The sequence below is a fragment of the Cupressus sempervirens genome, chromosome 11, assembly GCF_028749045.1.
Source record: "Cupressus sempervirens isolate cs-2001-9-10 chromosome 11, ASM2874904v1, whole genome shotgun sequence".
NCBI lineage: Eukaryota > Viridiplantae > Streptophyta > Pinopsida > Cupressales > Cupressaceae > Cupressus > Cupressus sempervirens.
The window spans coordinates 374,873,641-375,017,819 of NC_143128.1; the positions used below are offsets into that span (position 1 = coordinate 374,873,641).

Sequence of the window (144,179 nt, forward strand, 5' to 3'; positions counted from 1 at the left end):
ACCCCCCTCTCAATTATTCTAAAGAATTCCAACAATTGGTATCAAAGATATCTTATTAAGAGGACTAGTTTGAAGGCAACAAAAGAAAATGATCAAGATGTCAAAAAGAGAGGTACCCAAGCTTAATAGAGATAACTTTCCTGCATGGAAAAGTTCAATGAAGCTACACTTAGGAGGTCTTGGATATCATGCACAATCTACCATCATCATAGAGCATGTTGATCCTATTGGAGCTCTAATTGTTGAAGATCTAAAAAAGAAGAAAGAACACAACTAGGCAATGTTGGAGATTGCCTTTGCCCTAAGTTATGTCAAGTTTGATGACATTAAAGATTGTGAAAGTGCAAAAAAAAAGAAGGGATACTCATCATGCCATTTATGGAGGAGACAAAAATGTTCTAAGAGCCAAATTTGAAAGTCTTAGAGGTAAGTTTGATGATATGAGAATGCAAGAAGGTGGGAATGTTGCTCAATATTGCTCTAAGATAAAAGATGTTAATGCAATAAGAGGAGCTACTGGTAAGATAGATGATGAGACTATACTAAGCAAAGTTTTGAGAACACTATTGCCCATTAATGCTATTAGATTTTTTACAATACAAGAACTGAGATGTATACCAGGTTCTAATCTGACTCTTGAAGGTCTAGTAGGTAGGCTCATTGCTTTTGAGCTATCTAATTTTGATAACGTCAAATCTAACAATGTTGAATATGTTTTCAAAGTTAAGATGTCATTGAAAGAACCTAATAAGAAGAAGAAGAAAAAGGTAAAATATGTTTCCAGTGACAGTGATACAGATGACGATGTAGAACAACTTGAAACACTATTGGCAAGGAGATTTCATAGAGGTAAAGGAAAATTCAAAGGTAAGTTAACTATTATGTGTTTCAACTACAATGAGGTTGGTCATATTGTTGTTAGATGTCCAGAGAAGAAGAACTACAAAGGTGGAGACAAGTACAAAAATATAAGAGATGAAGAAAACAAAGGATGATTCTAATGAGGATGAGGCAAACACATTAGTGTCTTGTGTGAACAACAATGATAGATGGATCATTGATAGTGGGTGCTCACATCACATGACTAGAGATAAAAGTAAGTTCATTACCTTGAATTATTATGATGGAGATAGTGTAAGGTTTGGTAATGATGTACCCTATCTGATAAAAGGAAAAGTTTCTATCAAACTCACAAAAAATATTTTATGTGACAATGCTTATTATGTTGAAGGACTTAACTATGTTTTTTTGAGTGTGTCACAACTAAATAGTTTAGGTTGTAAGGTTGAGTTTGAGAACAAGATTGCTAAGATATATGATATTGATGGAAAACTAATTGAAAAAGGTGATCAAACTAGAGGTAATCTATTCTATCTTGATATGGATGATGCTACTTGTCTAATTGTAGAATTTGATGATGTGTGGTTATGACAAAAGAGGTTATTCCATGTTAATTTTGATAACTTGGTTAGTATCAGTAACATGAGAAGAGTTAGAAGTTTGCCCAAGTTGAAGAAACCTGACAATATAATTTGCAAACAATGTCAGTTAGGCAAAATGACAAAGTCAAGTTTTAAGAGTAAGACTCATACCTCTAAAGGAATTTTGGAGATTGTTTATATTGACTTGTGTGGACCAATTGATGTGCAAAGCTACAAAGGTGATAAGTACATTATGCTATTTGTTGATGACTATTCTAGGTTGATGACAATTATGTTTCTGAAACAAAAAATTGATGCTTTCCAAATATTTAAGTGGTACTTAGCAAGAGTTAAGAGGGAAATAAGTAAAATTATGAAATGTTTGAGATTTGACAGAGGAGGAGAATTCACATCAAATGATTTTGAGATGTTTTGTAATGACTGAGGAATCAAAAGACAAACATTTGCCCCCAGGAACCCTCCACAAAATAGAATTACTAAAAGGAGGAATAAATCTGTAATGGATTGTGCTAGGACACTTATGATAGAGAAGAATGTTGCTTTAAAATATAGGAGAGAAGTTGTATGTGCAACTATCTATACATTGAACCATGTGCAAGTCAAGAAGGGTACTCACTCAACACCTTTTGAACTATGGCATGTATAGTCACCCAATGTAAAATATTTTAAGGTATTTGGAAGCAAGTGTTATATTCTCAAGGATTTTAGGAATGGTAAACTAAATGAAAAAAGTGAAGGAGGTATATTCGTTGGCTATTCCACAAGAAGTAAAGCTTATAAGTGTTTGAATAATAACACTAACAAAGTTGTGAAAAGTGCAAAGGTGAAATTTGATGAATATACAGAACTACATGTGTTGAACCTATAAAGGAACTAGAGGAATACAAATCATTTGCATATATTTTATGAAGGTATGCTTGTTGATGAAGATGTTGTAAATCAAGTTGTAAATCAACATCAAGTTTCAGTGTTGAGTCACATACTATGAATGTCGAGTTGAATTCAGGAACCAAGTTACAATCAAGTGGTGAGGTATAGAATGAAGTTGAGACACATTCTGATTTTGAGATTAATGTACATGAAAGAGATGTTGAACTACCTGATAGAGAAGTACATAGTGATTCAGAAGTTGAGAGACCAAATGAGAAAAATAGAGCAAAACTAAGATTGTCAAAGTATGTCAAGAGACATCACCCTATAAGCCAAATCATTGGAGATAAAGATGCAAGACCAATGATAGGGAACAAGTTGAGAAATGATACATGTTTTCTCAACATGCATGAACCTACAATAGTGAAAGATGTGTTAGAAGATGTGGACTGGAGTAAAGCCATGAAAGAAGAGGTTGAACATATTGAGAAAAATAAGACACGGGCTCTAGTTCCTAGACCAGAAGATAAAAATGTGATTAGTGGGTGTACAGAAACAAGTTAGATGAAAATGGTGAAGTCATAAGGAACAAGGCAATATTAGTTTGCAAATGATATGCACAAGAAGGGATAGATTATGGAGAAACATTCACTCTTGTTGCAAGACTAGAAAGAGTAAGAACTTTGCTTACTTACTCTGCATACAAAGGTTTCAAAGTTTATCAAATGGATATTAAATCTGCATTTCTGAATGGCATATTGGAAGAAAAGGTTTATATAGAACAACCACAAGGATTTGTTGATGCTAACAACAAAAACATGGAATGTAGACTACACAAAGCTTTATATGGTTTGAAGCAAACAATAAGAGCATGGTATGAAAGGCTTCATAATTATCTTGTGAAGATTGGATTTAAGAGGACTGATGATAACATCAATTTGTACTTGAAGACAAAGAAAGGAAAAGGTATTTTACTATCTAAAGTTTTTGTTGATGATATCATATTCGGAGGTCAAGATACTTTGTGTAAAGCTTTTGTAAATAAAATAAAGAAATAATTTGAGATGTTTGTGTTTGGAGAGATCAAGTTCTTTGTGGGTTTGCAATTACATCAGATGAAATATGGTATATACATCACTCAGTCAAAATATGTAAAGGAGATACTGAAAACTTTTGGATTGGAAGATTTCAAGTTAGTAAGCACACCTATGGTGATAGAATACAAATTGTCTAAGAATGATGATTCAGTTGAGGTAAATCAAACATTGTACAGGTCTATGATTGACAAATTACAATATGTAGTACATAACAAACCTAATATTGCATTATTTGTTGGGATAGTTGCAAGATTCTCTGCTAATCCTAGGGAGAATCATTTGATGGTTGTTAAGAGAATAATGAGATATCTAAAAGAAACATAAGACTATGGTCTATACTATAAGAAAAATGAAAATTTTGAGTTGAGAGCCTTCATTGATGTTGATTGGACTGGAATATTGATGATAGAAAAATCACTAGTGGAGGAGCATTTTTCTTAGGAAAAAGGCTAGTTACATTGACTAGCAAGAAACAAAATTTCATATCTCAATCTACTGCTAAAGCTGAATATGTTGTTGATGTAGTAAATTGTAAAAACATTGTGTGGATCAAACAACTACTCAAAGGTATGAAGGAGGAAATCACTAAACCTGTGATTATTGCGATAACAAAAGTGCTATAAATATATCAAAGAATCTTGTGATGCATACAACGACTAAGCACATTGCAATCAAGTATCATTACTTGAGAGAATTAGTTCAAGATAAAGAGGTAAAGATGGAATATGTTAACACAAAAGAGTAAATATTTGATATCTTCACAAAAGCATTACCTAAGGATGCTCATGAGTATCTAAGAGGTAAACTAGGGGAGATACCCCTATCCAAGGTTGTTTAAGAAGCATGAGAAGTGCCCTAGATCAAACGAGATGATTAACATATGTTATGCATTGATGCAGTGGATCTTACTTTAGGAGCTACCTGAAGTAATCAAAGAGTTGGAGCTACAAATCAGTCACAAGCTAGGTGACAGAGGGAGAAACTAAAAATGTTCATATATGTATATTAAGATGACAAATCTTTGGCATTGTTGTCAAAAATGGAGATTATAGAAGATGCAGGGAGAAAGAAATCTAAGGGAGATAGAATATATAGATAGAAGAAGATGAATATAAAATAAATATGGAACATCTACCTAGTGAGAGGGAGATACGAGAAGTGATCAAGAGGGAGTCATAAGGATGAGTTGATTGTCTATTGATCATAACATAATTTTGTAACCTATACAGAAGATGTAAGTTGTTAATAGAGGGAGAGATTTCAATACAATGTATTATTTTCTTTTTGGTATTATTGTTGGTTGTACTAGTTGAGTTGGTTTGCCATCAATGCCAAAGAGGGAGATTAATGAAAATAAATTGATACAAGTATGAGAATGTGTTTCAATCATTGTTTTCTCAATAATGTCAAATCCACTACTTGCTAGTAAGAAAATTGTTTAATTAATTTGAGTACTATCATCTCTTTGATTAATAAGGAGGTTTTGATTAAATGAGGTAACAATAACACCTAGAGGAAAGGTTGAGCTATGGTATGCAAAAGGAGTACAAAGATCACTTAAGACAGTGATGTTATAGTGCATTTATTATCTACTTAAGGTTGGAAAGGATGGATACATTGATTAAGTTTAGAAGAACAAGTAAAATGAATTAAGTATGCTAAGATTAACAATCTGCACAATAGGTGTCGAGTAGTGTTAGTGTAAGCCAAGTAGAAAATCAGTTGGAGCCAAGCAAAGTCAAATTTTAGTGTATACTGAGTGATATAGAGGAAGCTGAGTGAAGTTTAGTAGATGCCAAGCATTAGCAAACTTTAGTTCATGCTGAGTGATTTGATAGTGGATGTCGAGCAACACAATATGTGCTGAGCATCATAAGAAAGTTAATGCCAAGTGACAACATTATGAGAAAGATTATGAATTCGATGAATTTGAGCCAACAAGTTTGACTTCTTGGATTGTGTGAACCATGTGGAAGATAAGCTTGATAAGATGGTGGTACAGAATTCAAGATGAACCATTTTGTGGCGAATTCAAAGAGGATTGAAGGAGAAATTTCTAGAAGCGAATAAAATGAAAAGATGGATAGATTCATTAAATCCTACCTAATCCTACCTAACCCTAAAATGGACGATAGAGGTTGAATGACAAAAGATCTTAACTTTCTATTCATAGAGATGGTTGGTCAGAAGCAAAGGTTGTCATGTGTGAGAACCTAAGGAAGACAAGGAGTCTAAGGTATTGCTTCATTCAGTGACTAAAGAGAAGAGTCTGTTATTGACAAGGAAAGCAAGAAGGCTTAAGGGTATGGATGCTTGAAGGGTGAACAAGCTATCAGAGCTAAAGTGTGTGAAAGCCAAGCAAAATGGAGGACTGAAACAAAAATTTGTAATCTACAAAGTGATTTGTAAGTTGTTATCAAATCAAGCCTTATTGTTACTTTCTAATCATTGTACCAGTCTAGGGAAAATCCTTTGGATTAAGGTTGATGTAACAGTCATTTGTAAATCCTTTAACTAGGTGACATTCCAAGTGATTGATCTAAAATCCTCTAACAAGGTTGACTCCTAACAGAGTGATTGAAATCCTCTAATCAGGTCACATTTAATGGTGTGTATTATAACCTTTAACAGGGTTGGCCTTTCACAGGGCATCACTTTAGAAGAGTGAGAATGACTAGAATGCTACTGGTGGTTTTTCCCAAATTGGGTTTCCACGTAAAATCATTGTGTCAAATATGTTATTGAATCTATTATGTTTCATGCTTACATTTCTACAAAGTTGATTTGACAGTAGCCTACAAGTTTAAGTGATTGTATGACCTAATGGATGTATGCATGATGAATATGTTTTATGGATATGGGTTCACTAATATGCATATCTTCTCATATTCTAAAAACCTTCACACCAAAAATGACACCCACGACCCATTGCATGGCAATTTATTTCATGGTCCCTATCCTTAAACATGTTTTTACCACCTTCTATATGAGTCCTTTCAATGCTAACTTCTCATCTTGAGCCTAGAGCATCCTTGCCATAAATAATGAGGCAATGCCATTATTTACTTGAGCTCTATTAGTGGGTGTCAGGTAGTCTCTTCTCAAGATATTCTTAATGACCTCAAGAAATTTCAGTGCCACAACATTGAACATCTTACTTAAGAAATAGTCGGTTATCTTACCCTAGAATGCCACACATCAATCCTTCACCTCTAAGCTAATGATGGAATTCATTGTTACATGTCATTTTGGTGGTTTTGCAAGAAAACAAAGGAAGAAGTCTATCCAATACATTCACCACATTGAAGCTTCCCTATTGCGAACTTAAATTGCATAATCCTCCTATGTTCAATCACTCTCTTTTGTAGTACTTGGGAGAGGATCTAGATCTTCAAGCTCAATTGCCTCTTGATTTGAAACCATTTTCATTGCCCACTTCAATAGCGTGTTTGCTTCTCCATCACCTTCTTAGAATATGTAGGAGAGTTTAACGTCATCAATGCCTTCTAGAGACTCCCAAATTTGTGGAATGAATTTCTTGAGCCTCTAATTTGGAGTATCTTGTTGACAAATTACATTGATCACATTTAACAAATCCTCTTTTAGGGGAGCTTCTTGAAACCTAGACATCTGCACATTGTTACTTCAATCAATACAACTTGCAACTCAACTTCATTACTTGTTTCCTTTGACAATTTTATCACCTCAAATATAATCGTATCTCCTATCTAATATTTGAGAATACATTCAACCCTCAATAGCCTTGAATTGTTTTGTGATGCATTGTCAAAATTCATCTTTACCATCCTTCTTTTGAAAGAGTCAAAACCATATTCAATCTCAAATTGTCAAACTGAGAAATGGATTAGCCCTCCAAATCCATAATACATTTTTATAAATATATACAAATATAGTTACAAATTGAATATAGATAATAATAATAAAATACAATTTTAACCAAAAATTGAAATTTATTTGTGCCTACGTAGCTATAGATATAGAGAATATTTCTAGATATGTTCCAGGTAGTATAATTATTTGTCCTTATGTAGTAACCTATCTTTATATTCATTGCGATGTTAGAGACGAGTCGTCACAGTACGAAAGTCATACATATATTCCTTTTCAGATTGCAGGGGAAAACGAAGAAACTTGCAATCCGTAGCTCGGGCAATCACTGTAAATGGACATCAAGATGACTCATTATTAGTATAGCAATCTACAAGTTGAATATAAAATCCTTAATACTATAAAGCAAAGCTTTGACTCTATTAAGGAAGGAGCAAAGAAGCGTAAGCGGTCTGCAATTTGATGATTGACAAGGCTGCGAAGGCAGGGGAGGAGTGGAGGAAAACAATGGAATGGTGTAGTTATTGAGAGATGGGGAAAACTTGCACCATTGTATGGTTCCGAAGAGACCTTCGAGTCGAGGACAACCCCGCTCTAGCAGCTGCTGCGAGAGGTGGGGATGTTACTGTGCTTCCTGTGTACATTTGGTGTCCCAGGGAAGAAGGACAGTTCTACCCTGGTCGAGTGTCGAGATGGTGGGTGAAGCAATCTCTTATCCATCTCCAGCACTCTCTGCAGATCATGGGCTCCCCTCTTATAATTATGAAAGCACAGGATACCCTTTCAGCTCTCCTGCACTGTGCTAGATCTACTGGAGCTACTCGGATCTTTTACAATCATCTCTATGGTTAGTTACTCCATTACCCATCTCATATTACTATATCGATGATCAGGTACTCACTTTTCATTTCATTTTACCATCCCTATTGGTTAGTCATTCCGTTGACCATCCTATTTTCGTTATATATTGATTGCTGTTGTCAGAAACACTGCATTTAATAGATAGATCCTCATATCATTGCCCATGGCTAGTTTGTTGAATGGTGGGTAACATTGATATTTTGCTAAGAAAATTCGGTAAATCAATGCAATTTTATTCGGCGTGAATCGGAATCAAAATGCAGGGATAGAACACTTTTTCCTGGTGGATTCAGTGGTCTGCACTAACCTCTGATCGCCTGCTTACTGCCCCCCGTCGGGCTTTCAAAACTGGATCAAGTCCATTAGCTGATGTGCTTCTATCAGGAGTTATACAAGGCGAAGATGCATTTTGTACAGAATAAAATCTGACGACCATTGATGTGATTGACATATTCTTATGAGTAAAAGATTGGTATTTTGGGTGTGTTTTATTTGTTTTTTCGTCCAGCTTAATACGTTTATACTGTACGGTACTAAGGCTGTTCATTTGAACCTCCAATTACTTTGTCCGTTCACCCAGTCAAAATTGACAGTTAGGACAAAGTTGTTAGCTGAGTTGCTATACCTCATCGTATTTAGATGGTCCTCAATTCATAAGCAGATGCATCTTGCGCATTATACATCCCGATGACCACGAAGGGGATCCGATTAGCACCCACATGATGATTGGACCATTTGAAGATAACACTGGAATGTGGAAGGAATTTGCTCACCTAGTGAAATTTTCCTACCTCTATTCTCAGTTCTGAAATGAAATTTGCTTCTCTGCCTGAATGCACATATTGCCAAAATGAACCCAAGTGGTTCATGCCAAACTTTGTTAACCGACTTGTTCCCGTGGTCCTCCATTCCCAAAGTCGATGCACCTGCGGATCATTATCTGCAATGAAAAATAACCACAATAGCGCCAACTTCCCTTTTTTCATAACGATGAATTTTTTCGTCAAAGTATTTATTGCTATAGTTACTTTAAACTTAACAAGAAGGAATCACCCATTATCCCAATTCATGGATCATAACAGGTATAGATGAACTCTCCATTTCATATTTGCAAGTCAACTCAAGTGCTAACCTATATAATTCAATCTAATTCCCTTATAAAATTTGATTTCATCCAATATTCAAATACCTTTGCTAATTCAAATTTTGTTCAGTCTTGTACTGTATCAGTGTAATCATGATAACCGTTTCAAGAAATTGACAGATTTTTGTAAGGATCTGTAATTTCTAAACTTGAAAACTTTCTCCCATGTGTCTGTTTCTAAGAAACCACTTTATTTGCTGTATGTTTAACTCTGTTTTCCTTTTATAGATTTACCTAAAACACAAAATCATGGTTTAAAATGTGGCCCATAATTAAATGTTCAAGTAGAGTCTACAAATTTCACTCATAGCTTTGGGACTTATCTTGTTCACCATGTCTAGAAGTAGGTTTTAATTGTATCCTGCATGTGAATTTGATTCTTAGGTTCTTATATTTACGATGAACAAAAATTCTCACAAATGAAAAGTGGAAGCGAAACTGAATATTAGCATCTGGGTTTCAGGACATGCTTTGGATGGGCAGAGTAGCTTTTGGCATGCCCATGATGGGTGTGTGTGTCATTTACATATAGAGTGGCCATCCAATAGTTGCTAGCCTCAAACTGGATCTACAGCTTGTGATAAAACTTTAGATCCAATGCATTAGGTTTTAATTGCATATAGTCCAACCATACTGATGACTTTTATTGTTTCACATGCTTATGACTATAGAATCTATTATTGTGTACATGAAATCTCTAGTCAATTCTATTTTATTTGTGGCCTTAGTTCTGATAATATTCTAAGTTCAGAAGTTTGGAGTCAAGTGGGCCATTGATTTTTGTTTAAGCGAGCTCTCCAATTTCAGGACTATGTGGCATCTACCTCATCAATCTGCAAACTTGGTTTAATCATATCGTGGTTATCAACGAGAAGGTTAGGCATATTCCACTGGAAGCTTAGGTCTGTGAAGAATTAAGCTTTTGAGATCTAGACTCAAGCAAGTAAAGTCCGACTTGGTGTTTGAAGTTCGGTTACACAGCTTTTGCAGTTTTAAACAATATAAATTTTGGAGTTATCTGCCTTGGTTAATCATGTTGTGTACAAGTTCTCAGGTTTAGAGAGTTTATCAAATCATGAATCCTAACCAATTGAGCTGATTATCCTAATCCATTGGTTTTTTGAATGCTAGATTTATGTGCTTATTTAGACTTTAGTAATCTACAAACTCTTGATACTTCAAATTATGGACTTGATCACATTACTTTTGGAAAGGCATGTATACTCTGGACTTCAAGATTTTAAATTATGGGTTTAAACCTAAACTTTGGACTTGAAAACTTTGGACTTGATTTCATTTGTCAAGCATATTGATAAGGCTATCAGCTTTGAAGTTAGCTTAATGTTGCAAGGCTGGAACTGTCTGTGCAGATGCATTCAAGTTTACTGGTAATTTTAAATTTGGGGTCAAAATGACATCTATGATTTAGAACACTTGTAGGCTTATACCCAACCAAATTGTGCACTTGAGCTATGTTTTAATTATATTTCAAAATGGAACTTGGGTACATGAATAGAATTGCTTTTGAGGTTTGGACCCAAGCATGTAAGTCCAAACCAATTTATTGGCATTTTGAATTATGGATACACATGGTTTAAACTCTGGGTCTTGGGAAGATAGCAAGCAAACTATTGTGGATTTGACAGCCCAGTAACTCAAAATAAATAAAAGACTTTTATGTAGATAATAGATTTAATAAATGGGGACTTGATCATGAACTTGTTGCTCTTAAGGTGTAAAAGACTTTTTTTTGTTGAATTGAGATTATTTAAATACTTATTATTTAGAAAATAACAAACCAAATTGGTATGCCAGTTGTCATTAGCAATGAACTGCTTTATATACTATAAGTGAATGATTTGAGAATCAGTTTGATCCATGGCCTTGCTCAAGCCTTGTCCTCTCAAAACCCTCATGGTTTAGATCTCCAAATCAAACTCTTGCAACAGGGTCATCCAGTTACCCCCTGGTTCACCCAATTCATTTTGCATCAACATAGTTTTATTTTGTGAACAGTCCCCTTCTGAGACATTCCTAAGTTTTACCCTAAAATCACAATTCCAATTAAATACACTTAAGAGTATCAACTGAACCAATTGAAATGTCCTTTCTAAGAGAACTCCTGGTCCATGTCCCACACACAATATTAGCTAATGGAAACCGACGTTAAACTATAAGCCAAGATAATATCTATAATTACTAAGTATGAGTAGACATTGTAAAGTTTCTGCTAAATCCTTCTCTTAATCAGACTTTCAATCCAGTCTTATATGCTGAGTTAGATCTTTTAAGTATTCTGAATATGATGAAGTTATTGCTTATTATAATGCAGATCCAATACTGAATATTGCACCTTTTATCGTGACGGAGAATCTCAGGTATAAATCGCTGGACATAAAATACTTAGAAGAGCAGACTGCTGTAACTGTGTGTCTTCTAAACTGCATTTACAACCTAATTATATATCCTTTCTAAAGGGTATGTCCCTCAAGGGACAGAACCCTTCCTAACTTTGCACTAACCATATCATTCCTAAGTCGGCGATCTAGGAGACACAGATTAGTAATGACCATAGTAACACGGGGACGCGTCCCCCCCCCTTTTTGCCCGACGTCTCGGAGACTTCAACGCACCGGAGACTTGGGGACTCCGTCTCCCCGTCCCCAGCGGTGCCACTAGATTCCACCACCTCCACCGAGGATGGGGGACATCCTACTATTCACTATTTGCAAATTCGACTATTTATGTTTAATGTTCGATGTTCCAATTCAATGCAATGTTTCAAGTATTCACTCTTTTACATCTTTACATCCTATATTGCAATACATATTTTCATAACTAACATTTTTAAATACCATATGCATAGATATATACACCGCTCTTGTCCCCTGCCGCCGTCCCCCCACCGTCCCCCCACCGTCCCCAAATTAAGGCCCCTTTGTCCCCCCGTCCCGGAAACTTGTCCTCTCATTTCGCCGTCCCCCCGTCCCCCAGGGTGGTGTAACTATGGTAATGACTAAGTAAGTAAGTGTTAGTTTAGTCAAGCACCAAACAAATGCATCATCTAGAAATCGCCGGCACCTCTAGGAGAAATATATATATATATATATATATATATATATATATATATATATATATATATATATATATATATATATATATATATATATATATATATATATATATATATATATATATATATATATATATATATATATATATATATATAATGCCAATCATTAGAGATATATTATTATTAAGAGAAAGTACGGTCTGTACTGTCAGACCTGTAGGTTTATCATGGTTATATTCTTAACAGACATATTGTTATCTCATCAACATCATTCATATTGAAATTTAATTAAGGCGATAATCATTCCAAAGTATATTCCTATAATACTCTCATTAGGAATTTGTTTGAAACATTTGCAAACCACAATCTCAAGGTTTGTGCCCTTCTTTTGCGAGAACATGGCAAGTCCCCCTTTGATCCCTTAGTTCACCCTAGAGGTTGGCCATCCTCCTTGATCAAGCCTATAAGCAGGGAAGGATTTTCAGTCCATTCCTCTCCAGCCCATGAGCTTTGAAGGCTGGTCATCTGTTCCATTTCTGAGTGGTTTACTTGACAAGAAGCATGGAGGCTGCTCATCCTACATCTCTCATGAACCTGAAATGATGTCCATCCTTATTTGCAATCTGTTTCACCTAAATTCAAAAAATAATATTATATGAATCTTCTATTACATATTTAGAACAAGAGAAACACTTAGATTACTCACAATGATCAATATGGTCTTGCAAACACTATTATATGAACACACACCCACACCCACATATTTTTACAGTTCTTTTCTAAAATTAATTGCTGCTGAGATTAAATATCAAAGGCCTCTTGTGATTTTCCCCAATTCTTTTCTTGTTTGATGCTGGATCATTTGATACCTTGAACAAATGAATTGTCCTCTTATTATATCTTCATGTGAAGGGGTGTCACACCTCTTCACTGACCTTTTCCTTTGCAAAGACACGGCTCCTTCATACCAAGCTGCTTTGACTTTATTTTAATTAATTTTTGTTTTACTTTAATGCCAGTCACTACCCATAATTAATGCCATCGACCATTTGCGTCTACTGCTAATGTTATGTGCAATTTTCTTCATGGTCTTGGACCCACATTCAAGGCTTGTGATCAGGGTGTTGGGCAGCAATTTGTTCTTTACCATCTCAGGGGCATGACACTGCACAATCTTGAACAATAGCAAACACATTTATTTTGTAAAATGTAATCTCGAAATTTCCTAACAGTTTTAACCAATGCAAATACTCACTTATCAATGCTAGAATACTTGATTTCTGCATTACACAATAGAGAACCATGCCTGACATCTTCAACCCTGTTTCTCTGAGTCAATATAACAACACTGGAATGCTTTGAAGCAGATTAAAATGTGTAGGACTAATTAAGACTGGGATATTAGCATTTGATTTCTTCGTTTCTGAATATGTAGCTTGTGATTTAGTGATCCACTCAATTTTAACATCTTTTTTCAACATTGCATTAAGTGGCGTGACAATTTTAGTAAATATTGCAACAAATTTCTGAATGAATTGATATAAAAGAAGGATTTCAGCTCTTTCTTGCTCCCAGGCAAAGGGGTCTTCCAAATAGTTTGAATCCTTTTTGGGCCTATAGATATACCTCTCTCAGAAATAGTAATTTATCTTTTGTTACCTGAAAATACGCTTCTTTGGATTCAAAGAAGTGCAACGCTTTTTACACTGTTGTAATACTTACTTCAAATTAGTCATGTAGTCATCATAGTGCCTGGAAAACACTATCCAATTATCCATGTAAATCATAAGGTACGCACGGATCAAAATAATCAATGCCATGTCCATGGCACCACTAACATTTATATTTTGCATTAATCAAAGTAAATTACATTCTCTTGTATTAAAAAATTCCGCATTTTGTGGTAAAGTTTTTTTAATCTAACCTTCAGAACTTACCATCACTTGATTTTATTTGGAATAACTGTCTAAGACCATTGACAATTTATAGAACCTCATTAAGGGAAGCAAGTGGGTAGTTTTACTTTTCTGAAGCCTTCTACAAATTCTAAAAAGTGACACATTTTCTGATGCTACCTTTTTTTTTCTGGTCTGGAATGAGATTAGCAACCCAAGTGGAGTGGCTAACAGGAAAAATGATATTAGTTAATAATTTCTGTACCTCTTTGAAAATTAAAGGCTTAAGCACAATGCATTTACCACTCTTTTTTCTTGGTGGAAAGGTTTGGCACTTGGCTTCAAAGGAATGATATGCATCACAAAAGAGGAATTAACAAGTTTTGAATCCTTGTAGCTCCAAGCAATAGCATCATCGTAATCTTGGAGAGCTTATTTAATACCTTTGGATAGTCTGTTGTCCGGAAATTGTGACGATCATGATTTGTGCCTCTAGAAGAATGTGATGTCTCCTTGTTCTCCTGATTATCCATGTCAAACAACCTCTCCAATGAGGTCATGCCTTTCTGAATGTTATTTATTATCAGATTTACAACTCTTTCTTCATTAAACTCAATGTCTTTCCTCTGATCTTAATCTTTAATTTGTATTCATAATAGAATTATGACTTATTGGTCATCTTCAAATACCTAGAAATTCTCAACATTACTAGGCAGTCGAGATTGAAACACGTTAATCTGAGAAACTAATAAGCCTTGATTCTATTACTCATTCTAAGACAATTACAGCCACAACCAAGCCATCAATAATATTGTTATTTGTCAAATTCTTTGATTAAGCTCTATACGTTCCTTCTATATTAGGATTACAAACCTGACATGCTGACCGATTCCTTAATTGATGACAAATTCCGAGTCAGAGTACGCTTTCCTAATTGCAAAATGTAATCCATGTATTAGAGCTTCATACTTGGCTGTGTTGTTTGTGCAAGCAAACTGAAGTCTAGATGCAGCAAGAAATAAAATCCCTCTTGGATTTGTTACTTCAGTTCCTGCATGTAATCCTTGTTTGGATGTGGAACCATCAAACTTAAGAATCAAAATTTGATCGCTTGTTTTTCGATGCTTATGTTGTGAATAAACACAGCTAGATTAGCACTAACATGTGTAGATACAGGCATTTATCCTGTTCACCTTTAGCTCTTTGCATAGACATGTATCCTATTCTTTTGTTGGGTAAATCTTAGGATAATTCCATCTCAGAATCAGTTGTATAAGCATCCACAGAGTCATTAGGCTCAGCCTGAGTTAATTTACTATATTTAGACAAAAAGCAGCCCTCAGAATGGTTCTCTTTTTAATTGTTCCTAGCACTTTATGAAATCAAGGTCAAGTAAATTCTATTTATGATTCTTAGAGAAGCCTACACCACTTGGGCAAAGTAAACTGTCTCAAAATCTGCCTATCCTGATTACATTTGTCTATTAACTGCTGCCTATTAGTATTTCAACAACATTTTGACATTGCCCATTAGCCATATGAGTGTCAAATAGGCGAACACATCTTTTAAATTTCAGTCTGAGACTTGGGTTGATGGAGGATCTTAGTAGGCATACATGCTGATTCACATTTGTGATGGGAATAGCTAGTATGTTTGTGCTAACTAGACAAATGTATGTTGACACAAACATTAGACTTGTTTACCTCAACTTGCCTGTGCTTGCTGAGTGTCTCGGTTCCCTTGGTAATAACAGCTTACATTTATGTCCGTCTTGTTGTCATGACTCTGCTTCTGGTACTGTTCTGGTCTGACTTTTCACGGATTCTGATTTCTGTTCTCAAAATTACATGAATTCTTTTGAGGTACATGCCTTTGTTGCCAAATAAAATTAGTGCCTAACTTTCTCATCATTCTCGAGATATCCTCTATTTCTGAATTTGTGCTTGAAGACGGATTTAAGAGTACATGTCCACTTGCATCACTTCTTGATGAATGATTCTCCCCTTATTTACACAAATACACACATTAGAATAGAGAAATAACAACAAATTCGAAGAATAGGATATTGGCGTTTTATTATCTCCAATGAAATGAAATTACAATATTCAGAAATATAACATGCAAAGCTACATGGGCAATTTGGAGAACCCTACGAGCCTTCTTTATATAGGCAATTTTTAACTACCCAAGAAGGTTCTAGAAATATTAACCCTAGACTTTGAGGCCAACCAACCCTAAGATATTATTATACTTATATTTTATTACACTAGAGTAGGCCCCAAACAACTTTGGAACTTAAATTTTTTCTTGAAGAAATTTATTATTGCCCATTCCAGGTTTCTGGAGACCATAACTCATCCCCAGATGTTCCGATTGGCTATTATGACTCCATTTCTAAAATGCCACAAACTTCTCTTTAGCATTTGATTTGCACAAACTCTAGTCAACTGAGGTTTAACCCCTTTTCAGAGCCTCTAAAGTCTTCAAAACTCAGTTCAAAGTTTCTATACCCTACTGCCAATACTGAAATTTTTCAATATCTTCAAAACTAGACTTGATCTTGCAATGAAACTTTAGTGGTAGGCTGATATATCCAAAATGAACCTTAGGGAAGAAATTAGAACATTCTAAGCTCTAATGATCAATTTACTAAAAATAGCAAGCTTCCAGAAGTAGAAACTCTGCACTGAGATAACTCTTATTGACAGGACAAACTGGAAATATTTTTGGGTGATGCAATATTGCCCTTACATCTATGATGCTCCTACATCAGACACCTAGGGTAATTTGAGAAGTGACATCACATCTCAGGTGTTCAGAGGAAAACCAAGATGGTTCACCTCCTCCCTTGATAGCCTTGATGAATCAGTCTTCCTTTCCATTTGACCAAATATTCTCCATATGCCCTGTTCCTTGTGTTTCTGCCAATACAACTTTCCAAAGTGTCTTCAATCTCCTTTGTAACTGAAGAGTTGCTTAAATACTCTACTGTGCTTTTGTGACCTCATCTTCAATACCTCCTTCATGATTCTCTATCAGATCTGAAATGTTAAATACTGGTGAAATATTCAATTTATTGGACAATTCTATTTCATAGGCATTTCCTGAATCATGCTTTTAGTATCCTTCATGGTCCAAACTTTCTTATTTTCAACTTATTATATGTCCCCACTAGAATCTCTCCATACTCAAATGAACCATGACTTTATCTCCAATTTGGAATTCCTTATGTTTCCTTTTCTCATTTGCCTTTGCCTTGTACTATGCTTAGTAATGTGCTTCCTCATTTCCTCATGCAAGTTCTTCAAGTGTTCTGCAAAATCTTCAGCTTGGGCACTACTTGTCTTCCCTTTGACCAACTTCTTTAGTTTAGAAGCATTTCTAGGACTACTTCGATATACTATTTGGAACAATGCTCATATTGACTGAATTATTCTATGAAAATTTTGCCTGTGGTAAAATCAAATTCTATCCCTTTGGTTTATCTCCAACCAAGTATCTTAATAGGTTTTCCAAACTCCTATTCACTACTGCTGTCTGTCCATCAGTTTGTGGATGATGTGCTGATTTGAACTTCAAATCTATCTTTAACTTCTTACACAATGTTCTCCAAAAGTACCCAACAAATATGGTGTCTCAATCTAAAACTATGCTTTTCAGTAAACCATTTAGTCTCACTACTTTTCTGAAAAACAATTCTGCTACATGAGCAACATCACTACTATTTGGAACAATGCTCATATTGACTGAATTATTCTATGAAAATTCTGCCTGTGGTAAAATCAAATCCCATCCCTTTGGTTTATCTCCAACCAAGTATCTTAATAGGTTTTCCAAACTCCTATTCACTACTGCTGTCTGTCCATCAGTTTGTGGATGATGTGCCGATCTGAACTTCAAATCTGTCTTTAACTTCTTACACAATGTTCTCCAAAAGTACCCAACAAATATGGTGTCTCAATCTAAAACTATGCTTTTCGGTAAACCATGTAGTCTCACCACTTTTCTGAAAAACAATTCTGCTACATGAGCAACATCACTACTATTTGGAACAATGCTCATATTGACTGAATTATTCTATGAAAATTCTGCCTGTGGTAAAATCAAATCCCATCCCTTTGGCTTATCTCCAACCGAGTATCTTAATAGGTTTTCCAAACTCCTATTCACTACTGCTGTCTGTCCATCAGTTTGTGGATGATGTGTTGATCTGAACTTCAAATCTATCTTCAACTTCTTACACAATGTTCTCCAAAAGTACCCAACAAATATGGTGTCTCAATCTAAAACTATGCTTTTCAGTAAACCATGTAGTCTCACCACTTTTCTGAAAAACAATTCTGCTACATGAGCAACATCACTAACCTTCTTGCAAGAAATGAAATTGCCATCTTTAAAAACCTATCAACCACCACAAAAATTGAATCATGCCCTCACCGAGTTCTTGGTAAGCCAAGAACAAAGTTCATGCTAATATCCTCCCATGGTTTCTCTGGTATAGGTAGTGGCTGATATAACCCTGTATTCTGCTTGACTTTTTTTGCCATCTAACATATTTTGCATGTTTAACATCTTGTTGTAGTTGTGGTCAATAATAATTTTCACTAACCAAAGAAATGGTTTTATCTCGACCAAAATGTCTAGCCAACCCTTTGCTATGCTTCTCTTTGATAAGATTCTCCCTCAAAGAACTCCTTGGAATGCACAATTGACTACCTTTGAATAACATACCATCTTGGATAATGAATTCCAACCACCTAGTTCTGTCTACAGTAATAGGTCTATACAAGCTTTCCAAGCTTCACCAAAATGAGGAGTCTTTTGGATACAAACTTTTGAGTTCCTTGAACCAACAACCTCAATCTGCATCTCTGTTAGCAAATTTTGTCTCTTGCTAAGAGCATTTGCAACCTTGTTAGACTTCCCACTCCATTGTTTCAAAACAAATGCGTAACTCTGAAAAAATTCAACCCATATCAAATGCCTCTGATTCAACTTTCCTTGACTATTCAAATATCGCAAAGCTTGATGATCAATAAATAAAACAAACTTCTTAGGTAAAAGGCAATGTCTCTATTTCTTCAATGCCTAAACTATAGCATAGAATTCCTGATCATAAATTTTTTTTTTCTGTTGGCATTAGTCAACTTTTCCTTGAAATAAGCAACAAGTTTACCTTCTTGACTCAAAACAACTCCAATGACATTACCACTAGCATCACAATCTACCACTAAATTTTGGATGTGCTAAAACAGACTGTTTTGTAACTTTTGTTTTTCAACAATTCACAACTCTTGTCTGCTCCTGTCGTCTTGTTGCTAAATTTTTACACATGCTAAAATTCAGCTCTAGCATAGCATAGATAAAAGGACTCATACAAGCAAGCATTTTTTTTTCATTCCTACATTCAGTTTACTTTTATTACAAAATATGTTTCACTTTGTGCCAAACTGAATATGTAAATGTTCTTTGTATTAATCATTCAATGATGTGTACAATTGATATTAACATCTGACAAATGAAACAAATAGGCTGAATGTAGTATTCTCCCACACAAGCTATGGGAGTAGCTTTCACTAAGAAAAATGATCCTACTATTCTATGCAAGTGATGGTCTACAAAGACATGAAATAAAAGAGCTCAAGGGTCATAAGGAACCAGTGATTGCCTGGTTATGGCTGGCTGGTTGCCATGATGTCTGCTGCTTGTGTTCTGGTTCATCCACTACTTCACCTTTTCAAGGTTCAGGATCCTGCAATGGAAGCAAAAAAATGGTTTAGATCTGTTAATGTTTAGCATCAGAAGAAGCAAAACATGGATTACTTGATATATTGGAAATTACTGCTAATTCCATAAATCACAGGGATATAAGCATATATATATATGTGTGTGTGTGTGTGTATTAATACACACACACACACATATATATGCCTATGTCCATGTAATGTTATATGGATTATTGACATTACCGTGATTATGTTTTATTGATTGATCGGTAGCCTTCATTATGATTGGGCTCCTTTGTTATTCGGGAGACAACTCATTATCGTGCCATGTTAGTATCAGGCACATTCATATTAAGTTTGTTTGTTATTATTACAAACTAACATGCCTCTTCGGAGTCATGTCCCTTTCTCTCCTATATACATGAGCATGCTGTTGCAGGGAAAGCAATCAATCCACGGCATTCAAAGTACTTGCAGTTAACAAACAATATTGCATAAACATTGCTCACTGTTATCATTATTATTTCATCTGTTATACATCACTTAAATTGTTACAGTTATAGTTTGAAGGAGGAAGATAATACTGTGATTGCTGCCAAAAGAAAAGCAAATACATTCTGCATTACTCAAGTAAGATATTCTCTGCAAGCATTTATTTTGTAATTGTTTTATCTATCAGAGATCCACAATATTTAACATGGTATCAGAGCTATAATGATAGGAAAACTTTTGCAAAGTATTCATTATAATCTAAACTTCAAAAAAAAGAAGAAGAGGTTTTAAAATCAAAGCATTAAAATGGTGAATCACGTAAGAATTGAAGATAGGCTAGATGGAGCATCAAACTTCTCATCTTGGAAAATCAGATTATTAATAGTGCTAAGAGAAATGGAATTAGAAAAATACATTGAATCAAATTTACCCATGCCTGAAAGTGAATATGAGAAAATAACGTGGAAAAGACATAATAATAAAGCAATAAAGATCATCATAGACTCAGTAAAGCATCATATACTTCCATCTATAGCTAATCTTCAAACTGCATATGAAATGTTCTCCTCCATTCAAAATACATTTGAAATTAACAATATGAGTAGATTATTAACTTTAAAACAAGATCTACTTTATATAAAGATGAAAAGTGGAGAATCCATAACCTCATATTTCTTAAGAATTACTGAATTAAAAGATCAACTTGCAACTATGAAAAATCAAGTGGATGATAAGGAACTAAGCATGATTGCTTTTAGAGGTCTTCCTCTGTCATGGGAAACCTTCATTCGAGGTTTAAGTTCACGACCCGAACTTCCAAAATTTGATCAACTAAAGAATGAATGTACTCAAGAGGAGGCTAGACTAGCTTCAAGAGGACTTATTATAAATCAAGAGGGAGACATCCAAGCACTGTATACTAATTCAAACAAGAAAAGGAAGTTTAAACATAACAATAAGGAATTCAACAAAAATCACAAATATCACAAACAACGTGATTGGTCCAAAGTTAGATGTTTTAAATGCGACAAGATTGGTCACTCCTATTATGTATGTCTAGAGAAGCAGAAAATTCAAGTAGCATTAGCGGAAGTTAAGGATGAAAATATTGAGAAAGTAGAAAAAGAAAATTATGCATTCTATTTAACTCTCTCAAGTGAATTAAACACTAACCTCAATACTTGGATCATAGATAGAGGAGCTTCTCATCACATCATTGGATTTAAGGATAAGTTTGAAACTTTCTCTAATCATTCATCAGAAGAAGTAACCGTTGGAGATAACTCCTCTTATCCTATTAAAGGAATTGGTTCTTGTTCTATACAACTGAATTTTGGAATTACACTACAACTCAAGAATGTTTTATATGTACCAGGAATCAAGAGAAACCTTGTCTCCATCTCCGGACTTGTTGATCAAGGATACAAAATTGCATTTCAAGAAGATAGAGGTCTATCTTGGCCCAAGAACTCAACTATTAAGAAAGCCATCTCCATTGGAGTTAGAGATGAGAGTCTTTATAAACTTTGTAATAATCAAAACCCTAATCTAAACTTAACCATTAGTAATGGTCAGTCAAATTCCTCTGAAATCTGGCATAGGAGACTGGGTCATCTTAATTATCGGGCTTTATCATCTATAGGGAAAATTGTAAAAGGCCTACCTAATCTGAAAGCTGATCATTTAAGTATCTGTAAGGGATGTACATTAGGTAAAAATACTAAACATTCCTTCTCTAAAAGTGATCATAAATCCAAATCCATTCTTGAACTTATTCACACAGATCTCTGTGGCCCTATGTCAGTCCCCTCTCTTAATGGGTGTCCTTTCTATATAATCTTTATTGATTATTACTCTAGGAGAACTTGGATCTATTTTCTAAAGCAAAAGGAATCATTTGAAGTCTTATCGAAATTCAAAGAATTCAAAGCCTTAGTTGAAAACCAATCAGGTCAAAAGATCAAAACCCTAAGGTTAGACAATGGGGGTGAATACATATTTGATATCTTTAAAAACTTCTGCATTTCTGTTGGGATTAAGAGGGAGTTTTCTGTACCTTATAATCCTCAACATAATGGAATATCTGAAAGGAAAAACAGATCTATAGTTGAATCAGCCAGAGCTATGTTACATGATCAAAATCTTCATTATTCATTCTGGGCTGAAGCATCTAATACAACTGTCTACATTCAAAATCGATGCGCTCACTCCATATTAGAGAATACCACCCTAGAGAAAGTATTCACAGGCATTAAATCAGATTTAAGCCACCTGAGAATATTTGGATGTCTAGTCTATGTTCACATACCGAAAGAGAAAAGAATGAAATTGGAACCATCTGGGAAAAAGAGAATATTCATTGGATATAGTGAAACTACAAAAGGATACAGGATCTACATTCCTGGGCAAATGACAATTGAAATTAGTAGAGATGTAATATTTGAAGAAGACACAACTTTTAAAATTTCTAGTAATAGTGATGAATCTATTTCTGAAGAAGATCAATCCACAGAAATTGAGAGGGAGGATGATTCTAACTTCTCTTCCATGTCTAATCATATAGAACCTAAAAACATCAACAATAACAATAAAAAGAGACCTCTTTGGGCTAGAAAAATGTTAGAAGAAAATCAAGTTGAATCAGATGAAGTAATTCAGGAAAGCAAAAGGACCAGAAATCAATCTTGTTATGTTGCATTACTATGTGAACTTATAAAATCTGAACCTACTAATGTTGAAGAAGCACTTTCACATCAATCATGGAAGGAAACAATGATTGAGGAATATAACTCTATATTGAAAAATGATGTATGGGATGTTGTACCAAGACCTAAGAACAAATCAGTTGTCTCTTCCAAATGGTTATTCAAGATTAAACATGCTTCAGATGGTAGCATTGAAAAATACAAGGCAAGATTTGTAGCCCGAGGTTTCTCTCAGAAAGAAGGTATTGATATTGAAGAAACCTTTGCCCCTGTTGCCAAATACACTTCAGTCAGAATAATACTAGCAATTGTAGCATCTAAAGGATGGAAAGTACATCAGATGAATGTCAAAACAACATTTCTCAATAGTAAAATTGAAGAAGAAGTTTACATTGAACAACTAGAAGGGTTCAATACTTATGACAGCAAGACTCATGTTTATAAATTAAAGAAAGCACTTTATGGACTCAAATAGGCTTCCAGAGCATGGTATGAAAGAATAGATAATCACCTATTGAAATTAGGATATGCCAAAAATGAAGCTGACCCAAATCTGTACTTCAAAATTGAAGGTGATGATATGATTATTCTTGTATTATATGTTGATGATTTGCTAATTACAGGTGAGGAACATCTCATAAAAAAATGTAAGCAAGAACTCACTGCAGAATTTGAAATGAAAGACTTAGGGTTACTTCACTACTTTCTGGGATTAGAAGTCTGGCAACTAAACAACTGTATTATACTAAATCGGGGAAAATATACAATTGATATCTTAAACAAATTTGGAATGATGGAATGTAAACCGGCTGCTACTCCTATGGAAATAAATCTACAAAAATTAAAAGATGATATGAACAAATTTGAGGCTGCAGATCCTACTTACTACAGAAAAATTATTGGATCCCTGATGTATTTGGTCAATACTCGTCCTGACATATGTTATGCAACTCACACCCTGAGTCAGTTTATGTGTGCTCCTAAGAAGACACATTTACATGTAGCCAAATACATATTGAGATATCTCAAAGGTACTATTGGAATGGGAATCAAATATGACAGAGTCAATATTGAACTACTTGGATATTTAGATTCTGATTGGGCTAGAAGCTCTATTGAGCGGAAGAGTACTTCAGGATATTGTTTCAGTCTTGGATCTGGTATGATTTCTTGGTCTAGTTGGAAACAAACTTCAGTAGCATTGAGTTCCACCAAAGCTGAGTACATTGCGTCTTCCTTGGGTGCTAGAGAAGTAGTATGGCTACAAAAGTTGCTATTAGATCTCTTCAAAAGACATTTGAAGCCGACTGTGATTTATTGTGATAATCAAAATTGTATTAAGCTTTCTTCTAATCCAGTATTTCACAACCACTCTAAGCATATTGAAATTCCATTTCATTACATCAGAGATATGGTGAATCGAGGAGTTATTCAATTGAAATACATATGTACAAATGAGCAAACAATTGATATCCTTACCAAGCCTCTTGCTAAAGTGAAATTGAAATACTTTAGAGAAAAACTTGGTATGATTAATTGTAATTATAAATTTTTGAAATAAAATATTTATTTCATTTTGAGTTTATGCCTCTATTGGTTTCTTAGTACCATTTGATATGTAATGAAAGGTGACGGTCTTTCATGGACATATTCATTTGAAGGAAATTATTTACAAGGTGACGATCTTGTAAATAATAAACCTATGTGTGTATTATATGAGCATCTCTAGACATTACTTAAGTGCAAGTAGAGATTATATGAGCATCTCTAGACATTGCTTAAGTGCAAGTAGAGATTATGAGTGTATCATGGACATCTTTAGACATTGCTTAAGTGCAAGTAGAGATCATGGAAACTTAATCACAATGGATATCTCTAGACATTGCTTAAGTGCAAGTAGAGATCATTTACCGTTCATATTATGTTGATTACATGATGATTTTGACTTATTGATGTTTTACTTCTCCCTAGCTAAAGAGGGAGTGTTAATGTTTAGTGTTAGAAGAAGCAAAACATGGATTACTTGATATACTGGAAATTACTGCTGATTCCATAAATCACAGGGATATAAGCATATATATATATGTGTGTGTGTGTGTATTAATATACGTACACATATATATATGCCTACGTCCATGTAATGTTATATGGATTATCGACATTACTCTGATCATGTTTTATTAATTGATCGACAGCCTTCATTATGATCGGGCTCCTTTGTTATTCGGGAGACAACTCATTATCGTGCCATGTTAGTATTGGGCACATTCATATTAAGTTTGTTTGTTATTATTACAAACTAACATGCCTCCGAAGAGGCATGTCTCCACGTAGAGACATGACTCCTCGGAGTCATGTCCCTTTCTCTCTTATATATATGAGCATGCTGCCACAGGGAAAGCAATGAATCCATGGCATTCAAAGTACCTGCAGTCAACAAACAATATTGCATAAACATTGCTCACTGTTATCATTATTATTTCATCTGTTATACAGCACTTAAATTGTTACAGTTACAGTTTGAAGGAGGAAGATAATACTGTGATCGCTGCCAAAAGAAAAGCAAATACATTCTGCATTATTCAAGTAAGATATTCTCTGCGAGCATTTATTTTGTAATTGCTTTATCTATCAGAGATCCACAATATTTAACAAGATCATATGATCTAAGCAATGCTAGCTCACCTCTCCTCAGATGCACAAGTATTTCATTCTTTCACAATGTATGTGCATAGAACAAGAAATGAATCATCAAGCTCATGAATGGACATTTGTAATAGAAATCAACTGTACATGGATATCAAAGAATAGCTGCAAATATATAGGGAATTGTATTCACGCCCAAGTATATATTAACAGGGTATAAACATCAAGAAGAACAGAGACTTTATGCTTTAGCATACAGAGGCACAATTTCAGACTCCAGAGCAGAATGAAAAGATGCAGCAAGGTAATGTTCTTTCCACTTAAGTCTATAAAAACAATGAATCAATAAGGTGAGAGCCATGGCAAGAATGATAATGAAGCTGCTATCAAAAAGACAACCATGTGAGTACAAGCATAGTATTTGTGAGCAATTTGAGCATTACTTCAAAAAAGAATAGCAGATAAACATCTTTGTGCATTTAGGAGAAAGGAAATGCAGCGTAATCAGAATGGAGAGAAACATTTCAATGTCATGCTTGTGAACAACCAGTTCACAAGTTACAGGTGCTTCATAAGGAAACAAATCTGACAAAGTATGCTGCAGGAGAGATATAATTTCTTCAATAAATTTGCAGTATATTTTGCATATCAGTTCAATAAAATTGCATAAATAAGAAGTATATTGAATCATTGTGAAGAGTAGAAGTGGATACCTTTTGGGAGAGGAGAAATTTCAGATATAACACATCAGTAAGACATTTAATGTAGAAGCTAAATAATGAAGAAGCATTCTTCTTACAAAGCCTATCAAATGCATATGTTCTAAGATCTGTACATCATTTTTATTACCTGTTACCCCTAGCAATTCAACTTTCAAGATCAGCATACTCAGCAACAATTGAAAATGGAACTAGGATCTGAAAGATATGGAGCTAAAGGATGGCATCAAGCAAAATTGAGAAAGCTACAAGTTTCTTTAGTTGTTGTGGAAGGTAAAATTAAAGAAAAAATAAATAACGGTTCAAAAGCTGATGACAAAAACAATGTATAAACGAGATCCCACAGTGTTGAACAAATAATGGATGAAATCAAAAGACAGGAAAATAGTGCAGCTTCTGTATGAATTAAAAAAGCTAGTAACCATCAACTCAAGTTACACCAACCATCAATTTTTCAGAAGTATTATACGACGTTTATGGCATAGCAAACAAGCAGTAAAGGCATATTGATGACAGTTTCCGTGTTATACACCTTGAGGATGTAAGCTGCTTTAATGGGGATATCGAAGCTGATGATCAACATAAACAGTTAGTTGTAGAAATCCAAAGTTATTGTCTGGCAGTATTCATGATGGGTTCTTTGGGTATGTTGCAAATCTGCAAGATGGAGTTATCTCATAGATAAAGACAACCTCACAACAAGCAAAGCCGACATCATAGTTTTTATCAACAAATTGCCAATACCCAAATTGTGAAAACTCATCTGTAGCAAAGGATTCTAAGGAAAATGAAACCTTTGTAAGAATTTATTAAAAATTGAGAACCTAGTTACATAGATCATGAAAAGGAGGTCATTGTTTCAAGCTGGATGAAACCCTACAGAGGTGTTGAGAGTGTTGCTCTAACAACAAAAAAGAAAAGAAAAAACACGCGAATCATGCTCATCTACAGAAAAGGTGAACACAAACGTCAAATCTGGGAGCAAAAGAAGGTGCTTTTAAAAACAGCCATGGAAAATACAATTAGCAAAGAGCCGCTGATAAGAAGATGGAGGACTGTGTTGCAATTTACCATCACTAGCGACTTCCAGATGAGCAAAGCTTCATAACCATCAATAAGCCAAAGGTCCAGATTTGTATCTCCCGACACGCTTTTTTCCTTCTGCGAAAGAGGAAAAGGTTGTCATAAAAGCTTTAAAAGAAAAGTGTGAAAGATGTAGAATGCAGTTACAAAGCTGTTTTACCTTCAGCAAAAATTGTGCAAGGCTTTGGAGCAGAAATTTTCATTCATGGCGGCCAAGCAAAGGTGCAATAGGGTAAACCCTATAGGCGTCATTCCTTCCAAATTCTGAAGTTTTCGAATGAAACAATGAAAATGTTTTAGTCTTGTTTTAGGTTTCTATCATTAAAACATATGGAGGAGAGGGCATCCACGTTGCTGATTATTATCCAAGTCCTTTTTTCTTTATAAAATCGATCACTTTGCATAGTTTCAATTGATTTTTATGAAGTGATAAGTTTTGAAATAAATGATTGGGGTCGGTTTTAAAAATGTCAATGGGGGTTGGGTTCGTAATAGCTTAAGATATCATTGCCTAAGTGTTATGTCTTATGTTATGACGTTATTAGTAATGCATTTGAGGTCAAGTTGTAATTAGTTATTAGCTTGATTAATGCATTATAAATCAATCGGTTAATTAACAATAAAATAGGGATGCATTATTAATGACGTTTTCAAAGAGTAAAAGACTTGAAGGAATGGAATGAATCTTAATCAAGGCAGTTGCCATGTGGAGTCATGTGGAGTCATTAGAAGAAGTCTTTGCTGTGATTAGCTCACAAGATGTAATGACGTCAACTTATTACTTCCATGTGTCAAAATACTTTGCTAGACTTTGAGTTTCACTTAAGGACTTTTGAGTATTTTTAGGAATCTCTTGGACTTGTTTTTGACTTGTCATTAAAGGAATAATTCTAGGAGTTAGTATTAGTAGTGCATTTAAGGTCAAGTTGTAATTAGTTTTTAGCTTGATTGATGCATTATAAATCAATCAGTTAATTAACACTAAAATAGGGATGCATTATTAAGGACGTTTTCAAAGAGTAAAAGACTTGAAGGAATGGAAGGAATCTTAATCAAGGAAGTTGCCATGTGGAGTCATAAGAAGAAGTCTTTGCTGTGATTAGCTCACAAGATGTAATGACGTCAACTGATTACTTCCATGTGTCAAAATACTTTGCTAGACTTTGAGTTTCACTTAAGGACTTTTGAGTATTTTTAGGAATCCCTTGGACTTGTTTTTGACTTGTCATTAAAGGAATAATTCTAGGAGTTAGTATTAGTAGTGCATTTAAGGTCAAGTTGTAATTAGTTATTAGCTTGATTGATGCATTATAAATGAATCAGTTAATTAACACTAAAATAGGGATGCATTATTAATGACGTTTTCAAAGAGTAAAAGACTTGAAGGAATCTTAATCAAGGAAGTTGCCATGTGGAATCATGTGGAGTCATAAGAAGAAGTCTTTGCTGTGATTAGCTCACAAGATGTAATGACGTCAACTGATTACTTCCATGTGTCAAAATACTTTGCTAGACTTTGAGTTTCACTTAAGGACTTTTGAGTATTTTTAGGAATCTCTTGGACTTGTTTTTGACTTATCATTAAAGGAATAATTCTAGGAGTTAGTTTGGGTCGAATTTGACTTTGCCAAGGTGATTTGAAGGTCTTTATGGCTAGTTGGAGCATTCTATGGGCAGTTTGACATTGGGTCATGGGTTTCATTATGACTTAGTGGAGTTTATGAAGCAATTAGTCATCATTTTTGGTGGCTATGACTCCTATTTTGGAGGCTTTTTTCATAGATTCGACCCAAGGGGTTTGAACTTAAGTCTCTTGGACTTCTATTGATGTGATGGTTTTGATTATGCAGAGGAGATATTTTGTGGCATATTTTCTAGTCCCGAGTGTATTTTATGACATCTTTTCTGTAACTCATTCCAGATTTGAATATATATTTTGACAGGAATCTTTCTGAAAGTTAACCTTCTTTCTTTCTGTTCCTTTGTATGAAATATTTGATTGATAAAGTAGGAAGTGAATCTTAGGATTCCTTGTTATTTTATCTCATCTATCACCTAGTTGTAGGGTGTACTTTGTTTGCAGGTTATAGTTTGTGTCTTTTGCTTTGAAAGAGTTATGTGAACGTCTTTCTTTTCCTTAACTCTCATTATCAGGGCCTTATTATGAAACATTTATGCAAACTCATATAGGATTGAAGTGTTTGTCTAGAAAGATAATCTTACCAGTCATTTTTAGTTATATATTCAATATTCATAAGTTTTGGTGTATCACCTATTTTAGCTAGGCTCAGCTTTTAAAGGTTTTCTTTTTGCATCTTCCCCTTTTCCCCTCAAGTCTAGTTTGTTCCAATATTCGAAGCTTAGATGATCATTATAAGGAGTTGACCCATAACTCAGAGATTCACTCAATTCAATAGGAAAAGTCCACAACCTATGACTCATTCAATGTTGACTGCAATTTCGAGTTCATTTCTGTGAGTTTGGTAGGGTGCAAATTTCAGGCCTCAATAGGTCCACTTAAACTCTTTCCTGCCCCTTTATATTGTTTAAATCAAGGGCCCACAAACATTGCTAAAACTCTTGATGAACTTTCTGTTAAAGCTAGCCAAACCATGAAGAGATCTTACCTCACTAGCACTCCTTAAAGTAGGCCATTTGAGGATAGCCTTCACCTTCTTTGGGTCCATTTTTAGACCCACTGAAACTAAAAATCCTAGATAAACTAACTCTTTCTTCACAAAATTAAACTCCTTTAGATTAATCAACAATTTCTCTTCCCTTAACCTCTAAGCACCATACAAATATGCATTGTATGCTCCTCCAATGTCTTACTGAAGATCAAAATATCATCCAAATAAACAATGACCAACTTCCTCTGAAAATACCTCATTCATGAGCCGCATGAACCTGCTCAGTGCATTGGTTAGCCCAAAAGGCACAACTAACCACTCATACAATTCCTCCTTCGTCTCGAAAGTTTTCTTCCATTCATCTCCTTCTTTGATCTTGATTTGGTGATATCCACTCTTCAGATCTATCTTTGTGAAATAAACAGATCCACTCAAACAATCCATAATATCATCCATTCTTGGTAAGGGAAATCTATACTTGATAGTGATGTAGTTGATAGCTTGAGAATTTGTAAATATCCTTCATTCTCCATTTTTCTTTGGTGCTAGTACCAGTGGTATGACACAAAGACTCAAACTTCTCAAGTCAATTCTTTCTCCACTTTATGTTGGGGTTATTCTGTGAGCTGCCTTATTTGGCGTAGTAGCCCCTGGAATCAAGTCCATATGGTGACTGATCTTTCTCACTGATGGCAATCCATCAGACACATTATTGGATACAATGTCCTAAAACTCATCCAACAAATCCACAAGTTCTGTAGATACATCTTCTACTTTTTCTTTAATAGGTTTTTGAAATTAATGCAAAACAGGTATGCTCATGCCTCACACCTTCTAAAAACTTCCTTCCATAAACTAAACATAGTCTGGCACTACTGCATACCTTTTCTTCTGTTTCCTTCAATGACTTCAGCTTTTGTTGCACTCCATCCTTTGTCAAAGAATAGGTATTTGCAGAGCCATCATGTACTACATGACGATCAAATTGCTAAGACCTCTCTAACAACAAATGACAAGCATCGATAGGTATAATATCACATAATACCTCGTCATGATAGTGTTACTTAAATTTTACACATACTAAAATTTTGCACATGTGTAAAATTTAAGTATCAAGCAAAAAGGGAGAATTGTATTTTGAAAGGTACACATCTGAATTCAAAAGTTCAGTATTACATGAATGATTATTCATTTTTGTCAAAAAATGTCATTTGTATTAACCATGAGAATTGCTGAATTACAAATGTACCTCTCACACAACAAGGCTGTGAGAGTAGCCTTCACTACAATGCTACTTCCTATGTTATACAAGCAGAGTAATAAAGAGAATGAAAGGTAAATGCATGAGGGTCAAAGGGTGCCAATCAATGCTTGCTCATCACTGGCTGCTCGCTCCTTGCTGGTTTGTCCATTGATGAGTTGCTCACCAAGGTCCGAAAGATTCTACAATATAAAGAAGAGTGGGTTAGATCATCACGATCTAAGCAAAGATGGCATAGCTGTAACATACCAATTTTCCTAATCGTGTTCAATCTAGAAATAAACTGATTTCCTATTTCACATGACTAAGATTTTCAACAACAGTTTAAAATTGAAATAATATCTAATGCTGATATACCAAGATAATGATATGTTAACAATAGCTAACTAAATCTGCTGAAGTAATTATCAGACGTATCCATTTAACTACTTCTAGTTATTCATCCCAAAATAAATAGCAGATATTCTTGAAAGGAAACACAATTTGAGATATTTGAAAATCAATTAACTTCTTTAACGAAATAACTAATTATAAAGTAAAATGACTTTCATCCATAAAAGAAATAGCTAAAATACAGAGGCTAAAGAACATATAGATTATTTTGTGAAGCTTCATTTATAGGTTGTCCAAGCCCTGGCTTTGGTTAGAGGAGAAGCATTGACATAGGCTTAACTTCCCAACCGTGGACCATTACTTATTCCCACATGTTCTAATTAATAGAATGCCCCTCCCTACCCCAAGGTCGGGCTTGGGATATTCACTAATCCAGCCATCAGAGTATCTAGGTGGGTTGAGGTCCCAACAATTATTTGACAAAATAACTGAAGCGTCTGGACAACAACATAGATCCCTTGTTTCGACAAATTTTCCTAATTCCACCTTGGCCAAGGATTTCAAATGTGGGTTTACAACCCGATCTCCACCACTCGGCTTGACAACTTACTTCATGAGTGGAACATGCATGAACTAATGCTTTAATTATTTATAATGTTTATTTGATTTTGATATCATTCTTGTTTTGTAAACATCTCTGCACCTCCTCACCAAATTCAAGCCAACAAGCCGGTGATTCCTTGGTGCCTTCAGATTAACTTCTCATAGTTACTTTACACCTTCTTCACCATATATTGGCATTATCACCTGGTGAATTCCTTGGTGTATTGGTTTTATTATATCTCTTTCAATTATTTGTATTATATCAAGATGCATTTGATTACCAACTGAGATAATAACATTCTTGTCATTGACCTTACATGATTCAGAGAAAAACCACATATTTGGATGTTTATATGATTAAAAGAAAACGTCAAACTTATGTATAACTCAGAGTAACATTATCACCAAGGGAAATTGACTGATTTACAAGATATTCGATAGTCTTGTGCATTAGTTATTGTCAGATTATCTCAAATGAAAAATACAACTACTTGTAAGGGTCACAATAGACTTGAACAGTTCGGTGGTCATTTCTACATGCTATTATTGACGGTTTACAGATTAACTTTTGCATTCATATCTTTAACAAAATAAAAGTAAGGAATATACAGCTTGTATTTAAGAGCTTACGTGACTTTGTCACCAAACTTTGCGGAGAGTCCTGTGCTTAGAAGAAATCACCTAGCTTGTTGTATGACTCGCGGATGTTGATACTGAATTGGTTTAAGGTAGAACATAATCAATTCAGGGTTGATCAGTTTTGCTATCGGCTGAGATTAGTCTCTTCAATGGTATCTTTTGGTAACTCGATTGCCAAAGAATAGAAAAAGTCGAGGAAGAAATGTGTGTAAGAATGAATGCCGAAAGACCTTGATAAAGAATTAAGCCTGACTCTACGGCTAGTCGGCTACCTACAGTTACAAGACCTGATTCGAAAGTCTTACAAAATGGCTAAAAAGAAAAGAAAGAAAGGAGGGGAAAATGAGAAGGAAAAGAAGATGAAAGGTTTTAAATAATTAATATTATTTTATTTTCTCAATTATGTTTATATGTACGTAATGGTAAGGTGGCATCGTTGGATTAATGTTTTTAATGTAATGGTGTCACTTTATTATTATTTACATATGATCAAATATGAGAATATAAAATAATATTAATATTTGATAACTCTTAAAGGTAAGAACTTATGTTTATTTTACATTGTTTTATTATAGCGTTTCACTTTAAAGCTCATGCGTTTCCACCATGAAATATGTTGCCAAGTCCTAGTAACCTTGCCAAGATAGTTTTAGGTCAAACCTGTCAATTTTGATGACTGAACCATTCGACCATCCCCTTCCGATGACCTCATTTCGCAATGCTTCCCCTCTCTCTTCAGTCTTCATCCTGTAATCATTCAAAACAACATTCTCGCCAAGACATCAATTCAAGATTTATAAATTGCTAATTGAAAATCTTCAAGTGACCGTTAGGGATTTCATCAATATCAAAATAACTAACTTTACATGCTCATCATATATGTTCAACGGCTATAATTAAGTAACTCAATTTCACATGATCCTGAATAGATTGATACAATGGCTATAATTAATTGACTTACTTTCATTTGATAATTAAATCAATACAACGGTTAAAATTAACTAACTCAATTTCACATGATCATGAAGATATAAACGATGGCTATAATTAACTAACTCAAATTCACATTGTTATGAAGAAATAAACAACGACTATATTAACTAACTCATTTTCACACGATTATGAAGAAATGGTTGATTCAATGGCTATAATCAGTTTAAAATTTTAGGACGAAATTTGGGATGTAACAATAGCTCACCACAAATGCAAGAAACATCCATTCTTCCTTATCATTACACTTGTATAGAACAGAAAATAAGCTTCATAGTTGAAGGAACAATAAGAGATATATAAGACATTGCATTGTATCCAAGTAGTGTAAAGGATAAAACAGAATTTCAGGTTCATGAATGTCTCATTGAACAACAATGACAATATATTCACAAGCTATGCTGAAATAACAGAAGAGTGAACGTTTGATAACAACGTGGACACACTGGTGATGGGAAGAATGATTTTGTGCAAAGTGTGACAAGATGGTGAAAATCATAGCAAACAACAATGAAGCAGCTGTAGATTTTATTGTGATGAAAATAAAGATGAGATTAAATAACCAAAGAATAGTTTGTTCGATATTTGACAGGTACAAGGAGATCAATAAGCATAAAAGATGAAAAGCTACAAGAGAGAAAGAAGTGGTGCTGATCCAACAATAAAAGGAAACAACAGTTATAGTGAACAATAAAGTGAAAAGAAGTATTCTTGAACAAGCTGGAGTTTTGTTTTGTTTACTGGAGCATAAGCACACAGCAAATGTTATGCTCTAAATGAAATGGAGCAGTTGGAACCAACAATAAAGTGGAATCAGCTGATCAGAGGACATTTAAAAGTACAAAATCAAATGCAAGAAGTGACATTCATAAATGTTGAAAACAACTCTGGACTTCAAGAAAAAGATGAGGGTAGTGTTCTCATATTTTCTAACAAGAGCAAACATATCTTTTCCAAACAATTTGGCCACAACTAGAAGAGCTAGTGTATCATCTCCAATTGGTGGGGAGGTTTTAACTGAGTGCTTGATGAAGTCACTAGAGAGTAAAGGGATTACGCTCAGGCCACGATATTCATTCAAGAGGAAGTGGTTCAGCTTGGAGAGTTTCACACACAACCTTCAATGGGAATGGATAGGTGAACATTCTAACAACACCACATGAGCTTCCTAACAAAAGAATAATTGAAATGGAAGAGCAGAGGCATCTCATTGAAAAACGCTACACGAAAATCAGATTTAAAGCCATGTACCTTTTGAAGAAAAATATATAAATCTGCAAGCAACTGTATCAAATTGACCCTCCTAGCATTTGCAGCTAGATTCATGTAGGAAGAACAGGAAAAAAAAATCGTTTCGAGTTCCTGATTATCATTTTCAGCAACAGCAAACCCTGAAAGTGCAAATTCTTCTGAGTTTCATGGCAACATATTAGGGTATGAATGTTTCAGCAGTGCAAGAAGTCTCCAGAGAAGCATAAATAATAAAAAAGTGAATTGGCAAATATCCAAGGGCATTGGTTATATAAGGAAGTATTTCATATAATTTAAAGTACAATGGCTTATGTCTTTTTAATGACATTCTAAGCATGTGTTATGTTATAAATTTTAATAATATAGTATTGTGTTTTCTTTAATACATTATTATATTGTTAAAATAATTAATAAAGGCTTATTATTATTATTCTTTTCTTTTAGCTTTTGTAATTAGTAGTTTATTAATTGATACTCATATAAATCAATTACTAAACTATTAAAGTTTTATTGAAAAGAAGCAATAATAATGCGTGGAGCATTTAAAGGTTAGATGTTTTTGGTTAGAATTTGTCATCATAGACTAAGGCTTTGCCATCACATTTGAAGGAGTCTATCTTGGAAATGGTTGAGCTCATTAAGGAAGGTCAAATTGGACTTCCTCCAATATCATCATCTTGAACTTTAGGTGCATCACCATAGCTTAGTTTTCACATTCTATAACCTTCTTTCCCTTTCCCTCAGAAAGTTAGCGAGTTTTAGTGAAATATCTGATAGGAATCGGCCTAGAAATAGGAGGTCTCACTTCAATTACATGTCGCACATATAAGTGATTCCCATGTTATACCAGAATTACTAAACTCATTCAATTCAGTATCGGGTGCAAATTTGGTACTTAACAGATAGTTCCCAATCTTGAACTTTACCAGACATTGTTCATTGACCAATGCCTAAGACCCTTCTTTCTTTCCAACTTCAACTTATTAACCATTTTCTTGAAAACAAGATTATCTGTGCTACTACTATCAAAAATGACATAACATACTTTACCATTACACTTATACCTTGTGCGAAACAAATTCTTCCTTTGCTCAAGTACATTCTCATCACTCAGCAAGACTCTTCTGGTAACTAGGACTTCTCCTCTTTTGGCACCTTCAAGATGTGATGTCTTGGCATCTTCATCTACATGTGCAATTAGTGCATTGTGCTCAGGTCTTCTAGTAGTTCTCCCTTGATGTTGAGGATAGTCATAAGCTCTATGTCCTCCACAATGGAAACATGTCCCACAATCCTCTTCGTAGTCCTTTCTCTCGTCCTCTTCCTCTTCCTCTTTGATCCCTATTATTTTGATCATAGGAACAATTGAAAATATTTCCCCTCTGATTCTGACTGCTATTTGATTCATCATGCTTTTTCTAATCTTCATTTTGGCCTCCATAAGACCATCTGTCAAATCTTCTGCTAGGACCTCGTCCACCTTGCTCCCTCTGATTCTGATTGCTACTTGATTCATCATTCTTTTTTTGATCTTCATTTTGGCCTCCATAAGACCATCTGTCAAATCTTTTGCTAGGACCTCTTCCACCTTGCTTGTTTTCAAACTTCTTGTTCAACTTTTCTTCCACCCTTAAGACAAATTGGCGCGTCTATTTAACATTGGTTATTCTAAATAGACAACTCCTTTTGAACCTTGGCCTTAACCCATTAAGGTAACGAGCAACTTTTCCCTTGTCAAAATGGGTCAACTTCCGCTTGTTTCAACCCTTTCATATTTTTAGTAGATTACACTCATAATTAATGGGAATGAATTGTCTCTTCAATATCTCTACCATTTGATCCCATCATGTGACTTTCTCCTTTCCTCGTCTATCTCTCTCCAACTGAATCTTCTGCCACCAAATTTTTGCACGACCCTTCAGTTTGGTATTTGCAAATTTGACCCTCTCAAGATCTCCAATATCTTTATACTCAAAATATTCTTCCATATCATTGATCCAATCAATCAATTTCTCTGGGTTAAGATTTCTTGAAAATGTGGGGACTTCAATCTTGTGTCTCTTTCTAATCTTGGAAATGGCCTTCAAAAGCCTATCCTCCTCAAAATTTTCTTCTGGTGCTTGTACTATATGCCCATCCTCTTCAAATTGCTCCACACTTTCATCTCTTTTTGCAATATTCATTCCTCTATGTGGCTCTTGCAATACCTGTACTCATCGCCGGAGGGCTCTAAAACCCTCTGGCTCTTCCACCACAATTCCTTCGTGGAGTTATTTTCAGTGCTTATCAGTCAAACCCACAAACACAGTTTTGGTGTAAATTGCCTCACGTTCGGTAATTGTTACATCCCAAATTTTGACCTAATTTAAAATATAGCCATTGAGGTTCACATGAAGTCAGCTGGCAGTTTAATCTTGCGAAACGGTAAGATGGTTAGTCGTTATAATTTCAAGTGAAGATAACAAGTTAGTTGATCATTTATCACAAATTCATGAAATTGAGAAGATGGTTAACCGTTATGATCATTTATGATTAAATAATTTATTATGATAATATAATTTAACTGCGGAGAATTTCCTTGCAGGAAACACGTCGAAGGGGTGGAAGCATTGTCAGAAAAGAATTAGGCACAGGAGCATCACCATCACTGGGCAGATGGGTTGAGGACCTGGCAACTTGAAACAGAATACATTTGTGGGACCCGCATGAGCTATTTAAATAAATAATTTGAGAAACATAAATAATTAAGTTAAAATATAAAACGTACCTCAAAAGATTTAATATGATCTTTCACCCTATTACTATAATAGATATATCTATATACGGACATATAGATATAAAAATGAAATGGCACCATTATATTATAATAATTTAATAAAGTGATGTAACCCCATTAATATTTACATGTACATATATAAATATAAGATTATAAGAATATTCGAATTATAATAACATTCGAATTATAATAATATTCGAATTATAACTGTATTCTTCCATTTTAATATTTTTGCTTTTAACCGATTAGCACTTGGTATGTTAAATCGATTTAATACTTGGTATTCAAATTGACATATGTTATATAATCGGTGGAAGCCAAGAAGGCACAACCTTCCTTTTAATTTAGCCTTGAGAGGAGTCGGACAGGAGCATATTCCATATGTTATCCACATTTCCAAATTTCTTCTGCTACGTTTCCAATCTTCTCTCCGCCCTCCATAACACCTGACTTCCAGATATCTCGTGTCAAAATTCACTGTTATTTCTGCACTTTTCATTCACTGGCAGTGCCTTACAATTTTTCCATATGTGATTCGATCATCATTGAAGATTAGGTATCTCTGCATTTTGGATACGTCCACAACAATGGAAGGAGAGTTGGTTATCAAGTTGAATTGCAGTTACTTCAAGACTGACCAAACTTATAACAGGTCATGTGTAAAACCATTCCAGTTCATGTTATTTCCATGACATTTGTTTTTACAAGCGATTTTGATAACTGTAGTTGTGATTTACCATCACTTATACTTTAGAAGAGTTGCTTAGCAATAAGCATATTGATGTGTTATAGCATGGATTCATAACCATTTGCCAATAATTTCAAAAGTCGATTGATAAATATTTATGCAAGTCTCTTTCTTTAAAAGAAGTGCAGATACAAAATCATTTAGCAAGATCCAAACACTTGACTTTTATATGTTTCAAGCACCCGTCTTTTCCATATACCAACCACAAATCGAGAGCAACATTTATACTGGGAACCATCATTAAGGCAGGTTGTTGATCTTTTAGTAAACACCATTCGTCTTATAGAACACATCAGGTTATGTGATTAACCCAAAACCAAACATTGCAATGTAACTTCTACCAATTTGCTACAACATTTCCAATTCACTCGTCTTTTCCATGATACCAACCACAAATCGAGAGCAACATTTATACTGGGAACCATTGTTAAGGCAGGTTGTTGATCTTTCAGCAAACACCATTCGTCTTACTGAACATATCAGGTTATGTGATTAACCCAAAACCAAACATTGCAATGTAACTTCTACCAATTTGCTACAACATTTCCGATTTATATAGCAGTGTGCTACAATACTTATCATGATAATATCCTGTTTGATATCTGGTTGATATTACAGAATTAATTCTCTTTAAAATAGATTAGATCATGGCAAGTGATAACCAAGTAACCATAGTATGGATCCATAAATCATTATGCCATTGGATATTAGAATTAAACAATCAAATCTAAAATCTTTAAAGAACATAATCATGTAATCACAGACTGTGATAAGCTAGAATATATGTTAATTATGAAACAGTTGGGAATCAACCAAAAGAACTAGTTGTTCTGAGAATTTCGAACACTTGGGACATACCGACTTTGTAGCCAAGGAAATGGGTGATGAAGTGAGATAAAGGAATTTGAAATAACATGGCAGAATCGGATACGACATAACAATGTTTATCATTTTTAGGAATCACTTAATAGCTCATGCATGATCTTGTTAATTGTATCCTCTTGCTGTCGGGTCAAATGGTGTGTTTAAATACCAGGATGCTTAGTAGATGACAGATGTTCCAAGTCCAATTTTGGGTAGGAAGGGCCTTTCTCATTAGAGATTGTGTGGGGAATAAGTTAAGGTCCAAGGTTGGGTGGTTAAGCCCCTGACAATGTTTCACTTCTCCCCAAGTTGTCGGATGTACAATAGACAAAGATAAGCTATACATTCAATTGTTTGTCGGAAACGGGTATTATCACTTTTATGATGTATATGCAAGAAGATAAGATTAATTGAGTTATATTATCGTTGTAGTCATTTTACACCTAGATGCGAGAGATAGAATTATGGATTGTTTTTCATTTATATCAATATTGAATATGAGCATAGCTTCTAATCTTGAGTTATTGCCACAGTTAAGCAATTAGAAGGAAACGAATGATACAGTGGTATTTGAAACCTTTATTGATTCAGTGGAATCTGAAGCCCTAATTGATTCAGTGGTATCTGGAACCCTAAATGATATAGTTGTATCGGAAGCCCTAATTGATTTAGTAGTTTTTGAAGCCCTAATTGATACAGTGGTATGTGATGCCCTAATTTTATTTAGTGGTATTTAAGGATAGTCCTCATTTGATTTTGATATAGCGGTATTGGATGGTAGTTGTTATTTGATATTGTTATAGTGGTATTTGTGGACTAACCTGGTTGTTTGCAGAAGCATCCCTACAATGATTTCTAATTTCGAATTCCATGGTATGTGGATTTTAATATCTATAGTAATTCATTGATGGTGTTTTAAGTTCTTAGTTAAAAAATCTTGATTAACTGATTTTAACCGTTAATCTCTTTCATATGAACAAAACTGAGTTAACTGTCTTCCTATGAAAATGAAGTAATATCTGTATTTCTTTGAGTATGTTAGTTGTTAATTAAGACTCGGGAAAAATTGGTTGTTACAGTAATCTATCTACACACTCTGGAACTTTTGCTCTAATACCACTTGGTGAAGGGTACTCCCCTTATTAACACAAGTGCACACAACAAAATAGAGAAGTAAAAACAAATTGCAAGAACAAGAATAACATGCAATATAACATATATTCAATGAAATTAAATTACTATATTCAGAAATATAACATGCAAAACCACATGGGCAATTTCCTTAAAATATTTTGCAAGCCAGAGCTACATATCACTCCCCAAAACTATTTTAGACAATCCCAAGGGCCTTCTTTACATAGATAATTTTTAGCTGTCCAAGAAGGTTCTAGAAATTTCAACCCTAGACTTTGAGGCCAACCAACCCTAAGTTATTATTATTTATATTTTGTTACATTGGGGTAGACCTCAAACAATTTCGAAGCCCAAATTTTTTGTTTGAAGGAATCTCATTTTCATCCATTTCAGGTAAGACAACTTCCTGGAGACCATAACTCATCGCTAGTTGCTTCCGTTGACTGGTATGGCCCTATTTCGGAAATCCCACAAATTGCTCTACAACGCTCACCTTGCGCAAGCTCCAACCAATTAAGGTTTGACCCCTTTTTGGAGCCTCTAAAGCCTTTAAAACTAAGTTTAAAGTTTATGTACCCTGCCAATACCAAATTTTTTCAATATCTTCAAAACTAGACTTAATCTTGCAATTAAACTTTATTGACAGACTGATATATCTAAAATGAACTTCCAAGGAAGAAATTAGAATATTTTGAGCTCTAATGACTAACTTTCTAAAAATAGTAAGCTTCCAGAAATAACAACTCTACATTGAGATAGCCCTTGTTGACAAGACAAACCAGAAATATTTTAGAGTGATGTAAGATTGCCATTACATTTAGGATGCTCCTGCATCATTTCTAAATGCTTGTGTATTTGGAGATGCAAGTGCAAGCTGATTATTTGTTCTCAAAGACTGTTTGGAACAACGTTTAAAGCTCCTAGACTATTAAAAACTATTGGATTAATTTGCAGATTTTTGGAAGTATAAGGTAGTGCATTTTATTTGATTGCTGGTTTGTTAATTGAGGAAATCCTTGAGTTGTAGGCATCATTCGATTTAATTGGGTTGGATCATGATACAAAATTTGTGTGTTTGGTTGGCTCATTGCGACTCGAGAGTTTTTTTGCTCATTGAGTTGAGGTAATGTAGATTTGCAAGTCAAGTCAGCTTGAGTACTTAGTGAGTTTTTGTTGGGATTTGGTTATGTTTTTTGCTTGGACTTGAATTTTTTTCTTTTTTTGTTGCAGAGCTTGGGAAGTGTTAATGGGAATTGTTTGGGATTATCATTTGTCAGTGCCTAGATCTTGAGGAGGATGATCTAGATTTGGACTTTGAGTAAGGGAGGGTGATAAAGATATTTTGGAGGAGCAAGGGGCCAACTTAGAGAAGATTCCATCCTGTTATAGGAAGGAGGAAGATGTTGCAGAGAGGAGAAACTGGTTGAGCTGCAAAGTCAGATGCTTGTCCCCAAAGCCTCAATTTATTTTGACTAATGCCTGTGGACTGGTGACATGCGTAAATATGAGAGAAACTTGGGCAGAAATTGAACAAGTTCTAGATACACAGCCTGATTTTAACATTCTTGGTGGAAATTTTAATTCAATCCTTGTGGGAATGACAAGAAGGGTGGGGTTAGTAGAAAATTGGAGTCTCGAGTAGATTTTGAGTCTTGGCGAGTAAGAATCAACTGATGGAGATTGCTTTTAAAATTGGAACCTAGACTTGGACATATAGGTGATCAGGTTTCACTTTCAGCAATATTGCAGAGAAACTCGACCAGTTCTTTTGGAAGGGAGACATGGGGCTGCTCACCTTTGGGCTGGAGAGCAAAACTTTTCCTTGGTGGGGACTGGGTCATTATCCAATTCATTTGAGTATTGCTGGGGACAAAAGGCCGGTCAGATGTCCCTTTAAATTTGAAAATCAGGATTTCTTTCTTCATGTTTAGGACTCCTAACACTTTGGAGCATAGGTTAAAGACTCTGTGAGTACTCTGCTTTTATTTTTGCTGGTTAAGTTCTCACTTTTAAATTTTTTTTTATAGCAACCAAAAAACACGGGTAAAAATGTTGATGCAGGGAAAACAGTGGTTTAAATGCATTTTTCAAATATTTTGCTATAAAGCAATGCGCTGTCTTGTGAGATGTTGATTTTTAATTTTTACAAAAATATAAATCCTTTCTTTAAGAGATTCTCATTTTATTAATTTCTAAGCTGCCAAATTTTTGTGAAGTTGAAAATTTTGAGCTTGCAGAGTGCTCTCCGAGTCCAAGTCCGCTAACTATGACTTGAAGGAATGGAATAGACTTCATTTCAATTTTTGTTTTGGAACTAAGAAGTTCATTGAAGAAGAGATGAAGCAATTAAACAAAGATCCTTTTGCATGGTATGAATCAGGAGAGGTTTCTGCAAGAAAAATGATTGATGGTGCAATATGAGAAGAGTTTAGCATGGGAATAAATCTTTTGGATGTGAAAGTAAAGGGAACTTTGGATCAAGGATGGAGACATAAATCCAAATTTATTTCATAACAGCACTAAAGTTTGTAGATTTGCCAACAAAATTATTAAGAGCAGGCTAAGTGACGGTTTGATAGTGGAAGAGGCATGGATGGAATCAGATTCACATCAGTTTATTACTTTATTGAGCTCCTCAACAACTGGGGAGGAACTGATTCATTAGCACAAAGGAGAATATTGGAGAACCTAAAACTGATATCAGAGGAACAAAACAAAATGCCGTTGGCAAGTTTCAGTGAAGTTATTGGGACAACAAATTTTCAGCTACGCAAAAAAGCATCAGGTCCAGATGCATTCCCTGCTACTTTTTTCCAGTAGTGTTGGTGCTTTATTGGCAAGGATGTAGTATATTGTATTGAAGACTCTAGGGCATCAGGCGAGATCCTAAGAAAACTTAGGAATTATTTTTTAACACTCGTTCCAAAGAAAGATCAAGCATGCTTGTTAGATGGTGAACTGAGTTTACTCTCTAATACCTTCTACAAGATATTAACCAAAGCAGTAGCAAGTAGACTAAAATAATTCCTACTTCTCAGATGAAGAAATTGGGTTTGTTTCGAGCATTTCTATTTTAGATGAGGTTATCACTGCTTAAGAGGTTCCTCATTCAATACAAAAAATTAGAAATGCAGGGATGCTGATTAAACTAGACATAAGAAACACATATGATTGAGTTGATTGGAGATTTCTTTTGAATGTTATGGAGGCTTTTGGTTTTTGTAACATTTGATTGGATTGGACTGTCAAGTGGATAGCTAGATCTAGATACTTTGTGTTATTGAATGGCTCATATAATGTTTTTTTGAGATCTTTTAGCAAAGTCTTATCGAAGGGTAATCTCAAAGGGATCAAAGTAACTAGTACCCTTCATCCAATTTCTCATTTGTAGTCTGTTGTGGATACCCTAGTCTTTGGATTTGCAAAAAGGTAAGAAGCAAGGGCAGTTAAGCAGATTCTTAATCTTACTCAAAAGCCTTAGGCAAGAAGTTGGATAAAGAAAATCATAAATTCTTTTCTTTTTTCCTTCAACAAGAAAAAAACCAAAAACCCTTTAGGATGCTTGGTTTAGAGAAAATACAATTACCTTGTAGTTATTTTGGGTTGCCATTGGATAAAGGTATCAAAAGACAAACTTTAAGACACCCTTTGTGATCAAATTGCCAACAAAACTCATCTTGGAGATCTAGGTGGCTATCTTGGACAAGAGAAGCCATCAATTTGAAAGATGTAATTTCTGCTATTCCTATCTACTTATTGTTCAGCCTTTCATTGTCAGTTAGTGCCAATCAGTGGTTGAATCAGCATATAATAATTTGCTTTTGCAGGGAAACACAGAGGAAAAAAAAATGTTTTGACAGCCTTAGAAAAAGTGTGTAAACCATAGGAGTGTGGAGCAGTTGGAATGAGGATTCAAAATATTTTCAGAGTAAGGCATTGGGTACCAAGCTTGTATTTGCATTGGTGAACAGATTTGTCTCCTTCAAATATGCTCACAAGCTTAACTCTACTACCCTTTTCAGAGACAAATAATTCACAACAGTTGAGTAAGCGTTAATGTTCACTTCCCTTTGAATTACAAAAAAGGTACAACTCCCTTATAAGATTTTCAACAAATCTTATCTAATCTATACACACACGGGTGCTTTTAACCTGAAAGTACTTAAGGTCGCACACCTTATTCTTGGATAAGGGGCTTAGTATAATGAAGATGTAAAATTGATTACAAGAATTGAAAAAGCAAAGTCTCTCACTTCCCATAAACCGAATCGAATTTACAAATTATTAGCAAACATTCAGAGATAGAATGATAACATACTCTGAATCAAACAAAATCACAGAAGGCATAAACTTAGCATTCCTCAAGAAACACCAACTTCATGAATTCAAACACAACAGATTCAAATTACTTCGAACCATAATTTCTATGATCAAAGTTCAAAGATAGAGATACTTCTATTTCAGAGCATGTAAGTTCATTCTATTACCATTCAAAACAAAAGGAAATTACCACTATCTATATATATTGTTTTAGACTTAAGATTTCTAACCCCTACTTAGGTCTATGCACCAACATTTATAGTTTGATATAACCAGAAGGTATCCCTGAAAACTCGACCTCTTGACAGTTAAAGAAACATTTAAATAAACTGAACATTGTTTGGAGGACACCTATCCCCAAAGCCTAAAACTATCATCCAAAAGTCATAAAGATTAACTAAACAGATATATCATTTCCTGCCTTGTCAGCTTGGTCATCTTCCACTGTGGTGCCTTGGGTGAGTTTCCAGCTTCTGTATGCACCAACAAACTCCTGTATTGCGTTTATGTTGGGGCTCTTAAGGTTTAGCAATCACAATCTCCACATGTCTTTCTCCCACTCCAGATTTACAATTTGGCTCGCTTGCTTTGGTAGTTGATCCATGTAGAGGCACAACATGGCCTTGACCTGTGCAATTTTTGTCAAGTCTGCCTGGGGTTCATTTCTTCTTTAATGTTCTTCATGGTTGCTTCAAAGGTTTTCACTAAAGTTTCCTTGTCTTGGCTCCCTTCTTCATACTGTAGGATATCGGTTGGGTTAATGACTTTCATATCTATTGTTATGTTGTTATACATTTCCTTGATCTCCCTTTCGATAGCTTGAACTCCTGTGATAGCATCTTTGTATACAGAGCACCTCTAGCCTATGTTTTTCTTTAGGATGTACAACACGCATGCGTCAACCATTTTCAGTGGGCTCTTAGCCAGAAACTAACAAACCATTATTCTCGACCTCTGAAATTTGCATGACGACACCAAACTAGTTCACTTCCTCTGCATCCCAAGTAGGAAGTTGAGTTTGAATCTCCCCTAACAATGCCTCTGCTTCATTGAAAACAACACTAGATTCTTGGATAAACTTATGTCCATTTTTGGTTACTCCCTCAATCCAATCGTCCATTGCTATGACCAGAGTTTTGCCTTGTTGAAGTTGGTTCAACAACTTCTGTCGGGAGAGTTTGGATCAGAACCTTGTGGCATCTGCACTAAGGGTAAAGCTCCAAAACCATAGAAGGAATCAATATATTCAGCCATGGCAGTGATTATCTGCTTCAGTTCCCTTTTGTCCCTACTATCTTTTTAAGATTGCGTTAGCATATGTTGAGTTGATTGTTCGAGTAAATGCTTTATAGCTTCTTTGTCCAAAACTCCCAGATCAACCTTGGTCATCTTGCAATCATTAACATTCAAATCTGAAGTTCCTTCCTTTGGCTTATAAATTGCAACCTTCGCAACCACTTGTCCACTCGTTGAGTCTGTCACCAGTCTTGCATAAGTCTTGACCCTTTTGGGTTTGGGATTTTTTGCCGTATACTTACCATATCTTTCATTGGTATGGACATGAGCACTAAATTGTGCTTCTTGCTCAATGAATTGATTAACCATTGTGGAACTGAGTTTGATGCTTCCTTCCTTTCTATAGATTTCAGGGGAGTTACTAGAGATTCCACCATAGAGGTGACACTATCTAACATGTCTTGACTCTGTTGCTCACCGTTTAGCAATGAGGAACGTGCTATTTCTCTTGGTCTAGGTTCACAACGGTCGTTTTTTGATTTGCCATCTTAGCTTGCTTTTGAGATCTAGGCCTAGATCTTGTTCCTTGTACCATAGAGTGAACTTCTATTGGTTCAGACTTTTGCTCACTCATGTTGGCTTTCTTATCTGCAATATGCACCTTACCTGCATGATCAATTGAAAGAGCCATGTTAGAAGCATTGGTAGGAGAATGCAGGGGACTTTTATCTGTTCTCCTTAATTGAAGCATTGGTACTATTTCTCTTCTCTTTTGCCTTAGCCAAGTTTTAGTATATTTAATAACAACCTTTGTTCTCTGATTAATGTTGTCCTCTTCTTCTCTGGTCCAATCGATTATTGGCAATGTCGTCTCACCTTGGTTCAAATAACCTCACTCTACAATATTAAAACTGTCATCTTGTACACCTTCAATATTCATTCTTAATTGCATGGAGGCAACTTGAGATAAGAGTAACTTAGAACAACTTGTTTTGTCAACTTCCTTTTCATCATGACAATCTTCCCAAAAGTCCTCCAAGTGAGGAACCGGTGTTATTTGGCCTTCTAACTCTAGGACTCTCCTCACAAACTCTTTGTTGTCAAAATCTTTTCGTTCACCATAAAATTTCATATATAATACAAAAATCTTGAGTGAGAGACCTTGGTCATCTAAACATCCTACTGTCTTGGCAAGGCAATTAACTTTAGCCCTATGTTCACTAAGCCAATTTATACCCAAGATGAGGTGCTACGTATAGATTCAACTCTGTTGAAATATTTGGAAAGTCAACTCGAGCCTCAAACAAGCACTGCTCTAACTTAGCCCTCGACTAGTTTGCATACTCAATAGTCCATGGATTTGCCATAAAACTACTGCTTCTAGGGAATCTACTCAATAACTTTGGGGATATAAAACATTCTATTGCCCTTGTATCGATTAATATAGAAATAGGGTTTCTGTAGATCTTACCCAAAGTTTCTATTAGGCCCAGTTGTTGTTCTGCATGTCGATTGTCTAGTGTCGCATGAATCCTCTACTAGTAGACAATCTACTGTGGTGGTAATGAGGGTCGAGGAGGCTGATTGGTACTTGACTTGATAGGGCACTTGTTGGCATAATGATCCCCACCACAAGTGTAACATCCTAATGGTGATCCTTTCTTCTCATTCCCTTTACTGCCTCTGTTGGAATTACCCTTGAATTCTTTACCACCATTTCCTCTAGGCTTTGGTTTATTGGGCTTGAAATTTTTAAAATTCCTTTTATGAGGCCCTGAATTTGACCCTTCTGTGCTCTAGTTGGTTTTCCACTTGTTATCCCAGATAGAGCCACCCCTTTTTATTTTATGTTCCTGGCGAACAACTCTCTTGAGGGCTTCCTCCATAGTTCAGGGAGGGAGGACATCCACTACTACCCCTATTCAATTATTTAGTCCCATAATGAACTTCCTAACCTTCAGGTTCTTGTCTTGCTGATATAGGGGTACATACTTCAGCAACCGAGTGAACTTTTCCCAATACTTGTGTATAGACATATCCTCTTGTTTAAGGTTTTGAAAGTCTAGCAGTTTTTGGTCGTAGAAAGTCTGGGTAACCATCGGTTCTTGAAGATGGATACAAACTTGTCCCAGGTTACCTTAGTTGTCTTAATGTTGAGTTCTATCTTGGTGTTTCCCCTCCAAGTTGTTGCTTTACTTGAAAGGTGGTATATTCCCCATACTGCCTTTGAAGTTGCAGAAAAACTCTTGATTTCAAAGTATTGTTCCATCTTAGTTAACCAGGCTTCTGCATCATGTCCAGATACAGAGCTTGAGATTTTAGGAGTTATGATCTTTTTTATATCAGAGGACAAGTTGCTAACTATTTCAAGTTTCTTTTGTTTTTTAGTTTGCATGAGTGAGGCTTGAACACTCTTTTCACTGTGGTTAGAATTTTCATGTTCAGTTCTAGGTGGAGGCGAGGATTGCATCTCCTCTTGACTTCGCCCTATTTGGGCTGCCACATCATTCATTTTCTTTTCCATGTCTTCCAACTTCGTTTGCGTGTCTTGCAAAACTTGAAACAACAATTCTGAGGGAATTTGTGGGATGTCTTCATTAGTGACTTCATTAACTATGGGATCCCTATTGCTATTCATGTTTCCTATGTTAAATACTCTTGAAATGTAAATGAGTTTCTTAAATCAATTTCATGTTCATACTTTTAAGTTTGTTCAAAAGAAGGTACAAGATCAATAAGATATTTCTAATTGCTCATTTATTCAATTCACCAATTTCCCCAGTTACATCTGTAACAATTTTATTTACAAAAATCTCCTCTTCTGAGGATACTACAAAGGAAATACAAATCTTGAATGTCAAGATATTCTATTCTTGGGTCTTTTGTTCGTTTTCAATTCTGTGCTTATCCCGCTCTATCCAAGTTTTACTAAAGATCATGAGAGGATCAGTTTGTCAAGCATTCCATGCCTTGGTAAGTTTATCCCTTAGTATTGCTTTCCTAGCAGGAGTCCATTTGACCCTTTCCTTCTTCATTCATTGCAAGGCCTGAGCTACGGCTTCATCATCTTGGGCTTCAGAGAAATAGGAATAATCATGCTTCGACATGTTCTTTATTAAATAAAAGAATGGGATGTCAGATTTTTTTTTTTTGGGGGGGGGGGGGGGGGGGGGGGGGGTTCTTCTGGATATACATCCCGCTACATTTAAATCTGGTTTTTTAGTTTTCCTAATTTGTTAAGTGATGAGCCCAAGTTTTAGAGTTGAACTGAGTGCCTTGATACCATATGTAACATACCATTTTTACTATGCTGAAAATAAAGAACATATTCTAAAACTATACCCAAATATCATAATGGAATGACATAAGTAATTTAGAAACAAACCATGGAAACTACATTAAATAATGACTACATCCATTTTATATGAAAAACAATTGAATTAACTTCTATAACCGAATTCTATGGGGGCAATTGATTTAACTATATTTACATCAATACATTTTGAAGTAAAAATAAAGGTACATGCAAGTAAAAGATTTAGAATTCATAGATGAATTGAAATAATTGTCGACAAGTTGTGCAAGCTTAACCTCCCAATCATGGACCTTAACATATCCCCAAACAATCTCTTATGAGAAAGGCCCTCCCCCCCGGGTTAGGCTTGGGCCACCATAGTCCTGCCATCCTGAGCATGCCCGTGTTAGCGTGTCAGCTAAGCAAAAGGAAAGGCTAAGGAATTCCTCCGTCAACCTCCCCTCTGTCAGCTAGCACGCCTGACCTCTAGTGATCATTTTTTGCAAGCATGCCTCTAACCTACTTTGGCCAAGGATTTATTTAGATGGGCATTAATCAACCCGATCACCAGCGCTCAACTTGACAACCGATTATATCTTGGACAACCATGAACTTACTTAGTCTTAAGCAATTTCTTTCTTGTTGGCTTCATATAATAAAAAATATTGATTAATAGTTTTAATTTCTTGCAGTATATCTTTCCTTTTCACCCATTTATACTTGAATCTATTGGCCTTAGGTGCATCCTAGGAGATTGCTGGTATGTATTAAGTTTCATAGAAATTAGAAAGAATACTTCAGGCTGTTATAGCTGGCCTCATACAATAAAAGAATATTATGCATTGTCAATTATTGAGAATTTCTTTTGCAAGGGATTATAGCAGTTCCATTCCTATGGGTAGATACCCGAAATGCATAGATGTGAACTTGTCATTTATAAAGAAAGAGCAGGACCGATGCTTCTCAAATATAAAATCGAGCATATGAACATGATACTATGTCAAACATATAGAAAAGAGCAAAAACAATGCTTCTCAGATATGAAATTGAGCATATGAACATGATACTATGTTATTTGTAAATGACACAAAATAAGAAAGGAGTTTAAGCAATGTAAAAAGGCATAGCATGAAATGAGAGTAGCATATGAAATGTTCATGACTTGAGAATGGTTAACAAATTTAATTGCTCAAGCGATCCTACTTTGCACGCTTATGACTTCTGCCTTTTCGGCTCAACACTGTAGAGTGATGTGGTAGTACGCTCCAAATTGCAGGTGGAAGGATGAGAAAAATACTTGATTTGGAGAAAAAATGGCAGAACAAGAATGAGACAAGATCATGTGATCAAATGATCCTTCAGTTGTGGGGAAGGGAGGTATAGTCCTCCACTCGGTTACAATAAGGAGCTCAATATCGGTTACAAGAACTCCAATATAAAATTTAAATAGAAGGTGCCAATAGGAAAGGTGGCAATGCTCACCGTTTGGAGTCATATTAAAACATAAAGATTATATTTTACCATGGTTTAAATCAAATGTATTTAAATATATTCATATATGTACATATATAAATATAATGTCATCAAGCTATTGAATTCTATCTATATTTGTACCTACATATATACATGTATCTATATGCGTGTGTAATTTTTGAGAGTATGCATAACTATTATTATATTCTCTCTAAATACGCATGCATATATATATATATATATATATATATATACATATATGTATGTATGTGTGTGTGTGTGTGTGTGTGCAATTGTTAGTCATTATCAGCGTATCATGGTGGCATTATATATATATGTAAAATCCATATTGTTGATCACTTACATAGTCTCAAAATAAGAGAGAGGTATTAGTTCTTTTCATGATATTAAATGTTTAATATTCTCTTGGCCTTTTTTCTTTTCAAAAGTTGACCAAATAGCTCATTACTTGTTGTACTTCATTGCCTAGTCGATAAATCCTCCATCAAGATAGTTAGAGTCAATACATGAGGGTCTGACGATGGACTAAATTTGGTGTCCCATTCCTTGAATCCCGTTTAGCAATGCTTTCCCCACTTTGTCTGCTCTTGCAACCAAAAAATGCATATTCCACAATAATAACATGATCCTCCATTTAAATTAAGATATCAAGAAAACAAAATAACTGATAACTATCACAATGGCTAACCACCACTAACCTTTATCTTCAAATATAGGCATTCATTTTTAGTTGAAATAACAATTATCAACTAACAAGTTATTTATACATGAATCAAATCAGTTAATCATAACTTCCATTTCACAAGATCATGATATCCAAGAGTTTCTAGCTAACCATTACAACGGCTATAATATTATTTTTAAAAGATCAAAAATTTGGGATGTAACAATACTATCAATTCAAAACAATCAAATTCCTTGTTTATTTCATTTCTCAAAATTTCACCACCAACAAGGTCCACAACATTGTCACCATTAAAAGACCTTAAAAAAACTCAAAATGCCAAGCTGAAAATGTAACGATACCCCTTTGATTCAAATATGCACAATACCCTTTTTCCATGGTAAAACTCACATTTCATTTATTCAATCTCAATTTTGATAGCATAATATTGTCTAGGGCATGTTTTTAAAAAAAATACTCTAACTATTGTTTCAATCCACAAAATGTTCTAATACATCATCATTCCAATCAAATGGATCCAATTTGCATAAAAAGAATGATTAGACAAGGAGAAATCAATTCGCATACCTCTATATGAGCAAAACCTTCAAAGTTGAAGAACTTTGCACAAACCAAGTCATAGCCTGAATCCTTTGGACAACAAAGAGAATCAATGAACACAGATCCATTGAGCTTTTACCCACAAAAATCTTCCCAATAGGCTTCCCACAGCTAAAATCCTAAAATTTGAATCTAGGAGTTGGAGAGCAAAAATGTGAAAAAATAATGAAGTGGCCAAAACAACTTCTTTTTTCCTTTTAACTATTCATTACTTTTCATAAAAAATAAAATAAAATAATAAATATTAAAACTCTATAGTGATCTCCACAAAATAGCCCTTTGTAGACAAATCATACGATTTCCTTCATGATGAATACACAAAGCATTTTTAACCATTTAATTATTATTTTGACACAACAAACAACAAAGGACATTGATATATTAAAATGCAGCGATAAATTGCAATAAGCCAAAATGCTCAAACACTCTTAATAGGCTGACAACACATGAGAACTGGGTTATGTGAAAATGAGCAATTTAGTATTTGAGGTTCAAATACTAAAATATCAAGAAATCATGCATATTAAGATGCAATGGGTTTGGCTGGGGAATATTTTGACTAATGTGCTATCTCTTGTTAAGCATCATTAGGGAAGGGCATACTCAGATCTGTGGAGCCAATTTGAGTCTATGCCCAGTGCCTACAACCACCCAACAAACTTTAGAGGCACCTGTGCATATACAAAATAGCCGAAGTGCATATATATATATTCCCCAATTGGTGCCAACATCATCACATCGGTAGTAGACCATAATATAATCCTATCATCATAATATAATCAATTGCTAAACCTAGCATATATATTCAATGGTTTCAACAAACATTAAATCTTTTAAATAGCATCAAATAACATAAAATATAGCTCATCGCATTTTAACATTAACATTAATATCTCCAAATATGATAATTGAGAATCACATTATCATTATTATTTCTCAACACACATCTCAATGGTGAAATCACAATTAATCCACATTTAGCCAAATCACCAAAATCAATGGATTTAATTGTTCAATCAACTAAGATGTCACATCTCATCATGCTTGGTTACTATTGTGAATTTTTCGAGCCATTGCTCCATTGTAGATTGGGAGGCCCTCTTATAGGTTGTGGTTGTTAGGTTTTGGCAATTGGGGTGACATTCAAAAGGTTGAGGAGTAGTCAAGTGATCAAATTGTCAGGTCACGGATTAAGGTAGGAGTGTCTACATTAAGGTTTCATAGGGACAAGTTGTAATGGGTTGAGATTAAATTCCCAAGTGTATTAATATTTTGGCTAGTTTAATAGTCTAAAATATATGATAAATGCACATTTTGTGCATAAGAGCTTTAAAATCCTTATAAAAAATAATTTTCCATAATTAAAATATGAAAAAACCTTATGCGGATCAATTTTTCGTCGTAAAAGTGCACAAAATCCCAATGAAAATAGAAGTTCCACTCTCAAAATGCACAAATCCCAATGGATAAAAACTAAGCGTTGGACAAATTTGTCCAGATGAGGGTTGATTTTCCCCTTTCAGATATAAAAGACAAGGAACAATGTGAAGATCTTAGATGTAGATCAATTTTCCCACTGGGCTCTATACTTGGAAATTTTAAGGCATTTACTTTTTCCAGATGGATATGGATTTTCCCCTTGTTTTGGTGAAGATAAATTTTCCACTATGCAACATAGAATTTTTTTTTGAGCTCCAAAGCCAAGAAAATCCCGATGGAAGAAGAATTTCTCTGCCTAGATGAACATGATATCTTCTCCTCAAGTTCAGACGAGGATCGATTTTCCCTTAAAGGCTATTGTGGGTGAATGGAGACTGTAAAGTATGGGGGTTAAACTTAGGGGTCGATTTTCCCCTTGTGGATAATGAAAATAGAATATGCAAGAGTCCAGATGTAGATCGAAGTTCCCTTTTGGAGATGGATTAAATAAAAAATGCGAAGTGCAGAGAATCCAAATTGTCCACATGAGGATAATTTTCCCTCTTGTGGAATGATGTTTGATTGACTTGGAAGGAGAAATAATAAATGATAATCCCCTTACTCATCGATTTTCCATCATGGATATTTAAACAAATTTGAAGGGGGAAATATTAAGGACTTTTTACTTATCCTCATGGAGATCATTTTTCCACAAGCCTCATGAAGTTGAATCTATAAAGACAAATCCATGAAAGTGCAAGCAATTCTCCATCAAATTGAAAACCCAGCTCTAGAATCAAGTGAAAAGCAAAGATAAATCTGAAGGAATTCAAAAAGTTGAAGGATTGGAGGTGGAATTCGAATAACTAATGGATTATCAATTTTACACGAATCCCAAGGGGCTGCATCAACTTTGCACAAGTCTCAAAATTAAACCTTAAAATGCAATTTTAATCTCACTTTGGCTCTGTGGGCGAGATGTAAACCAAAAAATCTTTAAAAACCCACCTACAACAGCAAATAAATATACATGAGGCAAAGTGTACCAAGCCTTGGAGTCAAAGGAAGAATTGAGCAATTGGTGAAGTAGATGAAAGCAAGTAACGAGGAGCTCCTAATAGCTTATGTCTGTAAAAACTGAAGCTCCAGACAACACAAAATTGGACAGTACTGGGAGTGAAGATCTGAGATGCCAAAGAGTACCCATTGGAATCACCTTTAGAAAGGAAGAAGTTTGAACATTATTGAGAAAAACAAAGGCAACTAAGAAGGAGAGGGCTGCAACTCAAAATCTGAAAACCACAAGAGAGCTACGATTTTGCAAAGAAACTTTAGAAGTCTGCAACAAGAAGTAACAAGGGTGTGCATAAAACCAAATTTGAATAATGCCAAGTTCTGAGACAATCTAAGTGCTTTAGGTATGATGTCCGCAGACTTGAGGCCTGAAAAGTTCCTAGAGTTTGACTTTTTGTGGAAAATTATAATTTTTTGTAAACAATTAACTCCTACCAGAATGTATTGCAGGCTGTTTGTGAGGCAAAATCAGGTTTTAATGATCAAATTTAAGTGACCAAAAGGCTGGAATGCATTATTCTTGAGACTTAGGTCTGATCTTTTCCCCAAAAGTTCGATTTTCTCTTAAAAATCAGAAAAATTCCCCAAGAAATTTAGTCAGACCCTGTGTTACCCTGAGTTTCTGGGATGGGGGGCAGGGAAATGGGTTTCTGTAATTTTTTTATGCGGAGAAGGGAATGGCTATATATATGGAAATCTGAAATTTCAAATGTATTTATGAATTATATAACATTGTAACATTCATCATAGCAACAGGCAAGAGCCTACAACACTACAGTAAATTGTGAGCCTCTTATATTGGAGGTCTTGGGTTCAAATCTACTCAAGTTTAACAAATAATAAAAATAACTAATCATAACTCATAGTAATAATTAATCTTGGCTAGATAATAAAAATAACTAATCACAACTCAGTGTAATAATTAATCTTGGCTTTGGCCTCTTACCCATCAGAAAAACAAAAACATTCATCATAGCAACATAATAACATTTATTAATCTAAAATTATTAAATCAATGATCATTCATTGAATCATCATAAAATATACATATAGCATTAAATGAATAAATTGAGAGTTCAAATTTCAATTTCATACATTCATAGATATAACTCATTGAAACAGTCAATAACTTCCAAACAACAGCAACAATTAAGTCCAATCTGCCAAAATCTCAATCTGTTCACAACTTCACATTCTATTTTCAAACAACAAACTGGGGCATATCTCTGATTAGAACTTTAAAAAGTTCATTTTTTTGTTATTTAACAAAAGCTCTGCAATTTTCACTATGGAAACTTGGAAATCTACTAAATCTTTTATCTCTGAAAAATTGAACAATGAAAAGAGCACTTGATGTGCTAGAAACGGCTTTTCAGATTAGTCATTAATAAATGTTGGTCATTGGGCTGAACAATGAAATTCTGCAAATATCAAGATACTCGGGCTAGCATATACATATCCCTGCAAAGTGCAAACCCAGCAATGAAATGCCCACTCATGCGACAACGAACCCATTCAATAGAGAAGAAATAAATTTCCATGAGACAATGTAATAATAGAATGCATTAGACTTAGTTTAGTCGAGGCAAATAACATAAACACATATTTTAACAATATTTGAACATTTTGGGGTTGCATTGAGGTCCACGCACAAGTAAAAAATTGCAATTATTTCATAATTGTTATTTGTCCATTGCTGCCAGAGACAGCTGACAGTCCCGAGAGTACTGCAATGATTTCTGAAAATTGTGTTGAGCGTTTTCGAGTTTCATGGACGGTTTCCAGAATTTTGTATGTCTGGGTTGGCTCGAGAATGTTTCTGGCCGTCCCTAGAATTGTTTCTATTTCTGATAAGCGGGGTCGAAATTCGTTTCCGGGTAATCACTGATCAGACTAGAGACCATTGCTGAGTGTTAAGGAGTTACCCTTGCACAAAATCGCAGGGTGTTGAGGGCAAAATCATCAAAGAAAGATGCATTTGAGACTTAGCCCTCAGAAAACCAGAGTTATATCTGATGCCAAAAAGGCTTATTTCTTACATTTGAATCTCAAGATGCCCTCATACTTTTGTGATATCACACGGTCATTGATTGGATTGCACTTATCATAGAGATTAGACTGATTTTAACATCTCTATACATGTTTTGAGGCTTAATTTTTAAACCCGTCCTTAGATTTTAAGACTCGTCCCTCATTTTTAAGCTTCATTTGCAAGCTTAAGGATTTGATTCTTTAAGCCATAAAGCCTCAAATTAATATCAAGGACAAGGACATTTGATATAGAGATTTCAGCCTAGCCCTAGCTAGTTTGATTTTCCACAGCTGGGAGAGGTATGCAAACCAAGGATATTCTTTAGGGACTTCATTTATCCTTGTCCCTATCAGTTTCCCACCATGAGGATGAGGAAGGATCAAAGAAAGGATTGTACAAGGAGTGTGAAATTCATTAATCCCCCTGACAAGTGAATATTCATTGTGTAAGACAAAAAAATTGGAATATTGTTGATAAATTTTAAACTGGGGATTGTTTATCATAAGGATTATCTAAGTAATTCAGTTTACATATCATTGTTTGTAACTTTTGATAGAAGGTGTTCTTTCTCTTTAGAGCCGTGACTACATGTAGGGAAGCGGATGAGGAAAAATGAAAGGTTCAACAATGCGTTTACACCATCGATAATTCCTCAACAAGGCAAAAGGAACTTGATACATTCAAGGAGACTTGGAGGATTCAAGATTAAGCCTTCATCAAGTAGGGACATGGATAAGTCCACATTTAAAAAGAAGTCATCCATGGACAAGTTCAAGTTCAAATTCAAGGACATTTATGTGTCCTCATGCTTGCAAGCTTTCCACTTAATTAAATAACTGAAGAATAATGATCATCTTATAAGGAGATCAACTTGTCCCTATTCACACCAATTTTCATTAGGATCAAACAAGATTCAATTGAGGACATGAAGGTTTACAAGTCCATGATTAATTGTAATAACCCCAACTGATTATAACTTCAACAAACACCAAACTCTTTTATAATTCAGTCGTTTGACATTTCGTCAAACACTTTGCAAGCAAGCTGTGATACCACTGTAATGAGCCTTGCTGACTCTCAAACATTTTGTTTCTTTTTTTTGGTTTTGATGTTTTGTAATTTTTGATACAACAATATAGCAGCAAAATAAAAGATTTTGCAATAATAATTTGAACTCAAATATTTGGAAATTACATAGGGATATATAGCTGAAAATTCCAGATTTTAATACCAATTTAGATATTGAGTATTTTCACAAAATATCAGCAACCCAGTCGATAAAATATCCCCTATTATCTAAATCAACAATACTTTGAAAAATTAGAAGTTACAGTTCATGAACTTGCATGTAGACATGCTTTGAAAACCCTTTGAAATGAAGACAGCAGCAAAAGAATTCTCTGACACACGAATGCAACTGCAAATATGTTGCTACCAAAGTGTAGATAGAAGATAATGCCTGACAACCAATATAAATGGTGCCCAACCTACTCCAAATTAAGCAGCACACAATTTGATATAACAATTCTAGCAAATGCCTTCACAAATTCCAAAACAATTAGCAACAGTTAATACAGTAGGAGAAGAAGACAATTGTATACCTCAGCACAATTGCAAATGCAATATGAAAACTCAGAATTGAATCTACAATACTTCAGCTGGAGATCTCAAACCCTTATACTTCAGCAAGGGCACAAAATTTCAGAACTTCAAAAGTGTAACAAAGACAACAAGAGAGAAATAATATTCAATCGGATGCCTTACTCATTGAATGGACTCATATTTATAATCTCCAAATGGCACAAAGTTTCCCAAATGAACTTCACTTAAGAAGCTTCCCACACACAACATAATAAAGTGCCATTATAATTTAATGTATTCATTGCTTTTGGCTTTGAAAATGACATGTAAGGCCATTGTTTCTTGTTCCCACGATTTAAGACTTTTCGTCCTGGTTCCAATGAGCTATGATACTGAGCCAACTGACAACAACAACAAAAATAGCAACCTTAGCATATTTAGATGAATAATAATAATTCACTTGTCTTGCGGAAACAACTGAAGAAGCATCATAATTGAAATTTGACAACACCAAAGTGATCCTGATGATGAATGAACTTGACAGGGTGACTCACTATAAATAGTCGCTGCCTCCAAGATTCTTGGAGCTCAAATTGGAAGCCCGAAATAAACATTGAGAGCATCCTCCAACTCTTGTAACTCAACTAAGCTCAACGGACCCAACAGATTGACTTACTATAAATAGTAAGTCCTCAAACGAAGCCAAACACACCATAGGCTGTTGGAAAGCCTATAACCACACAATTGAGACCCTTAAATCGCACTATCAGCTCACGAGGGTCACAATGATGAACTGACCTGGCCAACTGCAGGAACCTGCTAAAAGTGGGGACATTACATTAATAGAGTGCTTATCATTCAAAGAAAATTAAGATATCAAGAAAAAATTTGAATCTACAATACTTCAGTTGTAGATCTCAAACTCTTATACTTCAGCACGGGCACAAAATTTCAGAACTTCAGAAGTGTAACAAAGACAACAAGAGAAAAATAATATTCAATTGGATGCCTTACTTATTGAATGGACTCATATTTATAATCTCCAAATGACACAAAGTTTCCCAAATGAACTTCACTTAAGAAGCTTCCCACACACGACATTAAAACATAATAAAGTGCCATTATAATCTAATGTATTCATTGATTTTGGCTCCGAAAATGACATATAAGGCCATTGTTTCTTGTTCCCACGATTTAAGACTTTTCGTCCTGGTTCCAATGAGCTATGATACTTAGCCAACTGACGACAACAACAAAAATAGCAACCTCAGCATATTTAGATGAATAATAATAATAATTCACTTCTCTTGTGGAAACAACTGAAGAAGCATCATAATTGAAATTTGACAACACCAAAGTGATCCTGATGATGAAAGATGATGAATGAACTTGACAGGGTGACTCACTATAAATAGACGCTGCCTCCAAGATTCTTGGAGCTCAAATTGGAAGCTCGAAATAAACACTGAGAGCATCCTCCAACTCCTGTAACTCAACTAAGCTCAACGGACCCAACAGATTGACTTACTATAAATAGTAAGTCCTCAAACAAAGCCAAACACACCATAGGCTGTTGGAAAGCCTATAACCACACAATTGAGACCCTTAAATCCCACTATCAGCTCACGAAGGTCACAATGGTGAACTGACCTGGCCAACTGCAGGAACCTGCTAAAAGTGGGGACATTACATTAATAGAGTGCCTATCATTCAAAGAAAATTAAGAAATCAAGAAAAATTTCAAGGAGATAATTCCTTGAAGGAAGATGGTGAAGAAACAAATTGAAATGAGGATCAAAGATGAGCAATCAAAGAGCATCCGTTCATCATTCAACTGATCAAAGAGCTCCAAGTTGACCTATCTAGGATCATCCAATTGGGATCATTCATAAGTGGACATGTGGAACATGCTATTTTCTCATTGGTTCATCCTCGAGGGGATATGGAATGTAATTTTCTCATTGGTCCATATGTTGGTGTGTTTGTTTCTATTGTCTATTTGTGGTTGCCCTAATTAGTGTTTGTCATGGATTAATTTGGGCTATTGCATTCAAATTGATCCTAGCCATTCATTGTATTTGGGGCTCCTATATAAACCCCACTTCTATGATTTGTAGGAGAGAGACTTCATGAAATTGCTGCCATAATGCTAGCAAAGTAATTGCTAGTTCATTGTTGGTCTTCATGGTGGATTACCTGTGTTGCTTTGGAGTCTTGCATGGTTTCTTCATTTCCTCAGTTAGAGTAGGATTTTATTTCATGTTGGTTAGAAGTAGTGTTTAATTGAATGGAAGATATTCTAGATACATCCTTGGTGAACTTGTTTAGACCAGACCACTAGCTGTTTGTTGATTGTAAGTTTCCCTTGCATGGTCAAATAGCATATTCATAAGCTTAACTTCAATTACTGCTTGCACACTGATATGCATCGGTGGATAGTGTCAATGGAATGGTAAGAGTTTGAACCATAGCTCAAAATATTGTTATCGACAACTTATTGCCAAGGGCAAAATAAAGATATTAGGAAATATTGGAGATAAGTCGAAAATTTCTGGGGAAAATATCAAGGACTTCAAATCTTAGTTACCGATTCGTGAAAGGAATTGGATTTGGGCATGTGAATCGGATCCATGCATTCGTGATTTTTTTTCCCCAATTATGATTCATGTGTATATATATAAATATATAGACATGGTTACCAGGAGACCCGTCTCCCCCCTAAAAGTGGCGTCTCGGAGACCGAGACACGTCTCGGAGACTTTTCGCGTCTCCGGAGACCTCAAAAAAGGTTGGAGACTTCATGACGAAGTCTCCTGAAGTCTCCCCGTCTCCTAATCCAAAAAGTGAAGTCTCCCCGAAGTCTCCTGATAAAATATAAATGTAAAATATAATATTAAATAATTTTATATATTTTAGCCCTCATTTAAATGTTTTTAATGCAAAAATCTAAGGTACTATATGAATTCCGTAACAACTGCTTGGTGATGTACGTCACCTACTGGAACACGATACAAGTCTAAGACAACATATTGGAAGCTGTACAGGATTGCAGTAAAGATCCCAAATCACATAAATTTATGCGGCTGAGGAATTAGGGTGCAAAAACTGTTGTTAGTGCATTAGAAGATAGTATTACGTATGTTACAGAAATCTGATATGCAAATGCTTGATAATAGTATTATTCCTCATGAAAACCAAGCATCTATTTGCTGATAAAGACTCAGCGATAACAGTGATAGACTAGAGGATTTATGTATGTTAACATGAATGTATTTGGTCCCATATTTCTGTTTTTTCAAGAGGATATCATGTTTCAGTTTGATGTATAAGTCATATTTGTTATTCGTACTTGTTTATCTGCTATTGGCAATATCCTAGTACCAATATAGGAATCTTTGTTAGTTGAATCTGTGTAACTGGAAAAAAAACACTATTACAAAATGATTTACTCCCTTTTAAACTAAGCAATCCTAACTCTTAGTTAGAAAATAGAAATCAAGTGTGTCTCTATGCATGCATCGATGTTGAATAATTCAATAATTTTCACAAATTTTTTGTAGCAATGCCAATTTGTCAGGTTTTAAAATCTATTTCAGTAATGTGCTTCTGTCTCTGACCGCTTATTATTATTATAATCTTTGACAGTTTGACTATATGAATCTATTTTAATTTTTAATGTGACAACACTAGTATTATTAATTTATTATTTACTTTATTCTTTTAGTCTTACGGTATTACTATTTTGAAATTTTGAAATTTTGTATTTACTTTTAGTATTAGACTCTTTAAGTTTAAACTATTAAAAATTTATTTTTATTTAAAAAAAAAAAAAAAAAAAATTGCCGTCTCCAAGTACCCCCGTCTCCTATTTGAAAAATTGCCGTACCGGTACCAGTACTAGTACCGGAGACCTCAAAGTCTCCCCGTCTCCCGGTGACCTTGTATATAGATATATGCATTATATATACTAAAAAATGAGAGAAATATACTTAATTCTAAAACTAAATCATTTCATAATATGAATTTGTGATTCTGGTATGAATGTATGGAACAAAGCTGTTTTGATTATAAGAAAATAATTGGAAAAAAAAAAATTAAAAGCAATTGATAAAAGCAAAAAAATAAATAAAAATTTGGAAGAATCCAGACGAATCTAGGCACGGATTTGGTTCCGGATCAGATCCAAATCCGGATCCGACCTCTAGGGCACGAATTTGGTAACTAAGCTTAAAATCTGTTTTTCCAATCTTGGTGGAACCTTCTTTCTACTCTTCGTGCTTTCTGCCCTCTCCAAATCTGTTTTTCTAATAAAAAAATGTGTTTTGCCCTTTTCTGGGTCATCCCTACCTATAATAGGAATACAGACGATAAGTTTGATTTAATTGGGATAAAACAAAGAAATATTACCAATATTTTGCTAAGCTCTCTGCAATATTTTGAAACTTCTCTGCAATAACTTATCTGCGATAAGTTGACGTTACTTCTCAGGAGCCAAAAAATATCGTGATAAGTAGACTAATCATAGATATATCAACGATATTTTGAATTATGGTTTGAAAATCTTACATCTACCTTAGGAGATCCGTAAAAACCCTTGGTTTTTCCTCAACAAATCTTAAACAGCCAATGAACTAATTCTGCTGTTCTATTTTATTTAAACTATATCTCTTTGAATTCTTCAGATTGCATATTAACACAATGGAGAACACAATGACCATAAAAACAACTCTAGATTTATTTAAATTTATTGAAATGGAAAGACAAGTTTTTATGAGCAGACTTATTATCAAATTACAATTTTTTGTGAGAACATGTTTGCTGAATATGTTTGCAATTGCCTCCAATTAGCAAGGACGTCTAGAATGCATTCACGTGGCTTCAATATTTGGCGGCTGCCACCTCCAATTTCGAATGCAACCAGACTTTACACCCAATATCTGAATGGTGAATTTTGATCCCAATTACAACAACAATAGAATTATAAAGGACGTCAGATGTCAATGTCACTTCACGGGTTACCCACGTGATTGCAGAAGATTTACTTGGCCACTTGCTAGCCATATTTCAATGTCACCAATCACCTGCAATACCTCAGTAATGTCCAAACTGAAACCCCCAATACCACACGTATTTCTAGAATGACACTTCTAGCTATCACAATAACTAGTTCAATCACTCCTTAATTGCCAAACAACAACAATTAATTAGCCTCCAGGATGTTCGTCTCCTTAGCCGTAGTGAACACAGTAGGAGAATCCAACAAATATCAAATCCACTATGCTTCAGCAATGGAATGAAAACACTTCTCAGATACAGTGATGAACAGTAGAGAAGTTGGGTAAACTTAGCTATACCTCTGCAACTAAATTGCAAAAAGAATTTCCAAACCCTTATACATCAGCAAGGGCATACAGTTCAAAACCCATGAAAAAGCCACAAAGGCACAAAATCAAATATATAATCAAGCGTGTCTTTTCCAATGAAATGAGCTCTCATTTATAAGCTTTCGTTGGCAGAAGTTTCCATAAAACTCCACTTCAGAATTCGTGGAAGTTTTCCAAAAGAACTCAACACTAGAAACTTTCCAACTTGCTTTTGAGAAATAACTCTTAAAGTCATTATTATAATAATATAGACATTATTATAATAATGCAACTCAATGAATAATAAATAAATAAGAGCTAATGCAATTATTAACCTAATTAACTGCAGGAGACGACTAACTACCAAGCCATCCAATGCATTGCCGAAAATAGCAACTGCCCATAATAGACTTACTAAAAATAGTAAGTAAGCAACTGAGACCCCCAAAACACCCTGTCAGCTCATAAGGGTCGTTGTGATGAGCTAACTCTATCAACTGCACAGACTGGCAAAAAACGGGGACATTACAAGGTCACACTAGCTTGGTTGATGTTGATGGCTGAACCAAGTCTAGTAGAGTCATAAGGATATTCACCATCTCATACATTCTAGGAGCAGAATAGCTTTCTAAACTCATATTCCTTTACGACATGTTTGGTGGGAAGTGTTTGAAGTAGTTGATGTTCATTGAATGTTCACCATAAGTCCCTTTGTGATGCCTGACATATCACATCATTATAACTGAGTGAAAGCCCACAATAAGAATAACCTTGAGGCTGTGTTATTTGATAACACAATCTATAAACATTTTTTGGCATATGAGCATCCTTATTCAAGAGAGATTTGGAGTTTTGGTGTTTCATTCTAGAGTACCAGGTTTTTGATTCTGCATGTTGTAGTGGCATCTAACTCACATCAACGTGTACATAATAAGCAAAAAATACATAAGTTCTCACAACCAAGCACAAGGAAGTAAGCACACAACTCAATGCAATAACACAAACAAAATCACTGTGGAGCAGTCCATAAACATCACTGGGCCATCAGGATCACGTAACACATAAAAGAAGAATATAAAATAAAGAATTTAAGAGCAATAAGGAACAGATGAAACATTCAATGCTGAAATGAAAATCAGAACGAACACATCATAAAGCTGCAAATGGGAGAGCCACCATATTAAGGCACTGATTCTGGGTTTGAATAAGTGCAGAGATTTGAAGCTAAAGGAAGTTTTATAGAAGAGGATTCTACCATAGATATAGATGCAACAAGGAAAGGGAGGACTCCTGATTGGAAGTTGCAAGCCCTTCTAGATGGAGCCTTATAGATCATTAAGTCCTTTGACTTCTTAGCAGGTCATGTGTTTAGGGAAGCAGATGGTGGATCTGATAGCCTTGCCAATAATGAAGTGGATGGGTCAGACTTTTTCTCTGTATGCGATGCAGAGAAAGGTTCAGGGCAGTTTCTTAGTTGAACTTTCAATTTTTTTTTAACTTACTAGTATTGACAAGATTCTCTGATAGATCATTTGGATTGATCCAACAAATTTTGTTATGTCTTCGTCACCTTTCTCATCTTCTAGAGATCCTAAGATTAGACTGAGTTCAGTGGCTTCTGTGTCCTTGATAACATGTCAAAGATATTTGTTATTGATTTTCAGCCAGTATTGAATCTGCACCACCAAGCTGATATTGCCATAAAACATCTCCATAGTTTTCGATGGAGCAAATGCATGTTGCTAGTTGAAGTGTTGAACATGAGTTCCAAGGCTATGGGTGATGGAAAGCTCCATAATGCAGACACGAGATGAGAGCTAAATAGCCTTTGGATTAAGCTATTGGTTCGGATTGAAGTATGGATATGGGTATGAGAACTCAGTATGTGGATACATGGAAATTGGTTTTGGGGGAGGGGGGGTGGATGTGTTTGGGTACATTTGTACATACATATGTATATACTATAAATTTACTTATATATATAGACAAAAAAATTAAAGAAATATACAGAATTAAATCTTTGTATAGTATGATACTTCATCATTGATCAATGCCAAATGCGAAAGATAAATATCAAATGCCAATTGATAGTTCAAATTCTCAAAAATATTCAAATAAGCCATATCATATATCTATGTATATGATTCCAATGGAAATCATTATAATTACAAAATTTATTTCACGATTCATCAATCATCAAAAAGATAATGAAAAAAGCCGTCTACTGGATTTTCATTTTCAGCTGTTGCAAGTTCAAGACCATTAGAATCCAAAGCGGTTCCACTTGTGCTAGATGCGCCATGTAGGGATGTCATCATCATCATAAGCCGTAGTAAGATCCTCATATAGGGCCATTTTAGGGTTTTATGAGAAAAAAAAACCTTAAAATCTGTTTTCTAAAATGAAAACATGCTCATGGATCCTGGATGTGCTTTGGCTGGACAACATCGTACCGTGCAACTGCCTCGGATGTAGGGGCTGCTGCTGCAAATCCGGTAATGGAGCTTTTGATCGATGTTTATCAGGTTTTGATTACTTGTGAGGGAATTATCTTTGAATGGTCTCTGTACAGCCATTTCACTTTGTTCGCTTGGCTTGGGATTCTATATTGAATCAGCTGCAATGCCTTTAGGGCATCAGTTTGTTATAATGGAATGGACTGCGAACAACTATGATGCCCCTAAGGCATCAATCTGTTGTAATGATTAATCTTGATCTATACGATTCTGTAAGCTTATGCACAAAAAAATGTATGCAAACAAAGAATTTATAAAAATATTAGAAAAAATGATTGAAAAATAGTGAGGAATCCAATTTTTGGAATTGGAATGCAAAAACACTAAATTTTAGCAAATGATGAGTTTATCTTAATCTGTATGCTGGATTTTGTAGCTAGAATTAAGTGAAATGTTAAAAAAGAAAAGAAAAGAAATTAAAAAATTACTGACCATTTTTCAATTTGTTTTTCAAATTTGCCAAAAAACACTTTCAGATCTTCTTTGTGAGATGAAAGTGCATCATCACTGTCCTGCGAAATGGGAAGGGCATTTGGCGTTTCGCAGAGGAGATTCATCTTTTTGCACTAATTTTTATGCTTTTTGGTCTATTTCGACACAACCTGTTTTTAAATTTTAATACACTTGTCGTGATTTTATTCCTCAAACTTGCGAGGTTTTGTTGAATATGCACTAAAACAACGAATTTGGTGAGTTTTTAAGGCAATTACTCACAAGGAAATTGGTGATTACTTGCTGAAATTAAACTCGGCAAGTACTTGTCAAGTCTGCCATCTATGGTCAGACTCTCCCTTAAAGTGCTTTGGCTGTTGGATCATGCTGTCACTGGGAGGGATCAGTGCTAAGCACAGGTTCGAGAGGCTGTTAAATCTTTGGGTCTCTTGATTTCCTCTGTGTGTGTTGTGTTGGTTCCCAAAACCGCAGATTGGAAATCCAAGACCCTGCCACTTCTCTGATAGGACTTCTCAATCAGTTCTGGCCAACGAACGGGAATACTTCTCAATTCCCCTGCACTTCAGGCTCCGCTACACCCAGGTGGGTTAACCTTCACCTCGAACACCAACTGTATGGTTCAAGGTTTTTCTATAGCGAATTTAAACTTCTGGATATTTTTTGAAGTAGCCTGCCACTTGTAGAATGGAGAGTGAATCTCTTGTGGGAGTGCTTTGAAAGTCTAAGCTATGCGAAATAAAGGAAGAGTTCATTTACGAACTTCAAGGCGATTCTTAAGATTTGGTGTCGAAGGCTGCAGCTTGCAACAAAGGTTTTAGGCACTACAACAATTAATTGGATCTAGATAATTTAATTTAATTCATCTTAATATATATTTTACGCATTTTGCTTTGTTGGTCCATAAATTCAGGGTTTAATTTTGTAACTACAATATCCTCCATTCTTTTTTGATTCAAAATATCTAAGGCCTGTGATTAACTTTTTCGCAGAACTATTATCATTTACTGTAAGTTTATATAATTATGGATCTTATTTCTTTGTTTGTGGTTTTAAAATTGATTTTAACTTTGTGTTGCTCACACTCAACTGACAAATACTTTCTTTTGATTTTTCCTAAGGGTAGCACTAGACTTCAATTTTTATTGTATGTAAACTAAACGGGATAGAGGGGCAACTTGTTTGCAAGCCTTATTTGCATTATGATCTATATAACAGGTCCACTTGACTTAAAAAAAACTCTATTGTTCTCATGCAGATCCTGTATCTCTTGTTCGAGATCATAATCTTAAGCAGCAACTTTTAGATCGGGGATTTACGGTGCACAGCTTCAATGGAGATCTATTATATGAACCTTGGGAAGTATATGATGACAATGGACAGGCTTTTACCACTTTTGACGCTTACTGGAAAAAATGCTTAAATATGCCATTTGAACCTGAGGCACCACTGCTTCCTCCAAAGCGTCTGCTTCCACCAGAAGGCAAGTATATGCTCTTATCATGAAATAGAACTTGCATTTATTGGCCAGGTACTGTCTTTCATTAAATGCTCAAGCTTGAACAATGAAAACATTTTAGCACATGTTATGCAAGGAGCAGTATCAGATTCTCAAGTTTAATCCATTAATATCCTTGAACAATTAATCTTCCATCAGTATTGCTCATCGGATGACCTTGTTATAACATAAAATTAGTCTATAACAGTAGCAGAATTTTAACCTGAGTGTAAATAGTTTCTCTTCTGAGGTATAGATTTAACTCTAAATAAATTCTCATCCTCTCTTACCTGATACCATATTTATTTTTCCCAAAATTCACTTTTTGCAAATTTATTTACCATTTTCCAATTGTGAAGTTCTTGGAGCATCTTCTTCACTGTCTGAATAGGAATGACATGTAGCTTCACCCAGTGCATAGAACTTTTATTATGTTCTTTCTTGCTCACAACAGTTTCTGAACTTCTTGTAAGTGATAAAATAAAAATGGACTTGAATAACATTTGGAAGATGTCACATATCACTCCACAAGGGTACTAATTTTTGCTCTCTTGATGTCAGATATTTTGATATGTATGAGCTTAAATACGTGTTTCAAATATGCTTAAAGTTCTTTTCATAGAAACATTGATCTATCTTTATGCCTCATAATTATATTTATAAGCACAAAGTATCATTTCTTGCACCCGGAACTTTCTTTTCTGTTTCTGTGAACAAAAACATAAGAATTCAAACCCAATTTTTTGAAATGATCTTCCTTGTTTCTGTTTGGAAAAATCTGTTTGAGTAATGCTTTATTCCTGAACGGTTTATTTGGGCCAAATAGACAACAGTAGTCATTGCTTTTGCCTGATATTTATTTGAATTTCATTTCCTTTCGATATGCTCCTCACCATGTTCATAACTGTCTGATTCCATCTCTGCACCAGTGTTTTGCATAGGTTTATGTGGGGTTAAGAGTTGCCTATGGTTGTCCACATTGAGAGATAACCCTTTACTCAGGACTCAGGAGAATTAGATGATAATTTTAAACATGAAGTTTACTTTTGTGCAAAACAGGTCCATAGAGATATTAGGAAATGAGTTTGTGACATCAATATTGTTCATACCTAGTTACATGTTGGTTGGACTTAATGAAATACAACACTTTTTGTCTCCATTGCTTAATGGATAAGGCACTCGACTGAAATTTGACTTCACTAGAGACTCTTCAGAGAAGTTCAGACATTCTCAAATTACCAAAGTGTCAAATCGTCTCTTCTAAGTCGTCAAGACTCAAAACTACCCAAGGAAGTCTAATTATGCATGTAACGACATAAAATGGATTCTTTCAGCTATTATCAGTCTTTGCAAATAATGAAATAAATAAATTTATTCAGTTATTTTAAAAATTATTAAACAATAAAGGTTTGCAAACTTCAATTATTTTTATGCCGAAGGCATTCCCTTTCTGAGGTTTTCCAACCTCAAAAGTGCATCTATGATTGGAAATGCTCAATAGCAGATGCAAGATGATTGTAAACATCTTAACCTCTGCATCTTTTTTCATTTTTAAATACTTATTTATTGAAGTTTGTAAGTCTGGGCCATGCCTTGTTTTCGTATGTTCTTTTCGTTGGCAGGTGCCATTTTGGAATGACATTAATGACATCAATAATTGTGGTGTAATCACCAATGCCTTTCTTCGCCACTGTCAGCACGTTTTCCGTCAAAGTGATACTGGCTGCCATCTGAAGAAGCGATCTTCTCTCCTCATAACAGTCGTTTGTCAACAAATTAATAGATAATTATTCTATTACTTAAAAGAATGAGTATAAAGAAGAAATACATGATTCGTTTGAAGTTTCATGGTCTCTTTTTTTTTCTGTCTGAAGGCTGCTATAGCCCCAAATCTTGGCCCGCTCAAATCCTTGATTGGTCGTGTATTTTGATTACTAATACAATTTTGTTCTGATATTAGAAAGTACTTTTTCCAAAAATTAATTAAAAATAAAATATTTGTAGAAAGTATATATTATTAGATTTTTAAACATTATTTTTAATATGAAATAGAAATAAATTTTAATAATTTTTTTTAATATAATGATTTTTTAAAAAGGTTTATAATACAAACATAAAACTGAACATTTATGAAGTTTAAAAGTGATTTCTAGTAATTAATTATTAAACATAAATTAGAAAGTGAAGTTTGTTTTTAGTCACTTATTTAAGATGAAATGTTTGAAGAAATTAAATACTTTAATAAATATTATTAAATTTTGATGATAGTTTTTGAAATTTAAATTTATAATACAATGTAATTTTTAAAGAGAAAATATAATGAAATATTTGACAAAACTAAATAAATTAATAGACAAAATGAAAATTTGAATTTGATTTAAAAATAAATCAGTAGAAAGTAGAAACATATATTTACAATATAAAAAGACATTTTAAAAAAGAAAATATAATAAAGAAAGAAAATATAATAAAGAAAAGAAAAAATGATTTTACAAATAAAAAGATGCAATAAAGAAGAACTTTGGATTTTAAAAATTTATAATACAAACATCTCTTTTGTTTTTTCAAATCTCAAATTGGGCTATTCTTATGTTGAGGGCAATTGAGTCATTTCTTTTGGACCATCTTTTAAAGATCTCGGATTTTAAAAAATGCCTTGATTCGCAGGCTTTATGATTTGAAGCTAGCTTGCAAATGGATTTAAAAACGTTCCATGGCGTGGTACTTGCTCCACTTGTAGGAAAGGAAAAATATATCATCCCAATCAAAAGAAGATTCAAGATACATACCATTTTTTCAAATCACACTAACGTTCCTGGGTTTCTTATCTAGAACAAATTACTTTGAGACAACGAAATCATAGGCAATCTATTTGCAATTAAAATCATAGGAAATGTTCTTATGAAACATTAGAGAAATGGGTAATTGGGAGTTGAGGAAGAGTAATTCTAAACCCACTTAATTGTAATGGTTGAGAGTTTTGATCATTATAGAGATATATCACAAGGTTTTATTTTGCTAAATGCTAAAATCTCATAATGGTTAGGTTTACACGATTAAAATTAAAAAATTAAAAAATAATTATTGACGTTTTATATAAATGATATGATGACAAACATTGTAAAGGGAGATAAACTCTATCTATGAGTTAATTAAGGCTATTAGCATATATATATGACATAAATTATTTTTAAATGTTATTGTACAATAGTTTTTAATATTAAAACATTATCAGTAATTTTTTTGGATTCAATTGTGTCCTTATTTTTGAAATAAAGACACAATCGAATCTTGAAACATTATTGATTATCTATGGATTGTGGAAATTTGCTCTCTCTTATTAAAACATTAGTTATATTATAAGTTATCTATTAAAATAGAAAATAAACAATAATTTATCTAGTAAAACTAATTTATGATTTCAAGTTTATAAACATCATTCATTTATAATTATTTATCATAATAAAATCTTAACTTGTCAAAAAATATATTTTTTAAATTTTACTTTATGTAATAAAATAAATTTCAACCTCTCTCTTCTTTATCAAGCGCGTTTATAATTATTGTTGGGGTTAGATTTTACATGATGGTTAGTATCATGGTTAGAGTAAGGGTTTTTATTAGTGTTAAAGTTCAAGATTAGGATTACAGATACAATCATGGTTAGGGTTAAGGTTTACATCATTGTTAGTATTATCATTAAGGCTAGGATTTGGGTTTAGGATGATAAAAACGGTTATGATTAGAGTTAGGTTTGGGTTGGAGTTGTGAATAGGGTTTAGGGGTATAATTATGGTTAAGATAAGAGATACACATTGGTTAATATTATTATTAGAATTAAGATTTTGTTTAGGGTTAGGGTTAAGATTCAAATTGAGGTTAGATTTAGGATTTTGTTTAGGGTTAGAGTCAAGGTTAGGATTCAAGTTAGATTTAGGATTATGGTTGGTTTTATGGCTTAAGTTAGAGTTTTTATTAGGATTAGGGATGGTTTGGGTCTATGTCATGATTAGGGTTAGGCTTTTGTTTAGAGTTTGGGTTATGATGGTTAAAGTTAGGATATGAATTAGGTTTAGGGTTAAGTAGATGCTGTAGCTATCACTTCACTATTCAGACCTATATTGCACAAACATCATCGTTTAATTAGTTTGCCTACTAATCTTAATAGTTAAGATTCAAATTGAGGTTAGATTTGGGATTTTGTTTAGGGTTAGAGTCAAGGTTAGGATTCAAGTTAGATTTAGGATTATGGTTGGTTTTATGGTTTAAATTTGAGTTTTTATTAGGGTTAGGAATGGTTTGGGTCTATGTCATGATTAGGGTTAGGGTTTTGTTTAGAGTTTGGGTTATGATGGTTAAAGTTAGGATATGAATTAGGCTTAGGGTTAAGTAGATGCATAATTATTTTGTAGCTATCACTTCACTATTCAGACCTAAATGCACAAACACACAAATATAGACCAAAATTTTACCTTAATTGACCTAAAATATCTCTTTGGCTTACCCATTGCACCCTAAGGTGCAATTGTTAGTTGGCTTTTGCATATGAATTAATTCTTTTAGAATTAATAAATTACAAAAGTTGTGTAAAAATATCTTATTCGTGGATAGTTCAAATTCTAATTTAATTAGAAACGGTGGAAAAAACATGCAAATCTCTATTGGAGGAGGAAAGCAAAAGTTCAAGTAGAAGATATAAAATTAGGGAAGAAAATTTATTCTTATTTAGACTTTGTTATTTTTGGTGGCAGAGAAGAGTACACGGTTGTCGGCAAAGGCAACATTTAGATTCAGTCTGCTGGGAAGAATCTCATATTCCTTGATGCATACTACGTTCCAGGGATGGAACTAAATCTACTCTCAGTCAGCCAGTTGCTGTGACATTCTCCACACTTGGATGTCACCTTTAGTTCACATCAGTGCACTAACACTAATCGGGCGACTCAGTCTACTGTTGCAGTGGGTCTTGAGGATCATGTTCTTTTCAGACGTACTGATTCATGTGATTCTCGGAACTCAGCTATGGCTGCTTGGCTGTCTTCTATCAGCACACTTTGGCATCGGCGATATGGGCACTTAAATGTGCATTATCTCTCACAGCTTGCTTGGGATGAGCTTGTTCTTGGATTGCTAGAGATACAAACCCAACAATTGGAGTTTGTGATGCATGCCAAGCTGGGAAGAAACATCATACACCTTTCACTAGTGGTGATTCATGGCGTGCTTCTTAGGTACTTTAGCTTGTTCATGCCGATATCTGTGGCCCTATGGCCATTCCTTCTGTTCTCGGGTCCAAGTATTTTCTATTGTTTCTTGATGATTTCAGTAGAAAAATATGGGTGTATTTCCTTAAAAAGAAATCAGATGCATTTCCTATATTTTAGAAGTTTAAACTTTTAGTTGAAAGAGTTTGCGAAATCTATTATTACTCTTAGATCAGACAATGGGGGGGAATTTTGTTCTAACGTTTTCTCCAGCTTCTTGGATACACATGCCAATTAATTAGACCCCACATGCCACAACAAAACAGTGTAGTTGAATGTCGGAATAGGACAATCACCAAGATGGCTCGGTCCATGCTCGAACACAGACATGTTCCGAAGAAGTTTTGGGCAGAAGCAGTTAACATTGCAGTTTATCTGTTGAACTGGTTACCCACAGTGGCAGTCAAAGGTAAAACTCTAGAAGAGGCCTGATCAGGTTGCAAGCCCAGAATCAGTCACCTGAAGGTTTTTGGCTCCCTTTCTTTTTTTTGGGTCCCTGATGTGTCACGCACCAAGTTGGATGCCAAGAGTTAGAAACTCATGCTTGCTGGATAGAGTAGTCTTCATAAAGCCTACCGCCTGATCGATGTTGAGACATCTCGTCTCATCTACAATCATGATGTAGTCTTTGATGAGCAACAAAGACCTTTCATGCTCGCTTCTCCTGTTCCTGATCCAGTATACCAGTCTATGAAGGCTCATGATTTGGGAGTTCGACTTCCATGGGAGGGCTCCAGTAGCTCCTATAGCTCCAATTATACTAGTGATTCCTGTACAGACACCTCCAACTTCTCTTGAGGATCATCTCACTTTGTAGATGCTTCACTTGAGTTTGATTCAGATTCTTTTGGCGAGGAACCTGGTCATGAAGCATCTCCTGATACTAATGTTGGTCATTCTCCTGTCTGGCCTAAGTGGTGGGCTAAGACACTTGCTGATCTTTGTGATGATGAGCTCATTGATGGGAGAATTGCTCGGAAAAAGAGCAAAATTACAGATTCTATTAACTTTGCTCTCATGGCCAATATTCACAGTGTGTTTGAACCTCAAAAATATTCTGAGGCTAAAGGAATTCCAGAGTGGGATGGGAGAACTGCTCGGAAAAAGAGCAAAACTACAGATTCTGTTAACTTTGCTTTCATGGCCAACATTCACAGTGTGTTTGAACCTAAAAAATATTTCGAGGCTAAAGGAATTCCAGAGTGGGAACATGCCATGCAATCTAAACATGAGAGTCTGTTGAAGAACAACACCTGGGTCCTTTCTGATCTTCCATCAGGGAAGAAACCCATTGGCTGCAAATGGGTTTACAAAACCAAATACAAATCGGATGGTACTTTGGACAAGTACATTGTGCATTTAGTGGCGAAGGGTTTTTCTTAGCGTTAGGGTGTTGATTATGAGGAGACCTTTGTTCCTATTGCAAAGATGAGCACCATCATATTAGTCCTAGCCATGGCAGCACAGTTTGGCTGCAAGGTCCATCAGATGGACGTCAAGAGTGCTTTCTTGAATGGTGATCTCCATGAAGAGGTTTACATGACGCACCCTCTTGGTTTCAAGGTTGTTGGTAAAGACCATCAGGTTCTCAGATTGGTAAAAGCCATCTACGGCTTGAAGTAGGCCCTTCAGGCATGGTACATAAAAATTAATAAGTACCTCCGTGATCAAGGCTTCAAGAGGAGTTATTCAGACTCAAATCTGTACATCAAGACTACTGACAGTGACATCATCCTTTTGGTTATTTATGTGGATGATTTGATCATCACTGGCAGCTCGACATCTTTAATTCAGGGAATCAAACATAATTTATTCCAGTCTTTTGATATGATTGACCTTGGGCTCATGCATTACTGCCTAGGTGTTGAAGTTTGGCAACAGTCTTCTGGTATATTCATCTCTCAGTCCAAATATGCCAGGGCCCTGTTAGACGAATTCCATACGCAGGATTGCAAGCCTGCATCTACACCTATGGAGAAAAGTCTCAAGTTATCCACAAAGTTTGATTCTCCTTTCGTTGATGATACTACATATAGGCAACTAGTAGACAGCCTCATCTACCACTCTGCTACTATGCCTGATATCAACTTCATAGTTAGCTATATTTCTGTTGCCCAGTTATAAAATTCTTTCAATTTTATAAGTCTTGGTTGATTTTTGAAAATTTCTGGATTTTAAGCTTTAAATTGGCAATTTTATCTCTGAGCTTTTGTGAGTTCTAAATCTTCATGTCTCCGGCTCGTTACCAGCTCTGCACAGCATTTGAAATTTTTAAAATCCGACTTCTGAGCCTTAGGTTATTGCAGGTTAATGGAGATACCCAAAATACGTGTTTTCCAGTCTATCATTAACCATTAACCTCTCAAAAGGTTAATGATAACCCCCAAGAACACGTTTTTCCTAACCATTAACCTCTCAAAAGGTTAATGATAACGTCCAAAACATGTTTTTCTTAACCTCTTTGAGACAATCATTAACCTTCTTTGTTTAGTTGATTAAGGTTAAGAACTGGAAGTAAGATCATCTAAAAGACAAGTGTGGATATTGCACCTGGTTGATCTTATGGTGGAGGAAATGGAAAAGGATGGCCGGAAAACAGTTGTGTTCACAAATAATTTCGAAATGGTTGGAGATTTTGGTGTTGAGAGTGAAAATTTTCAATCTGTTTACCAACAATGTCTAAATTGGGCTTCAAGTAAACATGAATGTGTCCACCGTTAAGTGCAGAGGTAACAGACAAAATGTATTTATCATCAAAATAGCCTGACCACTGCCAACGTATGGATAGAAATTATCCACGGAGTAAGAACGAGATTGGGATTTCATAATACCCCTTACTTTTTAATACCGACCTCGAACTCTGCTAATTATACACTCTCACAACTATGCACGGTGTTCCCATAGGATGAAGAATGTAGCATGACATACAAGTGTTTGACAGAATGCTAGTGATATGTCTGATGTGTGTCCTTGATAGAGCACCTGAAATAGTAATACCCAGAGGGATTGAAATGAAGAGCGCAAGTAGTGTACTTCTTCTTCTTGTTCCTCCGTTGGATGAAGGCTTTGGCACATCAGAAGCAGCCAATCGAACAAACTAAGACTCTCTCTCAGAAGACATAGCCTTGCTCTTGGTCTGCCAACTCAACAGATCGCCAAACCACAATTTACAAATAGCAGGATTTGAATCAGTGAAAGAAAAGGCCGAGCCGGAGCTATTGTTGAGGCAAGTAGTTTTTCTTTCTTGGAGATTCAACGACTGTTGGGAATATCCTAGAGCTTCATTATCAGACAGAGAAAGATTGCCCACTTGGAGAAAACCATCTGTTGTTGTAGTATCACTGTGACTGCCATTAATGACGACTTCGGGAGTGGCAGAGCGTTGCAATGGACTCCACCGAACACAACTGCTTAATCACCATTGTCCCGAATGCTAGGCATTAGCATCTCTTGGCTTGAATCCTTCGGCATAGCTACACACTTGAACATTTGCTCGGGTGAAGCAGACTCCATAAGCTCCACTAAACCCATAGACACCGCTATTGGAGCTCAACAACAGAAGTCATGTTCTAGACTGTCTTTATATCATCTTCTTGCTCCATCTTTTTAAAAAAAATAGTCATCTTGAAGAGAGGAAAAGATCACTGAAAATTTCAAATCCTCGTATCTTTATACAAAAAGCTAGAAAGCATTTCATTAAGTCGATGCTATCTGATACAACAGCTGGTGATTTTCCATTTGTAACAGTATTAAGTGATGCAGGCATAAAGTTTGCAACGTATCAATCAGGAAACCTAAGCGAAATAAGCTTTAAAAGCACGATCTCCACTTTCCTCTTACCCAAAATAACAATCAATGACTCTACAGAGACAGTATTGAGGAATCTTGTGGCTTTTAAACTTAATTTGTAGACGAAGGAAAAGCCTCTCACACGGTACACGTATCTGATGGATAGATTGATTGATACAGAGAGGGATGTTTCCATGCGAATTGTTTGACACAATGTATTAACCTTCAGTTTGTAATATAGAGGAGATGTTATATATTGGTAGTGATAGAACACTCCAAACCAGCCCATGGCGAGTTTAGATTCAGGCATCCATGGAAGCAATAGGTGAAAGTAATAGGCATGCTTTGTCACATGGCTTATTGTATGCTCACCTAACATGATTGTATTCACTCCCTACATGAGAAATCCAGCTTTAGCCAATTTGAATCCACAAAGCCTTGGTTTTATAAAGTGGGCATGGAGGTAGCAATAGTTATGCATGAATTGAGTGAGAGCATAAAACACATGAAGAAATGTCCTCCTCTACAATCCATGATAACCCAAACGGGCATTATGAAAAATCAGTGCATATTGGCATTACAATAGCTCACCTTAATGAAGGAGAGAAGAACGATGGTGATATGAAGATGCAGCGTGAAAGTACATGCAACGTGGCCAAAGGTGGTGAACTATTTGCCACCTTTCCTTCACTTGTGATTGAGATGGTAGGCAGATTGGAGCATCTTGTAGATAGTATACGCGAACTTGGGAAGGTCACTGTGTTTGAACTTTAGTTCACATATAATCTATCAGAGGGATCAATAAGGATCGATTATTCAATCATCTCCTCAAAATATCTAAGGTTCAAGTTTCAGAGCATATAGGTTAATTTTGTTGAGGTTAATTAACCTCACCCAAATCACGTGTTTGGGAGGTGGTTATTAACCACGAATAGGTAGTTATTAACCTCTATGTCTATATAAGGGCTCTTTTGAGCTTTGTAAAGGGGACTTTTTGGCTTTAGAAGAAGGAAACACTATGCAGAAATTTTGATTAGAAGATGATATTTGGAAAGTATGTACAGATTTGTCTTTATAATTAGAAATTCCTCTTAAGTTCTTGGTGCAAGAAAGTAAAGGAACGTGCAATTTGAGTTCTCTGATTCTAAATCTAAATTGTTTAGAATGTTGATTCTCTTTGTAGTGAGCATTCTCACGGTATAGTGTAGAAGTTTATGAATATGTGGATCAACATTGTGCTAGTAATAGTTTTCAAGCGTAGATCTTGATTGTTGTTATTAGCGGTTTTAATTTAGTAGTTTGGGAAAGCCTTGAAGTCGTGTGGTGCATTCGTCATCATGAGCTTTCTCCCCTTTCAATTTTATATCTATTTGAAAAGCTTCAAAATTATATCATACGAGGGAGCTGCCCCTCTAAACGCAGAGGAAGGCCGCATACCAAGGGCCTATCCAACTGTTGTGAACGGTTTGCCACACACACTCCGTTGGGCAATTCTTCTATGACAAATCTGTTTACCAACAATTTCACGCTTTATGACAGCTCCTAAGGCTGATCATTGGATGGCAGCAAAGCACGCGCTTTGTTATGTGAAGGGCATTTTAGATTATGGACTTCTATATTCTTGAAGTTCTATTCCTGAACTCAGTGGGTTCATAGATTCAGATTGGGTAGGCCCTGTTGGTGATAAAAGGTTAGTGTTTAGATATGTGTTCAGTTTGAGATCCGGTGCAGTCACATGGACCAGTAAGAAGCAACAGGCAATTTCTCTCTCCTCTAAAGAGGCTGACTACAAAGGGACTGTTAAGGCATGATGTGAAGTTGTTTGGCTTCGTCGGATGCTTGGGGATATGCAGATGTCACTAGTAGGACTGACTACTCTGTTTGTTGATATTGAAGGCATTATCAAGTTAGCACAAAATCTAGTCTTCCATGAATGAACCAAGCATGTGGATGTTCACTGTCATTACATATGATAGCTGGTTGAAGACGAGACTGTAGATTTGCAGTATGTTCCTACCACAGATCATGTTGCAAACATTCTCACCAAGCCTCTTGGTTCTGATAAGTTTGTCAAATTCGGAGGACAGCTTGGTGTTCTAGATAGATTAACCATTGAGGGAGGGTATCATGATAATAGATAGTTGTCTATTATTAGTTAATGATAATCTATTGTAAATATCCAGTTTTTACAATCGTTTCCTAAGGAAACATCATTTTATTCTTTTGTATATAATGACCTTTCAGTCTCTGTTAATAACAAGCAAGTATTTTACCAATTACTTTGTAATATCTTGTAGAGAAGAACTCATTAACAAAGGATTGCACCTCAAACTTCTGTTGCAGAGAAGAACTCATTAACAAGGAATTGCACCTCGAACTTCTCTTGTAGAGAAGAACTAATTAAAAAGGGATTTCACCTCAAACTTCTCTCTCTTGAAGAACTCATAATATGTCTTTATAATAATGTGGCTCTCTCTATGACAGATGTCAACCTTTTGACCTCCTCGTCCAAGTCAGATTCCCTTTGAATCTGATATCAACATTTTGACCTCCTTGTCCAAGGTCAGACTCCCTCTGAATCTAATACCAACCTTCTGATCTCCTTGTCCAAGGTTGCTTGTGATGGATAGTCAGACTCCCTCTTAACAGGGGCAGCATTCTCACTGCTTTGAATGTCATAAAAAAGTAGAGCTGATTCCAATGAATGACCAAACAAGGAGTTTTAGTAGTTACTCTACTACACAAGCTTATTGATCCCTAGAAAGGATTTGGCACTTTTCATATACCACTCAAGCTTCCTCTTAATCTTCAAGCACTTGCATCAACTTCCTGACCTTTGCGATCAAAGATTGTTTGCAATGCTTTCTTTAGAGGAACTATATTCAACATACACCTTTGAAACTTCTAACATGCTAAAGTCTAGGACTGTCCTCCTCGACCTCATCCTAGATCACTCTACACTGAAAGTTTACGGAGCTACCAAATGACACATCCAAATTGACCTTGCAATTCTGTTCTTTGCAGTTGAAGAGATTTACCATGGAATTTAGCACCTGGCTTTGCAATATCGCAATCCTCTTAGCTGACATAAAAACTTCTTCACAAAGCTCTCTTTTGATCCCTACCATCTGAGAGATTGCAAAGAAGCTCCCTCTGAGTGTCATCCCCTCTTAGAAGACACTGTTCACAAGACAGTCCAAGTCTTCATTCTTCAGCCTGCATAACATCCTCATAGGTTGCATCGGATTCTACCTTGCTTGAATGCAATTTCTCATCATCCTTAAGCACCTTTGATCTCAGATTGGCAGCTAGATAAGCTCATTGCACCCTCGCTGCAGGCTCAATAATGAAGAATAACCTTTAGAAGCAATGACTTGTGTCCTCTTATGTGTCCTCTTATGATAGAAAGCAAACCTCCAACCATGATGGCTAAGAAGACACTTCTGAAGAATGAACTTTGAAATCACTTAAATCAGATTATTCAGTCTCTGTAACTAATATGAGTAACTTAAAATCTGAAACATCATTAATATGTCTGCAGCAGCAATCCACAGAGATTCCAATCTTCTCATCAGCATCCTGTGGTAAGATCGATTCTTCACAAAAGTACACAGAATGGATCTTTTATCAATTCAGTCCGATGGCTGCGAGTGGGTCACCATGATTGTTTCTTTTTTTGTCCTGAAAGCATTGTAGAAAGATGAGGTATAATTCATAGAATCAAACTACCCAGAAGAGAAATATAAAGACCAATCACTCCTATCAATATTATTCCATGAATTTTACATGATCATTATTCGAGGCATAAACATAAAATATTTATCTCTTTATTTGTTGTTGATCAATTTAGCATTGCCAATTTAGAATTTGATCTTCATATATGCCCAGAATAGGAAAACCAAACAACTTGAGTTTTCACATTGGCACTTTCTTAGGGAAATCGGCATGGCTCCACATTCTAACAGCAACATAACCAGCAGCGATTTCCATCCAAAAGACTCCTTTGTCATTTGATCTTGCGCCATAAGAGAATTTAAGATAGAAAACCAGAGAACTCTAACACCATCAATCTTCAAATATGCATGCCAATTGTTGCATTTTTTGATCACAATGCTGGAATGAAATTACAGAGCCATTCATTTACATGTGATGATGAAATGCTAATATCCCATGAACATATCCAGTTAATGTTAATTATCCATCAGGACATTATTCCATGTGCAAAGACTGAGATAAGATCAGAGATTTTGCCAAATCTCAGCAGTATTAAATAATGACACAGATTACAATGCATGTCTTGGAATACTATAAATTGTCCTCTGTCTTCTATTATCCCCTGTTTGCTATGGACCACACTAGAGGCAACATCACCCATTATTTCAGAACTCTCAATGATTTCAATGGAGGACATCTCCGTTCTAGTTAACCGCCCAGTTCACATTAAATACAAATCTGCATTTAAAGCAGTAACCTCACATTCCCATCAAACCCAAATTAAGGAGCTGGCTTCGATAAATCCCACACCTTCAACTTTTATGGTAATCCTTTTCCATGGAAATGCCATTATAAAAAAATACAACATTCTGGAATGCCTGTTCACTGCTAAGTATCGATAGGAAGTGCACATAAATATCACAGAGATGATACAACCAAAGGTCTAAATCACCACATACACTCTACTCATGTCATGTGATTGCATCCACATATCAATTTAATGATGCTGTTGCATTTCACACAACGTTGCCATTTGCCATCCCAGGAAAGATTGAAAAGCTGTAAATCTTCTTCACTTCTTTCTGTCAGACTCAGGAATTTGAGCCTTCATGATCACAGCCGATCGCTGGTCAAAGATTTCTGATGGCAGGAAAAAAATAACGACTTTCTTGAGGTTTTAGGGCTTCTCCACAAGAATGCCGAGGGCAGTAAATGTTTTTCCTCCTCTGATGAAGCCTTGAATGTATATACCAGGTCATGTAGGAATGGCAAAAGCGATGCAAAGAATGCATGTCCCCAAACATCTCTGGGAAAGATTCCTCAAATCAGACGCCACACAACGCTGTTGTTACTGACCTTTGCCTTCTGTATGAACATTGTAAAGAACCAACTGCCTTTTCTGCTCTTCCCTGTCAAAACTGTCATACTTGTCCAATTCGATAACTATTCACAATTTAGGTTTCATTCTGGTTCTTGATCTTGCCTAAACCTGGCACTGATACCATGTTAAATTTGAACCAGAAATATAAGCAGATGACAAAAGACAAAAAGAAACAAAAACAAAATTCAAAACACAAGAAACACAGGTTTTTATCCTGGGAAAACGAGGGTGAAAAATCCAGTCCACAGAATGATAGTGCCTTTTATTATATGATCAAAACAATCCTTCAAAGGCTAAGTCGGATGAATGACTTCTTCACATAGTCTGTGATCACATAACAGACATTTACAGAATAAGAACTACTTCTAGAATATAATGATGATACTTATGTGAATCATTCAGATCACTACAAAATCTACTACACGATGCTTACAAAGAAAGTTACAAGAATCTCTGAATCAACTCACCAAGACTAACATCGTATTCTCTGCACACTGTATACTCTGCTAAAAAATTCTCAAGAATTACATGACATGTTTTAAACTACTCACAATAATGGAACTCCAAAATATAATCAACTGCTCACATGCAGAGGTCACCAACAATCACAGTACCAAGAACATAATAGACTATCTTGTGAAACATCTCCACCCCTGATAGTCCAAAGTCCGCCTATAATGACTGAAACTTCACTTCATTCAGAAGACACTCATGCGGAAATGCTAGAGTTGACAGTTACAAACAAAAAAAACCACAACATCCACGATAGCATACACAGATCCATCACATGAACGGTTGCCAATCTTTGCTGAAATAACTCCCGCAAATGTCAAGGACGATGGAAGAGAGAACAGAAACAAGTAATGAAAGAGGTGACTTCGACTGACGAAGCAGCATATCACACTGACATGTAAATGCCAAGTCACCTTGATGATCACATATTCCAGCACTGACCAAATAAATAGGATATGAGCAATACTAATCTTCAATAAAGACAAAAGACGACACCCATGCCGTTTATAGGAATGTACCCCACTCACACCTCATTTGCTACTTCAAATAGTAAATACCATTAAATAAGAAATGATAACATGCTGATCATTTACTTCTGTGAAGAATGAAACAGACAAGCAGCTCTCTATACAACACAAGCAGGCAGCTCCCCTTATGAATCCACGAACTGATGACCACACACTTAAACCATGATGAGGAGGGAAGATAGAACTACTGCTGCTTGAGCTAGAGAGATAATATAAGACACTGCAAACTGCGAACTTCCAAACCAGATATAAAGAGGAGCCTTTACTCGGAGAGCATTGGTTACAGGATAAGAATATCTCTGCAACTCCATAGAAAACAGAGGACAATAGAAACAACACCACACAGATTTCTGAGAAGCTTGATCAGATAAATTCTGATATTTAAGATCTATCTTGCAGCTATTTACTTCAACAGGTGGAAATTGGAACTCTTAATCTTGCCAAGAAATGGAATTATTAGACCTAGGTTGCAAGGAGTTGAACTTTTGAACATGGAAAGCCATGAGGAAAAGTCCACAAACTTGGGTTGTAGTGGAGAAATCTCCACTTGTCGTTGCTGATTTTAAAGAATTTCTGTATGATTCTGCTCAACATTTGAACTTCTATAAAGTTTTTTCCATTTTTCCAATTTTGTCCACTCACAAAATAAAAAACAACTCCTGATGACTTCTCCCTTACTTTTACTGCCATTCTTCCTCTTAATTCCATTTAGTTGCAATGAAGCTTGAACTTGTTTTGACAACTTCTTGCCTTCGCCATCTATCCTCATTCCTTGGTAAATGCTGATAAAGCAAACGTTCCTAAAATACAAATTTTGATTCTGATGTTCTTTCAATTTGAGAAGCAAAAAAGAAAAATCCAAAAAAGCGAGTTTTTGTAATAGAAGTTTTTAAAATTAGAAAATTTGATTACTGGTAGAGAACAAAACATCTTACTTGAATCAAATATTTTCCATATTGACAATGTTGACCTGTTTACTCTACGATTCTATTTAGACGTGCTAGAGAATATTTGCATACCATACAGTCCTTCCCTTTATCTTCTTCTATTGCCTATGTTGGAGCTCCTCAAAATTCAAATCTTTGATAGTTTAAACGACAAAAAATCCTACTAGTATTCTCAATAGAACAAGACAAATTTGATAGGAAAGATAATGATTAATATTGGCAAATATGACAAGAAAGACTTGGTCTTGGCTACATGTTGACAACAAAGTTTTTTAGTGATCCCAAGATTGGTACCATTAGTGGCTCTTTTGGGGGACCAAGGAACATGCTTGCACCATAGGAGATCTTTAGATCTTTGGGGTATTTTGATCAATGTCCTACTTGCAAGCAATAGAGTTGAGTGACGAAAAAACATTTGCCTATGCAAAACCTAAAACAAAACTTTTAATAAAACACATGATAGTATTGAAAAAAACATTGAAAGATTATGAAGAAAATAAAGATGATTCTTACTTGCCTATCAATGAATTGGAATTTATAGGTGTAAACAAATGCATTGATAGGTTGAGAGAATAACAAACTCTTGAGAGAAGCTGGGAAAGGGAAATCTAACGTGACTTGGAAGCTTCTGTGGTGGTCTAATGACAAATACTTAACCTTCATGTAGATAAATATGATCATGTAATGAAAACTTCATGATAAAAGGAGCAACAAAAATGAGTTGTATTTTTTCTACCATACATAATCACCTTTCTAAGAGAGGTAAACACTGTGCTTCTTTTTGAAGAAATCTTTAAAGACCTTAGGGTAACATTAGATAGACTCAAGTAGTAATTTGCACTTTAGTTGTTTGGATCTACATTTCTTTTAATATCTCCAAATTAAAACATGAACCTTTTTATAGCACTGGGATTCAGGAGACGTTGTAATTGTGGGAACCTTGACCCCCTAAATATGTAGCTTCATTCATTTCAAGGATTATGTATGACAACCATATTTGCAAAGCTGTCGGTTTGGATTCTAGTAGGGATGTTGGTTCAAGATTTGAGTTTGACATTTGCTTAATAATTTTTTTGGGTTGGTTCAGATTCATTTTACGTTCATTCGTACAAGTTTTTATTTTATTTTTAAATTTATATATATGAAAAAGTATTTTGCAGCAAATAAGTTCATACACCACTATGTAATATTAAAACTTAGCAAAATACACCACCACATATATTAACAATTTAGTTCGAATGACATAATAAAATCTCAAAAGACACCACCATATCAATGTTTCAGTTCAAAAATAATAATGTCAACATTACTAATTAGTCATATGTGGTCAAATATCATCAAAAATCATCAAAGAAATCATCATCATTATGTTGTTACAGATTAGAAACACAAATAGTGTCACTAGCAGCCTCAAGCCCAGCCTCAGGATCATCTTCAACATCACTAAGTATCTCATGATCACCATCATCAATTGCAAGTGTGTCAAAGTGGGTTTCCAACTCCGCAGACTCTAGTTCAGCATCCCAATGTTTCGCCTCCCGTTTTTTGCAAGTATTCTCTGTGTGTGTTGTGAGCATCAAGACTGAATGCACAAAGACCAAGTTATCTGCCTTCTTGGAGTTTAGTCGGTTGCATTTTATTGAGTGGATAAAGGAGTACGTGCTCTAGTAAGATTTAAGAATGAACTTGTGTTAAACTATTGATGTCACTAAGTTGCAGGTGCTGGTACATTTGTCCATGGAAGTACCGCCATTTATGAGCATCAACATTGTTCTCGTCTTCAAGACCTTCAAGACCACAATCATTGGTGCTCGCAAAACTCATAAATTTTCAGACCTCATTGCAGGTCATAGGTGCTCAAGAAAGAGTCTTCGTAGGGCTGTCTTGTACCCTTGATCAACTTCAGGATCTCCTTATGGGACAACTCTAGTGGTACTCCCCCTAAGGATTGATTGGCAATAAAACCTGGGGCTCAATGCAAAGGCAAGTAGATGCAAATGGGTAGTCATTTTGTTCCATCTCTCTACCATGATTACTTGTAGCTCTTTGAAGAACTTTTCATCGAGATCTTCCTCTCTCTCATTTATGATATTTTTAATATCTTTATTTACATAGTCAATGCCATCATATACCTTGTTGGCTCTTGATTTAACAGTGATTTTAGCTACCTTTCACAATGTGAGAAAACCTAGGAATTAGGACCATAATGGGTATTCTTAAAGGCAAAATAAAAGGACCAACTAACAAGACTATGAAATCTGATGTCTTCAAAATCAAGCGCCATCCCAACGTTGCTCATCATGGGTGAAATGGAAGTGTTGACACTTGGGCTGTGCAGTGCAACTGCCTTCTATATCTCTTCGAGTATTCTCAATCTGCTAGTCAAGGCGACAAACCAAGATTCGACCGTACCCAATCCTCTCTCATCAACCAACCTGGCCCTCTTTAAATATGCTTCCGGTAGCTCAATGAACGCCTGTAGCCTGGGAAAAGCTAAATCTTTGATGGGAAGGAAATCCTTACATTCTTCTTCAAATAATCTAAACTTGTCTCTAACAGTCACTAATGACCGGAATGGTGAGATGAAGGAAGGCAAGAAACCTTGCCCATCTTGGATTGTATCATGGATCCAATCCCTAACTTCATGTAGTTGAGCTGATATCTCTTCGAGGTTGCTTCTGTTATCTTGAGGAAGGGTTGCCTGGTGCAACTGTTGGATGGGTTGACAATCTCTCCAATATTTGTTTTTGGCCTCCAACTTTACGATCCTTTCATTTGCCTTCCTCAACCTTTTTTTGATTGAAGCTATACCCTCCTGAATCTCTTCACATTCCATATCATCCATATTTCTTCCCAAGTTGTGTTCCACAATTTCATATTCCTGGGCCACAATTTCATCCACTACCTTATTGACTATTGGTATAGCGATTTGAACCTTTCAGTGACCATCATTGTCTCTCCTGATTACCTTTGCCACTGTCTTTGCCATTTGTTTCTGGTTCTCGCTATCGCCTTTTTCTATTAATCCGCAGATGTCTTCTGCTGTTTGGGCAGTTACTCCCTTGCCTCTTGGCATAAGCATTTTCCTTAACCATAGTGGTGAGGTGCATCTCCCCAAATCTGGATTTGGTTTGACTAACAAAGCATCACCAATGGCCTCAGGTGCTTGACTTATTGCCTCAATGTCAATCGGCCCATCTTCTTCTCCACTAGTTTCTGCCATATTATCTCCTTGTTAGTTTTCTAAGAGAGGGGGGTAATCGGTGCTCTCACTGTAACCACTTGATCCTGAATCAGAGCTTACTTCCATCGCGGCCCCTTATCGCTTGAATTGACCTCTTGGCTTCTAGCCTCAACTATTCTCTCTCTTGATGGAACTATGTGCTGTCTCTTGGCTGGAGTTTCCGAATGTTCTTTGCCCTTCTCTACCTCCAAGGTTCTCTTCTTGATGCTGGCTGCTTCCGTCATTCCTCTGTTCGACCTATTCTGTTTGCCCCACTTTTGGCTTCATCATCTCATAAGTAAGGGGTACCTTTTGTCTTTGTAGCCTCCTTAATCTTTCATTATACCATGACTCGGTATGCAATTCTACTGCCCTTGTGACTACTTCCAAGGAAGGATCTTCATGGTCATCCCAATCAACTGGATTCAACTCTGTTCCTTCTACTGTATCATAATCTCCTCTCAACACATTACCATCATCTTCCAATTGATCGGGAATATCAAGGCCTCTCCATTTGATATCTCTCATCATGTTCACTGACAATCTTGAGAAAGCTAGCTTTCTCACATGAAAGTCATCTTTGGCGTTGGCCCAAAAGTCCTCGATAGTGGGAACATGCCTAAATTCATTTCCATGAGATACCTTGATAAGACCATTAGGGTCAAACCCTTGCCTTGCTCTGTACCATCCTAGATGATACCATTCCAATTATTTCTTCGCAGCTGCAAAGGTGGCCTGATTGGGACAACTATCATTGCCAATTGCGAGTGAGAAGGTAATGCCTGTTTTACCTTCATTTCTCATTATTCTATCATAGTGCTCAAGTTGTCTAGCTAATTCTATTAAAATTACCTTGTCGGGTGGGTATCCTGGAAGCCTCTTGGGACAAACTGTACTCCCTGCTACTCTAATGTAGGTGAATTGTGGAAATTGGATGAACCAACTTCCAAACTTCTTTATCTTTGCCTCTACTTCTGATAAAAGTCTCTTAGCAGGTGTCCCTTGTAGTACCCTTACTGTCTTCATGGAAAAGGCATCATTGAATATCTTGTAATCCTTGTTGTTGTGCAAATGGAGCTATGGATAGCATTCATGCACCAAATATTGCCGCTGCCCCTTGCCAACTTCTAAAGGCTTAAGTCCCGGACTCTTGTATAATCTAGCAATTAGGTAAAACAGATAGGATCACATGTAGAATTGCTTTTGATTTTGTACAATTCTAAGTTGCAACTCTAGGTTCTCACTTATGGTCCTAGCCCAATCAAATCTTCTTTTCCCCTTTTCAACTTCATCAATAAAGAAGTACATCCAGTTTTCAAATCGCATACCTTGAGCTAGGCCCGTGATCCGATTGAGAAGCACCATGAGATCTCCGTATTCTGACTTGAAGTCTGCCACTGTAAGCCTCGATGATCTGTTGATGCCTTTCCTACCCTCGTGTAGCCAATTCTACTTTAGGCGTGTGAAATAGGCCTCTTGGTTTTCCTAAAATGATTTAGTTGCTTGATCCATCATCACTATTGTCATGTTCTTGTATTGGGGAATGTTAAATGTTTCTTCGATTGCTTGTCCACCAATGTTGGCCAACACCCTCTTCCCTTCGCCAAAGATGATGGATTTACTAATTAGATCAGATCGGGATGCACATTCCATAACCAATTCTGGACAGGGCAATGTAGTAGGAAAAGCTGCTACGTGCACAATTCGACTTCTGTATATCTTCTTTGCCAAGGGGGATTGTCCTTCTTTTAGTCTGTCCTTTACCCGTATCATTTCTACTGTATGGATATTGGTGTCGGTTATTTGCTTCATTTTCGAGAAGAAAGGTGTTTTGGTCATCATATACTTTTTGTCTTTCTTAGTGTTTGTCCCCTTAGGATTCTTGCTTGTACTAAGATCCTCCATCTCGTCACCCTATTATGGGATGGTGAAGTGGTGGACAATAGACAAGCAAATTCAAGAAAGGCAATCCTTAGACTAGAATGAAAGAAGGAAGTCAGTTTAAGGACCCATTTCAACTCTAAATGATTAAAAGCCACCTCTACCAATAGCTAGATGTTGACCCTTTTGGATTTAGTATCAGACCTTGAGAATTTCAAACCCTTTTGCAAATTAGAAATTTAAACATTTGAAACTATCCACCATTTGTCCACAAAAATCAGACTTTCCTTATGTATCTCCTCCCAAGTAAAATCACCTAAGTCTGATATGAAAAATATAGTCCCCAAATGGAGAAAATCAGACTTCCATCCTAAACCGCCTATGGCACAAAAATCAGGTCTGCCCTCAAAAATTGCCAAGAGTGGAAAGTTCTGCTATCAAATAAATCTGCCCAAGCATGGAAAATCTCCAATTTGCCCTCCAAAGTCACCTAGGGCATAAATCACAGCCCTGATAGAAGGAGAAAAATCACCAAATATTGCAAAAATCTGCCATTAAATAAATCTGCCCAGGTCTGAAAATGGTTGATTGCAAGCAAAATTGCCCAAAAATGCAAAAATTCTGCCTCCCAAAAGAAATCGCCTAGGAAGAGAAGAGCTGCTCCAAGTTTAAATTCGCCCAAAATGGAGAGAGGACTGCTCTTGCTAAAATCACCAACACCTTGAGAAGGAAAAGTGAGAAGTGAGGAGGAATTGGGAGAGAGGCCTCCTCTTATACCCAACTTTTCTACTCTCTCCAAGCTGGCCGACTTGGGCCCTGGGAGCAAGAAAAATAATAATTAATGCAAAATTATGGCCCACAATTAAATACTTAGCTAAAAATTAACTTTGCCAAAATGAAAATTGCTTTTTTAAATTGCCAATTAGTTTCAAATTGCAAAAAAAAATTAAACAATGCCTTGGGGTGTTAAATATTTCTATTTAATGAGGATTTAGTAATTAATACGTCATTAAAATTGGATTTTGGCTAACCAAAAGCCATTTTTCAATATTAAATTACCAATTTCATTAAAGGCAAAAAGTTTTCAAGGCAATTTTAATCTATTAAAGACTTTTTTTTTGCAATATTATCCAAATCGATTTTGCTATGACATTTAATTTTTTTTTGATAAAAATAAAATCACTTCTAGAGTCAAATCGATTTTGCAATTTGGCCTCATTTCTACAAAATTAATTTTTTTTTCACCAAAGAAAATTAAGATTTTCCAAAACTCAAGTCTAACAAAATTTCCCTTTTGAAAATAATCTAAGTTCACACAATTGTATCCAAATTTTCGAAAGAAATCGTTTCAGTACAAATTTACAATTTTATCTTTCCAAGTGTTGCCTCTTGAATTTTGTCTGGCCTAAGGATGAAATTGGTCGTTCTGGAAGATCAAGCGAAACCGGGTGAAAATAAGCTAAGTCTCTCCCACTGGCCTGAAGGTGTCTAAGACTAAAAATTCTCAAAATAATTTTTGTTGGACAATCCAAAAATTTGCTGAGGCGATTGAAAAAAAGGGGGTTCGCAAAATTTTGTGGCGATGGTGTGAGAATCTCACAACATCTGGTGACTCCACGGGTGAAATGTTCCTGAACGTTTCAAGAATAAAATAACTTAGAACCAAAATCTCAAGATGGCTTACCCGCAAATCTACTTAAGGATGAGTACTCAACAAGGGAAAAAACTCTCAAGTAGAACCTGAGCATCCCGACCATAAGTTACTTGTGTGCAAGTGATTTATTTCTTGCTCGACAAGAACTTGACAACCTTTCAGATCCAATAAACTTAGCTATTGTAATATCCTTACTTCAAAAGCAACCTGGATAGAGCCCCGCTGCTAGTCAGGCGTCTATAGCCTCGACGGAGTTACCATTGTGGCACCACAATCACGGTTCTACCTTTAGTGATTACTTTTATATCACCGGTAGAGATGATTGCACAACCTTGAACCAAATTTCATCTTTATCTCACTTTGATAGTGCTTTTTCTCTTTTCTCGTGATATTTTCTCTTTTTCTTTCCTTTTCTTTTCAATCTTTTGTTTGGTTTGCAGGCAATGAAGCTTGTGGAGGGTTTGGAAGACCACAGTGGCGCTGAAGCAGGTGTATGATTTTTACTAAGTCCAATTTCACTTCAAGACAATCACAAACTCAGAGCAATTAAGTGTGAGTAGAATGTTGTAACCATGTCGAAGATAACTTAAGAACCACCATCAAGTTTAACCCAAATTTAGTACAAGTCCTACCATAGACCAACGATTAAACACATCCTTTAATCTCTGAACCTCGTTAAATGTACTCAAGAAATGAACAAGACGGACTACATTATGTCACCAAAAATATAAAATCTACACACCTCGCCCACGAGTGCTAATATGGACCCCCTTTGTACTCGCCAAGGCTCAAAACCAAAATCCACTATCGACTGAGGGAAACAAAAAGATCCCAAGTCAAATGACTTGATGCAAATCTGACTCAAGCTCCCTCACAACACCTAAACTAAACAACTGAAAGAAAACTACACTAAACAACTAAAAAGGAAACTTTAATTACCCAAGTGATAGGGAAACTACTCTAACTTTGGGCCAAATGGTCCAAAACAAACTTTACTCTAAAGAACAAAAAAAAAAAACTAACTACTAACCAAAAGCAAACCTATTCTAACTATGTGCAAAAGGGCTCCTGATGGAGTCCTAGGCTTGGAAATAATGCTTGCGGAATTGCCCATTGATAGGCAATGGGACATCCTCGCCAGTAAGTGTCTTAAGTCTAATTGCATTATCTCCAATGATCTCGGATCTCTGGGAAGGACCTTTCCATAGTTTATCAAATTTGTCATGTTGTCCTTTCCTCTCATGGGCTTTGTCCCAATATAAGACCAAGTCAGAGATCCTAAAGGCCTTATTTTGTGCTCTCCTATCGAACCAATGTTTAACTACCCCTTGATGTTTTGCAAATTTAGCTAGGGCTTCATCCCTTTTCTCATTTAATTGCATCAGTTGAGCCAACCTAACTTGGACTCGATCTTTGTTCTCATCATAGTATTCCTGTATGAACCTTAAAGCTGGAATTTTCAATTGAATCGAGAATACAGGATCCTATCCATAAACCAAATGATAAGGTGTGATTCCTATGGACTCTTTTACTCTTGTTCTGTCTGCCCACAAGCATATCTCAGCTGTGTGTGCCAATCCCTTGGGTTCCTATCTAAAAGCTTTCCAATCACAGTCAAAAGGTTCTTATTTGTAGATTTTGCTAGGCCATTTCCTTGGGGATAGTATCTTGATGAAAATTTTAGTATAATCCCGTGGTCAAATGCCCAAGTATGAAATTTCAAAGAAGTGAAAGCAGAATCATTATCACACACAAAAGCAGAAGGATAACCAAACTTGGTGGTGATCTTTTTCTCTAAGAACTTAATGACAGTCTCAACAGTGCAATTCTTGAAAGCTTGGGCTTTTGTCCACTGAGTATAGTAGTCAATTGCTGTTAGAATATACCTGTGTTGTGCTGAGGAAGGCAAATTGATGGGACCAATGAAGTCAAGTCCCCACATCGCGAAAGGTCTCACCTCAATGATTGGCTGCAAAGGCATCGCTGGGTTCCTTTGTCTCTTTGCCACAGTTTGGCAAACATGACAAGTCTTCACATGCTCGTGAGTGTCTTTGAACAAAGTTGGCTAGTAATATCCGGCTCTTAGTATCCAATGTGCTGTGGCCAAATTTGATCCATGTCCTGTTCCCCATCTGTCATAAAAATGTTCTAAAATGTTTCTTGCTTCTTCCTTTCCAACGCATCGCAAATATACCCCCTCATGGTTCTGCTTGTACAACACTGCTCCTTGTAGCATATACGTTCTGCTCTTGAATCTCAATGCCCGCTTTTGTATTGGGTTCAAATGTGAAGGATATCGGTGATTCAAAAGATAGTTGATTATGTTCTGGTACCATTCATTGGGATGTACCTCTTCCAACCTATAAACCTACTATACAAGTCCGGGTCCCTCTGATGCCATGGTTTGTGCCAATTGTTGTCCTCTAACCAATTTCATCGGTTGGATCTCTATGTCATATTCCTGAATAGTGGCGACCCATTTGCCTCTTCTTTCTCCAAGCTCACTTTGCATCAAGAGAGTCTTTATTGCTATGTCAGGCACAATTGCATGCACTTTGCTTCTCAAGATATAATGCCTGAATTTCTTTACCGCTTTCACCAAGGCATAGGCTTGTTTCTCTACATTCGGGTAGTTCAATTCGGCCTCCCTAAAAGGTGCACTCATGAATGCAATCAGATGGTCTTCACCTTATTCTTCTATGTTAGAATGGTCGCACACGTGTGATTAGTGACGAAAGAATATATATTGAACGACCTCTCATAATCCGGGCTTACTAGGACTGGTGCATTGATGATGGCATGTTTTATCTCTTTAAATGCCCTTTTCGCTGCTGGAGTCCAATCCACTTTCACTTCCTTCTTTAGCATGTCATTCATTGGTTTCACAATCTTAGCAAATGCAGATATGAACTTCTCACGAAGTTGATCTTTCCAAAGAACGATTTGAGCTCTTTCTTGCTACCCGGGATGCCAAGTTTGGAAATTGCTTCCACTCTCTCTGGATCTATCATTATACCCTTCTTTGAATCACATGTCCCAGAAGCTTTCCTTCGGTAACTCCAAACATGCATTTCTTTGGATTCAAAGAGACTCCAAACCTTCTACATCTTGTGAAAACTTTCCTCAAGTCCATTATGTGATTGTAATGTCCCCCACTTAGCCAGTTTGGAGGTATGTTGTCGTTAGCCCATTTTTGTATGGCCTCGAGGGCTAACCAGGACTTCTAAAGGGATCCTGAGGTTATTTGGCCTAGTCAAATTTAATTACAGGCCAAACGGAGTTCGTTTGTTGGGTTTTTGGAAAGACTTACTATTTTTAGTAAGCCACTAAGGGGGATGCAGTGCCTTCAATTTTCAGTGAGAGGATGAGATGTGTTTTGTTGGGCTCTTTCTGATGAGCTATTATATGTGGTATTTCGAGTTTATTTGGTATATTATTTTAATGTTTGAAGTTACACCGGTAAAGTGACTATTTAAATTAAATATTATAATGTTTCATAAAGTCACTTTATAAAAAATCAAGAGTCCCCCTTTTGAGTACATACATGGATTTTGTAAAAAGAAAAAAAGAAGTAATATTAAAACTCATGTATTACCCCACATTGGCAAGACGGAAGCGTGGAGCAAGTGAGGAAGGGATTAAAAGAAAGAGGATAGCTCTCATTTATGCATGCTGGGAAATATCAAAAAATTGGGAAATTTTCTGGAGATTATGTCTCAATAGTTTGAAGGACGAAATCCCTTCAAGCTGGAAATCTTGACGCCATTGAAAGATATGGTTTTGAGATTCAACATTGTAGTAGGCTAAAAAACTTGATACAAAAAAGCAGTCTGAAAAAAGCGGAATCGAAAAAGCAGGTACGAAAAAGCAGTTCGAAAAAGCGGAACCGAAAAAGCAGGCCGAAAAAGCAGTTCGAAAAAAAGTAAAGCAGAAGGGGCAGCATTGAAAGAAAATTATTACAGCCATCTACAACCAAGTTCCTTTGTTAGTATTGTTTTTTTTTAGGGTATTATAAGTTTCAGCTGTAAGTGTGCATTATACCAGCGTTGTCATTTTGTAATCCATGTAAATGCCAAAGTCTTGGCCATATTTCATGAGCATTGTATTAGAAATTTGATTGCAATTAAGAAGATAATAGTTGCTGGTGTCATTTAAGCAATTCAATCTCATTATTTATCAGCTAGATAGTTTGCATACCAACTGTTTGCAAAAATGCCAGTTGGCTGTAGGTGTTCTTTTCTCATGCGTAGATTATATATATGCACTGAATATTGTCAAAATTAGGAGCACACTCATGTTAGGTCATTGTGTAGTCCACTTTGAGTCTTCTAGCACAAGATTCTCATTGATGCAAATTGAAAAAAAAGTCATTTAAAGCAAGCTGAAATACTATATCAGTCATATGTCCCTTGCATGTGAATTGTTTGACAAAATTCTTTGAGCCTTCAATCAGCATCTTTGAGAGCAGATTTGAGGAGGGTTGTTACAGTGGTATCAGAGCTATAAGTCCTGCCATCCTGTGGAGGTCTTATAGGGAATTTGGAACAGCCAGATAGAGGGGAAAGTGTTTGACGAAATGTCAAAACACTAAAATCAGAGCATTTATGTTTGAGCATGCGACAGGGGCCTTATAATTTCCGCAATACCAGAGCAAGACAAAGTAGGATTTCAGACCTGCAGAGCAAACAGTCTAGTTCATCCATGCAGGTGGACACAGAATCCAGTCATACAGACACAGAGGAGGTATTCTTTGATGAAGACGACAATATGAGAGACAGGAATGCTCGGGATCTTGGAGAGGAAAGATTCTTACAATTATTAGAGACTTTGGCATAGGGACAGCGATTAGTAGAACAGAGGGCACAGGAACAAAATCAGAGAATGGAGCTTATGATGCAGATGATGGCTCGTCAAATGGGGTTGAATGCTAACATGGGTGGAGGATTGAATTCTAAGCATATTTAATATTTTCAGAAATTTGATTTTGGTTTATGAGGGATTTTTGAATTTTAAGAAATTAGATTTCCTCATATTTTTTCATTTTTTAGATTTTTGAGAATTTAAATCGAATGAAATCTTCAATTTATGGGAAAAGTGGAATTAATATGAAATTAATCTAAATTAGCTCAAAAAATCAGCTTGGAGTGAAATTAGTTGGAAATTGGAATGAAATTAAACTAATTTGGGTATTTAATATGATTAGGGAGAATGGTTAGATAATATGACCAATTAAATGCAGTTTATTCAAACTATAGGACTATAGAATTCAAATTTATTTAATATATAGAAGACCAATTAATTAAGGTTATTTAATTAAATAATATTAATTATTTGATTAATATTAAGGGAATGATTAAATGATGAAAAAATTCGATCATAGAAGAAACAATATGATTAGTTAATGATTAAAGAACCATTAATTAATATAAGAATAATAAGTCATTAAACGTGAACTTGAAAATACGTCCATTTTTAGGTGTCTACATTTGTCCCTCTTTGATACAATGTGATCTAGAACATCATGTCAAAGAATATCTGATTATGTCCTGCCCCAGCCCACCTTGGCAATAACAAGTGAATCTTATGCCCCCTCAACAAATTAAGCAAAATAGTGCAAAATGAGCATTGATTTGTTGATAGTGTTGTATTTCTATATAATGGTGATGTATGCAATGATGATATGCTTCCTATATGACAATGATGTATGCAATGATGATGTGATTCCTATATGCAAATAATGATGTTGTACTTTATCATGATATATATATATATATATATATATATATATATATATATATATATATATGCACGTGCTGATATGATTCTTATGTATGATGTATGCATTCCTATGTTTTTGTGTTTTAATCTGTATAGTAAATTTATCATGAATGCAAGACCTTATATGATTTGTCTAAGAACTGTTAGAACTGACTAAGTTAGAAGAACATTAGTAAGAAGAATGAATTAGTAAAATTAGTTAAAGGATTGTTGAACTTAAGCTATCAAAATAGATGATGTGCTGAGCCACTGTCAAATATTTTCACTAATTTTATCATCATGCCTTATTTTGAAAAGAAGAGATACAATTGCACCCAGATATTGACCATCTATATACTGCTACAATCTCTTTTGAGACAAGTAGAAAATAAAAAGGGAATGTTTCAACTCCATCCTAAGGTTCATATACTTGAGGTTGAGGTATGCACGGTGTATCACAATCAAAGGTATTGTTTGCAATTCTCTGCAATTGTTACTTGATAGATATGTGAAGATTCTTATTATAGACACCCTATGAATACTTGCCACAAAACTTCATCAAAACACTCCACAAACAACAAACAAAGAAACCAAGATTATGATCCAACAGAGCTTACTATCACCACTCAGTAGTATCCTTGAAGAGCATAGGAACACAATTGCGAAAGATAAATTGATAATAGACTGACATGACTTACTTTGTCAACAACCTTACTGATTATTGATTGGATCGATGTTGTTTGATTTGGATGTGGATGTGGATGTGTCTGGTTTAAAAAATGGACTACTTGTATAAGACCAATTTGTTTGGTTTCAAGTGTAGCCATCACTGTATAAGACAACCTTTCGGTTTATTTAATTGATTGATAGATGACAGATTGAATTGTTGATAAATATGGGTCTCATGAGTCCAATTATAGTTTTGGTACAAGATTTGATGTTTGATTGTCACTTTTTGCTTGTCATGACAGAGATGAGTTCATTGCAAGGACTTTGGATATGTTTTGATTTTTTTGGTTGATGCATCATAGGATTCATGTGTTTGAGGTCTAGACACCCTTAAAATTGTCTTCCTTGATGAATGTTTTTATGTTTTTTATGTTTTTTGATTTTTTGAGGATTATCTTAGGATCATATTTGATGCTTTTGGTCCATCGTAGGGTTCATATGTTTGAGGTCAAGGTCTGTTCGACGTATCACATAAGGGAAGCCCCTTATCATTGACACCCCTAACATAGTCGCCCTTCGATGAATGTTTTCTATATTTTTTGATTTTTTGGATTGTTTCAAAATCATTTACAATGTTTGTGATCCTTTTTAAGACATTATTTGGATTTTTTCAATATGATTTACATAGACTACCCCAGTCTAGTTAACCAATACAAGTCACAGATAGGTGTGAATGTTCATAAAGGTTGTGCTTCTTGGATTTCTTCCTTGTCATTCTTAGTGATATGGGTATGGTAAGCACAAACTAATGATTGAAGTTCTTTGATGGAAAGCTAGGATCTCAACACTTGGCACTTGTTTGTCAAGTTTTCACTCAAGGTTGATGACCATGCCCTTCTATCTCTCTTGGTTCCTTCAGAGTTGTATCTCACTGGCTTAGATACCAAACTGAACATCACATCGACAAAGAGGATCATGTTTGTCATTTATATACCTTTGCGGGGATGGAAATAGAGATTCACTTAATCTTTTGTTGTCCCATCTACTATGAAATCAGAGGGAGGTATTACTGTCTTTTTTGAGATTGCAGGTCGTTATTGACTTTTTTCAGCTACATTGACCAACATTGCCTAGCTCTATCTTCGGGAGGCCAGTCATCTTCGAGACCGTACTTTGCAACTTCTTTTTCCTCAGCACCAGGCTTTCGATTAGCGTATCACCGACTTTTACGCACCAATGTCCCCCGCTAGGGGCATGAAGCAACAGTTCTGCAGTCTTGCTCCCTGCCACATCAGATCAATGAGACCTTGTTTTCTACTCACCAAACATTGACACTCATCCGACAGTATTCAGAAAATTTTGAGACCCTTGGTCACCCTGTTCCTTATTCTTTGGCAATGGAATTCTTCCGGCCAAGGAAAAGACCCCTAGTCCCTGTCTTTGGCATCTTCCTTTGCTTCTTTGTTGCTTTGTTGCTTTGTTACTTTGTTCTTTCGTGGGCACCATTTGGTGTCCTTGTTGTGGGTGGTTTCCATTGTTTGTAAACTTTCAATCCCTTAGATCCATGTTGGTCTCTTGTTGGACATAAATAAATTTATCTTATCTTATTATCACCAAAGGGTGATTTTTTTTCTCTTTTTTTTTTTTCTTGTTGCCAAGGTGCCTGTTTGTCGGGTTTTCAGTAAGGCAACTTTTTGTATTTTTTAAGGATATTTTAAACTATGTACAATTGACCTTGGGATATTAGTTGTAAAACTTATTGAGGTGTGTGTTGTTGATATAGTCAAGGAGCGGATCTACGCCTTGGGTTGCTAGTTGATATGCTCCATTTTCAAAGTATCTTGTGATAACATATAACCAGTTGGGCTCAAATTTGTTGGGTCTTTCATGTCGGGTTCACCAAAGTGGTGTTGGGGAAAATCAGCACAGGCATGAATAAATGATTAATAACACCAAACTATAAAAATAATCAAACTATCAATCATGATTCATAATAAAAGCCCTACAAACAATAGAAATATAAGCATCATGATTTACAAATTCAAAATAACAAAATCAAAGTAAACCATCCGAAGCTTAATAGTTTTCATTGCTTCTTTGCATTCTGTTGAGATGTTGCTAGCTAGCACTCAGAGATGAATCCTATTGCATCTAGACTCAGAGTTTCGACTCCAAACTTTGATGATAAAACCTGCAAATTGACAACATAAATTTGATATGAAAATTCTTAATAAAAAGATGAGAAGGAATGGGGGTTTATATAGGTATTCCAGGTTGGACGAAGTCGAATGACAGAGATTGATATGGGGAAATCAAGACTGGCGAACAAAATAATTAGTGATTGGAAAGATTTGGGTAACTTTCCAAAATTGAGGACTTGTTTCCATTTCAAACTTAGAAGCAGAGATTCATTTGAGAAATAAAGGAGAAAGATAGGATTGTGAAGATATTTTAGATAAAAAAAGAAATCATTTTTGATTATCTGATTTTGAGCAGATTTAAGATTTTCAAAAGATTGATTTTTGGTTTTGAAGGATTTTTTGAATTTTAAGAAATTAGGTTTCCTCATATTTTTGGAAATTTAAATTGAATTAAAAATTTAATTTATGAGAAAGGTGAATTAATATGAAATTAATCTAAATTAGCTTGAAATGAAATTAGTTGGAAAGTGAAATGAAATGAAAGGAATTTAATTAGGGGGAATAATTAGATATTTTGAACAATTAAATGTAATTTATTCAAACTATAGGACTGCAAAAATTAGATTTAATAATTTGAAAAGACCAATTAATTAAGGTTAATTAATTAAACAATATTAATTATTTAATTAATGCTAAGAAAATGATTAGATAATGAAGTTATTGGATTATAGAAGAAATAAGACGATTAATTAATGGACCATTAACTAATAAAAGAATAATTAGTGATTAAATGTGAACTCGCAAGTATGTCTATATTTGGGCATCTATTGAAACCACAACTTGTCATTTAATTTCATCTTGAAGTGGTTTTACTTTTGAACTATTTTACATAGAAACACATTTTCTGCCTCTAGGGGACTTGTTTCTATTAGAATATTAGAATATTTCTTTAATGGTCATCTTAGTCTTTAGTTTATAAGGTAGTTCCTATTTTTGTCTTTAGTTCACGATTGTGTTTTTTAGAAACGTTGTCTTTGTAAATCTTTGTAAGGAGCTTTCATCTCCTTTGTTTAATAATTATATTGATTTATCATAACATGGTATTTAGAGCAAGTCGATGAGATTTCATAAAATTTGGCAAATTTATTAAGAAAAGTTGCAGTCACTTCTGATTTGGAAATATTTCTAGAAATTTGCTTTGTTTGATTTTTTTAAATAAAAATTGTTGGAGGTATTTTATAAAAATTTGGTGGTTTGTCTTCGAAGATATTTGCTGAAAAGTGCAAGCCTGATTAAGGCTTTTGATCACACGATTTATTGGTTTGATAAATTTTTCTCTTAAAAAATTTATGATAGGATTTTGAAAAAAATTCCTAAAAAATTATCTGGTGGATTTATAATTTTTTCCTTAAAAATTATCTAGTGGGTTGATAATTGTTTCGTCAAAACCTATTTTGTGGGTTTATAATTTTTCCCTAAAAAATTATCTGATTGGTTTTCATAATTTTTTCCTTGGAAATTTTTTTGATGGGTTTTAATAAACTTTTCTCCAAAAATCATATGTTTGGTTTTATCATTGTTTCCTAAAAAATGATGCTTTTGTATGCTGACCCATGTCTTGGATTCTGTTGTTTGGATTTTATCAAAATTTCACTTCAAAAACCATTTTTGGTTATTCCAATTTTTCTCCTGAACATTTGTGGCTTTTTGAAATTTGTTTTGGGGCATTATGCTCATCTGCAAAGGTTGGAGGGTATGTCAATTTTTACTCAAAATTTTGCTAGCTGTTCATAGTGTTTTTCTGTCTCTAGGGAAGAGAAGTTCCGTTATCCAACATCAAGTTGAATATTTTGTGAAGATTTTTGGATAGGTGTTTTGTTGATTTTGGGAGGGTTAGTGATAGACTCATCTTAGTGACAGAGTCAGTGGTAGACTCTTGTCTCTTGTTGTAGAGAATTTTGAAGAAGGGGGCACCCTTCTTTGCCTTTTTTTGGATGGCTTCTTGGTCACTATCATTTTGTAGATCAAGGGAGGGTCTCAACAACAATAGAATGTTTTGAAGATTTTTTGACCAAAAGACAACAGTTAGACAATAACTGTTAAGGTATTGGAATATTATAATTTTTCTTTAATGGTCATCTTAGTTAGTCTTTAGTTTAATAGGTAGTTTCTACTTTTTGTCTTTAGTTTACGATTGTTTCTTTTTGAAACATCTTCTTTGTCTATGTTACCAAATTCTTCCATGGCAACCCCAAGGTTTGGTCTAGTTCTTGCAAAAGTCTAGTCCTTGTCATATTCTCACAAAAGTTTGCACAGACCTTTGAAGTCAACTACAAACCTTCAAAGTCTACCCAAATTCCGATAGATGAATTCGATACATGTTTCTGTTTTTATGGTGAATTCCCAAATTTGTGGCAGGTCCTAGACCAAATCTAGCAAAGAAATGGATTATTTTAACTTTTCAAAGTTTCTTTAATCTATTTTAGTCAATCTAGCTCTCCAACCCCAAAATAGACCACTAAAAAGGGAAATTAGTAAAAGATGTCATTTGGACTAAAACATTAATATATATGGTGGTGTATATTGCTATGTTGCTTTAGTGCATAGCGGTGTATGAACTTATTTGCTGCTGCATATATATACATACACTTACACATATATTTAAGAAAACATGTTTTTGTACGTGTTGGTTCCCAAAACCGTAGATTGGAATCCTACGAGCCTTGCCTGCTCGATGCTAGGATATCCAACTGGTTAAGGCCAACTTGACGGAACTGAACAACACGGTCCGAGTTCCCTACACTTCCGGCTCTACAAAATTGAGGCGGGGGTACCTGATCCTGGACGAAACACTTAAAGTCCAAGATTCTTAAAGTAGATCGATTAGAACATGAATACAATAAAAGTTTTCTAAATGGCAAGAGATATAGGAAAACTTTAAACTTGCAATTTATGAACTGAGAAGAAAAGTAAATGATTGAAGTAATGTTTAAATAAAGAATAAATATAGATTAATACAACATATGAATATATTAATTCTTCTAATGGAAAGAGATGAAACACTTGCCAGCATATGGATTATGAATCAAGAGTAAAAGATCAGTGCCTAATTAAATGGGCAATCAGAGTCAACATTATAAGCTGAGACGTACAACTTTATAAAGTTCAATATATTAAACTATAAACAATTTTAATAATTCAGATGCGACGGATCAATTATATGACTGTAATTTTAAATTAGTCTAAAATGCACTTTAACTCCGTGCGGAGACAAATTAGACATAAATACGGAAACAATAAAATATTTCACAATATTTACGTTTATCAAATTTAAAATGCAATAATGATCCAATCCACTTATCCGAATATTAAAATATTTATAGAAAATAAATAAAAAAAATTTACAAAGGACACAACTTAATAATAATTTAAAACCCCGAAATAAAAATAAATAATAATGCCCAAAATAAAATCACAATAGAGACATTCCTTACAGAAGATCCATCTATTGCGAACATATTCGGATCGCACAAAATCCACTCAATAACTCAAATCCGCCGGCTTAGTTCAAAAGTCCATTTCTCCGCTAATTGGAAAAATATAATATATCATAAAGCATAGGCAAGGGAAAAAGTTAAAGTATATATTAATATTTTTTTCCTTTGATTTTCTCACTATACATATTTATAGAGGACCAATCAATACCTCCCAAACGTTGCATCGTTTCACCAACAAACTAACCAACATAATAAAACTTTTAAACAAAATGGTTATGAGTTATAACTCTTTGTGCTTAAATATTTGGCATATTAAACACAAAGATCAATTTTAACCTTAGCACTCATAAATCTTTTTCCTCCATGCTCACCATAGCCATACTGCCAGCCTTTTAGACAGATGCCCCTTTGAATCATGACTACCATCTGCAGAAAGACACGCTAGGGCTTTATCAAACAGCTACAACTCCAACACATTCCAAAATCTGAATCCGCTTGAGCATCTTTAATATGCGAGGTTCCACATCACACAAGTGCTTCCTCCTTCCAACGTGTATACCCTTCATGCTTTGCTAGGATTGATGCGTGAGTGAATTTTCCTCTTATGTGGTTTTGCAGGGATTCCTGGTTCTTCAATGGACTTTGAACACACATATGCGGGTGGCTTTAATCTTGTTATCCACCGACTCCCACTGCCTGGGTATTTTAGAATCTGCGGAAAATACAAATAGTCATTAGAGATGAATCTTTGAAAAGAAAAACTTTTCACCAATGAATTATAACTGATAATATGGTTCATTGATTTCCCAGGACAAAGGATGATCTTTGGCAGTAGTGAAAATAATTTAATTTATCAAACCAGCATATAGAGGCAGGCATAGGCTTCATGCTGTAGGTGAGGAAATTGCCCGAACCCTTTGTATATACTATAAGTTTTCCAAACTTATTCTTATAACTGAAAATTGAGACGGGTCAAATACTGAAGACCAATCTTGCCTCCAAAATCCCGCTCAATGAACTATTAATTTTTATTACACAACCGTATTCATTGTCTGCGATAGGAGACGTTAAATGCTCAATCTTGGTTTCATTTCATTTGCAGCAACTTCGGGAGTTGACCCAACATTTTCATGTCAATTTTTTGAAATGAAAGCATTTTCTTAGACAGATGACTCTGCCTCCAGTTCATTGTTCTTCCTTTCCCTCTTCAATTCATCGACTTCTGTCACAGCAGAGCTGATTGCATGGAGAATCATCTTCTTAACCTATAACTTGTCTTCCTTGGCCCTGGCAACTGTTGTGGCACAAGGCTACCTTGAGGAACACAGTGTGGAAGTTGATTCAACTCTTGAAGAGCTTGAGACTGCGGCACCTCAAGAATGGTAATGGATATCCTCAAGTAGTGGATGAGTGCCCTTCATTAAGTTACTAGATTGAGGAATAGGTGATGGTGAAACATGCCTCTTAGGTTGCTGCCTCGTTGGGAAGGAAATGCTGCTAGATGCTAGCATCATGGGTGACAGAAATTCATATTTCAAAGAATCACTGCCAAGTGAGGGTCAAACATTTAATGGAGATTTTGATAACACTCCCGATCGCAGTTTTGTACTCACCGACCTGAAATTGTTCACTACACTTGCTGAAGGACCACCTGAATGAGCTAAACCGGAAGAAGCAATGCCATTACTTACACCACTGCAACCAGGAAGAGATGCTTGAATAGTTTTCAACCTTGAGTGTGAAATTGTGCTAAGCTTTTGATTAGGAAAATGAAGAGGCCTAACTGGTCCATATCTATGTCCTAATACACCTTTACTACTTTTCAACAAAGATGATGTCTCATTGAAGGTAAAAGGATCACTCCATGGTACATATCTTTCTCTGCCCTGGCTTGGACAGCATCACAAACTTGTTTAATCAAACCAAAAATGTGTCATCTTGATATGGCCACCTCCTCCCGAGGATGACCATACTATGATGTGACTGTAGAGAACTCTCCAAAGAAACATGAGAAGCTTTCTTTACATATTGTGTCAAAACCAACATCAGCTTCTACAAACTGGTTCTTCAGGTCCTCCTCTAATATTAGAGGAATTCCAATTACTTCTGTTTAACATCCGGATTCTACGAATGTTTCAGCTAACTGAGCAGCATCGGTGTTTGATTTAATACCTCCAATAACAAGTCCATCCAACTTTAAATCTTGACATTCAGCATTAACTTGTAGAGTTGTCCTTATCTGATCTTTTGTTCTTCCCAGTAGGTAATATCCACCTTGATTACGGTGTGTCCGAAAAATATCATCTGTGAGTTCTAGTGGATGTTGCACTTTGCACATTCTTTCTTTTATTATGATATGCATATGATTTTATTTAAAATGAATCAGCCTGGTAAAGTATTCACTTCTTGATGACAAAACTGCAAAGCTTTCAACATTATTTCAAACATGGAGACCTAAATTTTTTGGGCTCCATCAGTACGGATGAATTGATAACGAATTCTAACGTAACCCCGCAAAAAAACTTGAATGAATTTCAAATTGGTGTCGGAACCCAAATCCAAACCGGCAACTTAGGTCTTTGTAAATCTATATAAGGAGCTTTCATCTCCTCTATTTAATAACAACGATTTTCCATAACAGTTTTCGTCCCCAAAATGTTTCAGGAATAGTGGGACGAAAATGAAACATCTTCCAACTATCCCTATTCTTGAAAACAATAGGAAACCGTAATGTCCCCATTTTTAGCAGGTTTCTGCAGTTGGCTTGGTCAGTTCACCATCGTGACCCTCGTGAGCTAACAGTGGGATTTAAGGGTCTTAGTTGTGGGGTTATAGGCTTTTCAACAACCTATGGTGTGTTTTGGCTCCATTTAAGGGACTTACTATTTATAGTAAGTCAAATTGTTGGTTCTGATGAGCTCAATTGAGTTAGAAGAGTTAGGTGATGCTCTTAGTTTTTATTTCAGGCTTCCGGTTTGGGTTCCAAGAATCTTGGAGGGAGTGTCTATTTTTAGTAAGTCACCCCCTCAAGTTCATTCATCATCTTTCATCATTAGGATCACTTTTGTGTTGTCAGATTTTGATTTTGATGCTTCTTCAGTTGTTTTCGCAAGTCAGCTGAATTATTATTGTGATTCATCTAAATACGCTGAGGTTGCTATTTTTGTTGGTCACCTCAGTATCATAGCTCATTGGAACCATGATGAAAAATTTAAATCGTGGGAACTAAAAATAGTGGCGTTTTGTGTCAGAGTATTAAGTTATGGTGGAAAAGGTCAATTTTTGGAGCCAAAAGCAATTAGTAAATTATATTAACGCCACTTTATTATATTTAAATGTTGTGTAGAGGAAGCTTCTTAAATGGGGTTTTTTTTGGGAAACTAGTGCCATTTGGAGATTATAAATATGAGGACATTTGATGAGAAAAGCATCCTATCATTTGATTATCTTATTTTGCTTTGTTGTCTTTGTGACGTTTCTTGAAGTTCTGATTTTATGTGCCCTTGCTGAAGTATAAGGGTTTGCCTTTGAGTTTATCTTGCAATTTGCTGCTGAGGTAAAAAAAATTGTAATTGCTTCTCTATTGTATCTACTGTTATTAAGAAGTTGATTGAACAAATGCTGAAGACTGGATTTTGGAGAACGAATTGAAGGCTGAATTATTAATTTTATGCTTCTACATCCTGGCTGGGAATTCAATATGAGTGTTAGAGGGATGCCGTTTCACTATAAGGCAGCAATTCATCAATTGCAAGGTCATGTTCACCTAAGGAGGGTTTGTGTGGCATTTCTAAGATGCCATGTTACAATTTTCAAGAGCTGCATTCAATTTATATAGCCTGAGATATATATTATTGGGCCTACTGTAGATTCACATTGGACTGCAAATTAAAAGTCAAAGCCAATCTATATTTCAGGTTCTTGGCATTTTAATATATTATTGCTGCTATTGTTTATTTGAAAAATTGTTGGTAATGAATTAAAGCTAGAGCAAATCCTTTGTCTTTAATAATTATATAATTGCATAGTTCGTAGAGCAGAATTATGAATTAACGTTGTCATTCATACAAACTTCTTAGTATTAAATTGCGCTGAAATTGTAAGTGCTCAATTGCATTCTCTAGTGTAATTTCGAAAATCAGATTATCAAATTTGCAACAATAACATTAAAGACTGCCAAATGTTTGATGAAATGTTAGACTATTGATTAGCAAAGGAAAAATGATGATTGTTAAGGATATAGCTAGCTGGGGTTATGACAATGGTATCAGAGTAGGTTCCTACCATCCTGTGGGGTAGAAAAGTTATTGGACAGACATAGGAGGACTGGTAGTTCTAGAAGCCGATGGAATAATGTGCAAGTTAGCACAAAATGAATGCTTTGCGAGAGAGCATAGAGAAACTAAAGCTTCATTAACAACGTTGGCAAAGAGCTTGTTGGATCCTAAGACAATTGAGAGGGCAGCGAGGTATATGGTTTCTACCTTTAGAAGGCCGACATCGAGGTTGCAGGGAAGGAAGTTTGAATTTTCCCCGACTGGTTTCCATGATGTAGATGTACCTATATTTAGTACAGCACCTGCTAGTCCTATTTGCAGTGTTGATGATGGACTTATTTCAAAGGGACATGTGGTTGTGTTAGTTGTAGCGGAGAATAGTGGCACTGAGCTTCATCAAGTTGGGGCTCCTAGAGCTGTTGCTGCAGTTAGTGTAGAGAGTTGATGCAGTTGTTACCACTGATACTTCTTGCTCTCTCTTGAGGAGATTATTATTGGAGATTTGTATGTGATTTTTCATAGTGTTGCTCCAGTGCTGGAGGCAATTGCTTCCTTGCTTGGGACTGGGGCATGTAAGGAGTCACCCAACTATGATGTTGGTGATTTGGGCGGTACATTAGAGTCAGTAGATGTGGGTTCATGCTCTAGCACTATTCATTCACAGCCTGGCATAGAGTCATGTGTGCAGAGTCAAGTGACGATAGTTGAGGCTCTGTTAGGTGATGGGGATGCAGATTGTATGGACATATTTGATGATCCATTTGATGATGCTATGAGTTGCATTGGGTATGGCACCGCTTGTTAGATATTGGGTGATTACTCCAAGGAGGTTTTGGTCGAGTCCTAGGATTGATGTTTACAGAATCTTATTATTGAGGTGGAATTGAGATATGCAAGGAGATTGATATTACAAAGGCTTCCATTTCTTTGGATGAGGAGTTGGTTGAGGTACATACTTGTATCTCGGATGCAGAGTTGTGCGAGGATGATAGCACACATATGAGCAATCTTGTGGTGGGTAGTTTTGATTCAGTTTCATATCACAGTGCAGTTAGTGAGACAGGGAGCTTGCATAGAACTCGAGGGTTACAGAGGCATCATGTGACTTGTCAATTGAAGGTGAGTGATAGTGACATTTCTTCAACTCTTGAGCCTTATGATGCTATTTGTTAGATGCTAGCTACATCTGGTTGGGGTGCTCCTGTGTTAGATAAGCACGGTGATAGTAGTTTTTCTCTAGTAGAGGTTTATATGCTTTGAGAGATTGTCAGGATCTTGAAGCATAGTTACTCTTAGTTGTTGATAGGGATTACCTTCTAGAGTGGGGTAGCACCTGTTATGAGACATTGTTAGGGATAGAGGAGGTAGTTGAGCTCACCCAGGAGCTTGAGGTGTCTGTGGACTATCTTCAGTATACTCAGTTGGCTCTTCAAGAGTCAGAGTCACAGTTGGATAAGGTTACCGTGGTGTTAGGTGGGTACAGTCAACACCAACCTCAGACTTTGTTTAGTTACATATTGTGGTTGGTGGTGAGTTTGCTTCTATGGTTAGGGATGATGGATGTGATAATGTGGCTGGTACATTCAACCAGCATATGGGTGCAGTAGGTACAAAGGAGGTGAGAGCATTAGTGGAGATGAGCTCTCATGGTGATTTTCTTCCTTATGCTGGAAGCGGATCTATTTCTTCATTTCATAAAGCTGGTACTATTGGACAGTTGGCAATGCCACATTTTCAGAGGGATCAATTGTGGGTTGCAGGGGAGCAGGTTAATGCTTCCACATATAATTTCTACTGCACAAAGTCTTTCATGGAGTATCTTTTGGAGAGTTCGAATGTGCGCGAGGATTCATATAATTTCTGAGGGTACTCTCATCCGAGGCTCTTGTGCTATTTAGAGGTTGGTGGGAAAGATTGTAGAGACTCTGTTTGCTATGCTTCCCCACAGGGATTTTGAGGTTGGGTTTGCTGTGAGGATTGCCCAGGATCCTACCCGACCGGCAATTTGGAGTCAGAGATTGGAGCCATCGTCTGATTCCCAGATTGATATTGGTGAGTCCTTGATAGAGATTGGGAGTTTTTATCGACACTACATTGTAAGGAACGCTCATCATTGTTCTTTTGACCCACAAGTAGAGGATTTAATTTCACGTCAGTGTGGGTTGGCTCCAGTTTCATACCATCTATTATGGGACGGGTTAGCACCATCTTTTGCGAATGGGATCAACAGCTACAAGTTAGACGACTTGTAGGATCCACACACCTAGGACACTTTATTAGTGGTTGGAGTTGATGATAGTGATTCGAGTACCTATGGTTATCATTTCCATAGTGCAGTTGGGTGTGTCAGATAGATGGGGACTTAGGTGTGGACAAAGTTGGTATTTCAGTTGGGTTGAGTTTCGATGAGTTATTGCCTTCATCAGTGCCTAGGGTAAGTTTTTAGATAATACTGATGGTGATGTTTGCTATTTGGGTGTTGGTGCTATAGGAGTTGCTTGTACACAACATGAATAGTACGCAGTTCTACCCATGGGATCTAGGTGGACTGTGATGTTTATTTTGATTTTCAATAGCCTATGGTGTGTTTTGGCTCCATTTGAGGGACTTACTATTTATAGTAAGTCAAACTGTTGGTTCCAATGAACTCAGTTGAGTTAGAGGAGTTAGGTGATGCTCTTAGTTTTTATTTCAGCGTTCTGGTTTGGGCTCCAAGAATCTTGAAGGGAACCTCTATTTATAGTAAGTTACCTCGTCAGGTTCATTCGTCGTCTGTCATCATTATGATCACTTTGGTGTTGTCAGATTTTGATTCTGATGCTTCTTCAGTTGTTTTCGCAAGTTGGGTGAATTATTATTATGATTCATCTAATATGCTGAGGTTGCTATTTTTGTTGGTATTGTTTGTTGGTCACCTTAGTATCATAGCTCGTTGGAACCATGACCAAAAGTTTTAAATCGTGGGAACAATAAACAGTGGTGTTGCGTGTGAAAGTATTAAGTTATGGTGGAAAAGGTCAATTTTTGGAGCCAAAAGTAATTAATAAATTATATTAATGCCACTGTTATACTCTAATGTTGTGGAGAAGAGGCTTCTTAAATGGAGTTTTGGTTTTATCTTATTTTGCTTTGTCGTCTTTGTGATGTTTCCTGAAGTTCTCATTTTATGTGCCCTTGCTGATGAATAAGGGTTTGACTTTGAGTTTATCTTGCAATTTGTTGCTGAGGTAAAACAAATTATAATTGCTTCTCTATTGTATCTATTGTTATTGAGAAGTTGATTGAGCAAGTGCTGAAGACTAGATTTTGGAGAACGAATTGAAGGCTGAATTATTAATTTTATGCTTCTACGTCCTGGCTGGGAGTTCAATCTAAGTGTTAGAGGGCTATCATTTCACTATAGGGCAGCAGTTTATCAATTGCAAGGTCATGTTCACCCAAGGAGGGTTTGTGTAACATTTTTGAAGGGCCGTGTTACAATTTTCAAGAGCTGCGTTCAATTTATATGGCCCGATATATATATATATATATATATATATATATATATATATATATATATATATATATATATATATATATATATATATATATATAAAATTTGGGCTGCTGTAGATTCACATTGGACTTCAAATTAAAAGTCAAAGCCAATCTATATTTCTAGGTTCTTGGCAGTTTAATATAATCGCTGCTACTGTTTGATTGAAACATTGTTGATAATGAATTAAAGTTGTAGCAAATTCTTTATCTTTAATAATTATATAATTGCACAATTCGTAGGGCAGAATTATGAATTAATGTTGGCATTCATACAAATTTCTTAGTATTAAATTGATCTGAAATTGTAAGTGCCCAATTGCATTCTCTAGTGTAATTTCGAAAATCAGATAATTAAATTTGCAACAATAATAGTAAAGACTACCAACTGTTTGACGAATTGTTAGACTATTGATTAGTAATGGAAAATTGATGATTGTTAAGGATACAACGAATCCACGATGAACTCGGGCGGACCTGGGGCAGTAGGATCCTAAATGTGAAATAAAAACAACTTTAAAGAGTGTTGTTTTTATTTTTTATTTTTATGTAACTCTAAAAGGAACCTAATAAAAAACATTTCACTCATCTAATCTCTCATGTTGAGGAGGAGGATGATTATATATCAGCATCTAGGACTAGTGGAACCAATTTGGGTTCCAATGATGAGGATCTAGATACAGTTGCAGCCGGTGATGGAGACGTTGATCCCTCATTTTTTGATGATCCGTTTGACCCTTGAAGGGCATTTGATACTATGATCATTGATAAACTACTAAACACTTGTCATTTATCATTATGTTTCAAACTTCATTATTTGATGAACTAGTCTATGTTTTGCAATTTAGTAATTCATTGTATGATTTTATTTACAGTCATGAAGATAGATTAATGAGTGAGTATTTACTTTTTATCTTTGACATTTGACATTGATCAATGATCAAGCAACAATTATTCATATTGTGAAATGACTTTTTTTTGCAGCTATGCATGTTCCTCTTGTACACACACACACACACACACACACATATATGTATACACAAGCACACTCATGAACCCACCCACGAACTCAAATGGGATTTTTTTTTGTGCAAACCCACGAACCTGAATCCGTCCCCGGACCTGAATCAACAACTTACATATATATATATATATATATAGAAAGGCCATATATATGCATGATCCATTTCTGCCAAGGGTAGATAGTCACTCGGTAGATACTATGCTATTAGCCAGAATGAGGTTTAGTTTCATAGGCTGTGCCTTTGTAATGAAATATTTTTGCACAATAGAAGAAATAATATAAAATATTATATAAATACTTGATAATAATTGAGAGTAATAGGTCACTTCGAGGGGCAACCTCCAAATATCTCCAATGAGAACACACTTTAGAATATGATCCTGAAATAAGACTCACAACCTCCTATATATACCTAGTTATGCTTAGGCTGAATAGACACAACCCTACATAACACCTAGGCCGACCTACCTACCTAAATAATAATATAATAATGATAACATAACTTAATTAAAGATTAAGATAGCCACAAGTTGACTATTCATAATCCTATATACACCAATATTAAGGGCGTAGCATGCCCCTTCTTTTGAAAGAAGCATTGTGCTTAATGCTAACCAAGTGGATTCTTTGGAACAAACTCCTCATCCCCCCATCTGGCCTCTTCAACTAGTAAGTTCTTCCATTGGATGAGATATTGGGCAAGGGTTCTATTCCTCAACTTCTTTGTGCGTGTTTGGAGAATGCACTCTGGTTCCAAAATTATTCTTCCTTCTTCACCAAGCTCTGGTAGTACTGTTTGAGTAGGAATATTCTGCTCAATTACCTTCTTCAAACAAGAAATATGAAAAATTGGATGTATCTTTGTTGTTGGTGGAAACTCTAGCTCGTAGGCAACACTACCAATCTTTTGCATGATTTGGTATGGTCCATAATATCTTGGAGACAACTTATTATTCTTTTTGTTGTTGCTTCATGGAGGTTTGTTTATAAGGCTGCAATCTCAAGAAGACCCAATACCCAACTTCAAAATTTCTTTAACTACAATGTTGGCTCGCTTGTTGTTTCATTTGATTTTGTGCCATAGCTAAATTCTCCTTGAGTCCTGAAAGTACCTCTTGTTGATGAAGCAAGTGGTCCTCTACTGCTTGAACTCTTGGTGACACCTTTAATGATGATGTGATGGAAGGAGGATGATATTCATAAAGTGCCAAAAATGGAGACATTTTTGATGAGCTATGAAAAGAAATATTATACCACCATTTTGCAAGAGGTAGCCAATCTACCCATTGAGATTAATTCTCTGAAGTGAAACAATGTAGATATCCTTCCAAATATTTATTAACAACCTCAATTTGCCCATCTGATTGAGGATGGTATGAAGAACTATGAGCCAATTGAGTACCCGAACATGTGAATAAATCTTTCCGAAAGTGACTGGTAAAGATAGGATCACAATTACTAACAATAACCTTAGGTGTACCATGTAGCATTTGGTTCTAAAAGGATGTGATAATGCAATGAAATGTGCATATTTAGTGAGGAGATCAACTACTACCATGACGACATTATGACCTTTAGATTTGGGAAGCCCTGTGAGGAAGTCCATGGATACCTCTTCCCAATGTTGGCAAGGAATAGATAATGGCTGCAAGAGACCTGGTGTCTTAACTGTCTCCCCCTTATTTCTTTGACAAACCAAACATTCGGCCACAAATTTTTGAACATCACCTTTTAGCCCTTCTCCAAAAAAATCTTGCTTGATCTGATGATGTCTTCAAAAAATCCTAAATGACCACCAATTGGAGACTCATGTAGTTTTGTGAGAATCTTGAGTTTAAGAGTGGAATTTTTGCAGAGATACAACTACTCTTTATACCAAAGAATATCCCCCTTTAAACAAAACTTATTTGAATTACTAGGGTCACTTTTTACTTGTTGGATGAGATTACTTGTTGCAACATCATTTTGCCTCTTTGCTTTGGCTTCTTTCACCCAATTTGCTTGTAATATTAAAAGGGCACACAATAAGGCTTCATCTTTTTCATTCTTCCTGGAAAGTGCATCGGCCACAATATTTTCCTTCCCTTTCTTGTATACAATTTCAAAGTCATATCCCAACATCTTAGTGACCCATTTTTGTTGCTCTTCCAAAGATAATCTTTGTTCCAAAAAATATTTTAGGCTATCATGATTTGTCTTAACCTTGAAATGTCGACCCATTAAATAAGGCCTCCATGTTTTAACTGCCTGAAGGATTGCTAGCATTTCCTTCTCATAAATAGGTTTGAGCTGATTTTTACCTTTTAATTGACGAATCTCAAAAGCAATTGGTCGACCTTCTTGCATGAGAACTGCTCCTATCCCATTTCTAGAAGCATCACATACCACAATGAATTCCTTGGTGGAGTCCAAAGTGGCAAGCATTGGAGTTGTACACATAGCCTTCTTCAATTGCTCAAATGTTACATTAGCAGATTCATTCCAATGAAAAAAATCCTTTTTCAATAGAGTGGTGAGGGGTGCTGCCATATGACCATAATTCTTCACAAATCTTCTATAGTACCCTATCAATCCCAAGAAACCCATCAGCTTCTTAATGGTTTTTGGAATAGGCCATTCTATTATAGCCTTAATTTTGTTAGGGTCCACCTTTACTCCTTCATGTGAAACTATGTGTCCCAAATACTCCACCTACTTAAGACCAAAAGCACACTTGGATGGCTTAGCATAGAGTTGATGATCTTCAAGTAATTGTAATGCTTGATCTACATGCTGCAAATTAATATATCATCAAAAAACACTAACAGAAATTTTCTCAAGAACTTTTTAAAAATGGAATTCATCAAACTTTGAAATGTAGATGGTGCATTGGTAATACCGTATGACATCACCAAACATTCATAATGACCCTCATGAGTTTGAAATGCTGTCTTACAAATATCTTCCTCAATTCGAATTTGGTGATACCTCGATCTAAGATCTAACTTGGTAAAATACATAGCTCCATTTAATTCATCTAGCAAATCATCAATGACTCGAATAGGAAACTTATCTTTAATGGTGTGCGTGTTGAGCACTCTATAATCTGGACACATGCACCAAGTTTCATCCTTCTTACGCACCATTACCTTAGGTGAGGATTAAGCACTTTGGCTATGCCTGATAATTCCTGCCTCTAGCATTTCCTCAACAATTTTTTCTTTCTCACTTTTTTGTATGTGTGGGTACCTATAAGGCCTTATGTTTGGTGGCTAGCTCCCTAGAACTAGTTGTATGGCATGGTCATGGTCCCTCTTAAGGGAAAGTCCTTTAGGCATATCTCCAAGAATCACTAAGTGACGATCAATTATTGCTTGTAAATCTGGATGAGTAAGAGCATTAGATTGAGAGACTTCTAATGAACCTAACTAGGCCACAAATCCATCCACTCCTTTCTTAAGAAACTTTTGCATTTGATGATAGCTTACCATCTGTGGGGATTTTGCCTTCAATCCCCTTAGCTCCACTACCTTTCCTTTTGACTGAAATCTCATGAATAGTTCTTGGAAGTTCATCTCAATTGTTCCCAATGTAGTAAGCCATCGTACTCCCAAAACAATATTTGCCGCACCCATGGATATTGCATACATTGGGGTATCAAGTTGATAACCTCCAATGGATAATTTGATGCTATGACACTTCCCTAAACAACTAATTGTGCCCCCATCTGCAATCAAAACCTGAAACTCTGGGGTTGGATATATCAAATAATTTAGAAAAGTTGCCAACTTTTTGTTGATGAAATTATGAGTACTGCCTGAGTCGATCAATGCTGTTACTTTTTGCTTATTTAAGAAACCCACTATCTTGAGAGTTTGTGGTGCACTGAAACTTGAAAGTGCATGGCAAGAAATGATGGGTTGAGAATCATTTGATTCCTCACCTAACTCTCTATCCTCTCTAACATGGGTTTATCCTCTTCTTCCTCACTTGGACCTTCAATATAGAACAATTTCTTTTCACTACATTTATGTCCTCGACTATGTTTTCTATCACAATTGAAACACAACCCTTTTGCTCTTTTCTCCTCAATTTGTTGTGGAGTCAACCTAGTAGGTTGAGGAAGAGGTGTTGAATCTCTTGTCACATTAGCCCCTTGCTTTCTACTTCTAGGAATCAAGAACTTCTCTACCCAGCATGCCAATATAAAAGACTCATTTATTGAGCTAGGACTAAACATGCGTACCTCATGTTGAATGTGATCCTTGAGACCACCCAAGAATAAATCATTCAAGTTCTCCTTTGTAATTGTATCCACTCTTAAGGATAGATTTTGGAATTTTTGAATATAATCCTTAATTGATCCTATTTGTTGAAGCTTAGCAAGTTGGCTAAAAAAGTTTTCTGTCACACTATTGTTATATTGTGCTTGGAGTTCTTCTGTAAAAATTGACCATGATATGGTGAGACCCTTTTTCCTCCTATGAGTACAAAGCCAACGATACCAAATGAATTGAATTGGTTCTATATATAAGGAAGCCATCATGACATTTTGTCCATATGGGGTTTGATGTACAAAAAAATTCTCCATTTGATTTATCCATGTTAGAAGATCATTGCCATCAAATTTGCACATATCCACCTTTGGAAAAAAATTCCTAGATCCCATAGGAGTATTAAAATTTGTGTCATTATTAGTCGACTTGAAGGTTTCACCTTGATTGCTTGAGAGCTCTTTCTTTGTTTCATTCATATAGGTGCTTAACATGCTTCGTATATCTGATATATCTCCTTGTAGGTCACTCATATTCCTCATAACCTCTTCCTTGAACTTACTTAGTTCCTCATTGGGATTAATATCCTTTGTTGTTTCCCAATCTTGATTAGAGGATTTCATTGGTGTGGTAGTATTCTTTTTGCCTCTTGTTGGAGGCCCCATCATGATGGAAACCAATTTTTTTGAAATAAATCACACAAATGAAATATAAATTCTCTGATTTATTTATTTATTTTTTACTGTAACTTACTAGGGCCGAGATACCCTTACTCGGAAAAAATCCAAAAAATTAGCGAATTTGCTGCCTTGAGAGCGAATTTTTCTAATTTTGCAATGTCTTGCTTATTTTTTCTTCAATTTTTCGAAGCTTTGAAATTTAGGCTCCTCTACTATGCATTCAAAACCCCAATACAAGTTATACTCCAATTTGGCAGGATGTGAGAGATACTATGATCTCAATTAAATGTGTAGAAATAGTAATTCTGCAATAATTTGCTCGAATTCCTCTGAATTTTGGACTATAGCTTCTTTAATATGTGGTCTTCAAAAACCCTTTAAAAATCTTTGAAAAATTTGCTAAAATCTGAAATTTATGCTCTTCCTAGAATCGCCCAAATGTTGATAAAAAATCTTGCCTCTATGGTGCCAAGATCATATTCTGATACCACTTGTAATGAAATAACGTGCACAATAGAATAAATAATATAAAATATTATATAAATACTTGATAATAATTGAGAGTAACAGGTAACTTCGAGGGGGCAACCTCCAAATATCTCTAATGAGAACACACTTCAGAATATGATCTTGAAATACGACTCACAACCTCCTAAATATACCTAATTATGCGTAGGCTGAATAGACACAACCCTACATAACACCTAGGCCGACCTACCTACCTAAATAATAATATAATAATGATAACATAACTTAATTAAGGATTAAGATGGCCACAAGTTGACTATTCATAACCCTATATACACCAATATTAAGGGCGTAGCAGCCTTTAGCCTGTTATGTTTTGATGATTGAGATTTTTGATACATGTTTGAGACATTTTGTTTTGGATCATATTTATATTGACTGACCATGGTTTTGATGTTTGACACTATTGTTATAATGTTTTTATACTGATTTATACTGCTGCTATTATCATTTATGTTGTTATATTGACTGACCATGGTTTTGATGTTTGACACTATTGTTATAATGTTTTTATACTGATTTATACTGCTGCTATTATCATTTTCATTTATGTTGTTATACTAATGTTGTAACTCGTGAATAGATGATTTATCCTCTATTTATCTATAAATCTTAATATATTTTATAAAATTCACATACACATTTTATAAATTTATATCTCGCCATCCCCTGCAGTCCCCTCTTTTTGGTTCTTTAGGAAACATCCTGGAAACATGTTTTCTGCCATCGCCTAGACTCTGTCCCCAAAACACTGTGGCACATAGCTTTTGAATAAAATGGGAGAAGACCTCGGAAGGTTTGATACCATGTGAAATTATGACAAAGATGCATGCTTAATGTACAAAGCTAGAAAGAGTATAAAAATGAAAAACAAAGATATTCATTATTGCTCCCAAAGACCTCTTTTGGTATTTTATAGATAGAAAGGCTTGAACAAAAGATTCTCCACTAAATGCATCTAGGGCACTTCAGACACACTGTCTAGCACCTTACACATACATGCTTGACATCAAACATCTTCTGCTGATATAATTCATAATGGTCACCTAATATATCTACAGAATACAAATGTTATCTTCTTTTCAAATTTTTTTTCAGAAACACTTTCTTTTTCCTTAGTGCCTGTTTGATATTCTATTCTTGTTCCACATGCTGACATGCTTATCAAATCAGGTATAGTTTTGGGTTGTAGAGCAGAAGAGCTACCCCTTGAACAGGAAAGTGAAATATCAAGCAATGCACTTCTACATAAAGGATGGTCTCCAGGATGGAGTAATGCAGATAAAGCATTGGACGAATTCCTTGTTGGACCTTTACTGAATTATGAAAAGAACAGTAAGAGTGCGAATGGTCCCAACACTTCGCATCTGTCCCCGCACTTGCACTTTGGAGAATTAAGTGTAAGGAAGGTGTTCCATTACGTGCGGAGGAAACAACTCCTTTGGGCAAAAGATGGCAAAGAAAATGGACGAGAGAGTGTGGACTATTTTCTTAGGGCAATTGGTTTGAGAGAGTATTCACGATATCTGTGTTTCAACTTTCCATTTACACATGAAAGGTCATTGCTTCATAATTTAAGATTCTTTCCTTGGAGACAAGATGAAGGCTATTTTAAAGCTTGGAGACAAGGCCGCACTGGTTATCCTTTGGTAGATGCAGGCATGCGTGAACTTTGGGCTACTGGATGGATACATAATCGAATCAGGGTGGTTGTTTCTAGTTTTTGTGTGAAATTTCTTCAACTTCCATGGACATGGGGGATGAAATATTTCTGGGATACATTATTGGATGCAGATATAGAATCTGATGTTCTTGGATGGCAGTACATCTCTGGTAGCTTACCTGATGGTCATGAATTGGATCGCATGGATTGCCCTCAGGTGCATAAGACCAACACTCAAGCTTATTAGTCTCAGCAGTGAAAAAATTTAGTTTATGCGGAAAAGGTTATTCAAAGATTACTATGATCACAAACTTGATGTTTTGTGTGTTACAGGTACAGGGTTACATGTTTGATCCTGATGGAAATTATACACGTCAATGGTTGCCTGAACTGGCAAGGATGCCGACAGAGTGGATTCATCATCCCTGGAATGCTCCTGCAGACATTCTTAAGGCTGCTGGGGTTGAGTTAGGATCAAACTATCCAAGACCAATTGTGGAGATAGCATCTGCTCGAGAACGTTTGCAACAGGCTTTGACACAGATGTGGGAGTTAGATGCCAATGCGAGGGCTCCGCTGGCTGATATAACAGAAGGATTAGAAGATACAATAGAAGTTAGAGGTACAGGGGGTCCGTTACATGAAAGGATGGTTGTCCCTAGAGTAGTTGTAAAGAGGCAGAGATCATCATCCTGTAGCTCATGGCAAGATCAACGAGTTCCAAGTATTGTGAGACAAGATGATTCTTCTCAAATTAACAAATCAGAAAGAAATCAACTAATTTCTCATCAAGGATCACAACATGTTTGTGCTACAGATATAGAAGCTTCTACAAACATGCATAACTGTGGTAGCTTGGATAGACCTTCAGAGGTCGTCATTTCTGAACATCACACTATTCCAAGTGCAGACAATGATTTACAGTCTACAGCAGAGTCATCATCTGTTAGAAAAACGAACAGTAATAGTAATCAATCTGGCTTTGCACCTCTATCATCTGGATCATTGATTGGTGATTCTTTGCAAATATCAGCAGAGGGGCTTGCATCTGCTGATGTTTTTGGCAAGAAAATGTCCAAGCAATTATTCAATGTTAATTTCTTGGCTGAAACCAAGGTAGTACAACTTGAGTTCCATTTCGTAGTCTAAGCAGGTTGTTTTTTACTATAGGGTTTTCATAGTCACCTATTCTGATATTGCATTCTGTAGACAGTACTAGTGAATTGTTGTTTTCTGATATGTTTTTTACTATAGGGTTTTCATAGTCACCGATTCTGATATTGCATTCGGTAGACAGTACTAGTGAATTGTTGTTTTCTAATATGTTTTAGCTATAATTGAAGGTTGGATCTTCTTTATTTTTAAAATATGAACAAAGAATCATGCACTATATTAATATCGGTCGAAACTGCTTTTTATGCAGCTTATTGAAGGGGATGAGATGCCAATTAGGCAATCAAAAGTTAGAGAAACAAAAAGGCAATGTCACAGCAAAGTTTTGAGAGAGAAATGATATGCCAGTTCCCTTGAATGATGAGGGTTTTAAATTATAAGAGGACAACATGGCCTGAACATTAAATTGCATTAGCGCTTGTCTCTCATGGCTTGTAAGGAAGCTCTCATCACTGTAGATTCTCTCTTCTTAGTTTCCTTTCACTTCTATTTGTTGTACAGTATCTGAGATAAGCCTTGAGGTGATAAGCATTTGATTGAGCGGCAACCTTTATGTGCCTTGCCTATATGCTATAAAGATTCAAGAATAATAAAGTCTCGAGGGGATTTCTGAGCTTGTAAGTAGTAACTTAACACATAGATAGAAGCAGGATTCCTCAGCTGCAATTAATAATTTTTACTTCTTTACTACCCATCTTTCTTGCTTTTACATGTTGAGTGCTGTTTTAAACTAGTTTTACATTTATCTTCTTTCTGTATTCATCTTTCCTCTACTCTGCATCAAACTGTTTAATGAAAGTTCAACATTCTTGGAAAGCATGCACCAATCTGTTGAGTGTAACCTGTAATTATTATTTATCCTTTTACCTGTCTTAACTGACACCATTAACTTGTTTATTGCCAAATCACTAATATAATGATATTCTTTGATTTTTGTACATAGATTGGCTTTCCCACTATATAGTGATCAGGGGGAACACTTCTGATTGGTCGATCAAGGATTACTCATGGTAATTAGTTATTTATGCACAAATCACAGATGAACCAGCAAGTGCGCATGTGAGGCTTTCTAGCAATTGCATAAACTTCAATGAATATTTTCCTTATATACTGATGATTTTCCATTGCTTACATATTTCTTCTGCTCTTTTCTCCAAAATATGAAATTTTGTTCCTTGGGCATCTCTCTCTCTCACTTTCCCCTTTATTCTGAAGGTTCTTATTCAACAAAAGGTGCAATTCTCTGTTTTTCTATCAACCTTCAGATTTTTCACTGAGACCTTTGTCTAGTAATATGCTATTGTCCAAGGGCATGCGTGTTTTGTCTTGTGATTTTCAGATTGCAAGGAATATGTATGTAAGTGTTGAAGTATAGCATCAGTCGAAGTGATATACTCATGAATCATATAAATTCTAGTTATTTTATCTTTCCCAAGAAATTATATTCATCATGTAAGTTGTTGTACATCTAATCTCTGCATCACACGATGGGAGGAGGATGTTGACAGTGAAGCCATATATATACAAACCTCAATGTTTTTAATGTTTTCTTCCGTACATCTCCGCCTGTGATGACCAAATTTACAGCGGAAATCCCCACAATAGCGATTAAAATTGAGGCATATACCAGCATCAACTTAACTCAGGAACGAAAGATGTATAAGACTTGACAGAACATAACATGTGATATCCAAAGGATGACATTATGGGTAACCCGTAAGGTTCATAACTCCTGATAAGAAAGAGATTGAAAAATGAAAGATATAAATAATAAAGATTAAATATTGGTACTCCAGTAGGCAGTTATACCTTCCCATGGGGCCACATGTACATTAACAATTATTCACGCAAATTAAGGGCGGCCTACCAACATGCCACCGATTATCTAAAATCTTTGTTTGAACCACTGAACAGTATAAGGAAACAAGCAGACTCTTTGCCAGCCAATGTCTATGCCGGCATCAAAACGGCATTTTACTAATTTTAAAAATTAAATTAAAAATTATTTTAAAACTGATTTATAAATTTAAATTTAATTTTAAAACTGTTTTATAAATTTAAATTTAATTAAAATTGCCGTTTTGATGCCAGCATAGACATCGCCCTCTTTGCCATGCATCCGTGACAACAATGACACAAATTGGAAGTCTATCGGCTGTTTGGAGTATGATCTTAGTTGAAAATAAAGATATTAAGATATGATATGATATGATAGATTTTAATGACGTCCACGAAACTAAAGTAGTCTAAGGAGACGGGCACCCGATGGTATGTAGGACATCAATTGTATAGATTTTCCAATATCTTCAGTGTAAGAAACTGCGACCGCCAACTGTCAAGCATGAAATAGACGCGTCACTTACATGTTATAAAATGATGCCCTCAAAACCAAGATTGTGCAAATACACTAAACCACACAAGGAAATCATCCAATTGAAAAGATAATGGTCAAGAAGAAAATGACTCCGTGGCCTCACATAATCGGGCAAGGTAATTTATTCAATGGTGCATTTTATTTAAAACTAAACTCTCCATTATCATTATGTATAGTGGCTTCAATCATTACATTGTAAACGTATAAGGTTATATTGGGTAAGACTTGCATGAAATTAATAGCATTGTCTTACTATAGATAGAAAAATATTATTTTGATTCCCTAAACAATTTTTTAAGGTTGAGTTAATGAATTCTAATGTTATGGGATATAAATGGCATTAGGATAAGAATGGAAATAAATTTATGTAATGAGGGGATATATCATTATAGTTAGATAAATAATAACAATTCTTAGTTATTAAACTATAATTGGTATTCTAATTTTTCATTGAGTTGATAATAATAATATGTTGAAAATATAGATAAAAGTCCATATAGAAGATGGAATATATATATATATATATAAAATTTATATATATTTAAATTAGATCTTTATCTATATAACATTGCAATGATCTTATATCATTATGCAAACTATTTATTATTGTATATTAATTCTATAACTTATTAATCATGTGATCTAACAGTACAAATCGTACAGATTAGAGTAAGAAATCTATGCCTTTCTTGTGATAGGCTATATATACAATTGCCTTGTTTTAGTAAGGTATCAATGTCTCCCTTGGGTTAATAAGATAAGTCTAACTTATCTTTAATTAGTTAGGATAAATGCTAACTAATGCCTTTTCCCTTGAGCACCGATTCAAGAAAAACTAGTCATGGCCGACCTAGATAGGAACATGTCTCTTAGAGAGATATGCCCTTTGGTTGCATATTTATATAGGATGGAAATGTAGTTAAAGGACATACAAATAGATCAAATCTACTCCTTTAAGAAATTCTGCCTAAACTTGAATACTTGCTGAAACAAAATATTTCAGAATAATAATTGATATTGACATCTCTTCTTCAAATTCAGTTAGAAGGAAGATCATCTTCAACAAACAGATTAGAAGCTATTAAAGTCTGATCACATACAATTTGCAAAAACTTTACATGCTATCAGAGCCTAATTGTAATCGAACCTAGGCTCTGCAAATTAAATAATCAGACTTGATATATATCTAGCATCATTCTCCTATCTCCAATGACATACACAATTAGACCGGATGACATGTTTGATGGGAAAGAACACTTTGATACTTGAAAATTCAGGATCATTGTAACAAACGGATTTTCATATATATATATATATATATATATATCAAAGACAGTTTAAACTCAAAATTCCCAATAGTTTTAGATAGATAACCAAATCATTTTCACATGACATTAATTGCTTTCAACAATTAACATAAAATGACTGCAATCACATTAAATTGAAATAACTAGATCAACAATTAACTATTGATAATTGTATTCATGTTCAATTGAAATAAATAGATTAACAATTAACTAGCATATGATCAACTGTAATAATTGTGAAATAAATGCTTAACAAGCAAATAATAGTACATACAAGCATCATCTGAGGGTCTTTAGCTAGTTGTGCAAGCCTTGACTTTGGTGAGAGGAGAAGCATTGACATAGGCTTAACCTCCTAACCTCGGGCCATATTTATCCCCACACATTCTATTAAATTATAATGACCCTCCTTACCTTGGGATCGGGCTTGGAATGTTCTTCAGTCAAGCCACCTGAGCATCCTGGTGTTTTGAATGTACGCTCAGTTATGAAACATACATGCTTACATAATTCGCGCTACTGACATCAAGTGATCATTAGATCGCAAACATGCCTATAAAGTACCTTGGCCAAGCATTTTCGATGAGTTCAACGACTCAATCACCACCACTCGACTTGACAACAGGATTCATTACAGAGATGAGCATGAGCTATTAGTTATATTTCATTTGAGGTATTCTTGTTTGATTTCTCTTTTGTTTTCTTGCAGATTTATTCCACCTCTTCACCATACTTGGCTACACATCCGGTGATTCCCAGGTGTATTAAAACTATGAGCACTCAACCCTTTTACACCTCTTCACCATATCATGGCTATATTGTCAGCGAATCCTAGGTGTTTTGGAAAGGTTATGAGCAATTTGCTCCTAATTATCTTTTATCATAATTTGAGATAGCATAAGACTTGTTATTGTTATCAATAACTTCATGAAGGTTTTTACACATTTTGAGACTCCTTATCAAGAGATACTACTCGAAAAGAAGGTTTTGGATAGAATGAAAAATAAAAAAGAAAAGCTCATTATAATTCTCAGGGTACAGTTAGCAAATTGCATAATATAATCACAGTCTTAAAGAAAGAGACTCGTAAGCTTAGCTAGCTACAGGAGAATATGCATTCAAAAATGTAGAAGGGTAACTCATGATCTAATATGTATCCTTTGGGGAACTTGCAAACTGATCAACTCCCTCTTGATTTCTTCAACGCTTGACCTCAGTATCCTAGCCGAAATTACTTGAAGTTGAAGTCACACAATCTAAACAAGGTTTTTAACAATGGCAAATAGTAGATGTATCAATGGTAGATGGTAAGATGTATCAATGGCAGATTGTAAGATGTTTCAATGGTAGATTGTAAGATGTTTCAATGGCAAGTTGTAAGATGTTACAATGTAGAGACGAGTTGATAAATGAAATAAGGGAAATCTAGAATGCAGCAAGGTAGGAAGAAATTTGGGCACGAAGGAAAAAGGTGATCCCGTCTCTCCCTCACGACTTTCCTAAATGGAGAGCGAACATGACCCCTTGGCTCCCACCGGTTACAAAAGATTATAGTCAATTCAAATTTCCAAGTAATAAATCGATTATGAAAAGAGAGGGAAAGAAAAATAAGAATAAAAAGTTGAAAAGAGAAGTTGGAGAGATTATAATTTTCATTTATTATTATAATATATACTTATATACATTCACGTAAGTATATCAATTGGATGACATCATTAAATTACGCTATTATAATTTATTAGTGCCATTTTATTTTTTATTTTTATATGTATGTAAGTATTTATTATAATAATATGATGAAGATCAATTAAAAATCTTTTTGAGGTATGTTTTATATTTTAAATTAGATTATTTTATGTTTTTAAAGATTATTTTTCTTAATAGCTCACATGGTCCAAAAAATGTATTCTGTGATCAAGTCATTGCATCCTTTCAAAGAAGTTTAAAGTCATACCTGTCGATCCTGATGACTGAACTAAGTGAACATCCCATTCCGATGACCTCGTTTAGCAATGCTTCACCCCTCTACATCTTCTCCTGCAATCACCCATGAAATCACTTTTGCCACAATAATAATTCCATAATAATTTCATATAAACATAATAATCGTTATTTTAAATCAAACAACTACTAATCATCTAATAATAGTTAATGGTTAACGACCATCTTCATTAACGGTTAATACAACGTATATAAATAACTGCCTATTTCACATGATCATGAAAGAATAATTCGTTAATCCAATGGTTATGAACAAGTTTAAAATTAGGTCAAAAATTTGGGATGTAACAATCATGATGATTCTTGAAGAAAATGATGCAAAATAATTTGTTGATTTAGCATTCAGACAACCTACTGTTGAACCTCATAAAACTATCTAGAGTAAAGGAAATAGGAAAGTCATTCAGATCATATTAGATGGAGTGAAAAATGATATAGTACCCATGCTAACAAAACATCAAACAACATTTGACATGATGAATGCATTACTAAATGCATTTGAGGTTAACAATGCACCCAAGAATTGTGGGTGGTTCGACCATTTCCTATGTTGATGTGGCTGCTTATGAGGCTGGTCTTCATGGCCAGGCTGTGCGTCCAAGGCCCTGTGAGGTTGTGCTTATTGCAGTTAGTGACCTAATGATGATTGATTTAGAGCTCGATATTGTTGATGAGGTATCTATTTATGTGGATGATCTCTCCTCCTATGCTACTATCTTACGTTTTAAGGGTTTCTGGCCTTCTTTGCTGGAGCTACATGCCTTGATCACCTGTGTTTGGAAGCCCTTCATTTTAGGTACAACTTAGATATACCCAGTGACAAAGGTTTTTTTCATTGTGAAATTTGAAACTTCAGAAGATAGAAATGCAATCCTACGCTGTGATTTCTCATGGGGGAGAAGTTTCCTTTGATGGCTAAACCTCGGTATAAGGAGTTTGACCTAGCATTGAAATCTTTTAATAAGATTAGTTTGTGGGTCAGGTTGCCGAATCTCCCCCTTCACCTTTGGGTGGATTCTATCTTGGAGGTAGTGGGGGAAGCCTTTGGGGACTTCTTGATGGTAGATACTACATCTTCCAATGGGTTTAGGACAATGTATGCTTGCATCCTGTTGAGATTGATGTCTCCAAGGGACTCCCTGAAATGATTACATTGAAATCTTTGCATGGCCCTTGGATTCAACCTCTTGATTATAAGGGCATCCCCTTCTGATGCAAGATATGCCACAAGACTAATCATCTTGTCGCCCACTGCTTCTCTGAAAAATCTAGACTAAAGAAGTCTCCTTGGTGGAAGGGGGTCTTGGATGATCACTACACAGTTCAGAAAGATTCCTCTGATGGGAATGGTGACTCTTCTCAGGACACTGTGGTGGTAGACTCGACTGCTGTTTCAAATGGCACGACTATCCCTACGGTGGTGACCTCTTCTGATCACCTTCTTCCGGATTCTATCTCTAGTGATTTGACTGTTGCCCCACCTGTGGCTTCATCTCTAGATTTTGCTGCTCCATCTCTAGATTTTGCTGCTCCATCTCTAGACGTTGTTGATTCTTTTGCTGTTGTCGCTCCCTGGTTGCCAGGGTTTTAGGGGGTGGTTGTGGTGTTGCTGAATTTGCATGGCAAAGGGCAGCTAGTTTGGTGGAGGAGGGATGGATCACATTAAAAAGTAGAAAGGTTAGGCTCTCCACTCCTTTTGATATGGCATTATGTTCTCAAAAGTTGGGAACGAAAAGGAAAGCTTGATTGAGGTTGCCCCTTTCTTTCATTTTCTTGGCTCTTTTGGCCTATTGTTCTTTGTTGTCTGACATGGTAAGATACCTAATGTCTATTCTTCTTTTTTACCATGGGGTTTCGGGTGCCCATTCAAAACCTATTTGTGTGGCTAATGAATACTGTGTTATCTGCGATGCCACACTGGTCACACTGTCTTGTTTTGTGACCTGTTTCACCTTTGGACTGTAGTTTTGTTTAGTTTGGGCTTCTTTGAAAATTTTATGATTTGTAAAGGGTTTTAGGCTCCCTTCAAAACCTGTTTTTCTTATAAAAAAACTAGAATTCTCACACTAAAAGGGCAACTAAATTATAGACAAATAAAGAAGGGAGAATCGATGAATTCTTACTTCTTAAGGGTTGCCAGTCTAAGAGATGAACTTGCAAGTATATGAACCATCATTAATGACAAGGAACTAACACTTGTGACTATAGATGAATTACTAGATTCATGGGAAACATTCACACAAGGAGTAAGTGAGATAATCTTCCTAACTTCAATAGACTTAAGGGAGATTGTCTTCTGAAAGAATCCAAAAAACTTAAGAAAGGGGGAAAATTGAAAATTGAAGATGAAGAACTTCATGTTCTTAGTACAAATTCCTATAAATGCAAGAAGAAGCACTTCAAGAAGAAAAAGGGTAATCAAAAGAATGACAAATCTAAGAAAGATCTACCCAAAATAAAATGCTTCAGATGTGAAAATTTTTGACACTACAGATTTAATTGCCTTGAGAATTCTAAACAACAAGTGAACTATACAAGCATTACTAGGGAAGAAGATATCTATGATCTTGAGAATTGTGTATTGTATTTGACACTATCATGTGAAGTCTCAAGTAAGGCATGAGTGATTGATAGTGGATCATATCAACATAGTATAGGATATAAAGAAGCACTAGACTCTATATCAGAAAAAGGTTAATGGCGAAGTCACCATCGGTGATAATTCAACACATTTCATCAAAGGAATTGGAATTGCACCTTGAAACTAAAGTCAGGTAGTTCTCTTCTTCTCAAAGGAGTACTCTATGTACAAGGAATAAAAAGGAATCTAATCTCAGTTATAGCACTTGAAGATGATGGCCATAATGTTGCATTCATGGATGATAAAGTGATAACCTGGGCTAAGAACTCTTCATTTAAGAAAAAAAAATTGATTGGTCAAAGAAAAGAGTATTTATATGAATTAAATTCAGAACCTAGTCAACCTATTCAAACCTTAATTAATGAAGTTGTTGATATAAATGAAATATGGCACAGAAGGTTAGGACATCTAAATTTCAAAACCTTATCAACTATGGAGAAGATGGTTACTGGTTTACCTAAACTGAATAAGGATCACGCAAGCATATGCAAAGGATGCGCTTTGGGTAAGAACACCAAAAGTTCATTCCATGATAGCACTAGAAAAACTAACAATGTTTTGGAATTAATCCACTTAAATTTATGTGGACGTATGTTTGTTTCTTGTCTTGGAGGATTTTGGTACTATATACTCTTTATAGATGACTTCTCTAGGAAATCTTGGATTTACTTCTTAAAATGCAAACAATCAGAATAAATCCTAAAGAGATAAAAAATTTAAAACCTTAACTGAAAATTTATCAGGACATAAAATTAAAACTCTTCGAACTGATAATGGAGGGGAATGCACCTCAGATTTGTTTAAAAGGTTTTGTAAAGAAACATGAATTAAGAGGGAGTATGCCATTCCTTATAACCCACAACAAAACTGGGTTATAGAACAATTATAGAAGTTGCAAGAGCTATGATATTTGATCAAAATCTAGAATATTATCTTTGGGCAGACGCCTCTTGTATTGCTGTCTATATTCAAAATAGAAGTTCTCAGTTCTACCTTAGAGATAAAACTCCCAAAGAAGTCTTTACTAAGGTTAAACCCAATATAAGTCATCTTAGGATTTTTAGGTGCCCAGTATATATACATGTTTCAAAAGAAAAGAGAACTAAGTTAGAACCCTCCAGGAGGAAAGATATTTTTGTAGGGTATAGTGAAACATCTAAAGCATATAAGATTTTCATAGCTGGTCCGAAAAATATTAAACTTAGTAGGGATGTAATTTTTGAAGAAGATTTAGCATTCAAAAGAGCCCTACGTTCTGAAGATCCCTCTCACTTACCTAGTTTTGAAAGAAATATTTAATCTAAATCTTAATCTTGAAGAGACTCAAAATTTTAAGAAAAGACCACTTTGGGCCATTAAGATAGTAGAGGAAGCACAAGATTTCGCTGCAACATCTGGAACAATCAAAGAAAGCAAAATACCCAAAAGATTTTCTAGTTATAAAACAAACATGAATCATTTGTCTAAATTAGAACCAACCAATGTTTCAGTTGCTATTAAACATATAGCTTGGAAGGGTGCTATGACAGTAGAATACCAATCCATTATGAAGAATGATGTTTGAGAAATTGTTCCTAGACCTAAAGGAAAATCTGTTGTCTCTTCCAACTGGATATTTAAAATAAAGCATGTTGCTGATGGTAGCATTGAAAAATATAAAGCTAGACTTGTAGCTAGGGGATTCTCTTAGAAAGAAGGGAGGGATTATAAAGAAATCTTTGCTCCTATTGCCAGATACACCTCTGTAAGAGTAGTCGTATCTATAGTAGCATTGAAGGCATGGATTGATTTTCTTAATCTTGAAGAGACTCAAAATTTTAAGAAAAGACCACTTTGGGCCATTAAGATAGTAGAGGAAGCACAAGATTTCTTTGCAACATCTAGAACAATTAAAAAAAACAAAAGACTCAAAAGATTTTCTAGTTATACAACAAACATGAATCATTTGTCTAAATAAGAACCAACCAATGTTTCAGTTGCTATTAAACATATAGCTTGGAAGGGTGCTATGACAATAGAATACCAATCCATTATGAAGAATGATGTTTGAGAAATTATTCCTTGACCTAAAGGAAAATTTGTTGTCTTTTCCAAGTGGATATTTAAAATAAAGCATGTTGCTGATGGTAGCACTGAAAAATATAAAGCCAGATTTGTAGCTAAGGGATTCTCTTAGAAAGAAGGGATTGATTATGAAGAAACCTTTGCTCCTATTGCCAGATACACTTTTGTAAGAGTAGTCATATCTATTGTAGCACCGAAGGGATGGAAAGTATATTAGATGGATGTAAAAACAACGTTCCTGAATGAAAGATTACATAAGAGGTATATTTGGAGCAATCTGAAAGATTTGAAACTCATGATCCTAAAGTTTTTGTTTGCAGGCTCAAGAAAGCTCTCTATGGGTTTAAATAAGCTCTAAGGGCTTGGTATGAAAGAATTGATAAGTATCTCACCGGCTTAAGATTTTGCAAAAATGAAGCCTATCTAAATCTATATTATAAAAGGGATAAAGATATGGTGATTTTGATACTATATGTTGATGATTTACTAATAGGAGGTGATGATCATCTCATTGATCAATGTAAGAAAGATCTAATCAGAGAATTCGAGATGAAAGATTTGGGACTCCTTTATTACTTCCTAGGACTGGAAGTACGTCTGAACTCTAACAACATTATACTTAATTAAGGGAAGTATATAGTAGATATCTTGAAGAGATTTGGAATGTGGCAATGGAGACTAATCTACATAAACTTAAAGAAGCAACAACATAATCACCTTCCATAGATTCTACTCTCTACAAACAGATGACTGGGTCCCTTATGTACTTGGTAAATACAAGACCTGATATTTGCTATGTTCTTAATGCCTTAAGTCAGTTTATGTGTGAGTGAAAGGAGATTCACCTAGTCCCAGTCAAACACATTATGAGATACTTACAAGGCACTCTTAACCTTGGGCTCAAATATGAGAAAGTTGACTTGGATTTACATGGATTCATAGACTCAAATTAGGGTGGAGATGTTAAGGATAGAAAAAGTACTTCAGGATGCTATTTTAGTTTAGGATCAACAATGATATCATGGATATGCAAAAAAAAAGTCTTTAGAAGTACAAAGTTCCATAGAAGCTGAATACATTGTAGTGGCAATGGCCTCCCCGGAGGCAGTTTGGCTTAGAAAGTTACTTGTGGGATTATTCTATCAAGCCACAAATTCTACGATTATTCATTATGATAATCAAAGTTCCATCAAGCTTTCTGTGAATCTAGTTTTCCATGATAGGTCCAAGCATATCGAAATTCCTTAACATTATGAAAGAGACATGGTAGATATGAATACTGTAAAATTAGAATAGATTTGCACTACAAATCAAACAACAAATATTCTCACCAGACCTCTCTCTCGAGGGAAGATCAACCACTTCAAGAAAAGACTTGGTATGGTTGAATTATAACTCATTTATATTCTTTAAATTATTAATAAAATAAATTTTTTTGTCAGGCTATTGACTGTTATGGGCTCCACCATTTGTATTCATTATTTTAGAAGTGACGATCTCTGAGGTAATGAATCCTTGTATGAATGGTGTTATGAGAGATGACAATCTCTTAGATAATGTGCTAAACAATAGTGTTCTACTGTAAGATATAGATGAGTTCAAGATCACATTGTGATGTAGACATTGTTATGTCTATAAGTCACAATTTGGATAAAGGAAGAATTTTATTATTCTCTAGAGTTTATCTTTTGTTCTAGTAGATCTTAACTCAGGATCATGTTGTGATGTAGGAATGCCGGTATCAATGAGTCACAACTTGGATAAATGAATAATTTAATTATTCTCCAGATTTTATATTGTATATTGTATTCTTTGCAATACTGTTATCACTAGTATTAGTGATATGTCATATCATAGGTTTAGTAATATGACATAGTATCATGTGTTCATGACACCATATACTTTGAAGATTCAGATAGATATAGGATATCAATCTTTGCTTATTCATCTTAATTGATGATGCTAGATATGTTATTTCTCAGTATGATTATTAAGTTGAGAGGGAGTGTTAATTCTATAACTTATTAATCATGTTGATTTGATAGTACAAATCGTACGGATTAGAGTAATAAATCTATGCCTTTTTTGTGATAGGCTATATATACAATTGCCTTGTCTTAGTAAGGTATTGATGTCTCCCTTGGCTTAATAAGATAAGTCTAACCTGTCTTTAATTAGTTAGGATAAACACTAACTAATGCCTTTTCCCTTGAGCATCGATTCTAGAAAAACTAGTCATGGCTGACCTAGATAGGGACATGTCTCTTAGAGAGACATGTCCTTTGGTTGCCTATTTATATAGGATGGAAATGTAGTTAAAGGACACAGAAATAGATCAAGTCTACTCCTTTAAGAAATTTTGCCTAGACTCAAATACTTGCTAAAACAAAACATTTTAGAATAACAATTGATATTGACATCTCTTTTTCAAGTTTTGTTAGAAGGAAGATCATCTTCAACAAACAGATTAGAAGCTATTAAAGTTTGATCACATACAATTTGTTAAAAAATTACATTGTACTTTCTCTCTTATTTTTATTTCTTTTATAAGAGCTATGCACCTTCACCTTGATCTTTTCCTCTTAGAATGTTATTGCAAGAAAAAGAGGGATTCTAACACTTCTGTCAGAGGGAGTGGATAGAGGATGTGGTTTCGTCAATCAATGATATCGATCATATTGATTTAGAGAGAATAAACTAATGTTGTGATAGAATCTTCAGTGATCGATGTACACTCGAAAGTGTCCCACTCTAAACCTTTCTATCCAAACGATTCCATGAGTTTGGAATGCTTGGATGCCGGCTTAGAGCTCCCTATCCACGGAGTGCAAGAGAGTGTATTTCAAGTTCAAGGGCTCTCAGATGAGCCTTAGAGATACTTTTCTTGCTAGTAAACCATGCAATGGGAGGTTCTAAAGACAAGATGCAAGAATGCAAATGTCTCAAGGAGTTCCTCAAGAATGCAATGCAAGTATGAAAACTAAGCTAAGATGAGAATGCAAAATGCAACTATGCTAAAACATGTATGAGAGTGTTACAATCCAACTATTAGACTATATGATTTAAGCTACGTGTAAAAAAATGAAAGCTAAGTTAAGCTAGAATTTCATGATGCCATGGATGAGAGAATGTAGACAAGAAATAGAAGTTCTCCACAAAGCTCCAAAGAAACCTATTAGAAAACCTGTAGCATAACAATATTTAAAATGAGGATGGATCCTTTGAGGGGGAAAACTCTCTCCCTTTTAAAGTCGTACGGATGGTAAAGATCAAGATGAAGATGGTGGATGATCAACGGTAGAATTCGAAAATAGGTGTGATCCATGTGGACACACAAGTCAACCAATAGAATATAAGTTGACTTGTCATATAAGACAAAAATCTCACAAGCTTTTTTTTTTAATTGTAAAATAGAAAGGACTTTATGTGTGCACTTTAAGTGGGTTAGAAGAATGGAGTCTTTTATTTAATTAAAATGGGACATGTTCTTTTAATCAAATAATGAACTTAGGATAGCATAGTCAAACTATAGGTTATAATCAAATAAATTGATTATTAGCAATCTGGTCTAGGTAAATGATTAAATTAATTTAGCCAAAATGCTGAGAAGGGGGCTAATAGTCTAGATGACCATTTTTAGGTGATTACATTTTCCCCTCTTTGACTAATGTGTGATTGATCTGGGAACACATTATGTCAAAGAAAATAGAAAGCCAAGTAGGCGGTGATAGATATTGATATATGATTTTGAAGAACAAAATGTAGAAAAACATAGCAAGTCCTAAATGTACAGCCTAATAGTGGTAGTACTAAAAAGGGGGCTAATAGTCTAGATGACCATTTGTAGGTGATTACATTTTGACTAATGCGTGATCGATTTGGGAACACATTATGTCAAAGAAGATTGAAGCCAGGTAGGCAATGGTAGATATAGATGTTTGATTCCAAAGAATGAAATGCAGAAATAGATAGCAAGTCCTGAATGCATAGCCTGATAGCGGTAGTACTGAACACTAGGAAGATGATGTTAGGATCCAAAAAGAATTCTAACACCTAGCAAAGAAAATAGATTGAGAGCAAGTGATAAGGTCAAACACATGCTCCTGAGAAATAGATAGCTGTAACAATCAACAATAGAGTATTTCTGCCGCCTCAGGATCAAAATCAAAATGAGGTAAGGGGACATAGAAACAAGCTAGATATGAGAAAATTGAGAATATAGCAATGTTCAAGATGACAGATAGATGATTAGAGCCCAAGAATGACTATAAGAAAGTGATTAAATGCCCCAGTTTGACTTAGAGTTGACGATGAAGGACACAGTGTAAAATTAGGTCAAATCTAGGAGAAAGATGATTTAGATGTGAAAAGGTGACTAGAAGTAGATATGAAGCATAGAAATGATGAAGACATGAAGAAATGAAGATAGTGGAGATAATTTTCTCATAATTTTCAGTAAGACTATTAGCTCATAATTAATTTACTGTAATCACCTAAAAATGGTCACCTAGACTATTAGCCCCCTTCTCAGCATTTTGGCTAAATTAATTTAATCATTTACCTAAACCAAATTGTTAATAATACATTTATTTGATTATAACCTATAGTTTGACTATGCTATCCTAAGTTCATTATTTGATTAAAAAAATATGTCCCCTTTTAATTAAATAAAAGACCCCATTCTTCTAACCCACTTAAAGTGCACACATAAAGTCTTTTTTCTATTTTGCAATTAAAAGAAAAGGCTTTGTGACTTTTGTCTTATATGGCAAGTCAACTTATATTCTATTGGTTGACTTGTGTGTGCACATGGATCACTTCTCTTTTCAAATTCCACCGTTGATCATCCACCATCTTCATCTTGATCACTACCGTCCGTACGACTTTAAAAGGGAGAGAGCTTCCCCCTCAAAAGATCCATCATTTGAATATTTTTATGATGTAGGTTTTCTAACAAGTTTCTTTGGAGCTTTGTGGAGAACTTCTCTTTCTTGTCTACATTCTCTCATCCGTGGCATTCTAGCTTAACTTAGCTTTCATTTTTACATGTAGCTTAAATCATATAGTCTAATAGTTGGATTGTAACACTCTCATCCATGCTTAGAATAGCTACACTTTTAATATTCATTCTTAGCTTAATCTTCATTTGCATTGCATCATTGAAGAACTCCTTGGGACATTTGCATTCTTGCATCTTGTCTTTGGAACCTTCCATTGCATGGTTTACTAGCAAGAAGAGTATCTCTAAGGCTCATCTGAGAGCTTTCTTATTCTTGAAATATACTCTCTTGCACTCCGTGAATAGGGAGCTCTAAGCTGGCATCCAAGCATTCCAAACTCATAGAATCGTTTGGATAGAAGGGTTTAGAGTGTGACACTTTCGAGTGTACATTTTTGGCGCCCACCGTGGGGCTTGAATCAAGTTTCTAGCTCCATTTGCTTTCATTTATTATCTCTGGTTTTTTACAACAGCATATTGGATATAATCAAGTGCTTTTGTAGAATTATCACTTTGGTTTTAAGGCCAACCCATAAGTAGATTGGTTTGAAGGCCAAAAACTTAGTTGGTTTAAAGATTTGATCATATCTTTTAAACCGCTTGGAGTTTGATTCTGAATTTTTTTTTGCAAGTTGGGTATGTGTTCAAAATGTCCCAGTCTAATTTTCAAAGCATTTTGACATGATTTGCGAGAGTTATGATTTTTCTTTGTTTTTCATAAAAAACCATTTCTGGTCGCAAATCAGTGCATTTTTTTGAAAAAACTTACATTTTCAAAAATATTTTTGAATTCTAAGAGGGGTATTATCTTTGTGTTTTGACTTTTGAGGTCATATTAAGGATCAAAAACTCGATTTGATAAATCTGGCCTGTTTTGACAAAATCGGTCTCTAGGGAGCAAATGAAGAGATTTTTTTGAATTTTTTGCATTTTTGGAAAGCTATCTGATTTTTAGTAGGGGTCTCTTCTTTTCATTTTTATTTTTGGATCCAAAATCATAGCAAAAAAGTCTAATCTTGTTGACTAGGTCAAAAGCAAAGAGTAAAAATGAGAGCATTTGTGATTAGTTTGCACTTTCTTTGCATACACTTGATTGGAAGATAAATTGAATTTTTGAGGCAACTAACCACTTTTTATTGCATATTTTTATGTTATTTCACACTAACTTGTGGTGCTAACAAGTTGTGATTGCAGGTTGCCATCTTTGTGAAAAAAATTGAAACATTGCATAAAAAGAACGCATGTCAAAGCTTCAAATGCACAAGGGCTACTAATGATTGTTTGCAGGGCTGCCCAATGCATAAAAACTCAATTTTTTCTGTTCTTTACTTTTACATGTGCGGCATATACTAGTTGTGTATTTTTAGGCACATTAAAACTTACAATTGGGATCTTTTGGTGATAGGAGAGTATGCTCTTCACCGTTGTGGTGAATCAAAAATCTTAACTTACCATTTGGTTTTAAGAGTAAGAGGCAACTGAATCTTCTTGGCATGTTTGGGAGAAAATGATTGGAATAGGAGAGTATGCTCTTCACCCTTGTGGTGAATAAAAAATTTTGACTTCCAAAAGTTGATACACTCTTTGTGTAGTTTAGAATCCTTTAGAGGGCCTGCTCTTGGACAACCTAAGAGGAACGACCCAAGTGGGGACAAGAAAATTACCCGGCTCTTCCAACCCACTATAAACTCAAGGCTATCAAGGACACAAAATCTTGGTAGACGTAGTGTTTATCTTTGCCTAGTGTGATCACTTATGAGATTTTGACCATAGGGAGATCACTAGGCAAGAATGCTTAAGGTACTCTTGTGATCGCGAGATCGGTTACTCATCACAAGGTGAGGTGTCCCATAATTGGGAGCAAGAGGAACACTATGAACAAAAGCCCTATCTAAACACCCTAAGTTAGTAACTACCTTTTTTAGCCGCTCAACTTCTTGGTGCAAGGATCGATCCTAGTGGACTCCCGGATCACCCCAAGATTTTACACTCACCATATGTGTTCCCTTGGTTATGCTTATGGCATTTCCATGACAAAGCCAATATCTCTTGTGGGCAACCACTTGATGTGAGGTGAAGGAGCATCAAGCGTGGGCCAAGTTGTTGAGTAATGAACCATGTCCTTTAGGTAGATATTGCTTGATGTGTTCTCGAATGTGCTAGACCTGTGGAAATCTTTGGAACATACACATGATGATATTTATACGGCTTTCTTTTAAGACCTCAAATATGCTTGTATCATGCAAGGTTGCTTTGTCCCTTGCTTGATTGTTTGAAGACTACTCCATGTGTCACTATCTTGCTTGGAAAGAAATTGCTTTTGAACATCAAACTTGCTATGCTATCAACTATTGTCAAACTTTGTCAACCAAGTCAAAACATCAAATGCAAACATTTTCTTGTGTTTCTTGCTAAGGGGAGTCTCATCATTTGATTTTTATTTTTTATGTCTCTAGTTCTCGAGAATGCTTAAAGTAACTCTTTGGTCTTGGTGCTCTTGGTCTTTCTATCTTCATGGTCCATGTCCACTTGCTAGTTATCTTTTTGCTGAAATGGTTGCCTTGATTTCTTGACTACACTCTTGGGTTGGAGATTTATTCACTTGTCACCCTGCTTGCTCTATCTATTTGGCTATTTGGGCATCTTGCCTAGCTATTGACTTGAGTCATTCATGTCGTAAGTTTCTTGGACATACTGTTTGACAAGTCACTTTAATCTCTCTCTACTATCTTGGCAAGTGAACACTCTACCTCCTATAGTTTCAACATCAAGTTATCTTCTAGACTATTTTATGCTTGGCTTTGCATCTAAAACTATGGGATCTAAACCTTGTGCTACCAAACTTCAACCAAATCTAGATGATCATGATATCCTCCATGTCACTAAAGAGTTTCAAGATCTATATGCACAATACGAAGAACTAGAAGAGACAAATGATCTTTCTTACCTTCATCTCTCTAAGCGCATGATAGAAATGAAGTCTAAACTTGAGAAAAGGTTGGAGGAGAAGATTGCATCATTACATGAATCTTCCTTAAGGTCTTTACATGCATGTGAGTCACCTTCTTTGAGGTCATCCTCTTCTTCTAGGTCTACATGCTCTACTTCAAGACATCAAATGTCTTCATCTTCTAGATCTAAAGACCTCTTTAGAGAACAAGCAAGTGATACCTCCTTTGAGCCTATGCCAAAATTTCATGATGGACCTATCTTTGACCAAGATAATAATGAAGACATGGATGCATTCTATTCACTTGAGAAACAACCAAATGACTGTAGACATACTTTTGAGAGAAATTTTACTCCCTTGGGGAATTCTTATGATGACATTTTGAGAACACTTCTTGGCACCAAGCTCATCATGTTGCCTAAGTCTAGCTCCTATGGAAATCCATTCTTGGATACCTATTGTGCCTATCATCAATCTAATGACCATGCTACTTTTGATTGTATAGAGCTGAAACATAAAATCCAAGATCTCATTGATGATGAGATTGTTGATCTTGGAACCTCTAGTGATTCATGCAATGAGGATACTTTTCTTGAGAAAGATTACATCAATGAATCTATGTCTTTTAGCAGCTCTATTACATCTTCCAGTTCTTCCAATACCACTTCAAATCTTTCCAACATGCCTGCATCAAATAAAGAACCTAATGCTTTCCACATAGACTACGTGTATCCTCAAGGGCTACCTCTAAAAGAAACTCAAGCTAACCTTCACTTGGCTGCAAACCTTTTCCATGCTACTAATCCTAAACATCCTCAACCTTCATGCACTACTATGCCTAATCCAAACACTACTCCATTCACTCTTCATTCTCCCTTGTCCTTAGAAGTGGCTCAATGTCAGGAGGACTCTCAAAAAGAAAAAGCTATAAATGTCAAGAAAGATCAAGATCAAGCACCCTTTCATCTCTTTCAAGATTTTTCCCCTCCATATCCTATATCTTGTCCACCTCCTAATAATGATGAAGATACAACTTCCATTATCTCCCTTGAGCTTATTGAAAATTATGAGAAAAGTTCTCTTCATATGCTATCCAAAGATACTTGTCAAGATCAAAGCATCCCCTCATGTTCTACTTCTCCACATCCACTTCAAAATTGTGCTCAAGCTTCAAGTGCTTCTATTAAAAATGTTGTTCCTATCAAAGGTACTCATGAGTCTATTGATGGCTTTGACCATGTTGCTCACTCTAAAGATGTTGATATCCCTTCCCACTATCCCTTTGCATCTTCTAAATCTATCCTTGGTCCTCATCCATTAGAGCTAAAGCCTTCAAACCCTCCATCTATATTGGGACCTTATGTTCCTTCATCTCCTCCATTCACTCCTAGCTCATTCCCTAGCTCTCCTATAATACCTCAAGATCAACAAAGACACTCATCCTTGATGACTTTTCACCCATCTATACATCTGAACCAGTCATATCAGCCTTATTCATCCACAAATCCTAAGTCCTTTGGAAGTGAGAATAAACATAAGAATCCATTGAAAAATGAAGATCACTCTGTCCCATCTAATCGACATGTGAATGCTAAGAAGGAGAATGCACGAAAGAGACTCCAAAGGTCCACTATTAAAAAAGCTAAATCAAAGAAAATATGGGTTCCTAAATCCATTATTGAAGAAATGTGTTTTGAAGTATCCAAAGGAAAATCTAAAGCTATATGGATTCCCAAGTCTCTTTTAAAAGACTTGAATATTGAAAATACTTCAAAGTTGACATTCAAGCTTCCAAAGGCTTCCATTCCATCTTCTTCCAAAAATCTCCCTAAAATTATTCCAAAGCCTTCCACTCCACTTTTTTCCAAATCTCTTCTACCATCTCATACATCTAAACCTCAAGCTACTTCATCCATGATTCCTCCATCATTCCAATACCCTTCAAGGTGTGTGTCAATGTTGATCTTGTCCAATATTTTAGCTACCCTCATGAAATCCTCTAAAGCTTACACTTAATTTCTATACATGAACTCTTATCCTCCATATATTCTTTCTACCACCATTTCTCTTTCATCACCCTATCAACATCTTTGAGCATACCTTTCTATGGTCTTGTCTTATCATGACTTATCTTTCCTATAGGAGCACTATCTACATTCAAAAAGCTTGAGCTCTTTCTAAAAATTTCAAAAATTCCAAAAATTCAAAAAAAACAATTTAAAAAATAAAATTCAAAAAATTCAAAAAATAGAAAAAAGCAAAAAAGCAAAAAAATAAAAATGAAAATGTGCCTTGGTGAAAACCACTTCTTGTGGAACCTTGGTAGCAAAAGTAAAGAGAAATAAATTTATCCTATGGTGAAAACTACTTCTTGTGGCACTTTGGATAAGTACCATGATGAAAACCTGACAAACAGGTGTCATGCGTAATTCTTCCATCATCCATCTATCCCCTCTTCTCTCTTTGATCTTGACAATGTTGAGCTATCTTTGCATATTGGCTATCTTATCCATGAGATTTTCTATTGTTTTCTCCCATTCATTCATAGCCTCTATCTTGAGCTTTATTCTTATTGCTCTATCCTAGTGCTATCCTATCTAGTTGACCCCTTGGTCTTGATCATGATAAATAAAAAATGGTTCCTAAGTCTCTTGACATGTCTACTCTTTTGGACTACATGCTTCATGCTATCTCACTTGTTGGCTTCATTGCTTATCCTACATGCGATCTTTCTCATCACTTCCATTGCTTATCCAAAACATGCTTCATATGACTATTTCACCTCTTTCCCTAGCTTGGGTACTCTTGAGGAGTTAGTCCTTGAGGATCACTTTCACTTGCTTCATAATCCTTTTTCATCCATCTTTGCTTATCCACTGGCTCGTTGCTCCATCATATCCTATACCTTGCTAGACATTGGGAGAAAATGATGTGATCATGCTCGAGAACTAGTGATCTCTAAAACCTTCTAAAAAATTCAAAAAATCATATATGATGCTGAAAAAATTCTAAAAATTAGAAAATGTCCTTAAAAAATGATCATCTTAGTGAAAACCTAGCAATAGGCACTTTGATGTATCACCAAAAAAATTCAAAAATTCAAAAAAATTTGAAAAAAGTCCTGAAAAAATCTGTCAAGTGGTGAAAACCTAGAAACAGGCGCTACTTGAAACCCTCGCACCTATGTCTATCAATCTCTATCATCTACTTCACTACACATTTCCTAGTTTGGAATTGTTTCTTGTCCTCGTCTTGGGGGCACAACTTCTTAGCCTATTGAGGTATTCTTGTGCATTAGGGTTTCTTTGACAACTCACAAAATAGTGTTTCTCAACACTACCCCCACCCACTTTGACATCTAGTGTTTTTCAACACTTTTCAGATAGTTTACCTACGGTCTCCAATGTCACGATATTTCTCACTATCAAAATTAAGTCTTGAAGAAATGGCCAAGTGACTTACACATGCGCACTTTAACACTTAAACGACTGAGTTATGCTGACCTTTATCTACTTTGTGTGCTGTCTATGATGATTTCTTTGCCATGTGTTCCCTCCCTAATAGTCTTTTGAGGATGTCATTGACTAGAAGACTGGGGGCATGGGACATATTTTCTTGATTTTTGCTTGTGGGTATACTTTGTTTGTCTATAGTGTTGTAAGCATTTATGCTTGTCCTATTCAACGTTTTGACTTACAAATGTATCATCCTTGACTATTTTGCAAGACTGCACTTAGGGTTTATCCTAGCACTTATGCCTTGATACAGGTGTAATCTTGCTAAATTAAACTTAGGGAATCTAATCATGTAGTTATCTTGACTTACATGTCTCTGACACTTAGATTGGATTTTCACATACCTATCTGATCTCGATCATATTCATATCCTCATAGTTATACTAATGATGGTTGTATGATCTCATGATGTCCCTAATAAATGCTCAATGATGAAATTAAGAGTCTAAATGTTATGCGCTTCTTGCTGGTAAACCACTTTGCATATGAGCTTGCATTTTAGGTTCATTTTATAGCTTAGTCTTGCATTTTTGCATATGGGGAGAGCTCTCTCTTCATCTTTATGTGGACATATCAGCTAACTCCTTTCATATATTTCTTTACTTTCTTCTTGTTCATGTCTTTTCACCTTCTTAATCTTTCACTTCATCTCTTTTCTATCTTATCACCACATTATATAAAGTTTTGACCTCTGAAATAATTTCAACATCCTAGATTCATTTTCGGGATCGAAATCCAAATTCGAGTTCATCTTGATGGTCAAAATTGTCTTTTAAAATTCTACTTTCTTCTGAGCAGTTAGCTAACCTTTTGAGGTCTAATCTCCGAATCATCACTGGAGCATCTTCATTTCTTCATGTCTTCATCATTTCCATACTTCATATCTACTTCAATTCATTGTTTCATGTCTAAAATCACCTTTCTACTCATTTCTACCTAATTTTTATGCTATATCCTTCAAGGTCAGCTCTAGTCAAACTGGGGCATTTTATCAGTTTCTTATAGTCATTCTTGGGTTCTAATCATCTATCTGTCATCTTGGACATTGCTATATTCTAATTTTCTCATGTCTAGCTAGTTTCTGCTTCCTCTTACTTCATTTTGATTTCGATCCCAAGGGGGCAGAAATACTCTATTGCTGATTGCTATAGCTATCTATTTCTTAGGAGAATTTGTTTGATCTTCTCACTTGTTCTCGATCTATCTACTTTGCTAAGTGTTAGCATTCTTCTTGAATTCTGACATCATCTTTTCCTAGTGTTCAGTACTACCACTATCAGGCTGTACATTTAGGACTTGCTATCTTTTTCTACATTTCGTTCTTCAAAATCAGATATCTATATCTATCACCACCTACTTGGCTTTCTATTTCATTTGACATAATGTGTTTCCAAATCGATCACGCATTAGTCAAAGAGGGGCAAATGTAATCACCTAAAAATGGTCATCTAGACTATTAGCCCCCTTTTCGATATTTTGGCTAAATTAATTTAATCATTTACCTAGACCAAATTGTTAATAATCAATTTATTTGATTATAACCTATAGTTTGACTATGCTATCCTAAGTTCATTATTTGATTAAAAGAACATGTCCCCTTTTAATTAAATAAAAGACCCCATTCTTCTAACCCACTTAAAGTGCACACATAAAGTCTTTTTTCTATTTTGCAATTAAAAGAAAAGGCTTTGTGACTTTTGTCTTATATGACAAGTCAACTTATATTCTATTGGTTAACTTGTGTGTGCACATGGATCACTTCTCTTTTCAAATTCCACCGTTGATCATCCACCATCTTCATCTTGATCTCTACCGTCCTTACGACTTTAAAAGGGAGAGAGCTTT

At 35.4% G+C, this 144,179-nt stretch overlaps 1 protein-coding gene across 1 annotated transcript; it reads left to right on the top strand.

The window, feature by feature from the left end:
• Positions 1–7,679: 7,679 nt before the first annotated feature.
• On the top strand, positions 7,680–121,177 carry LOC149529624 (cryptochrome-1-like). The gene is made up of 5 exons (XM_089811541.1): positions 7,680–8,105; positions 68,155–68,379; positions 118,821–119,527; positions 119,644–120,426; positions 120,734–121,177. The coding sequence occupies exons 1-5, from the start codon at positions 7,790–7,792 to the stop codon at positions 120,821–120,823; spliced, it is 2,121 nt and encodes a 706-aa protein (XP_089667667.1). The 5' UTR covers positions 7,680–7,789; the 3' UTR covers positions 120,824–121,177.
• Positions 121,178–144,179: the final 23,002 nt, after the last annotated feature.

Coding starts and splice junctions, on each gene's coding strand:
- LOC149529624 (XM_089811541.1), top strand. CDS start 7,790: ATGGGGAAAACTTGCACCATTGTATGGTTCCGAAGAGACCTTCGAGTC. Junction 68,380..118,820: donor GCGTCTGCTTCCACCAGAAG/GCAAGTATATGC, acceptor TTATCAAATCAG/GTATAGTTTTGGGTTGTAGA. Junction 119,528..119,643: donor ATCGCATGGATTGCCCTCAG/GTGCATAAGACC, acceptor TGTGTGTTACAG/GTACAGGGTTACATGTTTGA.